General features: G+C 44.6%; 7 protein-coding genes, 1 long non-coding RNA gene and 1 other non-coding gene across 17 annotated transcripts; 2 read left to right on the forward strand and 7 right to left on the reverse strand.

Moving 5' to 3' along the window:
- Nucleotides 1-1,750: 1,750 nt before the first annotated feature.
- LOC132973003 (uncharacterized) lies at nucleotides 1,751-10,036 on the reverse strand. 3 transcript variants are annotated; one of them, XM_061036189.1, is made up of 14 exons: nucleotides 9,305-9,435; nucleotides 8,656-9,272; nucleotides 8,430-8,523; nucleotides 8,231-8,318; nucleotides 7,632-7,968; nucleotides 7,298-7,391; nucleotides 6,950-7,037; nucleotides 6,461-6,767; nucleotides 6,085-6,178; nucleotides 5,840-5,927; nucleotides 5,335-5,653; nucleotides 4,753-4,846; nucleotides 3,942-4,029; nucleotides 1,751-3,786 (listed from the first exon to the last, which is right to left on the reverse strand). In XM_061036189.1, the coding sequence occupies exons 2-14, from the start codon at nucleotides 8,660-8,662 to the stop codon at nucleotides 3,217-3,219; spliced, it is 2,268 nt and encodes a 755-aa protein (XP_060892172.1). In that variant the 5' UTR covers nucleotides 8,663-9,272; nucleotides 9,305-9,435; the 3' UTR covers nucleotides 1,751-3,216. The 3 variants fall into 3 exon arrangements, with proteins under 3 accessions (XP_060892172.1, XP_060892170.1, XP_060892169.1); XM_061036187.1 differs by lacking the exons at nucleotides 8,656-9,272; nucleotides 9,305-9,435 and adding an exon at nucleotides 9,477-10,036; XM_061036186.1 differs by having other exon boundaries at nucleotides 8,430-9,272; nucleotides 9,305-9,438.
- Nucleotides 10,037-10,627: 591 nt separating this feature from the next.
- On the reverse strand, nucleotides 10,628-14,661 carry LOC132973004 (trichohyalin-like). Of its 3 annotated transcripts, none has more exons than XM_061036190.1 (4): nucleotides 14,529-14,661; nucleotides 13,478-13,571; nucleotides 13,231-13,318; nucleotides 10,628-12,918 (listed from the first exon to the last, which is right to left on the reverse strand). In XM_061036190.1, exons 1-4 carry the CDS (start codon nucleotides 14,569-14,571, stop codon nucleotides 11,890-11,892), a joined length of 1,254 nt encoding a protein of 417 aa, XP_060892173.1. In that variant the 5' UTR covers nucleotides 14,572-14,661; the 3' UTR covers nucleotides 10,628-11,889. The 3 variants fall into 3 exon arrangements, with proteins under 3 accessions (XP_060892173.1, XP_060892175.1, XP_060892174.1); XM_061036192.1 differs by having other exon boundaries at nucleotides 13,474-13,571; XM_061036191.1 differs by lacking the exon at nucleotides 14,529-14,661 and adding an exon at nucleotides 13,684-14,253.
- Nucleotides 14,662-16,292: 1,631 nt separating this feature from the next.
- Nucleotides 16,293-22,661, forward strand: kcnj11l (potassium inwardly rectifying channel subfamily J member 11, like). Its single transcript, XM_061036193.1, has 6 exons — nucleotides 16,293-16,445; nucleotides 17,572-17,734; nucleotides 18,800-19,039; nucleotides 19,120-19,389; nucleotides 21,495-21,702; nucleotides 21,985-22,661. Exons 2-6 carry the CDS (start codon nucleotides 17,576-17,578, stop codon nucleotides 22,413-22,415), a joined length of 1,308 nt encoding a protein of 435 aa, XP_060892176.1. The 5' UTR covers nucleotides 16,293-16,445; nucleotides 17,572-17,575; the 3' UTR covers nucleotides 22,416-22,661.
- Nucleotides 22,662-24,043: 1,382 nt separating this feature from the next.
- Nucleotides 24,044-27,794, reverse strand: LOC132973006 (CD59 molecule (CD59 blood group)). Its single transcript, XM_061036194.1, has 3 exons — nucleotides 27,584-27,794; nucleotides 25,445-25,546; nucleotides 24,044-24,402 (listed from the first exon to the last, which is right to left on the reverse strand). The coding sequence occupies exons 1-3, from the start codon at nucleotides 27,633-27,635 to the stop codon at nucleotides 24,203-24,205; spliced, it is 354 nt and encodes a 117-aa protein (XP_060892177.1). The 5' UTR covers nucleotides 27,636-27,794; the 3' UTR covers nucleotides 24,044-24,202.
- Nucleotides 27,795-32,184: 4,390 nt separating this feature from the next.
- Nucleotides 32,185-48,386, reverse strand: prdm11 (PR domain containing 11). 3 transcript variants are annotated; one of them, XM_061036196.1, is made up of 7 exons: nucleotides 48,185-48,386; nucleotides 46,995-47,066; nucleotides 46,177-46,436; nucleotides 38,868-38,935; nucleotides 38,473-38,660; nucleotides 36,836-37,327; nucleotides 32,185-36,557 (listed from the first exon to the last, which is right to left on the reverse strand). In XM_061036196.1, exons 2-7 carry the CDS (start codon nucleotides 47,017-47,019, stop codon nucleotides 34,396-34,398), a joined length of 3,195 nt encoding a protein of 1,064 aa, XP_060892179.1. In that variant the 5' UTR covers nucleotides 47,020-47,066; nucleotides 48,185-48,386; the 3' UTR covers nucleotides 32,185-34,395. The 3 variants fall into 3 exon arrangements, with proteins under 3 accessions (XP_060892179.1, XP_060892181.1, XP_060892178.1); XM_061036198.1 differs by having other exon boundaries at nucleotides 48,071-48,386; XM_061036195.1 differs by lacking the exons at nucleotides 46,995-47,066; nucleotides 48,185-48,386 and having other exon boundaries at nucleotides 46,177-46,988.
- Nucleotides 40,950-42,824, forward strand: LOC132973600 (uncharacterized). Its single transcript, XR_009673022.1, has 3 exons — nucleotides 40,950-41,221; nucleotides 41,406-41,498; nucleotides 42,774-42,824. It is a non-coding gene; the product is annotated as an uncharacterized LOC132973600 (long non-coding RNA).
- Nucleotides 48,387-50,630: 2,244 nt separating the features above from the next.
- Nucleotides 50,631-57,264, reverse strand: LOC132973010 (ribosomal large subunit pseudouridine synthase B-like). 2 transcript variants are annotated; one of them, XM_061036201.1, is made up of 6 exons: nucleotides 56,837-57,264; nucleotides 55,686-55,935; nucleotides 55,039-55,578; nucleotides 53,219-53,364; nucleotides 51,341-51,599; nucleotides 50,631-51,179 (listed from the first exon to the last, which is right to left on the reverse strand). In XM_061036201.1, exons 1-6 carry the CDS (start codon nucleotides 57,014-57,016, stop codon nucleotides 50,854-50,856), a joined length of 1,701 nt encoding a protein of 566 aa, XP_060892184.1. In that variant the 5' UTR covers nucleotides 57,017-57,264; the 3' UTR covers nucleotides 50,631-50,853. The 2 variants fall into 2 exon arrangements, with proteins under 2 accessions (XP_060892184.1, XP_060892185.1); XM_061036202.1 differs by having other exon boundaries at nucleotides 51,025-51,201.
- On the reverse strand, nucleotides 56,643-56,714 carry trnam-cau (transfer RNA methionine (anticodon CAU)). Its single transcript has one exon. It is a non-coding gene; the product is annotated as a tRNA-Met (tRNA).
- A 4,903-nt stretch (nucleotides 57,265-62,167) lies between the features above and the next one.
- On the reverse strand, nucleotides 62,168-89,859 carry phf21ab (PHD finger protein 21Ab). 2 transcript variants are annotated; one of them, XM_061036204.1, is made up of 19 exons: nucleotides 82,785-82,803; nucleotides 82,661-82,700; nucleotides 81,871-81,922; nucleotides 81,279-81,368; nucleotides 80,627-80,659; nucleotides 80,421-80,486; nucleotides 78,189-78,341; nucleotides 77,852-78,085; nucleotides 76,761-76,853; nucleotides 75,029-75,370; nucleotides 73,139-73,249; nucleotides 73,008-73,059; nucleotides 72,845-72,924; nucleotides 72,303-72,363; nucleotides 68,794-68,900; nucleotides 67,172-67,327; nucleotides 66,758-66,833; nucleotides 66,571-66,674; nucleotides 62,168-66,273 (listed from the first exon to the last, which is right to left on the reverse strand). In XM_061036204.1, the coding sequence occupies exons 3-19, from the start codon at nucleotides 81,910-81,912 to the stop codon at nucleotides 65,461-65,463; spliced, it is 2,613 nt and encodes an 870-aa protein (XP_060892187.1). In that variant the 5' UTR covers nucleotides 81,913-81,922; nucleotides 82,661-82,700; nucleotides 82,785-82,803; the 3' UTR covers nucleotides 62,168-65,460. The 2 variants fall into 2 exon arrangements, with proteins under 2 accessions (XP_060892187.1, XP_060892186.1); XM_061036203.1 differs by lacking the exons at nucleotides 76,761-76,853; nucleotides 82,785-82,803 and adding an exon at nucleotides 89,653-89,859 and having other exon boundaries at nucleotides 73,139-73,252.
- Between the last annotated feature and the right edge of the window lie 22,842 nt (nucleotides 89,860-112,701).

A 112,701-nucleotide genomic window follows, 5' to 3' on the forward strand; every position in this document is an offset into this window, starting at 1 on the left:
GCTGTAATTTAATGGGAACTTTCATCCTGTTCATAATGATGCAGGTGTGTTCCTAAGAAATCATTAACAACTTCAAGTCTTATGATCCTTAAAAGTCACAATTAGGCAAATAAGGCAAATACTAAAATTACCTTTGACTGTGCCTTTTGTACACAAAGGTAATTTCAGTATTTGTCTTATTTGAGATTAATATATTTTGTTTTATGTAAATGCAGAAGAGAATAAGATTGTATGCAATGCATCATCGCTAAGCTTTTGTGATTTATCTTTTCACAGGACCACTCACACTTTAAGCCTGTATGTGCTCATGTTTGTACACTGTTGGAAGGAGAATTAAACCATTTAAAGGAGAGAAGTTGTCTGCATCTGTGTTTTAACAGACATGCCTGGAGCGAAGTGTGAAATACGACTCAGCCAGTTATCCAGTTCATACAGTCCTTTTAAACCTCCACAACAGACTGCGTCACTAAATGTTCTTTGGTGCACTTTAACAGTGATGCATTCACTTACTCCTGTATGTTCTTTTGCTTGTTGTGCATTAAAACAGTGATGCGTTTACTTACTCCCGTAGGCTATTTACTTTTGTGCTTTTAAATTGTGATGCCTTCACTTACATATTTTTGCTATTTAGTACTTTTTAGTTGTGATGCGTTCACTTAAAAAAAAAAGCAGTGCAGTAAAAAATAAAAGTGCTTCATTTCTGTTCAGCTCGAGAAAGTGACCTGGTTATTTTCCACTTGAGGTTATAAAAAAAAGTAAATCCATCTTTTATCCTTCAACCTGTTTCCTGCTCGGCAGCTATCAGTGTGCCAAAGAGCGGATTCCTGACTGAGGGTGGGACAAAGGGGAGTCAAATGTGGCCCAACAGCCATACAGTCAGGTGTTTACAGACGCCCCACCCACAAACTTCAGGTTAGCTGTTTGTCCCACCGGTGCACAAAGAATGCAACATAAGGACCAAAGATCTGCAAAAGGAACCTTTTTTTAAGATTTATTTTGATAGGACAGTGAATGGAGTAGGAAATCAGCTGTGAGTGAGCGAGGGGAATGACATGCAGGAAAGAAGCCGCAGGTTAGACTTGAACCTGGGGCCGCCCGCTTGGAGGACTACAGCCTCTGTATATGGGGCGCGACCTGACTGCCCTTTTGATCCCTGCAGAACTTCCCGTGAAGCTCCCTGGTTCCCTCCCAAACTGGGAAACCACAATTTCCCATCAATAAAGTAATTCTATTCTATTCCCTGAAAATAATCTAGTTTTACTCAATCACAGGGACTCATCTCTGCCTCGATGACTTCAGTGTTTCAAACAGTTTGAACCGACGTCCCTCGGTTTGTCAGATATGAGAGCAGTTATCAGGTCAAACCAACAGGTGTTGCAGCGATGGAAGCGGGCAAGAGAACTGGTTCAGATAAAAGTGATTGTACCCGACCTAAAAAGCCTCTGCATGTTTCTAATAAGCTCCACGAGCAGAAACGTGCTCAAACTAGGATCAATATTGGAGATTCTTTTGAAAAATGGAGAGAGGTTAGAACGCAGAAAGGTTTACAGACCGATGCAGAGCTGGATAAACACTGAAGCTTCAGTGTCCACCACATGGCAACCTGCGTGAGCATCAACTCTAGAGAGGAGGGGGGGAGACAGCTCTCTACAATGTTTAGAATTTGGACTGCAGTACCCATTTAAACACTAGGGGTCAGAGTTACATACTGCTCCTTTAAAAAAAACAACAAGAATCTGTTGACGCCATATTTGTAGTTCTATTGACCTGTTGACATTTTTAATTTGGTTGACAAACAAACATTAAAAACATGATGTCAAAGTCATTTGTGAAACATCAGAGTATTTTTTTAATCTCATGTTGATATTTTGTTTTGTAGTTTCGACTCGTCCTATTGGCTACACCCTCTTTCACAAGCTCACCTGTGATTGGTTAAAACAGAACCTTCTGCAACACAACAAGAAACGAGTGAAGTCGTCGAACATATGAAATAAATATAAAATAAGGCAACAGAAGAGAGATGTGAGTCAGCTTCATCCCGACAGGAAGCAGAAACAAAAAGCAAAAACTTCAGAAAAGTTAAAAATCGGGAATTTCTTTTTTTACACGTTCAAAAAGTCTCCGGATAGACAGAGAGATTCGTCACGTGACTCAGGTGTGAACAAACACGAAGAAGCGTCTTTGTGAAAATAAAAACACAACAGAACGTGTTTTTGAATAAATAGAAAAGTGGAGCCAAAACAAACGACGACAAACACCTGAACGCACATCAACGCAGTCCACAGGGGCTCACATGACAACAGGCAAGTCCTCTTACAGGTGAGTCCTCATTCAGGTGAGTCCTCATACAGGCGAGTCCTCTTACAGGTGAGTCCTCATTCAGGTGAGTCCTCACACAGGTGAGTCCTCTTACAGGTGAGTCCTCTTACAGGTTAGTCCACATACAGGTGGGTCCTCATACAGGTGGGTCCTCATACAGGTGGGTCCTCTTACAGGTGAGTCCTCATACAGGTGAGTCCTCACAGGTTCAGACGATTTCACACAGCATCAGACGCCCGCTCTGTGATTTTCAGTTTCCCCTTGTGAACAGTGGAACATGTGGTGCTTTTATTTTGAAGGTGGAGAAATGAAGTGTGGTGCTTTGAATTGAAGAGCTGCTGACGGCGGTGAGCTGAATCAAGTTTTGCTTTGTGATGACACAACTCAAAGAACATTTCAGTCATGGAAGTGATATAAAGGCTTCACCATCTTGTAAAACAAGCGGGCACGTGAAGCTCCCTGGTTCCTCGTTCATGTCTATGATACTGAAAACGCTCGCTCGTGTCGCATGCTGTTGGTTGACACTAAATGATATATTTCTCAGGTCGCCATGGCAGCGGCCTGTCAGTCACAGGAAGGTTTAAGGCACTTTCATCTTCCAGCATCTCTTCACAGACACACAGAATATTTCCCTTCTTATTGAAAGTCCATAAATAATCTGTCTCTAATCTACACTCGACATGTGGAGCATAAATCCTGATCGAGATGATCAAGCTTTGAATTGTGCAGCTCTCCGTCCTGCAGCGTCTCTGTGTGGAAGACAAACATCGTCTCTCCACCTCAGACCTCCTCTGAGCTCCGTCAGCGAGAGTTACTCCTCCTGACAGGAGGGCCACACCTCCACCACAGACCGGTCAGTTTCTATGGAGACGCTCCTTGTCCCTGTGGCGTGCTGGTCTACATGAGGGCGTTGAGGTGTCCCGCGTGTCCTACAGAGTTTAGCATCAACGCTCTCTGGTCTAGCACCTCCCTCTCTCTCCCCAGCGTCGCTCGCTCCTGCTCCACCATTGTTCTGTCCCGCTCCACCGCCGCCCGCTCCCTCTCCAACCACAGCCGCTCCGCCTGCACAGCCGTCCTCTCTCTCTCCACTGATGCCCTATCTCGCTCCACCATCTCCCTCTCTCGCTCCAGAGCCGCCCGCTCCCTCTCCACCACCTCCCACTCCCTCTCCAGTCCTACCAGCGGCCCCTCACACACCTCCGGGCCCCGCTGGTTCTGATCCACGCCGTCAACAAAAGCCTCCTGTGCGTAGTCCGAGGTGACTGAGGGAGGAGGGGGAGGGGCGGAGCGGGAGCGATGTCTGGGGGTGTGTTCTGGTTGCTGATCCTCGTCCAGGGTGACAGGTGTGAGAAGGGGGGCGCTGCCCGCCAGACGGCCCTCCATCGCTTCATTCATCAGATGAAACCACGGCCAGGAGGAGGAGCCGTCTGCTACGCTCTCCATCCCAACCGGAGGATACTTCAGATCCTGGAGGAGGAGGTGAGGGAGGAGGAGGTGAGGGATGATGAAAGGAGAGGATGGTGGGGATGAAAGAGGAGAAGAAAAGAAACAAGGGGGCGGTCAGGTACACAGTTGTTCAGACTGTGAACAGGTGATGTGATGATCTGTGTTTGTTTACTTACCTTATATCTTCTCTTCAGGTTGTCCCATTTCTTTGCCATCTGGTAGGTGGAGACTTTCCCCTGCAGGCCGAGCTCCTTCAGGATGGCTCTGAGAGAGAGAGAGACACACACAGAGAGAGATAGAGATATGTCCACTGAGTGGACAGTCTGACCATAGAAACAGGCCGTCACAGACAGAACTGGTTACCCAGAGAGGCCAGGCTGTGTTCACTCTGCCATCAAGGACAAGTGGAGACAGAATCTCACTTCCTCCTACACTGTGACATATATAAAGATTTAAGAGAGGCTCTCTTTAATTACATTGATAATAAATATCCTGACTTTCTCTATCTCCCTGATCCGCAGAAGCTGCTCTATCTATGTGGAGAGAAAAGTCTGTGTGCAGTACGAGCTGCTAAATATGTTCATGATTGTCACAAACTGAGACAAAATACACTGAATGTTTCATAGAAATACACTGTAAAAATAATGTTATTGTAAATCATGTTATTGTTAATGTCTTTTATTCATATTTGTTATATTTGTATACTGTATATATTGTAATCATTTGTTCAAAATGTTTTCTGTACTGCTATACATAGATTGTTGATCTGTCATGTTAATAAAGCTCATTTGAATTGAATTGAATTGATAGAGAGAAAGAGAGAGAGAGAGGGAGGGACAGAGAGAGAGAGAGAGTGAGCGAGAGAGAGAGCGAGAGAGTGAGAAAAAGAGAGAGACAGAGACAGAGAGAGAGAGAGAGAGAGACCAGGGCTGATTAAAAGTGATGTAAAATATTTTTTAAATGTATTATTCATAATAATGCTCTTACTTCCAGGCAGCTTTGGCAGCGTTCCTCCTTCCAGTGAAGAGCGCCTCGTTGGCAGCTCGGAGTTTAATCATCCTCCTGGTGTCCTGATCTGTCACTGCAGCACACACACACACACACACACACACACACACACACACACACACACACACACACACACACACACACACACACACACACACACACACACACACACACACACACACACACACACACACACACACACACACACACACACACACACAGGTAAAACAGTGTCCACCAAACTGAGCCCCCATGATCTAAATCCAGTAAAAGATTTAATCCAAACACATAAGCTCCATAACGATCCTCAGACTTCAGATTTACCTCAGCTGTGTCGCTGACCTTTAGATGACACCTCATAACAGCCAATGAGAGCCTTTGTTTAAGGGGGTGCCCCCACCTGTTCTTACGGCCAATCACACGACTGTGCCAATGACTGACATCTCTTGTAGCCAATGAAATTCTCTAAACCTGTATCTGATGCTTCTATCAAATACTTCTTCATGCACATACTAAGGAGAGTGATTTAAATAAACACCATAGAAGAAGAAGCTGTCTTACTCTTATAGGAGAGGTCCGAAGGGGTCGAACACTCCTCTCCGCTGGCGTCGATGTACGTCACATTCCCATCGGCCTCTGTGTTGTCCCCGCCCACCATGCTCTCCAGCTCCGACACGCTGCCCCTCTCTGCCATCAAACAGTCTCTGTCGGGGGGCGGAGATGAGACGAACACGCCGTCCTCCTCGCTGCTCCAAACTGGCGTCACTCTAGGAGCTTTTCCCGCCAGCCGTCCTTCGAGAGCGTCGCTCATCAGCTGGAACCAGGGCCAGGAGGCGGGGTTAGTCTGACCCTCCATCCCCCGCGGAGGAAACTTCAGGTCCTGAAGACAAAAACAAAAATCTTTTAAATAAACGGGGAAAGAGACCAATTCAAACATTTATTTTCTGTACATGATTATATAATTAAATAAAGGAGCAGTATATAACTCTGACTCCCCTAGTGGTTAAAATGAGTACTGCAGTCTAAATTCTAAACATTGTAGAGAGCCGTCTCCCCCTGCCCCCACCTTGAACTTTGTCTTGAGGTTGTCCCACTTTTTGGCCACCTGGTCGGGTGTGATCTTCCCCGTCAGACCCATCTCCTTCACGATCCCCCTGAGGACAAAAACCACTTATGAAGACTCCGATCTTTAGTTTACAGCTGTAGAGTGATCGTGAAACCACGGACACGTTATGCAATATGTAGATCATTTTAATGACTTTGATATTAAATAACGATCGTGAATATTATCAGATGTTAGTCTCTGTTAACCTCCAGGCTGGTTTGGCGGTGTTCCTCCTCCCGGTGAACAGAGACTCGTTAGCAGCTCGTAGCTCGATCAGTCGCCTGGTGTCGTCTTCGGTCACTGTGATGAAGATCAAAGAGTTTACGAGTGAACAGCTGATCACCAAAACATTATTGACTCAAGAAGCCTTTTTAAAAACCCGTTTAAGTTGTCCAGCATACACGCGGCGCTCAGATCATCCTCGGTGTTCTTTGAAAATGAGAGATTCTTCACTTTCATACGTTTGATGCAGCAGTAGGAGACGTGTAAACTTTAATCCCTTCATGTTCTTTCCCTGTGAAATCATGTGGCCTACATTACCCACAATGCATCTCAGCCATGACTTTTTGCAGTGTGTCTTACATTTGTACGAGAACTCAGCCATGCGGTGCAGTTCTCCCAGCGCCGTGGATCCGTTCTTCTCTTCGGTATCCACCAGCAGGTCCATCTCGGACTCCGTCAGGAACTCAGCCATGCCCCCTCGGCTCCGCCTCGCTCGCTTCTTCGGCGTGGGCGACAGTGGCTCGCAGTCCTCGTCTTCGTCCTCCACGATAGGCGTGAGGATGGGCGCCGCCCCCATGAATCGGCCCTCCATGGCGTCGTTCATTCTGTAGAACCAGGGCCAGGAGCTCGGGTTGGTCTCCACGCCTCGAGCCGGAAACTTCAGCTCCTGATGGGAGACAGAAAAGTCGGCACATCGTCCTCCTGAAAACACAGAGGTGACTCACAGGGACGCCTCTGCTGCTTTGCCCATGTGAACTCACTGAGTGAGACGTGTTCGAGTACAAGTTAGAGTATTTGTTTATCTGAGGTCATCTCTGGAGTTGGACGTGGACAGACAGACAGACCTACCTTGTATCTCCTCTTCAGGTTGTCCCACTTTTTGGCTAACTGGTCTGTGGTCAGTTTCCCCTGAAGCCCCAGCTCATACAGGATGGCTCTGCAACAAGAGACGACACTCAGCTTGGAAGTCTTTCTTTTTTTTATTGCCCAAGTCATAATTATGAGCTAACGTCAGACAACTCAACTAGTAAAATACAAAAAAAAAGTTCTCCTAAAGAAAGTAATCAGAAACCTCTCAGAGTAACTACAACTATGAAACCTGCTGACAGAGGCTGCACACAGTGGATATCAGATGAACAAACATTAGGTATCATCTCATGAAAAGACCGACATCGAGAACACAAAAGTGTCGCTCACCTCCACGCCGGTTTGGCTGAATGTTTCCTGCCGGTGAAGAGCGCTTCGTTTGCAGCTCGGAGTTTGATCATCCGCTCGGTTTCTGGTTCACTCACTGCAAGTCAAAAGAAGAACTTTCAGTCAACAGCTGCTCAGTTAAATCAGGCCAGAGGGACGAACACAGAGTAAATCATTGCATCAGAAAACATGTGCCGGCCGTGTTGGATTTTAAAAGTTACAAAAGGGGCGGGGCAAACACCTGTGCAGGTGTTCATGAAAACATAAAGAAAGCTCCATCATCCGCTGTGAGCCGCCCTGCAGATCAAACTAACTCTGAGCTGCAGCGTCTGCTTACTTTTGTACGAGCACTCGCTCATCCTCCTCCAGCCCATGGGGACGCCCTCAACAGGCTGAGCGTCTGTGTGAACCGTCCCATCATTCTCTGCGGTTTCTGCCGCCACCGTGTCGTCCATCTCGGTTTTGATGAGGAACTCCAGGATGTCTGTGTTCTCCTGCGCCTGGCTCTGCTGGTTGTTACAGCGATGAGCGGCGTTGTTGCCGTTCTCTGGGCACAGCACCAGGTTGCTGTTGAAGAGGCGACCCTGCATGGCTTCATCCATGATGTGGAACCAGGGCCACGACTCCACCACACCCCCGATGTGGTCCTGACCCTGATAGGGCTGCTTCAGGTCCTGGAGGAGAGGGAAAGATTCAAGTCCCAGACACAACAACCTGAGAACAAAGAGCTCCTGTGTCCGCGCAGAGAAGCTGCACTTGAACACAACACACAGATACAAAGACAGCAGCAGGTGAATAAGGTAAAGACCTTCTGGTAGATGGAGGTGTGCCACTGACATGCAAAGAGACGAGAGCAGCCTGCAGCGTCGGTTATGAACGACTAATAATTGCTTTTCGTCCTGAAAAAACAATATCGGTCGACCGCTCCATCGTTACCTTATATTTGGTCCGCAGGTTGTCCCACTTTTTGGCGATCTGATCTGCAGTCAGCTTCCCTTCCAGACCCAGACCCCTCAGGATGGTGCTGAGGAACACACAGGAAGGGGGGGGGGGGGGGGGGGGGGGTTGGCATTCGCTGAGAGAACGTCACCTCAGACCTCAGTCACGTTTTAAAAGAGGTCGGTTGGGGTCTTACCTCCACGCTATCTTTGCAGAGTTTCTCTTCCCGGTGAACAGAGCCTCGTTGGACGCCCTGAACTCGATCAGCCTCTTCACATCCTCCTCCGTCACTGTTAGGTGGATATATGTGAGACGAGTCAAAAAAAATCTAATGATATCGATACCTGTTTCAAAACCATGTAAACAAAAATAAAGATCCTGGACAAACAATATTATTGGAGTAATTACTTGTTTTAAATTACCAAACATTGTGGGAAAAGATCCTGCACTCTGTCTAAAGCCTACGTAATGAAACCCTGTTCAGACTGCTGAGACTTACACCCCTGAGACATTTCGCCTTTAATCTAGATGTCAGCAGGCGTTATGGGTTATGGTTATTCAGAGGTAGTAACAGAGAGGGAAGACAGGATCAGCTGAGGCAGCTGTGGAGCGCAGCACTGTGTGTGCATGTCTGACTTTGTGTATATGAGGAGCTCCTGCTGTGCTGTGCTCTTCCTCAACGTTGAAACTCACAGACTGACACACCAATATCCCGCCGCTGTGTAATCAACATAAACGTACAAAGACTTTATGAAGGCTGACATTAGTGACGGCACTTTCGCAAAAGCTGTCTAAAAGGGGGGTACTATGGCACAAATATTAGGGGGTGCAGGTGGCTTGGTGGTTAGGCTGTGCCACGTGCATGCGGGCTATAGTCGTCAAAGCTGTTGGCCTGATTCGATACCAACCTGTGGCTCCACCCCCTCCACACTCTCTCCCCGGGTTCCTACTCTGTCCGCTGTCTAATCAAATAAAGCCCTGAAAAATAAATCTTTAAATAGCACAAATACGATGGCAACATCTTTAGACAGCGCTCTACCTCTTTCTCTCGTGGCAGTGTTTGGTTAAAACATGTGACTTAAGATCTGTAATTCATAAAGATTTGGCCCTTTTCGATACCATCACTCATTTAAATATCTGACATGATATCGTTCTGAAATCGAAAGTATCGAAAGGTCAATATGAGAGAGGGAACAGCTCATCACAAACAGAGTCTAGCACACTTTTAGTCCACTCTTCTCACTTTTATAGGAGTTTTCTGTGAATTGTTGCAGCGGGTTCAGGGCTGACTCCATTGTGATCATTGAAGGATTGAGGGTATGAGTCCTAGGGAGGAAGGAGGAAAGGCAGGAAGGAAGGAAACAAGGAGGTGTGGTAGTGTGCTGGTGTTCAGGCCTGATGCTAGCTGCCTCCGCTAGCGCATCCTGCAGGTTTACCGGCTCCGTTTCTCCTACAGCACCTCCTCTCCGTCCATCCTGTAGCGGAAGCTGTCCGGTTCAGATTTAACGGAAAACCGAGCAGGCGGCGGTTAGCCTCCGAAGCTAACACCCTGTACCCGTTAAAGGAAGCAGGCAGCTGGTTAGCTCCGGTGGCTAAGCTAAACAACAAACACACACGGCGCGGGGTTTCCCGCCACAGAGAGACAGCAGCGTCCGGTAGCCGGGACTGATCCCGACCTCCGTTGTGTCATCATCACCGGAGAGAATAAAACGATAAATAAAAACGGTTATCGGTACCGGAGCTAGCCTACATCCCGTTTCCCCTGCTTTGAGAGGAGGGTGCGTTTGATATTGCGCCGTGGTCCGCCCTCCACCACGTGACTTACAGCACGGGAGGGCGGGGTTTAGACGTAAACAGAAACAGTCCAAAAAGATATTTATAAAGAAGCTCATTCCAGAAAGGAATAAAAAGATAATATATGCACAATAATTATTAAAGACAAAAAAGCCTAAATTTATCTTATGATTATGATTTTTATGAAGTCACATTTGTTATTTAATAGTCATAATTATGACAAATATAAATCATTTTGTGATTAAAGTTAAAGTTATGAGATAAAAAAGTCGCAATTTTTAGACTAAGGCATAATCAACACTGAAACATACTTCACGAGACGGCTTCAAGCCGTTAAAACCTCTGACGTAGACTCTCTTCTCCCAGCACTGGACGGCAGCCCTGCAGCGATCTGCCTCCTGGAAAGCTTCCAGAGAGCTGGCCAATCAGAAAGAGGTGGGCACATGGGGAGGGGGGACTTAAAGAGACAGCAGCTTTAAATAATATTAAGGCAGACACTGAAATTTTTTTTTTTTTTTAAACTGATGACAGTATCAGATCAATAATATCATGTGATGCTGCTCTAAAGGTTTCACAGACTGATGACATGAAAGGTGAACATGAGGATAAGAGGAGACCTTTGATATCAGTCTGTTTAATACCAGAGGAAAACTCATCAAAGGAGCTTTAATGTCATGTCTGCAGCAGCAAACTACACAAATAAAACAGTGATCATCATCATTCATTGTTGGTGTCTTTTGAGGTCATTTTGCCTTTATTAAAAAGGCAGCTGAGGAGAGATAGGTTAGATTTTGCACATGAATTCAATGCGTCAAACATGACTCTCAATAAACTAAAATAACTTAAAAACAGCAAAACAGTTTACTGCACGTCACAATGACTGAGATTGAATTAAAGGTCACATATCCTCCTCCTCTTCAACCAGTTTAAATAAGTCTCAGAGCTCCTCAAAACGTGTGTGAAGTTTCTTGTTCCAAATCCACTCTGAGCCTGTATTTAATCATGTCTATAAACCCCTCTATTTCAGCCCTGCTCAGAACAGGCTGTTTCTGTGTCTGTACCTTTAAATATGTAAATGAGCTGTGTCTGACCACGCCCCCTCTCTTGAAGGGCTTGGGTGTCTCGGGCTTTCTCGCTCCATGTCCTATTGTTTACGGTGAGAAGGCAGACTCAGAGGGCAGAACAAACACCTAGCTGTGGGAGTGTCACCCACCTGGGGGAGGGGTTACTGCCCTTTGTGATGTCATGAAGGGAAAATCTCCAAACGGCCTGTTTGAGCACACATTTTCTGAAAAGTGGAGCAGGCGAAAGACGGAGAGGATGGACTTTTCTCATCATTGGGAGGTTTGTAAACGGACTACAGACACATATTAGAGTTAGAGAAACATGGTGAAGTGGATTTTATAATAATATGTGACCTTTAAAAGAGTGGACTAAGGTTTGATACTTCAATACTTTTTGATTCCACATGTTTTAAAACAATACATTCTCTGTTACTGTGATGAACGATAGGATCCAAAACTATCTTGGTTTCATAAATCAGGTGCTAAAGAGAGGAATGAATCCATCAGAAGTTGCAGGCTCACTCCTCCACACTGGCTAAATAGCACAGAAGCAATGGCAACGTTTTGGTATCGAGATGTATCTCTGCAACTTAAACCGTGTGTCATAGGATTTCTATTTTTGTTGCTGTGGTATCCCAACAGGTCTCCAGATTGTTTGATTTTTACTAGAATCACATCAAAGTTTCTGTTATCGTGCCCACCCTACACACAGAGTTCAGTGATCCACACGTTTATTCTTTGTGATTTGGAGACTTTTATCAAGTGAAATCTCTGAACATAGAACGACGCGTCCTCGGCTCACAGCTTCTCCACGAGTCTCTGGAACAAAGACACCAGTCTCTGTCTGGTCTCCAGCTGCTCTGGATCCAGATCTGCTGCCGTCAGCCTCTGGTAGAACCTGGTCTGTAACACCACTTCTTTTTCTGACGCCATCTCAGCAGGATGTCCGTTCTCGGCCTCGCCCTCCCTCTCTCTCCTCCACACAGCTCGCTCTCTCTCTAAATCCTCTTGGGCTCGCTCTACCAGCACTCTGTCTCTCTCCACGAATGCTCTGTCTCTGTCCACAAACGCCCGGTCTCGATCCAGAAACACCCGGTCTCTCTCTACAGCCGCTCTGTCTCTCTCCATGGCCGCTCTGTCTCTCTCTAAAGCCGCCCGCTCTCTGTCCAGACTCGTCCTGTCTCTCTCTAGTGTCGCCGCGTCTCTTCTCAGCAGCTCTCGGTCTTTCTCCAAAGCGATGAGTTCTCTGTCGAACTCGGCCTGCTCTCTCTCCAGAGCCTGCCTCTCTTTCTGCAGCTCCGCCAGCTTCCTGTCCACCTCCACCGTCTCCCTGACCATGTATTTGGAGGAGGAGGGCGTCTTGCCGTTCTCCACCGTGAATTCGGGCAGTAAAGTGGCGTAGAACACGGCGGTCTGGCTGCTGTTCACCGCAGTTTGAGTCTGCGGCTTACACACAGGGATTCTCACCTGTGATCCGTCTCCCTGCTCCACTGAAACTATCTGAGGAAGAAGCTCAGCTTTGTTCTCTAACTCCACTTTCCTGCAGTCTTCAATGTCTCTCAGCTCCATGGCGTCCTCGAGCGTCACATCGTCTTCCAGAGGAGCCATTTCAGCCCCACTCAGAGCAGAGAACGGTGTCGCCATGTTAGGCAGGATGAGCGGAGGCGTGGCTGGGGCGTTGTCATCCTCTTCGTCCAGCACGGAGGGCTGCACGATGTTGGCGGTCCCCGCCAGGCGGCCCGTCATGGCCTCGTCCATCAGCTGGAACCAACGCCACGAGTTGGGCTGGGTCTGGGTCTCCATGCCTTCTGGAGGGTTCTTCAGCGCCTGCACAGGAAGAGGACATCAGACTATAAAGAGACCTTGAAGAGTTTTAAACCACTTTTAATTTGATGAAGGACAGACGCCCAAACGCGTCGGTCACTAACGGCTGAGAGGTTTGTTCTCACGCCTGCTCTTTGTTTCAAAGCGCTCTGTAAATAAATCTGACCTCGACTTTGATCAAAACACGATCAAACATGTTAAAAGTTTTATTGTTCTGGAATACCCCGAAGCGTGTTATTCATCCGTTTACTCCGTCTTCATTTTTTCAGGTGTTGTGACTCTGGTGTCGGTCTTAAAGATAAAAACTGGACTCACTCTGTATTTCTCCTTCAAGTTGTCCCACTTCTTCTTCAGCTGCCGCGCTGACATCACCCCGTGGAGCCCCATCTCTCTTCTGATCGCCCTGCAGGGAGAGGTCAGAGTTCACTGTCACTGTCACGTTTTGTAAATTGTTCTTTTTTAACATCTGAGTGGATTATATCTGTTATTATATTATTGCACATGCAGCATTAAATGCAGTCTCTAGATGCTGTTTGATGGATGGAGGAGGAAACTGACTGACTTCCAGCCTCTCATGGCCGAGTTCCTCCTCCCCGTGAAGATGGCTTCATTGGTGGCTCGCAGCTGAATCATCAGTCTGGTGTCTCTGTCCGTCACTGTGGAAACACATTCCTCAATCCATTGATGAATTTAACAACGACAACAATCAGAGTAAAGAAGAAAACAGAAACTCATATGATGTATAAATGTATCATTATTCCTACAAACCTCCCAGAGAACGATTTATTGTTTGGGATTCAGTTGTTTGTTTGTTTGTTTGTTTGTATGAGCAGGGGCATGTCCAGAATCTGATAGTGGGGGCAATCGTGCTTAAGCTCGGTACGGGACACCTGGGCCACGTGGGCCCCCGAAGTATTTAGATTTTGATGCTGGACTAGTTTTGAAAGAATGAAGGGAAGAAGAAAGATAAGAATTTGGGGCCATTCTCTTGTTACTGATAAGGAGATATGATAAATGGAGATAAAAATAGGTAAATAAATAAATGTATTCATTTCTGTGTGCACAAACTTTAGACCAGTTCCCCGGTTCAGCCACCTCATTCAAACAGTCTGGACTCGCCCCTGCATGTGATGGACCTTTATCTGCTTTGTTTATTCAGCTGCACTCTGCAGGTTTAAGAATGATTAACAAGTCAACTGTGAAAAGAACTTAAAAACAAGATGTGTAGTAAGTACGACATACTTGAAATACATAATCTCAGTTATTTTTATGATTTAAAAAAAAAAGCTGCAGCAAGAGAAAAAAAGAAAACACTGGATTAATTACACAAATATGCTGCTAACGTATTCGTGTAATTCAGACAGAGTTTGTCGACATATCTGATATTTAACAACAATTCATAACAGTCTTCGTTGCCTTTGAGTTCTATTGTGGTTGCTAAGCATCACACAGATATTACATCTGACTAGATGTCAGTGAATGAATCATTTCTAAAGAAAAAGCTAAACAACGACAGCGTCTTAAATTAAAATTCTCTTCAGCTGCGAGTCTGTTCACTAAACATGATCTTAACTATTATAAATTCATATAAAAGTGACTTTAAATGACGTTACGTCTGTATGTGTTCTCCATTTTCCCCGAATCCTCCATTTCCATCAAGAAATCCAAACACTTTGAACATCCGGCGAGAACCGGAAATGTCTTATTTTTTATGTATTTATTTTATTTGTTTATCTATATCTATATATGATCTATCTGAATTGTTTTTATGTTTACATGAATACTGTTTCATATGCTAAATGTTGTATTCCCTTTAGGAATGCTGTTCAATAAAAGAAAAGAAAAAGTCCGGCGAGAACCGGAAAGAGGTTCTTCTTCTTCTTCTTCTTCTTCTGTATAATAATACCATCAGGAGCAGATGATAAACTACATTTATTTGTGTTTAAACTGTGTTCAATTGTATCGACCTTATTAAAAATCAAATTTATGAAACACCTGCTTTTTTCGTCCGTCTCGTGTGCCAGTGGTCCAAACTCTGAGACCTTAATATGACAGAAACATATATTCTAATAAAGGGTAGATACGCAAATTATTTTGGCCAAACAATATAATCACAAGTGTAGATTCATGAAAGTCAAGCCACGTTTTTAATAATCTTCATGAATGAATTAACAAACTTCAGAAAACACAAAAAAATATAAAAACTAAACAGTAACAGTAAACAGATTCAGTAACCAACATGTTTGATTCCAGATTAGACTCAAGTTGTTCTATTGTTCATTAGGTCATGTTTTTTTTTGTTTTTTTGGGGGGGCTTTTTGTGCCTTTAATGGAGAGACAGGACAGTGGATAGAGTCAGCCTCCATACATGGGGCGCGCGCACAAACCATTGCGCCCCCAGCGCGCAACAGGTCATGTTTATTCTGTAGTAATGTTACCTTTTCATATTTGTAATATGTCGACTTTAATTACAGATAAAGGTGAGCTAAAAATAAAATATATACAGTATATATGCCAGTGTTTACAGGACGTTAAAGTTGCTCTGTCGCCCCCTGTGGCAGGAACAAGCCTCTGCAGGTTGTTACCTGCTCAGCATCCCAGCATCCCGCAGCAGATTCGTCAAGCTCAAAACCCGGATCAAATCACACAGGAACCGAGGGGGAAATGTTTCAAAATAAAGGTCTAAAGGTCTCATTTAATTTCCTTCAACATTGTAACCAGTAAGAAACATGGCAGTAACACAAAATGCCACTGATCATCTGATCTAGTTTGTTTGATTTAATTCTGTATGTTTGATTAAATTAATGTGTGTTTGAGAGAGTGATTACATTTTGACTTTATTGATGTTTGCATTCACACTGATACAAAACAAAAGAGAGATAATCGTCAGTGCAGCTGTGTCAAAACTAGAGCTCTGTAAGGACAATTCAAAAAGAAAGATACAAGTAGTGAGGAGGTAGCAACGAGACAAACATAAAAAAGGTAATAATGAATTTAGACATTAAGGTAAATCAAAAATAATAATAACCCCACCCCTTTAACCCCCATCCCAAATTAACTTACTTTATTTTATTTTTAATCTACTTGAATTTGAGCTGAATTTATATTTTGGGTTGCTGATCAAGAGAAAAGTAAATCCTCTTTTACTTCAGTTTTTAATTTTTAGTGCAAACGAATTCTTTCTAACAGTTTTGAATAGGATTATTGTGATGATAATGATGCCGCTTGTGTGTCTCTTCTCGTCCTTATATTGTATATATATTGTCTGCCACCTACATTAATTAACATTTGGGTCATTTGAAGAGAGAAAAAAGGCGTATTCTCATTTTATTTTGAAGGCGCTCACCGGAACCCGTGCCCGGAACCTGGCGAGCTTGACAGTGGTCCTGGTGTTGGTGTTGTGTGGAGGAGCTGATGGGTGATCGATGGAGGCCGTGTTGTGGATCACGTCGACATAAAATAAAATCATCTCTAACATCAGGACTCATCTTTGTTCGTCGGTCCGAGCTGAGCTGCTGACACGCGAACAGGTAACATCCGGTTAGTAGCCTACCTGTGTTTGCACAGAGAGAGAGAGAGAGTTATAAACAGGATAAAGATGGAGATGATGTTGATAATTTTAGTAAACAACGTCGATATCAAAATGTCCCGTCTGAGATATGATTCTAATAAAAATCAGACGAAATTATCGAGACCAGTTTGTTACCAAGGCAACCAAACAATAACACACACACACACACACACCCAAGGTTGATTCATTTATTGTTTTTTATTACCAATAATTGAAAGCAACTTCCTGCACATTTTCTAAATTGCACAAATACATTGCTTGTTGCATCATGTTGACAATATATTTGAGTAGCTGTTGAATTTATTATTCATACCGACAGATGGGGCGCTCACTTTGTCGAGTACGGAGGCCAGGAGGTGACATGCCGCTTGTTTGCACAATTTAGGAATTTGCATGGACATTTTATTTGTATTTCCTGCACCCGTGTCATAGATTGTCAGCACGTTTTAGTAATCTAGTGTATTTATCTAAAATAAAATAAACTAATATAGACCATATTCCCACGCAGCCATGTTGCCATGACGACACGCTCAGGGTGTGAAGCCCTAATGTTGTTGTGGTTACTCGTGTCTGACTGTAACGCTCCAGGTTTGAGTCATGTCATCGTCCCCATGAAACGGAACTTGTAGAGTATCTAAACGCTGTGTTCGAACCAATCACAAGATAGAAGGCGGGACATAATGTTGGGATGAATTTGATTGGATCGTTAGTGTCTGCAAATCTTTTTTAATTGGTTGAAAATGAGTAAACGCCCCTTGGTGCAGGACGAGTCTTCAGACATTTGAAATGTCACCTCCCTGGCTCCGTGTTATTCATGGTTAATGTCGGCAGTTGTTTTTTGTTTGTGTTTACTTTCATTGAAGAAACTATGACAAAAAGAGTACGGCTCTGAACTGTGATTCCAGTAAAAATGGACAAATGGAAACCGGAGACACCTGATGTTGGGTCATTTCTCATCTCAGAGGCTGCATCATTTTAACTCTCGTGGTGTCGAACCTTAAAAAAACACAACAAACTCACACATGCTGAGTAAGGTTGTAATTGTTTCTGTTTTTCTTTCTGTGTGTGTGTGTGTGTGTGTGCAGCATCATGTTAGCCAGGAAGGGCCTCCTGCCTGACGGTTTCCTGCTGACCCGTCTGGCGGAGGACCAGAAACAGCTGAACCGTACACGCTCCAGAGTCCAGAGAGCGCGCTTCATCACCAAGAGCGGATCCTGCAACGTGGCCCACAAGAACATCATGGAGCAGGTACGCCCCTACGCCCAGAGACGGGCCACACATGACCTTTGTGGAGAACGACCTGTGCTGTTACACTCAGGCAACTGAATCTGGAATGTTCCTCTTGAGGCTCCGTACGATGAAGACGCATCTTTCTAAGAGAGAGCGAGATGAATTATGCAGATAGATTATTTCTCCCTCTCTCTCTCTCTCTCTCTCTCGCTCTCTCTCTCTCTCTCTCTCTCTCTCTCGCTCTCGCTCTCTCTCTCTCTCTCTCTCTATCTCTCTCTACCTTATTTTACAGTTCTGTGTGAGTCCACTCAAAGTTGTGGTTATTGTCCCTGACAGGCTCCTGTTGTTATTCTGTGTGTGACATCATCACAGAAAGGATCCCTGCAGAGAGCGGGAACCACACCGCGATCAGTTAGGACCCGTGTCCTCGATCCCGTTAATTTGGCGCTGGCTTTTTTTAAAGATATATTTTCGGGCTTTATTGTAGAGACAGGGCCGTGGATAGAGTCTGAAGTTAGAGACAGAGAGAGAAGGAATGACATGCGGGAAAGGAGCCAAAGGTTACTTCGCGGACTACAGCCTATGTACATGGGGCGCGCGCCCTAACCACTTGGCCCACAGCGTCCCTCAGTTCGATCTCAGCGCTTCTCAATGGCGCCTTTTTGAGATTACTAAAGTTAACCTCCAAATCCCTCGTTAATGAGATCTGTTTGAATCAGCTCTGAAACTGTGTAAATTAATCCTGTCCTGCATCAGCAACAGATCTGAAATTGTTCCCTCAAATAGTCGAGCTGGATTAACGGACTGTGTCCACTAAGGCTGGCGACGCCCATCTCCATACAAAAACCAATGAACAGCGCCGTGTGCGTGCATGTCTGAGTGTGTGTGTCTATTTGGAGCTCTCGCTGGGCTCCTCTCGTGTGTCTGCAACGCCGGGAATGTCTGATGGCGTGATGAAGGCGGCGCTTGGTTACGCCGCAGTAACTCATGTTCAGTCTGAAAGGACTAATCTCTCCTGATCCTTTGAGAGACTTTTAAGACCCATCCAGGTGAACGTACCTTTTTCTTCTTCGTTGGTTTCAGGGTCGGTTCCTGCAGGATGTCTTCACCACCATGGTAGATCTGAAGTGGCAGCACTCCTTCCTGATCTTCACCTCCGCCTTCCTGTGCTCCTGGATGCTCTTCGCCATGATCTGGTGGCTCCTCGCCTTCGCTCACGGCGACCTGGAGCCTCGAGACCCCAACGGCGAGCCGGGCCCCGTGCCCTGCGTCACCGCCATCCACTCGTTCACCTCAGCCTTCCTGTTTTCCATCGAGGTCCAGGTGAGGAGGGCAGCTGATCTTTATGTCTGAACCAGATGAAGCTGTGATTGTGTTAGCTGTGAGCGCTGCGTCTGCTTCAGGTAACCATCGGGTTCGGAGGCCGGATGGTGACGGAGGAGTGTCCGCTGGCGATCACCGTGCTGATCGTTCAGAACATCCTGGGTCTGATCATCAACGCCGTGATGCTTGGCTGTGTGTTCATGAAGACGGCGCAGGCCAACCGGCGTGCAGAGACGCTCATCTTCTCCAAACATGCCGTCATCGCTCCTCGAAACGGGCGGCCGACCTTCATGTTCAGAGTCGGAGACCTGAGGAAGAGTATGATCATCTCTGCCACCGTCCAGCTGCAGGTCAGGTCCACTAACATTTCAATAACTGTCAAACAAATCGTTACTGATTCTCCACTTTCCTTTTTTTATTTATTAAAGATATTTAAATCAGTTTGACGGATGATTAAATACAACCAACCACAGAGGGATTCAAAATGACCTCAGAGGGATTCAAAACTTAATCCAGAGGGACTGAAATTTACCCGACATTAGAGGGATCTTCAAAACGACCTCATAGGGACATTAACTAACCTCAAAGGGATATTATGAACCTGGAAGGATACAAAATGACCTGAGAGGGATGCAAAATGTTATTTTGAATGTCATAGTTCAAAATAACATTTACCTTTGTCAAATACCTGATTTGTTTGTTGTCTCTGATAAACTCCATCTGTTGTTTGTTTGTAAATGGCTGCATGGTCTGTGTTGACTGTGGAACCGAATTGCCCTGTTAGATAAATAAAGTTGTCTAAGTCTAAAATGACCTCATATGGATGCAAAATGACCACAGAGGGATGCATAACTTAATCCAGAGGGACTGAAATGTACCCGACATTAGAGGGATGTTAATATCCTCAGAGGGATATCAAAGAAAACCTCACAGGGATTCAAATTGACCTCAATGCAAAATGACATCAGAAGGATACAAAATGAGCCCTGAGGCAAAATGACCTTAAAAGAATATTAAAGACCTCATAGGGACATAAACTAACCTCAGATGTGAGGAATGTTATGAACCTGGAAGGCTACAAATGACCTCAGAGGAATTTTAAATGTCTCCAGAAGGATTCAAAATAACACTAGAGGGATGCAAAATAACCTCAAAGGAATGTTAAAGTATTATACTTTTTCTGGTTTTATATGCCCTTTAGTGTGTTTTCCAAGTGTCCTGTGCATGTTTAGGCACATCTATGTGCAAAAATTCGAAGTCCGCGGAAACGCAGCTTCTCCTACGTCCTCCTGTTAGCTGTAGCATTAGCCTCGTGTAACGCTCGGTTCTAGCCCCCCTCGATAAAAATGTGTCAGTCCGACGTCATTGTCAGTGTGAGATCACTGATCTAAGCCCATTGGCTCGTTGTGGCAAGCCCTGCAGCTCATGTTGAAATTTCCAAGACGCGTGCTGAGCAACTGACCAATGACGACAGAGCGGATCGGCAGACCAATCAGAGCAGACTTGGCCCACGTGGGGTCTAACAGTGTGGGCTCAACAGAGCGTAGCTGACGGACTCAGAGTGTAGAGGGAGCAAGGAGGAGCAGTACATGAAAACAGACACTTTTTTCTGTACGTACAAAAGTAGGTACATAGATTAAAAATACAAACCCCAAAAAGGGCATAATATGGGCTCTTCAATGACCTCAGATGGATATTAAATAACCCCGAAGGGATGCAAAGGTAACTTTGGTGGATGTTAGGAGCCCAATATAGATACAAAACGGCCTGAGAGGAATTTTAAATGTCTCCAGAAGGATTCAAAATAACACTAGAGGGATGCAAAATAACGTCAAAGGAACGTTTATGACCCCATAGGTATAGAAAATACCAAGGACCCCAAAAGGATTGTAAAAGGACTTTAAATTAATGTTCATTACTTCAGATGAATGATAAATGAGCTTAAAGGGATGCAAAATTACCTCAGAGGGATGCAAAAAAAACGATCAAATGTGACCAAAAAAACTCTGACTATAAGACAAAGAGTGAGTAACACATCCCCCCCCCCCCAAAAAAAAGATTGAAAACGACTTGGGATGCAAAATATCCATATGTACAAAGAGACACTAAGACACATTTTGTATCCTTCCAGGTTCACTAAGATTCCTCTGAGTTTAGTTTATGTCCCTTTGAGGTCATTTTGTTTCTATCTGGGCTCATTGTGTATCCCTCTGGGGACATTACACCCACAACAAAGAGACAAACAAACAGAGACACACAGAAAGACAGGGAAACAGGAAGTCCAGCTTCAAACAAAGTTATGCTAAGCTAAGCTAACATATTTACCTCACTGACAAAACATGTCAAATGTTATATCCTAAAGTCTCCAAACAGTCAAACACTGATGCTAACTCTGAATCTGCTCACAGACTGTGATTGTGTATGTGGATGTTAACACTCTCCGTCGCCCCTGCAGGTGATCAGGCGGACGGTGACGGCGGAGGGCGAGGTCATCCCGGTGTGTCAGCTGGACATCCAGGTGGAGAATCCTCTGAGGAGTAACGGCATCTTCCTGGTCTCTCCTCTGATCATCAGCCACACCATGGAGAGAGGGAGTCCGCTCTACGAGCTCTCCGCTCAGTCGCTGGCCTCCGAGGACCTCGAGATCATCGTCATCCTGGAAGGTCAGGGGTCACGCAGCTGAGCACCACGCCGCTTATAATTCATCCGATCAGAGTAAAGATTAATTCGAAAAAAACACACAGATCCTGTGTCTGCCGGATCGGGCCCTAGTCATACTTATAACGTGAAATCCTACCTTGGCATTTGGCTTCACTTTTGAACAACAGAAACAGAAACAGCATAAAAATATAAAGCCAATGATTTTGGCGCCCCCTGTGGACCAAATATTTAACATGTAGTCTCATCAGGTAATTCTGACCCTTGACGTCTCTGGTTTTTTTTAGGTGTGGTGGAAACCACGGGGATCACCATGCAGGCCCGGACCTCCTACACCCCTGAAGAGATCCTGTGGGGGCGGCGCTTCGTCTCCATCATGACAGAGGAGGACGGGCGTTACTGCGTCGACTACTCAAAGTTCGGAAACACCGTCCCCGTCCGCATGTCGTCTCTCAGCGCCAAGGAGCTGGACCAGACCAGAGGGGTCCAGGACGGGGGCACGGACGTAAACCTGCAGGGCTGGGGGCTGGTCCGAGCCGGCAGGGGGGGCTTCCGCAGAGGAGGCCGGACCTGCGATACCTCAGCCACTCAGCCCTGGTACGCCCAATCAGAGAAGGCGGAGGTAGGGTTGGAGCAGGAAGGACAGAAGAAGAAGGTGCAGCTGGAGGTGATTGGACGACAGATGGAAGAGGACGGACTGGGAGACATGAGCGAATGAAAACCAGTTAAACAGACTCTGATTCATACACTGGAAATCATAAACAGTTTATTTATTGTACTCTATCTCTTAAAGGGGCAGTGCAGTATTTTTACACTTTGGCTTTATCCACTCAAAGCTGTTGTTTTTGTCCCTGACAGGCTCAGGTTGTAATTAATAAGTATGACATCATCACAGAAAGGATACCTGGAGGGAGAGACAGACTGGAAACACGTCCGTTAATATCAAAGGAAGAATGTGTGACATAAATATTGTAGTGACTATCTCCAAATTTCTTATCTTGCCTTTAGTCACTTGCATAGGTGTATGGAAAGTTCTTGACGCGTAAAAAATAAACAAATGTCCAAAAGTACTTTCTGATGTTCCAGTTTATTGTCACATATGAAGCAGAGACAAACCGTGATGATGATATGATGAGTTGTTATTTCCGAGATTATACTGTTGTCGTTCTTTTGTTATGTTAAATAGCCTACTTGTGTTATCCTGTGTTACGTTCTGTTATGGTAAGAACCGTATGTTCCCACCACCTATGCCCCCGTTTCCTGTTCACCTGTGACATATAAACACTCAACAAACCACCTGACCAATTAACCCAAATGATCAATTATCACCACCTAGTGTCTAAATTAAGTAAATAAATAAACATATAAACTAAAGCCATAGAAATAAAACACATAAATACACACACTAAATTGGCTCCTACAAATATATCATAAATCAGGTCTATCCTGTAAATGTGTCTCTGAGTCATGACTGTCTACAATGAGTGAGAACTCTGTCTACTAAGTGTTATCTAAGGAGGTGTACGATTCATTTATTGTTCGTTAGACTCCAGACCTGCACAGCTCCCCTGTGATTGTAATTTCCCATCCCCCTCCTCTCACATAAAGCCAGAGTTAACAGAAGTTATTATATCATATATAGGAGAAATGTAGCCTGGTGTTATATTTAACGTCTCATATGTCTTGTAGCTGATTTGGAAAATAGTTATGAAATGTATCTCAGTCTAAAATCTGTTATTTATGATGTTTAATAAATCTATATTTTTTGTAATCAGTCTCCAGCAGTGTTGCATTCAAGGAACTTTCAATTCAGCAACTAACATCATGTCAATCACAGTTAGCCCCGCCCCCACCCTAACTCCTCCCCCTGCTCCCTTGGTCTGTTTGACTCTAAATATGACCGTGGTTTACTAAACAAACATCATCAAAATCTTTATTTTTAGAACCAGAGGTGACCACATTTGGACAAGAGGGCGGAGCTGGAGAGGAGCAAAGGGTTTCCCTCTGCGTTCAGACGACAACTTTTAGTAACGACTGCCGAGCACGAAAACATTTATAATTTCCTATTTTAGCAACCTGTCATTCACAGGTAGCTCCGCCTTAACTCCGGCCCCTCTTCCCTTAGACTCTAATGGTTGCTAAATAAACACACTGTGTGGAAGAAGACTTGAAGCTAGAGATTGAGGCCATGAACTCGTTAGGAGAATGTTTACTGAGGGACGAACACTTCCTGTTTTTTAAGACCAGCGGAGTCGCCCCCTGCTGGACGTAAGAAAGATTGCAGGCTTCTGCATTGGCTTTACTCTAAATAGGTTATAACTTGACTCAAAGAAAACAGAACAAAGATTTAGTGGTTTTCTCGTATTTATTATTAAAATGGTAAAAGTATGAAATTGAAAATTAGCAAACAAGGTGAAAAATCTTTCTTCCAAACGTGACCTGAGAACCTGTAAATGTCAACAGTTTAGTTCATGTTAACAGAAACATTTAAACTCCTTTAAACTTTTAGCTCCAGCACCACCAGGAGCTCAGCAGGGACCCCACCAGGGCCAGCATGGACGTTGCCGTGGCAACAGCGTTGCTGGAGTTGCACAGGTTGCTGCTGCAGCAGCGGTACGTGAAGCCCGAGATCGCCGGGAACATCTGAGTGAGGCGGGAGTTATCGCAGTCCGTGTACCTGATGCACTGACGGATCGTCTTCCCGCCTACACACACACACACGCACACAAAGACACACACACACACACGAACACACACACACACACACACAGACACACACACACACGCACACGCACACAAAGACACACACACACACACGAACGCACGCACACACACACACACACAGACGCACACACACACAGACACAAGAAAATAAAAAAAGTGAATAATTAATGCAAAAAATAGGACCAAAAAACAATAACAAAAGATGATGTCGGGGCTGGCGGGCAATCATGGGAGTGATTCTCTCTGCTAACTAAAGAGCGCTAACATTAGCATGCTAACACAACAATGCAGGCCACAGGTGATGCACAGCTCAAGTAGAGGTCAAGTTTATCCACCACTTGCACTAAACTCCTTTCTGTGAATGTGTGTGGAGGGGGTTGGAGGCTTCAGTATGGAGGAGGTGTGGGCAAACAGTTTGTTTTAGCTTTTTCTTTTTAGCTGCGTCAATATAAATGCAATGTGAAGCTACAAGCTAACTAAAGAGTGCTAACGTTAGCCCACTAAAACAACAGATATGCTGGTGCTCAAAGGCGACATCTGCTGGATCAGAAAGTTCACATTCTTCCTTTGAAGATTGTGCAGCCAGCCTTAGTCGATACTCAGAATTTTACCTTTGGTATGATTCTAGTTCAAATCAAACGATATCGATATCTGTTTCAACACCACGGCAACAAAAGTCCTCCTCATCCAAAAAAAGTTCATGCACCGAAATGTTGCCAATGTTTTTGTGCAAGACCGTGTGCACCAGTTGCCTACAAAATTTGATGGATTACTTCCTGTCCTACACTCCTGTCTAATGAAATAGATGTAGTATTTATTATTACTCTCAGGATACTATCGATCATTTAAAAACAGAGTTTATATCGTGTTTAAACATATTTTACCAAAACGTATCAAAGTACTTCTTGACTGGAGTTGATGTTCTTCTTTTAAAACGTAAATCTCTCTGTTTCACTGTAAACGTTTGTTATCTTTCCAGCTTCTGATGACCAGAATGACAAACAGCAGACTGTGATCACTGACCTCTCTCACTCAGAGAAATACACGAGTCCTCATATGTACACTCCTGCACGTTCTGACAGCGGCCCGTGTAATCCGAGCACCTATAGCAGCTGAGTGCAGAACCTGCAGAAGAAGAAGAAACTGGTGTCAGTTAAACACAACAGTCATCTGCATTAAAAGCTACAGAGAGCAACAGAGAACATGCACGTGTGCTGCAGTATGAGACCACCAGAGGGCAGCACTGTAGAGACATTTAGAAGAAGAAGATATACTTTAATAATCCTGTGAGGGGAAATTCAGTTTTACAATCTGTTGTTGAACATGAAACACACACACAGGCTGAAACACACACACACACACACGCTGAAACACACACACACACACACACAGGCTGAAACACACACAGGCTGAAACACACACACACACGCTGAAACACACACACACACACACAGGCTGAAACACACACAGGCTGAAACACACACACAGGCTGAAACACACACACACACACACACAGGCTGAAACACACACACACACACACACACAGGCTGAAACACACACACAGGCTGAAACACACACACACACACACACAGGCTGAAACACACACACACACACACACAGGCTGAAACACACACACAGGCTGAAACACACACACACACACACACACACAGGCTGAAACACACACACAGGCTGAAACACACTCACAGGCTGAAACACACACACGGGCTGAAACACACACACACACACACACACAGGCTGAAACACACACACACACACACACACACAGGCTGAAACACACACACAGGCTGAAACACACTCACAGGCTGAAACACACACACAGGCTGACACACACACACACACACACAGGCTGAAACACACACACACACACAGGCTGAAACACACACACACACACACAGGCTGAAACACACACACAGGCTGAAACACACACACAGGCTGAAACACACACACACACACACACACACGCTGAAACACACACATATGCTGAAACACACACACAGGCTGAAACACACACACACACACACATGCTGAAACACACACACAGGCTGAAACACACTCATAGGCTGAAACACACACACATGCTGAAACACACACACATGCTGAAACACACACACATGCTGAAACACACACACAGGCTGAAACACACACACAGGCTGAAACACACTCACAGGCTGAAACACACACACATGCTGAAACACACACACATGCTGAAACACACTCACAGGCTGAAACACACTCACAGACTGAAACACACTCACAGGCTGAAACACACACATATGCTGAAACACACACAAATGTTGAAACACACACACATGCTGAAACACACTCACAGGCTGAAACACACACACATGCTGAAACACACTCACAGGCTGAAACACACACAAATGTTGAAACACACACATATGCTGGAACAGGATCCTGTGGACATGCACGAATGGAAAGATGTCAGAGTGAGGGGGGGGGGGGGGGGGGGGGGGAGTGCCCCTGAGCTGGTGGGGGGTCGGTGCCTTGCTCAAGGACACCTCAGCAGTGCTCAGGCACCTTTCCAGCTATCTGACCAAATTCTAGCCTAAATTGGTCCGCACCTGGACTTGAACCGGCAACCCTCTGGTTCCCAACCCGAGTCCCTTCAGACTGAGCTGCCGTCTGTCTCTCTGTCTGTAGCATTAAGGTTTTTTCATAGGTCGGTGGACAATAAATCTATTTATGGCTGCACATGTCAGCGATTAAATTCATTGATACCTACGTTCACATGATACACTAATATCGGTCGATATCAGCTGGCCGATTAATCGTCTGGTTCTAGTAAATTCCACATTCGATTTGTCGTTATCTCGAGGTTACACTGCTGGTTTTCTCTCAATAATGAGTTTATTCCCTCAATTTTGATAAAAGGACTTAAATTAGCTCGTTAACACAGCAACATAGAGTAATATAAAACACGTTGATGAGTGTCCTCTCTGTGCTTCCGTATAAAAAAAATTGAATTGTCTTAATAAGATGTTTACATATTTTTTTCTGAATACATCCACTCTTATAAACTTTAAAGTATTAGTTCTCCTTACACATGCTGAAGATAGAGGAGGAATTATTACAGATTCTGTCATAAAAATTAGCTGTGCTGTTGTGGCTCGGTCCACTCACCCACATGGAGCATCCCGGAGAAGAGCAGCAGGAACCAGAGGCAGCGCGGCATCTCGTCTCCCTGCAGGCGAGGAGAAGGAGTCAGGAGAAGGAGACAGGAGGAGTCAGGAGGAGTCAGGAGGGAGCAGCGGAGCGTCCACACCAGGTTTGGAGTACGGTCTGATCCACTCTGTCCCCGAGGAACGACGACAGACGACTGAGAACAACTCTTTGTCCAGAGGTCCACAAAGACTGCTTTTGTGTCCTCCTCCCTCCTCCCTCCAACAATCACACAAACAAACAAACAGACACACACACACACACACACACACACACACACACACACACACACACACACACACACACACACACACACACAAAGACAGAGACACACACACTGAAGACTGCTGGACGCTGTGTGTATTTTACATTTAAAAACAGTTTTTTTATGCTTTTATTTTGATATTTTTTTCCTGTCTGGATACAAACCTGATTTTATTTTGACATTTATTTTGTAAATGTATTTATTTTGAATTTTATTTTGAAATAAAATCAGGGACCCCCTCTGGGTTTGTTGTTCTGAGCTCTGTGTTCACACTGACAGGGCGGTGCTTCCTTCAACTCATGATTCACTTATTCACTTATTCTCTTATGATTCACTCCTCCCTCTCTAATAATAATAATAATACATTGGTTTTTTATAGCACTTTTCTATGAACTCAAAGATGCTTTGACAAAATATAAAACCATAAAACAAAACAAAAAACGACGAGGACAGTACGAAGATGTAATGTAGGGAGGGAGGGGGGAGAGTTAGTGGTTGTAGGCAATGTTGAAGAGTTGAGTTTTGAGGGATTTCTTGAAGGAGGTGAGTGTGAGGGAGTCTCTGATGTTTTTTGGGAGTGAGTTCCAGAGGGTGAGAGCAGCAACAGAGAAAGCCCTGTCCCCCCAGAACCGATAGTTTGTCCTGCAGGGGGCGACAGGAGGTTTGCATCTGCAGACCTGAGAGTGCAGGTGGGAGTGTGTTGGTGGAGGAGCTGAGGCAGGTAGGGGGGAGCCAGGTTGTGAAGGGCTTTGAAGGTGATGAAGAAGGGGCTTGAAGTTGATACGCTGGGGGATGGGGAGCCAGTGGAGGTCATGAAGAACGGGGGTGATGTGGTCTCTGGTGCGGGAGTGTGTGAGGAGACGAGCAGTGGAGTTCTGAATGTATTGGAGTTTCTTGAGTGAGTGTGATGGTGATCCTAACCGTTAGCCCCGCCGTCATGGAAACTGTTTCTGTGCATTATGACAGAGTGCTGTCACAAGAGAACGACTGAAGGAGAACCAAGAAACTTTACAAACCGAAGAATGGGCTTGCAGAGTAACACTTTAAAAAGTAACAAAGCTTTAAAGAAGCAGTGTGTAACTCTGACACCTAGTGTTTAAAATTGGTACTGCAGTCCAAATTCTAATCATTGTAGAGAGCTGTCTCCCCCCCCTCCTCTCTAGAGTCGATGCTCATGCAGGTCACCATGTGGTGGACACTGAAGCTTCAGTGTTTATCCAGCTCTGCATCGGTCTGTAAACCTTTCTGCGTTTTAACCTCTCTCCATTTTTCAAAAGAATCTCCAATATTGATCCTAGTTTGAGCACGTCTCTGCTCGTGGAGCTTATTAGAAACATGCAGAGGCTTTTTAGGTCGGGTACAATCACTTCTATCTGAACCAGTTCTCTTGCCCGCTTTCATCGCTGCAACACCTGTTGGTTTGACCTGATAACTGCTCTCATATCTGAGGATGGTGTTGGTGTGGTGATGGTTTTCCTCCCACTGTGGAGGAGCTAATGTAATGTGTATCAGACTGTAGGGAGAAATGAAACTGAGTTGTGTTTGTCTGAGAGACTTGTGAAAACATGTTGTAGTCATTCGAGCCGTGTGATTGGCCCGTCCTCGTCTCTGGGATGTGGGAGACACTGGCGTTGGTTTGGTATTTGAGTCGTTTGGGTGACAGACGCCTCGGAGGCATTCACAGACGCAGTCATTAGTCTGCTAACCTTTAACATGTTTGAATCTTCTCACTGCTTCCTCTCTGTTCTCTCAGCAAGCCTCTGTGAACCCTCTGCACTGAGCATGCCATAAAAACTTTATTTAAACACTGTGGGGAGACAAACAGACAGCTTTCACTATAAGTCAACATGTGTTAACACATGAAGCTCAGCACGAGAATATAAGGAGTGTTTCAGGAGTTTTGTGCCTGTGTGGAAGCTCTAATAGGATGCTCTTTGAAAACACAAATACACAGGAACAAAGTGAGGATGAGTACGTATGACTGTATCTGAAAAATCAAAGGCGTTAGTTTCTGTTGGTGCTCTTTGAAAAAAATAAAACACAGATCGTTGTTTTTCAAATGAAAACGCTTGTTCTCAATGATCGTGCACCTCGTTGTGCAGAAGCTACAGTAAGTAAGTAACACCACAGACTGAGAGTTATTTTATTAACCTCAGACTTCTTTCTGCGGGGGTTTGGTTGTGGTGGGTGTGTTTGTGTGGTGAATCAGTTCCAGGGTGTGACAGACACACACACAGAGGAGCGACTGTATCTGCATCCAGCTGCTGTGTGAAGCTGCACCAGGCCTTTTGTCTCGGTGCTAATTTTTCATGTTCACTACTTCACTCTGCCTTCATCGAAGAATAAACACACGACTCCACACAGACGACAACACTGCAGTTCATTTTTGTCAATGTTGCCCTGATTCTCCTTCTCCTTTTAGAGATGTAGAGATGAGCCTGATTGCGATCTGTGACAAACCTTCAGTCGTGAGAACCGTCCTGACCCAGCAGGTCTGTGATCAGATAATAATGACGTTATTGGTACTATTTTAAAAATGCATCATCTTGCTTTGCGGCTGAAGACATAAACATTAAAATAAAGTGTGATGAATGTGAGGTCAGCCTGCAGACTCTGGGGAACATGGAACGAGCAGACGTCTGAGAACAAACATGGTCTCAGTCGGCCTGGACAGCACACAAAGAGGGCCCAGTTTCACCATCAGCCAGTGTCCTTTCACTTTCTGTCACACTCTGTCAAAACAGCACAACAGCACGGCTGACAGTTTAAAGTTCATCTGAGAACATTTCAGAGTGTGTGTGTGTGTGTGTGTGGGGGGGGGGATAACTTCCTGCACTCATCAACGCTTTTCTTCCGTTTTCTTTACACTCGAGTCCAAACGTCTGTTAAACTCAGCAGGAAACATATTTTGTTCTGTTTTGAAATTCGGCAGGCATCAACATTCATCAACGTTTTCAATGACCAGTTATATAAATTCTCATTAAAGGTCAAATATCCTCCTCTTCTTCAACCAGTTTAAATAAGTTTCAGAGCTCCTCAAAACATGTGTGAAGTTACTTGTTCTAAATCCACTCTGATCCTGTATTTGATCATGTCTATAAACCCCTCTATTTCAGCCCTGCTCAGAACAGGCTGTTTCTGTGTCTGTACCTTTAAATATGTAAATGAGCTGTGTCTGACCACACCCCCTCTCTGGAAGGGCTTGGGTGTCTCTGGCTTTCTCGCTCCATGTCCTATTGTTTACGGTGAGAAGGCAGACTCAGAGGGCAGAACAAACACCTAGCTGTGGGAGTGTCACCCACCTGGGGGAGGGGTTACTGCCCTTTGTGATGTCATGAAGGGAAAATCTTCAAACAGCCTGTTTGAGCACACATTTTCTGAAAAGTGGAGCAGGCGAAAGACGGAGAGGATGGACTTTTCTCATCATTGGGGGGTTTGTAAACAGACTACAGACACATATTAGAGAAACATGGTGAAGTGTTTTTTGTATATTAGGTGACCTTTAACAGTCTCAGACCACCACTCCTGACCTGACCTGTTTATTACATCCATGATCTGGTGGTCAGGACAGGTGCAAGTGACCCATCAGTTCACCAGGGACCACGAGGGACCATGAGGGACCCAGAACACCTACACTGTTTTTCACTGTAGCTGCTGCCTCTTCCCGACTAATTGAGTTTCTCACCTCTTCAAAAAGTTTGCATCAGACAGAAGCAGTTTTATTTTATCCAATCAGGACTGCTGGATTCAGATTTAATGGCTTTTAAAGAGAACATGTTAAACATCTTAAAGCATTTCAAAGATTTTAAAAACAGAGAAATCAGGTAACATTTTCTTTTGGTTGATCTGAGACACATTCAGAGTCCAGCAGGGACGAATCTCAAACATCCAACTAAAAGCAAAGTGCACTCAGCTGGGGGGCCGGACGCCATCAGACCCCCAATCAGCGTAGGACTCAATGATGGTCATTCTCACGTCTCGTGTGTTGGAGTATTAACGCAGCAGTGATCAGTCTGACCTCACTTTAAACAGCTCAGGCAGCGTCCTCCATACAAACATTACGCTTTTAAAAAAAAACAGAAGCTTCAATACAAGAGTAACTGCATGCATAAAATACAGACATGCAGCGTGTGGATACAAACAAAGGCAAACCGGGTCCTTAAGTCATAACAGAAACATCATTCAGACGAGACGACGGAAATCATGGAGACGGTTTGACATTTTAGGAAATTCACTTAAAGAGCAATTCTTTCTTTTAACAGCTAAACAGACTGTCATTTAAAAAAAAAAATGTTTGGGCTTTTTGTGCCTTTATTGGAGAGATAGGACAGTGGATAGAGTCAGAAATCAGGGAGAGAGAGGGGAATGACATGCAGGAAAGGAGCCACAGGTTGGATTTGAACCTGGGCCGCCCGCCTGGAGGACTACAGCCTCCATACTTTGGGCACGAGCACTGACCACTGCTCCACCAGCGACCCGAAGCAGGCTGTAAATTAAGTGAATTTCCCAAAATGTCCTCAACTTCTTCAGCCTCAGGACAGGAAGTCGAGCTGAAGTCGTCTCAGCATCTCATAACGTCATCTTTGAAACTTTTCACTGAATAGAAACAGTTTAAAATCATCATGCAGTCTTCGTTACTCTTAAATCCTTGTGAGCGTTAGCTTTGGCTTTGCTGAGACTGAAGTTCCTCCAAACAGGAAGTAGAATCATCGCAGGACCTGCAGCATTATAAACACAACGTGGCAGGAAAGCACCTTTTTTTCTTTCGCTCGTTTTGGCACAATCATGAAATTCAAGAGAAAAATAGTCTCTTACAAACAGGCTCGACAGCATCCAGTATATACACTTTATAGGATCTATACAAGAAGAAGCTTTTCTATTAGAAATATAAAGCCTTCATACTCAACGCCACTGAATACCTAGTCTGTAAGCATGCAGAGACGCTCAGCGGGACACACGCTCTGCTCACTGATTGTTTCTCACGTATAACTGACATTTTATTCAAGAGACAAGAGCTTATTTATCCAATCTGACAAGAGCAGGGACCCTCAGCGAGCTCAGCTAGACAAAGACCAGCAGAGAAAGAAGACTTCATCACTGGATCCAGCTGGACACGGCCGGTCTCAGTCCACAGCCGCTCATCTGGCACACGGGACAAGTTGTTTGTGGTTGTTTTGCATCTGTGAGTTCTTCTCATTTGCATCTTTGATTTGTTTTGGTTTTCACACCTAACCCGTTTGGTTCAGTTCAAACTAACTCGTTATTGCGGTTTGTTTGTGCTGGTGTGACAGCTGTCAATCAAACCCTGGCATGGGCCAAACAACCGTCCAGACATAAACTTATTGTGTGGTCGTTTTCTGTCCCTGTTCGCCTTGTTGAAATGATTTACAGTTTCTTACTGTTTTCAGTCTCTGTGGTAGTTGAGGGACCCATCACAAGGGTTTCTGGTGTCCCCCTGTGGTCGTCTTGTGTCTTTTCGTGGGACTTTTTTTTAGACATTAAACTTTTTCTTTGGTGGGGAGATTACGTCAGGATTGGGAATCGATCCTCTGACCCGTGCGATAAGGACTGTAGCCTTTGTACGTGGGACGCTAAACCAGTCTTTTTTTTCTCTTTAGCCGCTTTCACACATGCACTCCTGAAAATATCTAGATCATTTCAGGAGGACTGCTGATTATATCCTTCTACATGTATATTCTCACATCAGCTCACTTGGAGTTGCTGCGGAAAAATACTAGGAGGCAAAGAAACTCCAGGTGAAGTCAGATAGGACGTTCACACCTGCAGAATCCTCCTGATATTTTCTGAGCGTCATGTGTGAACACAAACAGCTGAATGTTTCTCTCTTCACCCGGAGTTTCTCCTCCAGCCTCCTCGTATTTATTCTGCAGAAAGTCAGAGTGAGCTGATGTGAGAACGCAGCAGGATATAATCAGGAGAATTCACCTGGAGCGAGTGGGAGGGGGTGGTGACGTTTATTCCCTGTGATCGCTGCACGACCATAGACTGTCTGCACGCCACCTCTACCATCTCCGTGCTCTAATGAACCTGCTGCATTCCCTACAGGGAAAGTCTGCAGATGAGTGCAGATGTGAAAATGGCTAGAGGGAAAGATTTGGATGTCAGCTCCTCCTGGAATTTTCAGGAGTTTGTGAAAGCCTTACATGTGTTTGTTTTATTGTCTTTTTGTCTGTGTTTTGCTTCTTTGATCAACATACACATGTATATTTATTTTGCATGTATTTGTCGTTGTGTTGTGTCTCTTTACTGTCACTGCAGATAAAGCCACGCGGCCCCTGCTTTTTGCTTGATTCCTTGCCCGCCCGGGAATGTTTCACTCAGCTGAGCAGGAATCTCTCTCACACAGAGGTTTACTCAGCAGTGAAGAACAGATGGAGCAAAGACCCCCCTGTCCTTTACCGTTTAGAAAGATTGGACGGCAATATGTTATCAATGTTTAAAAAACCTTTTCTTCTCATTAGCTCAGCTTTACAATGTTTCTTTGTAGTTAAATATCCGGGTAGAAGTCTGTGTTAACATCGACACTGTGCAGGACAGACTTCTGATCAGCGGACGACATCCTGTTCAACACCTCAGCTGACAGAGAGTAACTGCTGCCAGACTTCTCCTCAAACCAGCTGTCCAACGCTCGCTTCCCATCAAAGTTAGAGATGGGCGGTCCGTTCACCGCAACAGTCAGCAGGTCGTTCATCTGCTCCAGAGTCAGCCGGGAACGATTGTTCTTACACATCTTCTGTAGAGACCCTCTGCCTTTATCGCAGCAGGCCGTGGAACTGGGCAGGACCCTGATGACTTGTATGATCCGGTTCAGCAGAGGAAAGCGCTGCTTGTACCTGCAGACATGACTGATGACCTCTTTGAAACCGTTCATACTGTAGTAGTCTGATTTCAAATCCTTCCACTCCCCCACCAGGCTGCCTTTGGCCTCGGTCCTGGCCAGGGAGCCCTCCTGACCCCCAGTGGGGATGGACTCCAGATGGTTGAATATCATCTGGATTTCTTCCTCCCCGTAAGCCTGCAGGTCCTCCCGGTTGTGAGGCCAGGTGGACAGATCCAGGACCCTGCAGGCTTTGGCAAATGAACAGCTCTGTAGGTCCAACCTCTGAGACAGGATTACCTGGCTGCGGTTGCAGATCTTTTCTCGGATGGACTGAAACTTGGACTCGGCAACCCGGAGGTTCTTTAGAGCAACGCCGTTAAAACTTTCACGGAAATTTTCCTCAAACTCCTGCAGATATTCTCCGGGGCAGTCCACCAACTGACCAATCTCCAGGACAGCCTCCTCAATCTTGGCTTCCACCTGTGACACCAGCAGGTACTCCCCTTGGAAGGTGAAGGCTAAACGAGAGAGAACAGCTATGATGTCGAGAAGGAAGTAGATGAGCTTCACTGACTGATAGTCCATGAGGAACTGGAGGAGGGTCAGTGCGATGGCAGCTGCATCAGCCCTTTGTGTCTGGCTGCTGATCTCCTTCAGGTGTGCGACTACCTCCAGGTAATCTTTGATTAATGCGTTAAGGACGTTTGGTTCTCCTATGATCCATTGAATGGCTCTAATGTCTCCAAGGAACTCTGTCTCCTCCGACAGCGTTGGCGCGGTGGATCGCAGCTCAGCCATCATGCGAGGCGAGTAGCGGTAGAAACTGAGAAGCTGCTTGAGGTTGTTTTCCAGATCCTCCAGGCAGGAGAGCTCCTTCCCACTGATGGCATCCAGCACCTCCAGATGGGGACGATGGATCATGATAGGAAGACAAAGGATCCATGGAAAGGTCTTTTGTACAGCCATGTATAGGCTGGCTCTCGTTCCTGAAGAGATGTTGGTGCCGTCGAGCCCCAGACCCACCACCAGTAAGTCCTGAAACCTGAGACCAAGGACCCCAAAGGCTCGGTCCATTGCCTGAAGATACCCGTCCACACTAGCCATGTTCAGCCTTTGCAAGGACAGGAACTCTGTGTTCGGGGAGCCCTCATTGGTGATGAACTGGACGTACACTGCCACCATGTCTGAGAAAAGGTCGTCATTTTGGGCGTCCATTATGACACTGAGGAAGGGAGACAGGCGCATCTTCTCAGCCAGGTCTTCCTTCACAGTATGGGCAATGTGGTGAACAAGGATCTGACAATCTCCTTCATTCATGTACTGGTCCACCACTTTGAGTTCACACCTCTTCAGAAGCTCTGCCAGTGGACGGAGGTCAGAGAAGGGTCGTCCTTCGAGAGCCAAGTGATACGCGGCGTTGAACAGCATCATCATGTTCTTGCACATCTCCTCGGTCTTCTCTGGATGCATACGCAGCTTGTACAGCTGCAGACACTTCTTATGGAGGTTGCTCTGGCTGTGGAGCTTGATGGTGTGGATCTTGAACTGCTTGGAGCCGATGATAAAGGCAGATGTTCTGGATGATTGGACGGTGTACTGGCGGCAAACATGGCACCACATCTCATTGAGAGTTGGCGAGTAGCGAAGGAACCAGAACTTTTTCAGCCACTCCTGCTTGAAGCGGCGAATCCGTCGACCTCCTCCAGAAGAAAACTTTGTTGAGTCCTCTGGAAAAATCACAAGTTCTGTAGCAATCGACTCGTCAGCAGAGTCAACATCCTGGTCGTCTTCCTCCAGGACCACTTGAGTGGGAGTCAGGGACTCCATCCCTGCAAAGAAAAATACATTCAACCTCTGATAACAGCTTAGTCAAATTTGTTCAAGGAAAATCTGTTTGAAATAATGTGGTGCAATGGTCGACCACTCTGGTTCCGATATATACAACACAACTAATGGATGGAGGACATGAAGACAATCCTTATCCATACACGAATGAGCCCATTGACTCTGGTTGATCCTTTGACATTTCCTTTACTGCCAACAAAGTTTTGACATTTGTAGTTCTTAAGAGAAAAATCCTAACATCTCTTTGATGGAATGAACATACCTTGTAAATCTTCGATGGGGCCTTGTTCAGGGTGAGGCGGGACCTGGTGGTTTTGGGGCTGGTGCTGTTCAGACATTGATGGCCCGACCACGCTGCCCCTTCCTCCCCTAAGACGGGACAGCTCCTCCTCCAGCTCTAGGATCCTCTTCTTCAGTTTGACACAGTTGGGGCAGAAGGAGGTGGAGGGTGCCTCGCTGCTCTCGTTCTCCTCCACCTTCAGGTTTGAAACGTTAAAGCTTCTTTCAGACGACCCCGAACCGGGCGTTGATGGTTTACAGCCTTTTGAGATGCACAGCTTGCTGGAGTCTTTAAGAGTAGCCTTTAGGACGTCTTTGAAGATGAGGTCAATCTTCTTCCTCTTGGTAGGAGGTTGGCCGTCGGGCTCTTCGTCAGGTTGTTTTCTCGGGCTGGGTTTGCCCTGCAGAGCTGACTGCAGGCACGGAGATTTAAAGTCTTTCTGAATGTTTGGCAGGACGGCAGGCTTCTCTGTACCTGGAACAAAAGAGTTTTCTTAGCAATCAATGGTAACTGCATATCGCCAATATGCAATATGTGGTTGAAGTTGTCAGTTATTGAACGGTTGGCAACCAGCTTCATTTTAAGAGAATATTCAGTCTGTTATAAGTTTACACCATAGACTAAATATTAATAGATGAAGCCTGACTGATGTCACCCGTTTGTTCCTGCAGGGGGAGCTGGAGTCCCATCGATGGCGGCCTCCATGCTGGAAATGCTGTCTCAGCCTAGCTTTCAGTCAACCTAACGACAGGCTGAGAGCTGGAGCTGAGGCGGGTTTTAAGCCTCCTGACAAACTGTTACACGACGGCCGCCTGTCAATCAGGTCAGCTACATGCCTTATTGTGAATAACTCTTATCCTTCATCAAATCAAAACTGATGAGTCATCAAAACATTCACCCCCCGTACAGTGTGTGCCGATCGAGACATGAGCTTATCATGTTTTTTTTTTTTAATTAACACTTAACATTGTCTGATAAAGACTGTAGAATAAGTCAATGTTAGATTTGTTGTGTTATACAACACAAAAGGGCAAAACATTAGAGGAGAAAGTGGTCGTTTTCAGTTTAGCTGTTTAGAACGCTCTTTTTTTCAACATCACGTCATATGACGTAGCATGGGGGACTCGCGTTCTCTGACTCGGCTTTGATCCAATGTGCAGTAGGTGGTAGTGAGTGAGAGCGGGAGTTTCGGGTTGTGTTTATTGTGTTTCTTCCTAGGTATAACATTTAATTTGACCAGTCATTAAGATGGTTAAATATTGTTTAAATAATGTTTCCCTAATAGGAAGAAACATGGAGTTAGCTTTCGTGCCTGGATTCGCTTTGCGCAGTTGAAGAGACAGGACTTTATTTCTGCATCTGTGAACTGTCACAAAAATCGCGGTCGTCTGTGGTGCTCATTTTCGGTAGAAGGATTATGTGCCTGGCGATATGATGGAGTTCAGGATGGGATACCGAAGCCAGGACCGGGTGAGACTGACGGCGGGTGCGGTCCCGTCAATAAAGGCAACTGCATGTTCACCGGCAGCAGCAGCTACCCCGGCTCCCGGGGGCAGAAGTAAACAAAGATCTGTCAGAGATTCATATAATCATCACAAGGGGACCTGTGTGCAGCTCACCTGAGTCCAGGTTGCGGTCGATGCTCTCCTGAGAGACACAGTGAAGTCGTTGGATGTAGTCGTCGCTGTACCAAACCCTCAGCTTCTCTCCGGCCTCCAGAGTCCGACAAACTCTGAAGTAGATGTTCTTCTGGTGCTGAAACGCCGTCAAGTTCCTGTCGCTCTCCTCAGATGAGGAACGGACAAACCTGCAGGTCAACAGGAAGTACTTTTAGATTTCATTTTCAACATCAGGATCTTAGAAGAGCATGGTGATGCATGTATCATTCCAAATAAAAAGCCAAGCATTTGGAATGGATCAAGGGCTTCTAGTCGTCTGAAAGTTCTGAGATACTTGGAAAAGAAGTGTAATGAACCATTAAACTCGCTGGTTTTATAATAAGATAAAGTTTTACCTCATCCAGTTGGCTTTGGTCTCGTCGCTGCCATCGATGGATCGGTACGTGTTGTTATGATCGACGATCTGAGGGGAGAAAAAAATTTCAAACTAGTTCATAACTGGTTGTAAATATAGTTTAGATTCTAAACTGGTGTATACTGTCTGTTGAACTGGTATTTTCTAGTAGTGGAAAAGAGGTAGAAACTGTTACTTACACTGGTAAGGTTTTCAATGAACGTAAAAGTGTAAGTGTACAGACTTAGACTCGTCTGAAACTATAACTGGTCTGGATGGGCTGTAAACTTAACTGGAACAACTCTAGACTGGTTCGAGACTGGAACAGGTATCAACAGATTTAATCGTTCACTATAACAGGTTTTGGACTCCTTGGGGAAAAGGTCTGGTTCCAATCTGGTGTTAAATGTCTCTTCAATAGGCCTGGACTGGCACTAAACTGGAGCAGACTGGTTCTAGAATAGTTCTAGACTGGTTTAAAACTGAGGAAACATGTTTCGGGGAATGTTTTGAACTGGTTTTCAATTAATGTAAAAGTGTAACTGACTTAGACACGTCCTGTCTGAAACTATAACTGGGAACTTTTATCTGGAACAACTCTGGACTGGTTCTGATCTGGTCTAAACTGTCCCAGCTCGTGGTGTCGACTGGTTCTAGACTGATGTGAACTGCTCTGGAATGGGTCTTAACTGGCTTTGAGCTCCATGTCTAGGCCATAGACTGTAAAAATAATGGACGGGACAAGCTCCCCGGTGGAGTGAAGCTTTTATTTTTAGAGCTCCCCCTGCTGACTGGCTGCAGTATAGGTCATAAACCCCGCCTCCTCAATGATAACAGACGGGATGTGGGTCAAACTGTTAAAGTTAAAATACTCGTCACATAATTTTTTTCCAAACCTGAACTCTGCTGTGATCATTAGTTATTATCACCCAACATTGTGTTCAAGTGCTCGTTTTTCTGTGAAGTTTCTTTGAAATAAGTTATTTGAGGTTGAAAAACGTGATTTTACGTCATATTTGACGATGATTGACAGCCGCCGATCTTGCGTAGCTCTCTTTGGGAATAGCAAAGCTACGTAGCGAAGGAAAGCCGAGACGCCATTGAACTTTTCCACTCCGTGTTTGTCTCTCTTGGACTGACAGAATGAGTTGTTCTGCTGTAAACACATCCAACCAACCTGTGGGAAGTAGAACCCTGAAGTAGGCTAACGGAGCTAACGTTATGGTGGCAATAATATGTTACTGATAGCTGGCTGTGACGGACATTATTTATCTTTTTATTTCAGTAAAGAATTGGGGGGGAATCCTGATAAACTATGCTGGCTGTGCTTCATGTTACTATAACTTAACTGTGCTTGAGATTCATATTAATGAACGATCAGATCCGTAGAAAAATTCAGCATATAGTTGCGCATCACCGACAATAACTTTACTTTACGGTCTGTTAAAGTAAAATAGAATATGTCCTGATGGTCTGCATTATATAACTTTACTTTACGGTCTGTTAAAGTAAAATAGAATATGTCCTGATGGTCTGCACTATTAATAACATTAACAGTTGTTCAGTCTGCTCAGTGTACACAGACTGTAAAGAATAACAGGCTCGACTTTCTTCCGCTCCCCGTGATGCTGCTGCGGCTGAAATTTAACATTAATATTTGGAAGAGGCAGAATATTTCTTCATGTGTTCAGATAACACTAAAGTTATTATCTGGTTCAATAATGTCTCTAGCTGTTCAAAGAAAAGAAACAGAACGGACATGTTAACATCAGCAGCCGACGGTGAAATGTAATATGAACCAGACATGATTTGTACAAGGACTCAAAACGGGCTGATCATATTCTACTAAGACTTCAACAGGTTGACTTTAGTGTTAATTTACTTTAGTTAATATTCAGCACATTACCAGGAGTCAATTCAATAGTTTACAGTTGATTTGTTGTGACTTTATTTCAGCTTATTCAGAATTTGTTCAGAAATACTCTTCTTGCTTTGCTCCGTGATTCTTATGTTATATAATAACTTTCCTGTTATTAACACTATTTCTGTTCAACAAGATTCATTTCCGTTTAAAATGCTCTTTTGGATATTTCATTATCATATTTGGCTGTTATAACTTTTTAGTTTTAGACTTAAATGTTAACCTCTCAAATAACAAAGCAGTCTCAAATATTTTTTAGTGTGACAGTACATCCTCTGATAAATAAACTGAAGTACTTTGATTGCATTTCTGTGGTGTTCCTGTAGGTGACCATGATGCAGCCAGACTGAAGCAGCACGTTGTGAAGGTGGACGCCATCATCTTGTCTTTGCAGTGCTGATTCTGAAGAGCATGTCTTCACATAGGACTCAAAGGTGAAATTATCTCTTATATGATTGGACTGTGTTATTGTAACCGCTATCAGCATCAAAGTAATTTTAGTAACAATTTATAATCTTTCTTAAAATGTAAGGAAGACTAGCAGAAGATTTTAACAGCCTCTATGATTCTGCAAGAAGTCTAGTTCATGATTAAATTGTTCTTCTTTCTGTCTTCAAGGAAATTAATGCCCAAAGGAAACAGCAGTACAGACTCTGATTCCAGCTCTGGTGAGGTTCTGCACACAAATTGGCTGTCCGATTCGTTTAATGGGTATGTTTAATTACCACACAAAACCAAATCAGTACATTGAATTGACTTCTGCATATTTCTAATGAAGCACAAGAATCCAACTGACTAGTTTCTGCTCACAGTGCTGAAATCATGTCTCACTGTTTAAGTTTCACAGTTGTACTGTGAGTAGTTAGAAATAATAAATGAACAGGAGACACTGTGGTGCAGTGTGTGGTAAAATTATTACATTCATGTACGAATGAACAATACTTTTCTGCAGGATTGTTCTCTCATTACTTATCTGCAGCTGCAGTATCCTGTTTTACCACATTAACTTCCTCATCACACCTCATTATATTGGACTGCCTGCACTCAACGCTTTTGTGAATAAGAATGATCAAAAGACGTTTCACACGCGCCCTTTCTGTGACGCGCTGAGAGCCTGAAGCAGAACGCCTGAGTTAACAGACAAAGTTCATAATCAGCTCATGCTATCAGATATCTTTATCTGGGGCTTCTGGCTATGCTGAACCAACTAAATATGTTGATGTGTTTGCACTTCAGAAAAAAAAGTTTCCATGGTTAACAAAAACCAGTATAAACCGGTTCTGCTCATCTGTCTGTCCCTGTCCATAGGCTCACTGCAGACGTGAAGAGAGAGGACACTTGGCTTCCATGTACGAGACACACAAGTCTCAGATTGAATCACTCTATCAGGTAAAGAGCTATCTCACTTTAAAGTGATATAAGAAGGTGGAGTATTACAGAATCATACTAAGTAAGCCACTCTCTGTCTAAAACTAAGTTAATATAAACTCTATGTATATTAAAATATACAAGCTTCTCACTTCTGCCTCTCAGATTGATTCTGCTGTTTCAGTTTTCACCTTTTAGCTCACATCCCTGGCTACTAAGTCATAGGCAAAAGTTAATGTAACCCTGTTTATGTCGTGATTATATGAGAATATTTAACATTAGTTTAATTTATCAGGCTTGCCCATGTGATGACAGTTTAAAATAATCTTCAATAGAAAGTGGCGGGAACACTTGTCTTAAAACATAAATTCATAATGCTAGTCATATTATTGGATTCATCATGTCTTATTATATATATTTTTTTCCTCTTAAATAGTTATAATGTCTTTAATAGGAAAACAAAAACATTATCAGCTACTTATTTACAAAAGCAAACTTTAGAACCTGAAGTTTAGCAGAACCTGAGGACAGATCTTATTTCAGGTCTGAGGCAGAAACATCACAGTAAAATTCATTATACTTCACATTTAACTCCTTGATTGTTTTTCTTTATTACAGAAGATTCCCTCAGATTCAGATCCATCAACAACCCCTGACAACATGGAGGACCCTGAGCGTTTCCCAGGGGTGCAAACTGATCAGGGATGAAAATGGTGACATGGATCCAAACCACCTAGGGGGGTCTGGGGGCATGCACCCCCGGGAAGATTTTCATTTTTTTTAATTAATATAATATTTACAGACGATTTTAGCATTCAGACCGACTAAAGAAGCAGTGCAAACAATAAGAAAAACACAATTGCGTGTCTATATCTATGTTCTGTAGAGCCCATATTATGCCCTTTTTGGGGTTCGTATATTTAATCTATGTTCCTACTTTTGTACGTTCACAATAGCTAAAGTCCGAAAAAAGTGTCTGTTTTCATGTACTGCTCCTCCTTGCTCCCTCTACACTCTGAGTCTGTCAGCTGCACTCTGTTGAGCCCACACTGTTAGACCCCACGTGGGCCAAGTCTGCTCTGATTGGTCTGCCGATCCGCTCTGTCCTTATTGGTCAGTTGCTCAGCACACGTCTCGGAAATTGAGCTGCAGGGCTTGCCACAATGAGCCAATGGGCTTAGATCAGTGATCTCACACTGACAATGACGTTGCACTGACAAATTTTTATCGAGGGGGGCTAGAACCGAGCGTTACATGCAGCTAATGCTACAGCTAACAGGAGGAGGTAGGAGAAGCCACGTTTTTCCGCGGACTTTGAATTTTTGCACATAGATGTGCCTAAACATGCACAGGACACTTGGAAAACACACTAAAGAGCATATAAAAACAGAAAAAGCATAATATGGGACCTTTAACTTTTTGATAAAGCTTCAGTGAAACATGAAGAACCTGTGCTCCCAACCTTCAGTCCCTTTTTATAAATGGGATGAATTTGCAGAACAGGGCTTACCATGTTATACTAAGGGGTGATGTGAAGGACAGTCACTATGCAGGTAGCTCTCAGAGCAAGAGTCTGAGATAGAACATCATAATACAGTCATCAAGTATGACAATATTTTCTTTTCTATCATAAAATATGTAACATTATCAATATATTAACCTGATGTTTTGCTCCTGCTGATTTTCATTAAGTTTATATTCCCTCTCTTATTACATGTGTTGACCAGCTGTCACTTTAATGTTGCCTGAGATAATAATGAACCAGAAAGTTGTAGCTGAAGCACACATTTCTCTCTACAACTTTACCTATGGCTACTAAACAGTAAATATCATCAGACAGCATGTTGAACAGAAAGGCTGACTTGCTAGCCAGACTACGAGTCTTTCAACAGTATTTTCACAGGAAAATAACGTTATGTAAATTAGCCATGTGCTGCACATTGTGACTCATTGAATCAGGTTTCATGCTTCTTGTGGTCGGTGCGGCGCACACCTCCGAGGTTTTGTAACCGGCTGGAAGTACTTTCTTCGTGCCTTGTTGAGCAATCAGACCGCTCTGACCGCGATCAGTATGAAACGACTCAACGTTTGCAGTAGACACCCCTCCCCCACCCCCCTCCAAATATTTTATTGCAGATCTAAATGAATCACACAAATTACCTATTTGGGATCCAAAACGGCGAATTTCGCAGAAAGGTTACAAGTTTGCACCCCTGAGCGTTTCCTGTCCTCTCTCGATGGAGTTCTTCTCTTCAGTTATTAACTCTTGAAAACAGCAGCACAACATGCCAGACTGTTTGACAAGTATGTGATTGAATAAATTGAAATGGAATCTCATGCATATCTTGTTATGCTTATTGGCTTTAAATGTTTAATATTAAATAGGTTTGAAGGCCATTTATCTTAGACGAGCCCGGCTGTGACAAGCTGAGCTCGTCTGTTAGCTTTGCTGTTGTTGGTCAAGAAGAAATTAATGTCAGTTCAAGATCTTTTCAAATGTGAGCTGTGAACTTAACTGCTAAATTATTTTACTGTGACCAATACTTTGTAGTGCTCCAGATAATCAGAGACAGTCATGTCAGATTTTTAAAAAGTTTATTTAAACATTTTATGAAAATGTTCAATAAACAACCCCTGTCTTCATTAACCATGTGGAAAATAAGTAAGGGAGACCATCAGGTTGAATTGCTGGGACATAGGAGAAAGTATAAAAAATAATTTAACAAAGAAATCCAAACAAAAATCAAATAAAGTATAAATAAAGTATAAAGATCCTGGATGATTTTTTGACTGTTAAAATATGATGGAAAAATCAAATCCAACACAACCCTTCAGCATCTGGTCTTTCAAACACAGGGCAACATCATGTAGAAGAAAAATAGCACCATTGAATATTGACCAGGATCTCTGTGTTTTATCTGAGGATGACTATGGTAGCCTTCTCACTGTTCACTGTCACAAAGCACCAGACTCTGTCCACCTTCTTCAGTTGTTGATCAGCTCCTCTGGGTGATGGCAGAGAGGAATCTTCATCTGGGAGAGCTGCTGGTGTAAGGTCATTTCTACCACAGTGGATGAGCAGGGCGTCTGGCACAGGTGAAAAAAGGAGGAGGTTCCTTCAAACTAAGCGACCCCAGCCTGACCTCTGTAACAGGTGTGCAGACGAAGGTTGAAATTAGTCATTTTTAGGTTCTGTTGATTGTAAAATGGAAAAGAAAACATCACCTTTCTATTTAACATTTAGCTGGTGTATGACTCAGTGTGATTTTTATTTTAGAAGACTGTATTGTTAACAATAGCTTGTTTTTACAATCCTCTTATGAAACTTCAAAACAATCACAGGATATAAACTTTTAACAGATGATTTTAACTTACACTTCACCTCTGTGGAAGATGTCAGACCTGCTTTTATCTCTTTGCCTAAATGAAGATCCAAAAAACAATTGATTTACTGTTCAGTTAAATATATTAGAAAAGCAGACATGAATCACAAACTATCAGTTTCTAACAAAATACAACATATCTTACCACCTGTAGCCTACGGTCTGTGGTGCTAACCTAGCTTAAATATAGCTTAAATATAGAACGATTTTGGCAAAAACAGAGGACCCAGCAGCCCACGTATTTTCAATAATGATCAAAATAGCGGGATTTTTTAAAACAGTGTTTAAATGTTAGACTTTGAATACGGCGGTTGGTTGTACTTACACATTTCTTCATAAGACTCGTAGACCGGCAGAGCGCTTTCGGAGTAGCTGGGCTGCGTAAGTCATCAGGGCAGTACACTAAATGGGCGGGGCGTGTTACCAGGGCTCCTCCCGCCGGACCCTACTGCACAGACTCTGGCTCCAAATGACGTCAAAATTGCAAGATGGAAGCGCCCGTTAGGGGCGTATTTTGGCTTCAAGAACGTTGAGTGGGAACAGCTACAGTGTGCGCCCACTGGTCTAGGCTGGTTAGAAACTGGTTTAAATTCTTACTAGAACAGGTTCTGAACTGGTCTCAAACTGGTATTACTCACTATCCAGGAGTAGAAGCCTGAGGATTTGTCTTTGGTCACCAGCTCCCCTTCAAACGGACCGAACACCGCCCCCTTCAGGATATTTGGATCCACGCAGCGAACATCCACCTCGTCTCCCTCGGTGAAGACCTCCAGCCCTGACGGGACGGTGAGCGTTGCCCTGTTGGCCGACCCCGGGGCTGCAGGTGTATCCCGGATGAACAGCGGGGGCCCGTGGGACGGACACTCGTCCTGGAAATAATCCTGACACTCCTCACAGACTGGAGGACAAAGATCTGAATTAAACACCATCGCACAGGATTCAAAGGACTGATTATATCGGAGTTTGAATTATAAAGAGAATTTTATGTTTTTAATAAAACAAAGTCACGATTTAAAGTATAACAAAAGAAAAAGTGCTGCAATAAAACCCATTCAAAGCTGCAACATGCCCAATTTTTTTTTATAACATAGGTCCCGCCTCTGACCAGGCAAATTGCCAATCGTAGTTTTTTTAGGGTGGCCAACTAGAGCTCAAGGGGGGCTCAAACTGCCCCTCTGGACACGCCCCTGTGCTGCAGAAAAATTGTGTTTTTTTATGTATTTATTGTTTTTGTAATGGGCCCAGTGTACAATATTAAACATAACCCTGTACAGGAGTTAGCTTCGAGCTAGTTTTCATCTGCCCTCAGCAGGTCACCACTTCTAAACATTTCCTCTGAGGCTGACGGGGACGTCATTTGTCCAACAGATGTTTGGTGACCGATCAGTGCACAAACACACGTCGGACTCTTGAGTATTTCAAAATAAAATCAAGCTGAAGTGAAGTCAGAACTCACACCAGAGGTCCAACGAGTCGCTCATGTTGGAACCATGTTCGTGGAAATCAGCACATCATGCTCTTCAACCGTCTGCAGAAAAACAAAACAACAATCCTGATTTTATATCGTCAGTTATAAATAAAATGGCCACCTTGCACTGAGGAGTGTGACAGTGAGAGGGTCATTAGACTCTGAATGTTGGATCACAGATTTCCTGCCTCAACAATCGCTGCAGTAAGAAACAGTTTGATCATCTTTGATAAAACAACTTTATCAGGACACGTCGCTACATGTCACCTAACGCTGGACGCCCTCCACTGTTGGTCTTTGTTTACTGTGTCACATTCTTCTTCTTCGTTGAATTTATTGGCGTGCAACACTGTGTCGTAGTCTGATCCAGACCCGGGTCCCTTGTGTGAAACTAACCTTAATCTCAGATGCACCCTAAGTCATTTTGTTCTGACACTTGGCCTGTATGTCATTCTCATCATCTGATAGTCATGTTTACTTTATCAAAGAAAGAATTGCGTATTTGACCTCAAATTATTGACCTTGTCCTCCATACATGCCTGAAGGGACGGGCGCTCTGTGGCGTCTGGAATCTAACTGGTTAATAAGAATCAAATAGTGACACATGAATATCTCAGGTCAGGAAGGTTTGAAATGTTCAAATAACTTGTTTTAAAAATGTCCCCTTAAAGTTCTGCTTCAGGTGAGATGTTTCTGTAAAGGCTCGGGATAGAAAAATGGACGTTTGTGCAGAATGACCCCTCTGACGTCCAGAAGTTCATTTCCAGTAGTATTAACAGACAATAATACCCCCCCCCCCCCTCCCCCTCTTTAACATGCTGTTAATGCATCATAACTGCTGAACTCCAAGACAGCTCCTCTTCTGTATTCATAGATTTTAAATTGTACTAAACTGTCTGTATTCTGTGTGATGTGTGCACGTTCAGAGAGTCTGGATATTCAGAGTCTGCAGAAGTCTCCTCTGACCACAAACACTCCACAAAAACTCAACAACTAAACTTTCAGAGTCCGGGTCTTCACATGATCCCTGAAATGAGCGGATTAGTGAATTTCATGCAGCTCACGTTCAATCTGCGCCACTCTTTCTCCTCTGTTTCGATCTGCAGACATCTGGCAATCTGCCTGCTGTTTTCGGAAGCCATTTTCGCTGGCCACTGTGGCTACCGACACAGACCCACCTTCTGCACAGACGCAGCGGGGACGCGGACCCTCTCTCCCGGGTGGGCTCGGCTCTCTCCTCCCCGGTCGCAGAGCTCCGACCCCCGGCCACTGCCTCCGCGGCTGCCCGGCACAAAGTTTCCGTCAAATTTTCACAGCGACTCAGTCGCCTCCCCGAGCTGTGACCACCATTTTTATCACAGGAAATGACATGGGGAACGGAAGAAAGATATTGCGCAAAAATTAAAGTTAACAGCTTGAATTTCAGCCGGAGCTCAGTCTGACAGGAGGAGACGGATTCACCTTCTCTCACCTTTTTACCTGCATACAGCTCAGTGTGTGCGTGTTAGGGGAGACCGGGCACTGCTGTAACACTTTCTGTATAAATTTCAGTTATTAGACTTTTAGGAAAAAACACATTTATTTATTTTTAATTCACTTTTTCTTTTGAAAAGCATTGTGTTCTAAAATACATTCTTTAATAATAATAATAATAATAATATAATGGTTTATTTATTAAGTAATAATAATTAAATAACATTTAATGTTTTTTATATGATCAACCTTTGAACCCTTCAGCAATAAGCGTCTGAAACCACATAGGCCTACTCATACTAAACATGACGTCACATTGAGTATGTGGAATGATCTGAAACCTCAGTATGCAGTTTTGTGTATGTGAGAAATACCCGGATGTTTAAGTGATCAGCCAGAATATATGGTGTCGGGTTAAGTATGCAGTATGTATATTTAGAGTATGTTGTAGGTAGTATGTAGTATGTGCTTTCGGACACAGCCATCATCCAATAGACCGAGGGTTCCCAAACTTTTTAGCTTGCAACTCCCAAAATAAGGGTGCCACAGACCAGGGACCCCGGCTGTCGCTGGAAATGGTTAAAGGTCACATATTCTCCTCCTCTTCAGTGTAAATAAGTCTCAGAGCTCCTCAAAACATATCTGTGAAGTTTCTTGTTCTAAATCCACTCTGATCCTGTATTTGATCATGCCTATAAACCCCTCTATTTCAGCCCTGCTCAGAACAGACTGTTTCTGTGTCTGTACCTTTAAATATGTACATGAGCTGTGTCTGACCACACCCCATCTCTGGAAGGTCTCAGGCTTTCTCGCTCCATGTCCTATTGTTTACGGTGAGAAGGCAGACTCAGAGGGCAGAACAAACACCTAGCTGTGGGAGTGTCACCCACCTGGGGGAGGGGTTATTGCCCTTTGTGATGTCATGAAGGGAAAATCTCCAAACGACATGTTTGAGCACACATTTTCTGAAAAGTGGAGCAGGCAAAAGACGGAGAAGATGGACTTTTCTCATCATTGGGGGGTTTGTAGACGGACTAGAGACACATGTTAGTGTTAGAGAAACATGAAGTGGATTTTCACAGAATATGTGACCTTTTAAAGAATATAACATTACAGGTGAATCAAAATAATGGTAGCAAAAAAGAAATCAACATACAAGAATACAACCGCATAAAAACCATCAAAGTATTTAATATAATAATTTATTGTAAGAAAGGTTCTGTCCATGTTTGGACTTTATCACTGAGTGAACATGTTAAACCTAATAAACAGATATAAAGGTTTGTTCATGTTTATGTTTAAAGAGCAGCAGACGCCTACAGTGATACCGACACAATCACTAATATTTACTCTCTATTTGCACTACTTTTAGTGCAGCTGTGGCTCAGTGGTAGAGTCAGTCAACTATGATTGTTTGAAGCCTGAGTAACGTCACCTGTCTGTTCCTGCAGGGGGCGCTGGAGTCCCATCGATGGTGGTCTCCATGCTGGAAATGCTGTCTCAGTCTAACTTTCAATCAACCTAAAGACGTGCGGAGAGCTGGAGCTGAGGCGGGTTTTAAGACTCCAGACAAACCGTTACACCGCGCCCACCTGTCAATCAGGTCAGCCACACGCCTTATTGTGAATAACTCTTATCCTTCATCAAATCAAAACGGATGAGTCATCAAAACATTCACACCCCGTACAGTGTGTGTCGATCGAGACATGAGCTAATCAGACCTATTTGCTTTTTTGAACCAGGCTGTAAACATGTTAATCTCTGCTGTAAAAACAGGCTTTTTAGAATGTGTGTGTATGTGACTTCCTGTGTTTCTGCAGCCAGCCTCTAGTGGACACTCGAAACTGCAGGATAATTAATAGCACTTTAAAGGGTCGATGTTTTATGTTCCGTTTGGAGTAAAGGTGGATGATTTAATATTTAAAGACTCTTTAAGAACATCCTGTTTTCTTTTCTAAAACTATAAAAACATCACACCAGCAACGCCAGGTTGACAAAGAGTTAACAGTGAAGTTAGAGCGCCCCCTGCAGGACAAACCATCGGACAAATACACGTAAACATGTTTTTCAGCACTGTGAAGTAAAAACAATAAACTGAATATTGGGCCTCACTTTGAAACAGCACGCACGCGTAGCTGGAGTTATTTGTTTTATTACACAGGAGGTCACCACTTTAAATTGGTAAAGACCCCAACTTTTCCATTAACCGCCATTCATTCAGATGGAATGATTTCACCCAGAAAGGGCCGGGGCCAGCATCATTTGGGCAAAGTACCCGGATGGGTCGCTCTCATGAATCAGGGTCCAGCGTGAGTTCCTGACGAGGTAACGTATCAGACTGATGATCATCCAGGGGCTGATGTGTGAACAGGTCCTACACGCTGCACAGCTGCGTCATGTGGAGCTCCATGTTGTTCCGGTGGTTGATGCTGGAGTTGTGCTTCTTGATGTTGTCCAGCTTGAAGAGCCTCGAGCCTCTGATCATGCCCCAGGCCCCGTGTTTCTTGTCGCTGTGGAGGCGGCACACGTAGCACCACATGACTTTGAGCGTCGGAGAGTATCGGAGGAACCAGAACTTGTGGAGCCAGATCTTCTGGAAGCGAGGGGCCTTCCGGAGCTTCAACTTCGCTGAGACGGAAACCTTGTCAGAGGACGACTCGACGACTTCATCTTCGTTATCTCCTTCGAAAGGCTCCGCCCCTAAAGGAGAAAGACCACACATCTGTTTTAAGATGTTTGTTTTGAGTTTTCAGTAGAATAATACCAATAAATAATCACAATTAGTTCTCAAGTGTCTCTCTGAGGAGAAATGTTGAACTGTCCCTTTTTGTTATTTAGAGCGGACAGAGAAGGACACTCACAGTCAGGCACTTCCTCCTCTATGTGGGCCGTCTCAGGACTCTGTGAGACCTGGTCTGGTTGGAGGGTTGGAGTCGTGTGCCGAGTCAGCTCCTCCTGCAGCACCGTGACGCTCCTCTGCAGACGCTCACAGCTCATACAGGACTCCGAACTGCTCTCCTTCTCAGGTAAAGGTCTGAGACTGATGGTCTGCTGATTTAGGAGAGTCCAGGACCTGCTGGATACCTCCAGAGACGCCCTGAGAGACTCTCTGAAGAAGTCCTGAAAGAGTTTCAACACAAGACACCATCATGTGTTTTTATTCAGCTACAATAACCAGGTAATGATGCAGCTGCTGTTGGGACTCAAACAAAGATTGTTTATGATGAAAGATGCTCTACTCTCCCTGTGAACCTGCTCATTATTTACAAGACGGCAGAACAATCAGAAAAGAGTTTCTCATCCGTTTCAGGTGAAGTCTAACTCGAGTCAGAAGAACCGTAAAGTCCGGTGTAAGACACTCTTTTAGTACCGTGTTTTTAACTAACAGTTGGAAACATACAGTCCATCAGCACATCAGGCTGTCTGTTAAAGTTCACAGTTTGATCCAGCAGAGGGCACCCTCAGTGTGACTTGAACATTGCATGACCTCTTGACCTCTGTAAATGAAGACCGTAATGTTGGCGTGATTCAGGAGATGCAGACTGACATGAGGGAGACTCGTCTCTCTGCAGACAGCAGCTCACTGACTGGTGGAGAGACACAGAGTAGCTACAGACCTGAAACTCTCCAAGCTGGCTCGCAAATATTTGTGTTCCAGGAACGTCAGTGCGCTCTTAATGGGTGTTCTCGTCAGTAGGTGAAATAGAAAGAGAGCCTCACTCGATCCTGATCAAGGTCATAGACTTGTGTTACTGCCAAAAATATTTCAAAATAAGTCGGTCCTTTCACATCGTCAACAGGATGTTGGTTTTTACTGCATGCCACCTGATACAGGGGTTGACATTAAGTTAAATTTGTCAGTGGCCCTCTGGGCCACTAGTTTTCAAAGATCACTGGCCCGACCATTGTAGCCGCTGGCCCAGGAACGTTACTTTTGATTCGAAAAATAACAGTCACCAATTTACTCTTGAACCATTCTGATGCACAAGTAAATTACAACTTTAATTTAATTAATTGAGCTCTAATTAAATCAAATATTTTTTTATTTTTCTTAGATTTATGAGCTCATGTTTATTCACCATGCTGGTAACTGTAAGAGTCTAGTTAATCTGACTGATATTAATATGAGGCTGTGATAGAGGGTTAGGGTTAATTACTGACAAAACACCGATATGACAGGAAAGCGCTGTGAAATTGAGAACGTGTTACAGTCTATTTTTATTCAGGCAGTATATTAACTGGCCCGAGCTGAACGTGCAGTCAGCTGGCCAGGACTCTATCAATCATTCATCCGGGCCAGCGGGCCAGTTATAATGTTGCCCTGTGATAGGTTTGAAACTTTGCCTCCATTGCTGTCAAGAGAACACGCACAGAATCCTCCTCATCTTCAGACGTTTTCTCAAGTCGAGACCATTCAAACGCGTTCAGCAGAAAAATGAAAAACAAGGGTAAAAACGCTGCAATTTGTAAATTGTCTGTCGGGGTCTTCTGGCTTGCATTACAAATGTCAGACTGTCGCCGCCTGCTGGTGTGGAGTGTTATTACCTCTAGTGCTTGCACAGAATGCACCAACTGATGGTCAACAGGCTGCTCTCAGTTTAGTGTGAACGGTGAACGTTTTCGTCCTGACAGTGGCCAACAGAACATGACACTGCATCCCTGTACACGCTGACACAGCTGCGAACTGTAAAGGCTCTCAACACTCAGTGAATGAATAAAGAAAACAGGTCAAGTCTTACTCTAAAGCCGGCCTCTTTAGGAGGAAGCTCCATTTCCTTGTGCGTCTCGTCCGCAGGCCGCTGTCTGACGTCCGGCTCAGGCTTCAGGATCGACTGCAGCAGAGATTTGGCTTCTCTCCAGGGATAGACCGCCGCCCGGACAGGACCTGGATCACAACAGAGACACTTCATGTTAATGTCCTCCTGAATCCAGAAATAAAAAGTTCTGTCACAAGTTGAACTGAAGCTGCTAAGAATTAAAAATTCTTAGTAAACATAACAAGAATTTACCCTTAAAATCCACTTCACCATGTTCCTCTAAGGGCACGGTCACACTGGCTATCCGTACCGTGCCCAAGCACGCTTCAACGCTAAAGTCCAGTTCGTTTGACCAGTGTGACCGCTCCGTATCGTGCTCAGGCACGGTACACTTCCTTGGCTTTGGCACACTTCAGAGAGGTGTGCTTTGGCACGGTACACTTCATGCAGGAGCACAAGCACGCAGGTACACAACGCTGACAGCCTTCATTATGGAGAAATCCAGAATTTCATGGCTGTATCTGACTAACATGACACAATATAAGACACAAAGTAGCTGTCATGTTCTCTGTGTTGTTCTCTGATGTGCGGGCGTCCGCGCGGACTCACGCACGGTCTCAGCCGCGCGTCTATTTTATTTTTTTATGGCTGTGTCTGATTAAAATGGCTTAAAATAAGCTGTAAAGTCAGTAAAGTAGCTGTCATGCTCTCTGTGTTTTTCTCTGAGTGACGTCGAGTCCTCTGCAGACGCGGACTCGACTGCGTGTCTCTTTTTCTCTCTCTCTCTCGTCCGCCTGTTTGTAAACTGAGCACGCTTCATAATAACATAAACCGTGCATGTGTTGTATTACGACGTCATGTACAAGAGGTAATCGTGCTTAGGCACGGATAGTCCTGTGTAGTGTGACCGCGGGCCGTGCCGGCCAGCGTGGGAATGGCGCAGCGGGGGGCAATCGTGCTTGGGTACAGCACGGTACAGATGACCAGTGTGACCGCGCCCTAACTCTAATATGTGTCTCTAGTCTACAAACCCCCCAATGATGACAAAAGTCCCTCCTCTCGCTCTTTAGCCTGCTCCACTTTTCAGAAAATGTGTGCTCAAACAGGCCGTTTGGAGATTTTCCCTTCATGACATCACAAAGGGTAGGAACCCCTCCCCCAGGTGGGTGACACTCCCACAGCTAGGTGTTTGTTCTGCCCTCTGAGTCTGCCGTCTCACCATAAACAATAGGACATGGAGCGACAAAGCCCGAGTACACCCAAGCCCTTCCAGAGAGGGGGCGTGGTCAGACACAGCTCATTTACATTTAAAGGTACAGACACAGAAACAGCCTGTTCTGAGCAGGGCTGAAATAGAGGGGTTTATAGACATAATCAAATACAGGATCAGAGTGGATTTAGAACAAGAAACTTCACACACATGTTTTGAGGAGCTCTGAGACTTATTTACACTTGTTGAAGAGGAGGAGGATATGTGAGCTTTCCTGCCCTCTAATTCATGTATCCACCTTTTTAAAGTTATGATTTAGTCATGTTTCCTCTTTAGTGTCTATTTTTAATTCCAAACAAATGTGGACTTGAATAGTTTCTACATTTCTGCACCTTTCAGCTCTTAAGAGTCTGCAGTTTTGTAAGACGTCACTTTATTAACTTGAGCTTTTGGGTCATGAAAAGAAAAGACAGACATTATGAAACGTTTGAATATGAATTTTTTTTATAGTTCATAAAAGTATGAAGTCGTATTTAGTTCTCTCTTTTAAACCCCTCCTTCATCCTCTGGCTCTCTTAAGAGTAGTTCTCACCTCCTCCTCCTGCTGTTGTTATTCCTCCTTCTCCTCCTCCTGCTGTTATTCCTCCTTCTCCTCCTCCTCCTGCTGTTATTCCTCCTTCTCCTCCTTCTCCTCCTCCTGTTGTTATTCCTCCTTCTCCTCCTCCTCCTGCTGCTGTTATTCCTCCTTCTCCTCCTCCTCCTGTTGTTATTCCTCCTCCTCCTCCTGCTGTTACTCCTCCTTCTCCTCCTCCTCCTCCTGCTGCTGCTGCTGCTGCTGTTATTCCTGCTCTTTTCACTCTTTTTCTTTGTCCTGCTCCCGCGCTTTGCCCTCCTCCACCCCCTTTTCCTTCTCCTTCTGATCCTCCTCCTGCTGCTGCTGGCTCTGGTCCTCCTTCAGGAGGTCTGAAAACGCTTGACGTCTTCTTCGTCGTCTTTTTGAGTTTCTTTTCCCCCTTCGGCTTCTCGGGCTTGAGGAGCAGCTCGGTGTGTCTGTCGTCTCCTTCACTGTGACCCAGCTCCAGAGACGGCACCCAGTCCGGATCCGACTCCAGCATCTCGTACGCGGGTTTACCTGCAGACAGGTGATGAGGCGACAGAGCAGAGCGGTTCAGAAGAAGATGTGTGACGTGTACTTACAGCTGCAGGTGTTGCTGTTACCAGAGGTTAGCTTAAACTCACCGGAGTGAAAGTGTCGGGAGCACACTCTCATGGATGTGGGGATGTGGCTGAATGTGATGTTGCCTCGTCCGACCGCAGCCACCCAGGCGGCCCGCCTCCTCATGGTCAGAGCGGAGATCTCGTTGCCTTCGTTCTTCCTCCAGCAGGGGAAACAGTGGAAGGTCAGTCCGTTTGGGATCTTCCTCCCCAGCTGGTCGTGAGAGAATCTGCGGCAGTTCTTCACGCAGCAGTTTCTCCCCTCCATGTTTGTCTGAAAAGAAAGAGACGCAGAGAATGAACGGGCGTGTGCGCGACAACAACCGCCAACAGTAATGGCTGATCTCCCACAGTACACGAGTGGAAGTGACATCACCAGTACAGACTCAACACAGGGCTTCATTTTGGTGACATAACTGAGATGTCGCTGGTTTGATTGATACCAATGAGCAATGTTTCCTTAATGTTCAGGTGACGTCCTGATGCTTAGGAAGATGTTAGGCTGTGTTAGAGCAGGCCAGGGGGGCAATCGTCCTTAAACACGGTATGGGACAACTGGGCCCTAAAACACGATGGGTAATCTAAAACCCTGCTGACCAATCAGTACCTCTGGAAAGTAATACCCCAATAGCAGGGTCTTTTTGAGGGATAGATCTTTTACCCCATAAGTACATTTAGACTCTGGTTCCTGCGGTTGAAATACACATAGTTCCTCAAAAGGTCTCTAGCTCTGGGGGAAAGTTGCTGCGGTTGAAAGGGGGCTTAAGATGAAGTAACCAAGAGCCTTGACCGCTATAATTAAAAAAAACAAAAGGTCGTGTGAACGGGTTGCTCACCGCTTTGAGAAAAATCTGAAAACACGTTGGCTATTTTTTTTAAACTCTCTTTCCCTCTTTTCATGATGTTGGTTTCGACGTAATATGTTAAATGAGCGTCACTTTAGTTCATAATAAATAAAAGCGAAAAGAAAAAGAAAAGATCTAGCAGAGGATGGTTTCGATCCATCGACCTCTGGGTTATGGGCCCAGCACGCTTCCGCTGCGCCACTCTGCTCCGCGAGAAATCACATCTCGCGATAACTTATTTAAGCCGTCGTAATATTTACAGTCTACGGTCACAACGTACTTTGTTTGATTCGTAGTGGTTCAAGCGGACTCATGTCGAGACGGTCGTACCTGTTTGAGACGCTGTTTGGCCCCTATGCGTGGATCTAAAACAGACTCCAGTTCTTTGTTGACACCAATAGACGGGACGGCAGTTTGTCTCAGGTGGGTCCCCTCGTAGTCTTCCGGTCTCAAATGTAGACTTTCAAACTCGGAGGTTTTGAAGCTTTCTCGGGTCTCTCTCCTTTTCATACTTCGGGTTGTTTACAGCTCTCAGCCACTGTTTGCAGGTCTCTAAATTCTTCGGCAGACGGTGATAACTCACTCCCGCGTGGACTTCAGTGAGGAACCACGCACGCGCCCATCGTGAACACACCTTCACGTTAAACGTTTTCTTTTGAAACTCACGGCAAATCTTTCAAACTAACAAGAAACACGACCCTCTGGAGTTTGAATTTACTAAACACTACGGAAACCGTGCTCGAGTCTGTCCAATGGGAGCGGGGCCCTCGCCGGGAAACGAGCCCAGCGCATTCTGGGAGTTGTAGGATTACACCTCGTAACCAAATGTAATGTTACAGCCATGATTACAGCCCCATTTTGTAGCTTTCTATGTACACGAAGCTAAGGCTTTGTTATCTTGTTTTTGTTTTTATTGAGATATGTATTTATTACTGTTGTTAAACTGCTTTTCATCTTGCCTGGCCCTTGTGGATGTCATACCCAAAGTGACCTCACGAGGGCGGCCGCGAGCCAGCGCTCATCTTTGTCAAGTACTGATTTGTTTGTTGTCTCTGATAAACTCCATCTGTTGTTTGTTTGTAAATGTTTGCATGGTCTGTGTGGCCTGTGGAACCGAATTGCCCTGTAGGATAAATAAAGTTTTCTCATTAAGTTTAATCTTGTGTGCACAAATGTATTATTAAACCCCGTTTCCACCAAGCGGTTCAGTTCGATACCGCACACATTTTTTAAAACAAAAACGCATTTCCACAGTCGGGGGATGGTCCCTTTACAGCCCCGTTTCTTAGCTTTCCCTGTACATGAAGTTAAGGAGCCCCCGAAGTCCCCAAAAGTAAAGTTTTTTTTTTTTTTGATATCCTTTATTAATACCTGAGGGAAATTTGATTTACCCAGGCCAAAATCACACGCATGCACAAACAGGACCTGTGGACATGCAATGGATAGTGGGGCTGCTACAAGCTGCTAGGCAGCGAGCGCACCAGAGCAGTTGGTTGTTCAGTGCTTTGCTCAAGGGCACCTCGGCAGTGCTCGGGAAGTGCCCTGGCACCTCTTCAGCTACCAGATGCCTGCACCACATCAACTGGCTCCTTTCAATGTGAAGGAGCAGCGGCTCTACTCCGAGCTCCCGTTAACTTGGACACCCCTGAAGTCCTAAAAAATAAAAAAGCATCTTGTGCTCACAAAATAATTACCCAGAATGTATGAATGAAAAACAGTAAATCCACGGAGCAAGACGCTGCTTTTCACAATTTATTAACAAAATGATAAAATAAATAAATACAAATTGATCAAATGCTCCTAATATCAACTCCTCCCCATGTTCCCTACAGTATTTCCTAAACACTGCATACAAAGAATTCATCACAGAAGAGGCTCAATACAGAGGTAAGAATCCCACCAGACCAGTCACAATGTCAGGCCAACAGAAGACACATCTGGAACAGAAGTCAAAAAAATAAACACATTCCTTTCCAAAATCATTATGAAAAAATACAAACAATTATACAAATATTCAGATTGTGTAATTACCAATTTACACATTATTCAGCACACCAGGTGAACTTTTTCTTTATTCATATCGCTACAATGCATCTCACCGAATGGAAGATAAAAAAAGACTTCTTTTACTTTTTCTTTTCTGTTTTTTTTTTTTGCACTCAACACCCCCCCCTTCCCTCCCCCAATGGAATCAGCTGTGGATGAGGTAAGAAGCTTCAGGTGTACAGTCGGGTCCGGACAGGATGGATGGTGAGCGGTAACGACGGGTTGATGTCATGTATCGACAGAATACTAGAAGGCCACAATCATGACTTGATCGCTTTAAAACGTAAAGAGGAGTCGGAGGGGACGAGCTAACCGGATGATTCCTGCGCACAGGGAGCTGAAGATGAACGCGTACGAGACGTCTCCGACGCGGCTGCAGACAAATGTGGTCCTCTTCCAGCACGGCAAATGCACACGATGCTGACGCAGAAACTAACTCCCGAATGATATGCACCGACGACATTAAAGGCTTCCAAAACAGAAATGCACATGTGCAGTGTTCTTTGGATAAATTCACTGTTAGAGCTCGACTAAACTTTTCTCTAGAAGAAGAAATCAACAACAGACATGAAGACGTGATTGGCGTCCTTAACAGCCCAGCTGGGATCCCAACATTCAGCACGGTGCATTAGCCAAGTCCTAATTAAAAACCGGAGTCCGTAAAACATGATGTCAGGAAGAAGTGTTTCCAACGTGTTGGATGCCTAAACTGCACACGTTTGGCATCAGGACGCCAGCGAGGAAAGAAAAGGTGACTTGAGTTTAACATAAAAAAACTTTAAAAAAAAAACAAATGCATATTAAAAAAGGTTTGACAAATCTTGTATAAAAATTTGCATAAGAAGGCATGCGCTCCACCAGACTGAGTGGACAGAAGTTGCTAATTGGGTCTAAGTCGGCCCATCAGGGTGCGGGTTAGTTTGTTCAGTCCTAATGCACACAGGCTCCGGCTCACAAGACCTGATTCTGCAAACTCATCCCTCCTCCCAAAAACACAAGAAGAAGAAAGGGGAACCACGGCACGGAGGGAGGGGACGATGAGCGAGTCAACGGAACAACAGAACGGCTCCCGAGCGGGGTTCATGACTGAGACTCCCTTTCTCTTCTTCCTCTCTGATAATAATACTGGTCAAACCAAAAGTGCATCACGAAACGACCGGCTGTCACACCGAGTGAGACCTCATCAACAACAACAATTCGTCTTTGTTGACGAGTTCCTCACCAGACGACCTCTGAACATCCCCAGCGTCTGCAGCGATTTTTATTTTTTTCCTAATTTAAAAGTTAACCACGTTAAAAAGGAAAATAAAACACATTTAAGGCAACTCCTATAAACAACAAAACACTATCTGGTCAATCTAAACGGCATATTATGAAATGTAGTTTCCACTTGCATTGACTACTGGCAGCCTGAGGTGAAGGGAGGGGCCGGGGTTTGGGCTCCGGAGAGTTGGGGGGCTCTGTGGGGATGGTGAGGGACTGGTTCGGGTTTCAGGTGTTAAGAGGGTCATCTGGAGGGTTAGTAAGGTTCTACAAGTCACAGTGCAAGTCAAGAGACAAATATTATCTGCTGTTTGAAGAAAGGCACTCAAGGTACCTACTGTACAGAGGGAAAGGTCCAGTTTGTCTGGAACGGGCTTGTTCAAAGAAAAACTGGATGACTGCTCTGCTCTATCCGAGAGAGAACACGTAGACAGAAGAAGAACAAAACACAACAAATGGAGTCTGTAAGGAGACGGGGACGCGTCAGTCGCCATTTTCCGTTAGAAATCAGTCTTTTCTGGCGGTGTTCGCTAAACTCTTTTTTAGAAACAAACGACATTTCTCAGACAACACTGTGGCCAAACACGTGGAAATGTTACACAGATCTTCTCTCCTTTCTTTTTCTGGGATCTTCTGAATGAAGGCAGTTTTTACAGCTGATGTCAACAGAAAGTACGTGTCGTTTCAGATATGCTGATTCAGTTACAAGAGTCCACATGATATGAAAAAAAAGACACCTGTAACAGCTTCTTTTACAGTCGCCCGGACACGTATTCACCCCCGACAGGCATGTGCACAAAAACAAAACCTGCAGCTCTGAGCAGACGCTAAGAGTCTACAGCCATGCTAGCAGCTCTGTTCACCTCAGCTAACAGTCACACTGGCATGCTAACATGCTCACAACGGTGATGCTAACATGTTGATGTTTCACAGTCTTATCCTAGCATGTTAGCATGCTAGCATTAGCTAATAAGCATTAAACAGGGACTGAGGCTGAGGGAACGTCATTCCTTCTGCAGGTATTTGGTGTCAAAGACAAAATAATTTCAAGTATTAGAAGTTTGTTAAAATGTTGTCGATTATCACCTTAAGTATAAAAACTAGAGCCCGACCGATTAGTCAACAAGCCGATAATATAGGCCGATATTAGCAAATGAAGTGACTATCGGTATCTGCTAATTTTAATGCAGATATGAGCTGATATTTCTAGATTTGTTCACCAGTCAAAAAAGCATTTAATTTGAGTTTCATTGTATTATACTAGAAGTTATTTTTCTTTCAACAGCAGAGGGCGCTATATGGATTACAACAAGCATCATCACTTTTCAGAGTGTCGAGCGGTGATGCACGTACATGAGCAGTTACTTTCCAGTTGAGTGACCATCTTGTCTTCATTAAAATCTTTTCCACAAGTGTTTGATAACTGAGGGATCAACACAAATGTTTATCTATATCTATCTCTACAGATTGAACATAGAGCGAAGAAAGTTATCCGCTGATATATCGGTATCAGATTTTTCTCTCTCCCCAATATTGGTATCGGCCCCACAAATCTCTCATCAGTTGGGCCCTAATTAAAACACATCCCGAGGGGAACGTGTGGATATACTTAACTAAAAACTCAAGATTTTAACTTCATGGAGAGGGAATATAGGGGTGTCACCAAACCAGAGTTTTAAAGTATGATATGATTCTAGTTAAAAATCGAAAACAACATCGATACCATGTGAACAAATACAGAAGTCCTAGGGACCCAATGTTGGCTAATTTACTGTTCATTTATCAAAAATTGCAGGCAAGGTCCTGCCCTCTGTCTAAATATCATTCATAAGTTAAAACAGAAAACATTGAAAACAATTTAGACGAAGTTCAGGAGCTTTCCTGCAATTTCTGACGGGTTCATTCCTCTCCTACGCTTCTGTCTTAATGAACAGATGTCAGGTTTTTTTTAAAGCTTCCGTAATTTTAGACACTATTGTTCATTACAATAACACGGATTGAACCATTTTAAAACACGTGACATCAATAAGTATGGAAGAATCGAACATTTTGACCGCGTTGCAGAGATCGTGAGGATGACTTCCTTGTTTAGTTATTTATGACTGGAATGGACACAGACACCCTAAAGGAAATGCTGCGAGCATGGCTTAAGACATCCTCATCAATTAACCAGATAAAAATACAAAATTTAAAAGCTTTTAAATATCATATTGTACATGAGACAGCTCAAAGACTTGAACACCATCGAGGCTACTCTGGGGTGAATACGTGTTTGGACAGCTGAAGTTCAAGCAAAAAAAAAAGCTCCAATAAAGCAAAAAGAAAGAACCAAAAGTACAAAAAAAAAGCGTGAACAGAGGCACCGTTTATGAACAGACCAGAGTTTGTTAATGCCCCGTACCCAACAAAAAGCCAGAAGTCATGATCAGTTCACCAGACGAAGACAGACCCCAACTGACAGCCACCAAGCCGACGAATAACAGCATCACATTTCAGCCCAGACATGCTCCAGAAAGAAAAGAGATGCACTAAGCTAACTGTGAGGGGATGCCCCCCCCCTCCCCAGAATATGAACTACACTCGATCCTTAATGTCAGAAAGAGGTTTGTATTCCCTCCTAGAAAAATATTGGCAATGTGGGGATAAGTCACATCACAACAAAGAGATGCATACTCTGTTTAATTCCATATTAACATACAAAAAGCTCTCCAGCACTTCTTTGTAATGCAGCAAGCTTGTGCTTTAATCTCAGGATTTGTGGTATTGTCCTTTGAGATCCATCTGAAGGAGAAGGTTCATACGACAAATCCCTCCATTTCAAGGAAATAAAAGTTCCTCTAGTGTTATTGTTTTATAAGCTCTCCTGTCCCGATCTGGGAACTTCCAATTTCTGAAATGGTAGCATCTATATCTTACAACGCCAATGATTTGATCGTTCAATACAGTAAGTGGACTTGTCCCTGCTGAATTTGGATACAACATCATTTTGGCAGTTCAGGATTCAACAAAAAAAAATGTACATAATGCAAAGATCACCACTTCAAAAAGAGGATTCCTTTTTGTGTTGTTAATGCCAGTCCAGCAGGTTCAGGAACAGAAAGCACTTATTCTGAAGACTAGGAAGACCTGAATATCTTTTCCTATAAAAAAGAAACACAGCCCAGATATAGTTGTGTGTTGACATTGCAATATTGCAACTTCACATTTAGTGCTCACAGTTGACACACTTGACTCACGAATGAAAACTCAATCACTACACTTGACCAACACCACTGAAAACATCTGTTAGGCTACCGTGCCTGTTCGACCTCGTCCTTCGTACCTGCTGAACGCAACGCTCAGCGTCTTTTCTGCCTGAGCTCAGGGGAACTGGAAGGGGAGGAGGAGGGGTGAGGGGGCGTTATCTAGGACTACTGGTTGGTTGGGGGGATGTTTGGTTATGGGGGAACTGGAAGAGGGTAAAGTAATCAGTCAATTGGGCAATTGTTGTTGGGGTTCTAGAGGAATGTCAAACTGGATTTTTTGCTGACTGACAAAGATAGGTTTGGTTCTTCCTTTGTACCTGCTAAACATTACACTCAAACTGGACACCAGAAGGTACAGATGTGGGGGGGGGGGGGAGTTATCTAGGACTGTTGTTAAGTAGGGGGATTTTTGGTCATGAGTTAATTGGAAGAAGTCAAAGTAATCAGTCAATTAGGCAAGTGTTGTGGGGGTGCCAGAGAAAGGTCAAACTGGAGAAGGTACGTTTGGGTTTAAGTCACTAGTAGAAGGGTACTGCTGCTGGTCCATAGGAAGGGGGATATTGTTGTGTGATGGGATATTAAAGATATTGGTTTTAAGGTGACCGGATGCTTCAAATTAGGGGTTGATGTATTGGAAAATGGGATTGCTGGTTGTTTAGGACATTTGGTATTTGGTAGACTTGAAGGGCGTAAAGTAGTCAGTTTGTTTAGCGTTCTAGAGAGAGGTCAAACTGGAATGTTTGCTGAATGGAGAAGCTACGTTTGGTTCCTCCTGCATGCCTGCTGAACCCAGCACTCATTGCTTTTCTGTCTGAGATTGGGCACAACAGAAGGGAAGGGAGTTAGGGGAAGGGCGTTATCCAGGACTGTTGGTTGGTAGGGGGATTTTTGGTCATTGGCGAACTGGAAGAGGGCAAAGTAATCGGTCATTTGTGTAGTTGTTGGAGTTCCAGAGGAAGGTTGAACTAGATTGTTTACTGATTGGAGAAAGTTTGTTTGGGTTTAAGTCAATAGTAGAAGAGTGTTGCTATTGGTCCATAGGAGGGAATGTTGTTGTTCTAGTGGGAAGTTAAACTGGACTAGAGAAGGTACATTTGGGTTTACATCACTGGTGGAAGGTTACTGCTATTGGTCCATAGGAAGGGAATGTTGTCGTTTGATGGAATGTTAGACAATGGTTTAATGTTGAAAATGAAGGGTCAGTCTGATGTTAACTGGGATTGCTGGTGGATCAGGGTGTTTGGTCATTGGTAGACTGGGAGATGATCGTCTTTAGGTCATTGGATTAGTTTTATAGTTCCAGAAGGCCATATTGGATTTTTGGCACACTGGGAAATGTAGGTTTGTGATTAGGTCTCTGGGGGAAGGCTTTACGCCCATAAAACCGGATGTCCTGTTGAACAAAGTTTAAGTTATGGTCTAATCTGTAAATCAAGGTCATTGGTACAAAGGCATCCATCAAAGGGTACTGCCGTTAACGGATAGAGGGAATATTTTCTGCTGAAATTGTTTGAGTTGTTGGTTATTAGGATGTTGGAGACACTGGATTAAAGGAGTAAGAATCCTCCAAATGAAGTCCTTGAACCTGAGATTATGGAAAATCTACACCATGATTGTCCTCGAGGAGAGGCTCTCCAAAGTGTGCTCTGGTAAACCAATTTCTAGGATTCATTGCATTTCATTATCTCTCTATTACAGGAAGGGTTCACCTCACTTTCTGGAAAAGGCATTGGGACTGGGGTTGGACCTTTGGTGGATTGGGTGATTAAAGTTTGGGTTTAATGACAACAGGTCAACAGGAAAAGGTATGGTTTTTCTGATGAATGGAGACAGTCCCAGTTGGTTAAAGATAAGGGGAAATTGGGGTTGGGGTGAAGGTGTAGGGTTTAGGGTCATGGGATTGCAGAAGTTCAAGGATGTTTCACATTAAGTTCATTTGGACGAGGGTTTGAACAGGCTCTCTTTTCAGTATGCATACTCTATCACAACACTGCTTCTTAGACAAGTAACCCCTGACAGATGTTTGGTTCTCAGTTTTCCTAGTACCATGTGAACCCATCTCCCCACCCCACATGAGAACACAGGGGCCACTATAACAGGCACACACTGGTGTGATGATGAATTAAATCTCCCTTAGAGCATTCCCACCACTGACGTCTATCACTAATTGGCATGATGACACTGGTGAGTAAGCCTTCCTGTCCCAGCTCAGTGGGCGGAGCAGCCTACTTCTTCCCAGAGTCATGTGACTTGGGCTGTATATCTACCATTGACACAGTCTGACAATACAATGCAAACAAACAACATTTATACAGATTGGCAACTTCAGGGCACCGTGCGGTGCAAGCAAGTCTTTTTTTATATATATGTTTGAATTCCCGCAAGTCAAGAGACAAAGCATTACTTTTTATTGTCCAAACTGCTGACAAGAGCTGGCAAAGAATGCTGGGAGGGTTCTGAGGTTTTGCTGTTGTTGTTGCTGCCGTCACTGTCAGTGATCTCCTCCTGTTTCTTCTCCACCGCTGTCTCTGGAGGGTTGACGGCAGCTATCTTGTTCTCAGAGTTGGTGGTGGCGTTGGTGGTGCAGCCTCCTGTGGGGCTGTGGTCAGGACAGGCAGGTTCGGCCGTACCGTTGGTTGTGGCAACAGTTGCAACCACTAAGGGTGCGGGAATGTCAACAACCGGAACTGTCTCAGTGTCAGGCTTGGCCACAACCTCCGCCTGGAGACCAGTCCCTGTGTCACCCACTGTCCCTGCCCCGACTCCTGCCCCTGCCCCAACACTCGCCACAGCTCCAACCCCTGCCCCGGCTCCAGCCTCCGTCCCTACAGCAGGACTGTTATCTGCTGTTGGGACTGCGCTGTCTTCTAGCGGCGCCGGGCTCTCTGTGTCTCCTCCTGTTGCTCCTGATGTCGGGTTGTTCCCTGCGGCTCCGTGCTCCTCCTGTTTGTCATTTTCATCGGTGTTGCTGCTGGCTGAAGAGATCCCATCTTTTATTTTTTCTGCAGAGTTGTCTCCAGTCGCGGTTTCAGAGCCAGCTGCACTCTCAGCTCTGTCCTGGACTCTGGCACTGATGTCCTTACCGTCTGTCTCTGCCAGAGCTTTGTTGAAATTGAAGGCTTGGATGAGGCGAATCAGGTGTTTTACTTTGTCCAGGGACATCTGCATTTCTTTCTGACGAGCCAGGATGGTGTTTTTGGTCTCCATGCATTTCTGATGGATGAAAAACAACAAGGTTAGGTTCCAGATTCGGCACAGGACACCAAAATATACAAGAAATGACCAAAAACTATTTCTCAAGCTTTATTTAAGTTCCTCTTGAACTGTTGGGGTAAAAAATGTCCAGATAAAATTATTACATGTTAATATAATGTTCAACTTTCACCCAGTAAAATCTTTTCACCAGGCCTGTTCATGAGTATTAGAATGTATAAATGTTTTTACAGTGTCCCACTTGTAACCTTAAAGCAGGGTCACTTCCATGGAGAAATGTGTTTCATGTTTTTTTACCGTTATGGAGTTACTGAGCAGTTTGACTCTCTGCTCCAGCTGCTCTCGCTCCAGCTTCAGTTCTGAACTCCACTTCATCAGTTTCAGTTTCTCCTCTTCTTTAGCTGCAGCAGAGTGAACAAAGTTAATCTCTCGCCGTTGAACTGCGTGATGTTTCTAATAGAACAAAAAAAAAAACTGACGTCACCTTCTTTGTAAGCGATGTAGGAATGAACGATAGCCAGAGTACCGGGCCAGGGAATGGCTTCTTCTTTTTTCAGGATCTGGGGACAGAAGCTCGGAGTTGTCATAAAGGCGGAGACTCAGAAATAAAGATTTAAAGGAGATCAACTTAGCGCCACGCTATGTGTGAGACTGAAAAAGGGACAGGCAATGAAGTGGATGGATGTGAGATGCAGGTATGTGCTGACATAATGAATGAGACAGAAGCACAAAAAAACAATACTGCATCATGTTTATGCTTACAAAGGATTGAACAGTCTTAAAAGTTCAGGACAGATTTACAGTCAAGTAAAGCTACCGGCCCCGCTAACGGACCCTCTCTGGACTGCGGTACCCCCTTTCCCCCTGACTCAGGATCAGTCTCGGCTGCTGCGGTTACCTGATCTTGACATTTTGGACAGATCCACATGCCTTTAGGAATGGTTTTCAGGGGTGGATCCAGGCAGTCCAGGTGATAAACACGAGAACACGTGTCGCACATGAGCAACTGGCCACTGCGTCTGCACACAGTGCAGAAATCCTCATGGATGTCTCCCTGTGAGGAAGAATTGGACCAATCAGTTTCCCTGCCCAACTGAGCCCCACCAACCATCTGAGGAGAGGCGAGGCGGGGGGGAGGAACCGTGATGGGGTTCTGTTTAGTTCACAGCTGGTTTGGTTCTAATGGACATGGTGTGTTAATCTGAGCCCACAGTAGAGCTGATATCTGGAGTTAGAATGTGTTCTGAGTCGTGGTTATTATAAGAGGGCAAACGTGCTGCAGCGGCGAGACGGTTCAAGAAGGAGAAAAGGGCTGCGAAGAAACAGTCAACGGATCCGGGGGGAAAGAGGGAAGTTGATAAGCCGCCATTACTGCGCCGGGACATGTGCATGTTTGAATGAAAGCTGCAGCTCAGCGTTTTCAGTGCTCAGTGTCCGCTTTTTAACCTTGCTGCACTCACGGCGGTCTCAGCTGAAACTCAACTTTTGGTACTTTGCCGTGCTCGTCAATGTCACTTCTCCCTGACCGACCAATCAAAATCAAGAAGGGGCGGGACTTCTGATATTGTCAACAACAGTGGCGGAGGAGAAACTTAATCTGACTCGTCTTTTTCAAAGATTAGCTAGTAAAGTAAATATTAAGCACACGGACCTAGCGACAATGAGCGCGGGTGAGAAGCGCTCTGAAACTGAGGTTCTGTTTCAGCACAAATCAGCTGTCGTATTCGTCTTTAGACAAGCAAAAAAAAAAAAAAAAAAAGCACCGCGAAAATGAAAGAAATGTGCCACAGAAACAAATTCATCAACAGCAAACCTGATGCAAATACACAAACACTGCAAAGTCAACATCTAAGGAGGCGGCCTGAGAGTGTCACTCAGCGCCCCCTGCAGGCTCGGAGTTCTCCTATAGCAGAAGAAGATTTTGTTTATTTTTTCTATCTCTGCATGTGTCGTTCATTTGCAGTGTGGTGTACGGTGGCCCTGAAGGTCAAGTGCAAAAACATTTCACAGAACACAAAATAGATTTCACGCAGATGGCTTAGCGGTTAGGATGTGCCACATCCACAGACTATTTCTCTCATCATTGAGGGGTTTGTAGACAGACACGTTATATTAGTGTTAGAGGAACATGGTGAAGGCCACCGTAGAGTTTACTGTTGAAGTATTTTGTCCGTCTTAATTGAGCAGAGTTTTCTCCTGCAGCACATTTTTTTGATTCATCCTTTGAGTTTTCTAAATGTGCAGCCTGTTTCTCCTCACAAACACCTTTAAGGCCGTCGCAGCACGCTCGCCCCTGTGAGCCACTGAGAGTTATAATTAATGGATGCTGTTCACTTTGTAAGGCTGAATCAAAGTAAAAATCAAGTGATGGCTGATGATTATCACATGGAGACAAACTAATGGACGTGTTGGTGGAGGTCTCGGGGTGTGATGATTGTCAGAGCTACTGGGCCAATAGGAGTGTGTGTGACGGGGCTTCCAACCCTCTGCACTGTCACCGTCTCCCCCATCGTTACTTACATCCCCAGAGCTGGGGCTGGGCAGGGGGAGGGGATGGACGGGGCTGGAGGGGGAGGTCGGGGTGAGGCTGCCCAGCTCCGGGACGCTGCTGTATTTGGGTGGGCGACCTGGGTGAAATGAGACAGACAACAAAGACGGAAAACAAAGAAAAAAAGAAAGATGGAGAGGGGGGAAGAAAGCAAAAACAAACAGTCTGTATGACATACCTTGGAAAGGGAGTCTTCGTTGGCTAGCGTGAGACGGGGGAGCGGTAAGGGAGGAAGAGGAGGAAGAGGAGGAGTCAGAAGCACAGACAGCAGTGTTAGTGCAGGAGACTGGCTCCATGCAAGCTGCAGTCGAGCACTACCACAACCTACTGCAGTCTACACATGGATCAGTGTCAGAGTTTAACACACCTCGCTCACCTGTGCAGGTCGACCTACGACCTGCTGACACCACTGAGGTCAATTCAAAAAGTGTCTTCAGGCTCCTGAGGCGATAAAATCTGACACTGCGAGTTACACACGCTTCATTATGTCACAGAAAAGCTTTGTGGAGTGTAGTAAAGTGTTAAACTTCCTGAAGGAGTCAACAGACGGTTATATGGAAGCGGCAAACTGTCAGTGTTAGTGTTTTTAAAGAGTGAGGTCATTAGAGTCGGTCAAGTTGTTCCCTGGAGTTGTGGTTACGTTGATAAAAAGTCGTTCTGTTCTCGTCTTCAACATTTCAAAGAATAAAGTTTGATAAAGTTCCTCTTTCTGCCATCGGCTCCTTTTATGATCCGTAACTCGAATAATTAAAACAAATAGAGAAACGTTGTGAAGGTTAAAGCGCTGCTGCAGCCTGGGATCGCCTACACTTCCCAGAATGCCTTTCAACAACAAGTCCCAGGCAAGACCATGGGGCTCAACAATGAGGTTCATTTTCTCCAGATGTCAGCAATGATGTCATAACCATCTACAGGTAGACTGACCTCGAGCTACCCGAGTGTGAAAGAACAACGCGGTTTATTCATGATGTCGGGGAAAAGAACTACACTACCCACGATCAGAGTGTCACAGCAACTTCTCTGATTGGTGGAGCTCGTTGTTATGATGGCAATGTTTCCTGTCATATAACTTATTGTATAAACAATCACGTTTCACACTCAGGTAGCTCGTGGTCAGTCTACCTGTGATGGTTATGACATCACGGCTCATAATCAAATCAGCTGTGGAGAAAATGAAAAGGATTTTTACTTCCTGTAGAGCTCAACAGAGACTGACACGTTTTCGGTGGCTCTGGTTCTGGGAGTAAATTTCCCCGTTCAAATCCGCCCTTGATTTTTCATCAGACTGAACTTCAACTTTTTGTGACCTTAAATTTAAAAAAAGGTTTAGAGGACTTTTAAAGGATCTGCAGATGCCCTGAAAGACGCTTCATTTCATAGCTTCCTTCTGCTGTTCATCTGTCCACGTATCCTGATTTCCTCTTTTTTAGTTTACATATTCTAATTTATTTCTTTATTCTCCTGAAAGAGCAGGTGTGAAGGTTTAACCAGATGTTAACATCCTCATCCAGATGTTACTCCACTTAAAAACAACATGAAGGAACGTTCCAGCTCAGGCTGCATGAAGATTCGATCACTCTTAAAAACAAAAAATAAATAAAATGAAACTGAACGATTCTTCCTCTGATGAACGTTTAGATCTCGACTGAGCTGTGAGCTTCACTCGTTCAGTATCTGAAACATGGAGCTGGTCTCCTCCTCTCAGGAAGAATCCAAAGACAGTTCTGGAGCACACCAATCACTTTAACGTTTGGACGACTTCGTCTTCCTCCCGGGCCTTTCAGAGAGGACACGGTGCACGCGACGCTCGCCGCGCAGTGGGGCGCAGAGGGGGGTGCACATGAGCAAAAAGAATCGGCGCACATTGCTATGTGACCAAAACGATAGATCCTGTTTGGACACAGAATATGTTTGAATATGTCCAACATGTAGAATGCTCTGACCTTTCTCCTGCTGAGGAGACGAGCAGTGAAGAAGAAGAGGGCGTGGCTTCACGACATCATCAGACCACGCCAGGAAATGGGAGAGTTTAGACTCGTCCAGGAGCTGCAACTCTATAACGACAGCTTCATGAACACGACACACACGAGCTCTCTCTCCGATGTCCCAGTACGTTTATAAATGAGAGCATTTATTGTGATCTGATCTTCTCTCCTATTGGACGCGCAGAGGTAATGTCACGGAGCGCTGTGCCCAAGTTTAACATTTTTAACTTACCGTAAAATCCGGTGTATAAGACGCACTTTTAATACCTATTTTTTCATCTTAAAAGTTTAAAAACAGGCTGCGTCTTATACACCGGTGCGACCAATATACCAGTATAAAATACTGAAACAAGCGCCATCATTACAGCGGGGCAGCAGGCCCTATCACTGCGACCTGATGCGATTAAAAACCCATCCCCATTCATTGTGTATTGAAAGCTGAGTGCACGCTGTGCTGGGAAAGACGGCGACACAGACCAGGCTGCAGAGGCTTTTTTCACATCTTTTCTTCCTCAAGAGGTCATGATCATGCATTTACAGAAACAGTGGTATATTGTTCTGTAAATAAACATTGTAGAGTTCTCTTTTGATTGAAAGACTCCTATATACCAGCGGAGTCTGTAAGCTAGGAGTCTGTGCCTCACAACTTTCCCTGCAGCAGGCTGAGAGCTCAACTACCGTACTGTAGCTAGTAGCGCAAACTCCCGAACGTGTAAAAAGACGGGACTTTAAGAGCGACACAGCTGCACAGAAACTGCACGTTGTTGACATCGCTGAACACAACATAAATCCTCACGCAGGAAAACAGTTTAACGTTTTTTTTACTGTCAAAGAGACCTTAAAAACAGGGTGCGTCTTATACACCGGTGCGACTTATATTCCGGATTTTAAGGTAAGCACAGCGTGCAACAGCGGCAAACGAGACCTCGCACCGTGTTCAGCTCAGAGACGCTCTCGGACAGCGCAACACAGACGATGAATGTTCTTCACAGCAGCACGCAGAGCACACCGCGTCCCATCTGAAAGGGTCAGAGTCAAACAGTACAGGCACAGATTTTTTAACAGCTAGACTTGGAGAGCAACGACCTCCATTACGGAGCGGCTGGAGCACAAGAGTTTCCTTCTACTGCGAGGCTGGAGGTGATCAAAGTGTCTGTCTCTCCGTCTCTCTGAGTGAGCGAGAGCAAAGTTAAACACCTGCAGGACTAACAGGAGCAGCCTGATCTGAAACCTCAAACCTGAGCTGGATTCAGGTTAAATCTGGATTTAGACATTAAACCTGAGAGAAGCGACAGGAAACAGCAGCAGGAGGAGGAGGAGGAGGAGGAGGAGGAGGAGAGCTGGTGTTACAGCAGGTTATTAGTACACATTAGTGTCTGTCTCTACTGAACTTTAAACAGTGATTTAAAGCCGAGCCTCTGCTGCAGCACCTGTCTAACTGCGTCTCTGCCAGGTGAGTCTGGTCAGTGACCTGTGCATCAGTATTTCATACGGACCTCTCTTCCTGGTCCCCTGGTGCAGAGGGCTGTTCAGGTAACTCACTGCGCTCTTTTTCCTCTGCAACACAAGACAAAGAAAAACAAAGCGTTAATTAGCAGAGGTCACTCTGCACGTTTACACGCACAGAAAGGGCCGGATTTCAGCGCGGTCGCCCAGCGTCACTGAGGCGCGGCGGCCAATCAGCTGCTCCCGATCAGTCAATGAATTCTGACATGTTTGATATTTTGGACGTACGACTGTACACAAGTGAGCAGATCCACGGGGGGATTCCCCGACTCCGGGACGCCCCTCTGACCGATGAAGTCAGCTGTAGAGCGTAGCCTCCTGAGACCTGGGAGGTCAAATCTGTCTGAATGTAGTGTGGCATGTTTGTAGAGCGTGATGTCACAGCTGCCTGTGGTTAATAAATCACCTCCGTAAGAAAAGGTCGATCTCTGTACCGATCCTTTCAGACAATCTGAAACATTTTAAAACTTTCAATCCCAAAAGTGACAGGCTCGATTGTTACTCAAAGTGTCGGTGTGAGTTGTTTGTTTACCTCCGGTTCAAACACGGCGCCGCTGTACACCGGGTTGGCCGTCGTTCTCCTCTTCCTCTCCTGTCGTTTGCTCTGGATCTCTGCAACAAAAACACAGAAACTTGGAACGCTGCAGCAGACTCAGGACATCTAGAAGATCAGAGAGCTCGAACCAATCGCTCACCTTCTAAGTGGTCGTGTGTAACGAGGCCCAGAGACACCATGAAGGCGAGTTTCTGAGGGGGAGAAGAAAAAAACAATTTTAATACCGAGGAGGTCAGAGGTCGTGTGTCAGGCATCATGAGGCTGCTGTACCTCTGGGTTCTCCTTGGGTCTGGGAGGAGGAGCAGGAGGAGACAGCGGGGGAGTGGAGGAGGAGGGGAGGCAGACGACGGCCTTCTGCTCGGCTCCTCCTGATTTAACAGTCTGCTGAGAGGAGACCACAACCACAGCCGTCAGTCAGAGATCAAACTAATGAATGAGCTCGTCCAATCATTGAGCAGGACAGCAGACGCTCAGCAGGTCAAAGAAACCACTCGTAGTCTCACAAATATTATTTATTATTATTATTTATTTATTATTTTAAATAGACGCTGTTTCAGCGCCTCTACAACACCGCTCCCCGTTGGTTTTTGGTTTTACTGATTACTTTTAAAGATCTTCATGACCTTTTCTCCCCGCTACACCTCTGACCTTTCAGTGTTCCCGACTCGGACCGTACGGGTCACAGATCAACAGTCTTCTGTGGCACTAAAAGTGAACCGCTGCACGGTGTGGCTGCTGTTCTGGTCTGTATGAAGCAATGTATGTTGGCGTGTTTCAGCGCCCCGAGATGCTCCGTGAGAGGAGCTGCAGCTACATCAAACACAACTGTTGGGTAAAATATTTACCCGCCATGTGGCATGGAATTTACTCGCCCAACGGACAATCTACCCACATTTGGCGTTTGTTAAAGGGATACTTCACCCATTTGCATGAAGCTTTTTATCATTAGAAACCTGGTAGTATTTTTGAATGGTCGTGCATCCCGCCCTCATTTTCTCCTGAGATGGGAAATCTTTGTATTTGTAAGTCTGAAAAGGAGCTTCCAGTGATGCAAAATGATGATTTTTGCGGCACTGGAAGCTGTTGCCGTTAGCAGGGTGAAACTACAACGCTAGTTCCTCATATTTTCGACCACTGAAGCTACAGACCAATCACAGAGGTGGGTGGGAACTCACTCCCAGAATCGAAACTTGACGTCCGCCATATTGCTTGGAAGCTATGCTAACAGGCTCTATGGAGAAAGCTGATAATGGTGAAAAAACATAAATATAGCTGCGAGACGGCTGCTCGCCGGGAGCCACGGCCGGGCGAGCACAAGACCGGCCTGTCGGCAGCAACCGTCTCGCAGCTATATTGCTATATTGCCGCTGCCGGCCGCTGCCACCTCAGCAGCCGAGACATAACGCCTGCCTGTCGGCAGCGGTGAGGACGAGGAGCTGGGGCCGGGGCCGGCTCGAGCTGGTGCAGACTGGTGGTGTCTGTGCTCTCACTGTTTGTCTATGGACACAGACATAGAGTCTGTTTTCTGCCAGGAATTTCCAAGATCAATTCTGGAAGAAATTTGGGAATCAGTTGAGGAAATGGTCTTATGTGTAAATATGTCTGTAAATGTTTTTATTACTATATTTCTACTGCTATATTGTATATTTTGGAGAAACTGTATCGATCGAATTTCCCTCTGGGATTAATAAAGTATTTCTGATTCTGAAATAGAGGACCTTAGTGGGAGTGGCCTGCGGTGCTGTGCATTCTGGGATTTGGTGTCTTTCATCAACATGAGCAAAAAAGACACTTTCTGCCTTTTCTCGGTCAGAAGGCACCAACTTCAAAATGTATTTCACATTTCTACTACATATATGACCCAATGTCAATACAGATTCATGTTTCAACGGGTGAAGTATCCCTTTAAGTTTGGACGCTAGTCATAATTCAGAGCTGTAACTAAAATTTTGATTCTGTTTTTTTTCACTCATGGCCATAAATCTTTTGTGAGGTTTCCTGATTAACAGTCCTGTTGAAGAAGTTTTGTCACAAACATTGTGAAAGTAGCGTCCTGACAGAGAATCCTTCAGCGAGAGGAATCGTCTACGCTCAGAGATCGGAGACATTAAAATAAGAAGACGGAAACTTTTACTGTCTGTAAGGACCGCCTCCTCTTACCTTGGGCTCAGTGTTCAGGCTGCTGATCTGGATCGGCTGGGCGGGAGTCGGGGTCAGGATGGGGGTGGGTGTGGGTGCCTGGGCGGGGCTGGCGAGGCGTGCGGGGCTAGAGGAGACGGGCGTGGTGATGACGATGCCGGTCAGCGGCGTGGAGCCGGTCTTGCTGCACGGCTGTCCGTTCACGATGCGGACCTGGTGGATTGGAGCGGCCGAGGACAGCGAGGACGTCAGCTTGGTGGTCAACATGACGGGCCTCTGGAGCAGCTGGGGGGCCGCCATCATGGGAGGGGGAGGGGCCGGGGCGATGGGGATGTTGGTGGGTGTGGCCAGCTTTGGCCTTACCTGGTAACAAATACAGCCAATCAGAAAAAGACACGGAAATGACCGGACACTGACTGGTAACACCGCTGTGGAGCTCTGCCTCACACCGCCAGTCTAATGGTGAGGATGATTTTACAGCCACTACATACTATGAGCCGTCTCGTGACCTCACATCCTCAGGTGGAGCCCTGCTGCTCGTTCCAAAGTCAAGGCTCAAATCTAAAGGAGACCGAGCTTTCGCTGTCAGGGCTCCTCGACCTTGGAACGACCTCCCCTGAGGAGATTAGACGAGCAGAGTCACAGTGACGTCGTCTTTTTAAACGATGTTTTATTTTGTACTTCCATTACACATTTTATTTCTCTTAACCCCTTGATCCATCACTCGTCCTCTAACCCCGGGGTTACCAGACTTTTCCGCCTGCGACCCCAAGTAGCGCTGGTGACTCTGAATTGTCCGTAGGTGTGAATGTGAGTGTGGCTGGTTGTCTGCCAATGACAGGGCTGACATGATTGGCTGGTGAACAGTCCAGGGTGTAACCCCTTCTCTCGCCCAATAACAGCTGGGATTGGCTAAAGCCCCCCCACGACCCTGAATGGAAAGAGTCAGCAGTTAACCTAATGAGCATGTCTTTGGACTGTGGGAGGAAGCCGGAGTACCTGGAGAGAACCCACACATGCACGGTGAGAACATACAAACTCCACACAGAGAGGCTCCCGAAGGACGGGGATTCAAACCAGGAACCTCCTCACTGTGAGGGGACAGCCCTAACCACCATCCCCGCCCCCCCCCCCCGTGCAGCCCAAGGTGCTAAATCAATAAAGTTATGATAATAAACTCATCCTGATGTGGTCTGAGCTCAGGCTGACCTTAAATAAGCAGATCTGTTTTCTTTTCTCTTTAAAAACAACGTGAAGAAGAAACGCTGTTCTGTTAGAATATAAGCGTGATAAATGTTGTCACAGCGACAGGAAGTTCCTTTTATTTCTGCAGATTTATGGCGTTCCAGCAGTGACCCAAGTAAAGAAGCAGTCAGAGCTCCCAGTGGTGTCACGCAGCACAGATAAAAAACATCAGTTTCACTGAAAGGGTTAAAAACACATCGACAGCCAGGAACACAAAAAAACACGAAGCTGCAGGAAGACAAGCTCTCAGCACAAAAGGTAAACACACACACACACACTCGCAGGCAGGAAACCTCGAAACAACCCGGTCACAGGTCAGTCGGAAAATTAAAAAACAACAACGAGAGGAGAGAATGAGTAAAGGCAGCACACAGCAAACAATGTTTTAGTGCCACGGAGCAAGGCATGAGTGCTTGCTTTGGTGCACTGCTGCCCCCTGCTGGACATCTGAGAGGGGGAGGGGGGGGGGGGGGGTTAGGGTTTGGAGGCGGGTCTTACAGGGACGCACCTGTGGCTGAAAGGTGGGTCGAGGCGTCAGTCTAGGAGGAGGGACAAAGTGAGGAACTTTGATTGGCTGGGCGGAGGTGGCGGTGGCCTGCACCTGAGACAAAACCACAGCAGATGTGGATCTGTGCTGCTCACATGTCAGCTGTTCATTTATACTGCTGTGAAGGCGCCATGTTTACGCCGCCATGACGCCTCGCCTTCAGGATGAATGTCACGCAGGATGAAGTGACCTCACCTCTGTGCCAAGATCGCATGCACCTCACGACGTCAAATGCTGCGGTTTGCATCGACCCTTAATGTTCCTCTGCAGACACGTCAGAGTCAAACAGCGTCTTCTACCGAGGACACTTCCGAGGTCATTATCGTCTGACCTCAGAAATAAGACTTACTGTTTTAAAACTGCTCCGTGAGGTGAATGCAATTCTCAGCGGGCATTCGTTTCCCCGCACAACGCCGGCTTGGATGGTCGTAAGAGAGGCGTTACAGGGGCGAGGAGAGGTTGCTGTAAGAGGGCGTAGTCAGGGGCTGGAAGGCTCAGTGTGTGTGTGCTGGACAATAAATCAAATTTCAATCACGATTTTGTTTTCCCACAATTGTGAAAACGAGATCAAAACGATGGCCGTGCTGCACGCCGCGTTGCGCTCGTTTTGATCAAAGGCTTTGTCATGTGTGGTAAATGTTTATGTGTGTTTTTTATTCACGCCGTCACGCTGACATATTTCCCGACACTTTGCTTTTACTCCAACGTGTGTGTGCTGCTCTTTGACAGACATGATTCCTTTATCAAGAGATTCTTCTGTTGCCTAAAGGCCACCATGCACATCCCCGCCTGACGCACACCCCCGCCTGACGCACCCCCCGCCTGACGCACACCCCCGCCTGATTGCACTCTGTCCATGTGCTCAGACATTCCCTTCACGTGGAGCGGGGTCACTTTTTAAAAACGTCTAAAAACCTCAGAATGCAGACTTCAAAACCCCCGCTCTGCTCCTCGGCTCTACAGATCAAAACACAAACTGCACAATCTGTCAGGTTAAAGGAGCGTAATGACAGAGACCGGACAGTAGGGGGGGGGGGATTGGAGGGTCTTACCACGATGGCGTTCTTGGATAGTCGCACGGGCTCCGAGCTCTGATTGGTCAACTTGCCGGCCACCTGCAGGTTGATGGGGCTGTTCTGCAATTCAGGTTTGGTGATAGCTGTGGTTACCATAGCGACAGTGGGCTGGCGTTGTGGCAGGACAGAGCCTGGTAGGGCTGGCGTGGCGGCAGCTTTCAGCACCAGAGGTAGAGTCTTCGTGGTGAGGACCGGGGTGACCGTCAGTGTCTGTTGACGGAGAGATGAACCAATGAGACGGAGCTGAGGGAGGGAGGACCTAACTGATGATTATGGTACTAAAAACTGTGATTTTATGATGAGTGTGTCCCACCTGCTGCAGTCCTCCAGGTATCTGCTGGCTCTGCAGCAGGTTGGCCGGCTTAATGTCGCCACCTACTGGAGGAGTTTGGACGTGCAGCTGCAGCTTCGTCTCTGGTTCCTGCTTCACCAAAAGCTCCTTCCTCAGCTGCTCCACCACCTTTTTCTGCAGGAGAAGAAGAAGAGAGGAGGAGGAAGAGGAGAGGAGAAGTTTCAAGGTCTGGTGTCATGAAAACCTTACAGCACCAACATGTAAACATAAGATCAAGTGTTTTTTATTCCAATCAGAACTTTTTTATGTTGCCGAGTTTAAAGATGTTCATTCAGGGAAAAATAATAAAAAATAAATAAGAGGCAGAGTCTTTGAGGTTGCAGAACATCCGCTCTCTGATGTTACTGCACACACAACCTCTCTCTCTCTACACACACACACATGGATCTACATGACACCATTCACTTTCAACAGACAACCGATAACTGACACACTCCTGACATCTGTGCTCTGCTCTGATTGGCTCCTTCTCCAGCTGATTAACCCAGAAATAAATAAAATAAATAAGCAGAGTGCACATTGTTGTGTCGAGAACAGACGAAGGAATTCACAAGCGAAGATAAAGCCCATCTGTTGCTTAGTAACGCCCGACTCTGAGGCAGGAAGTTAATGCAGCGTCACACACTCATACAGGGTCCTGAGGAGAGGGGGGGGTGAGCGAGAGAGGGGGTCGAGAGAGGGGAGGGGGGAGAGGGAGAGAGCAAGCACACACTCATACAGGGTCCTGAGGAGAGAGAGGGGGAGAGACAGAGAGACAGAGAGAGAGAGAGGGGAGGGGGGAGAGGGAGAGAGCGAGCACACACTCATACAGCGTCCTGAGGAGGGCGAGCAGACGTAGCAGCGTCCCGCTCTCCTCTCAGAGAGCAGTTTGACCTGCAGTTAATAACGTGCAGCGCTCTCTATCTGCTGCAGGGCGCCGTTTTATCACACAGGATTAGACTGCACACTCCCTCGCCGCTTTTATCAACTCATGTTTTAAAAGGATCCGTCCGCACACATCACAAAAAACATGTCCTTCTTATTTAACCTGCTCTAATCTCGTTATGCACACACTTTGTGTGTCACCAAACAGAGGAACTGAAACGCCACAAGGACAATAACAATGATAATAAACGGACAGCCGTTAGCAACTACCACCATCACTTCATAAAGGTTTAAAGGAGCAGTATGTAACTCTGACACCTAGTGTTTAAAATGGGTACTGCAGTCTAAATTCTAAACATTGTAGAGAGCCGTCTCCCCCCCTCCTCTCTAGAGTGGACGCTCACGCAGGTTGCTGAAGCTTCAGTGTTTAGCCAGCTCTGCATCGGTCTGTAAACCTTTCTGCGTTCTAACCTCTCTCCATTGTACCCCTGAAGCGTGTTGTTGTAAACATCAGCAGACTGACAGTTAGAGAAGTGCACAGGTGATTGTCTTGAAACATAAATCCAGCTGCCTCCGTGTTCATAATCATATCGTTCTTATTCTACCTCCAGTTCTTCCTCAGCCTGCGATCATCTCTCAGGAGCATGTTCAAGGTGTTTCATGGGGCCACATGAAAGCAAACGCAGGCGGATAAAAATAGGAGGCATTAAAAATAAAGACAGATGGGTTTAAACAAACTGAGCGGACGTCTCGATACAAGCAAACATATTTAACTGGTTAGGACAAATATCTCCTTTAAATCCATCACTACCCTCTGAAACAGCGGGGATGACGTGGGAATCGTAAACTTTAATATTCTAACATGAAACAGGAAAACAGAACAGCTACACGGCGACGGTCACACCTACACATTCACACTGATGGTAGAGGCTGCTGTGTAAAGAGTCCATCAGTATTAACTCATCCATTCATACACCGCCAACAAAGCAGTGGGAGCAACTTGGGGTTAAGTGTCCGATGTCACATCGGACATGTAGCTGCAGGAGCTGGAGATCGAACCCTCGACCTTCCAGGTTAGAGACGACCGACTCTACCACTGAGCCACAGCCGCCAAGTGAGAAGTGATGCCTTTAAGGTGAGTGTATAAAATAGGAATGATTATAAAAACCTCTCAGAGAATAAACCGTGAACCTGAGAGACAATGTGTGTGTGTGTGTTCGTGCGTGTGCGTGAGTGTGTGTGCCTGTGTGTATGTGCATATGTGTGTGTGTGAATGTGTTTGTGTGTGTGTGTGTGTGTGCGTGTGGCGTGTGTGTGTGTTATCTGTACCTGCTTCTCGCTGAGTGCTGTGATCTTGGCTTGTAGTTCGTGGAGCTGCTTCTTTAGATCTGCGTTCTGAAAACGGAAAGGAGACGGTCCAAGGTTAAACTCCTCAAGAACTTTGTCTCCTCTGCTTTTATAAATAAAGTTTATAAATAAAGTTTAATGAACATGATGCTCGGCTCTGCAGTGACAGAAACGTGACGATGGTTTACCTGAGGGTCCTGCTTCATCTGGGCAACCAGTTTCTGCAGAACACAAGAGACAAAAATCAAAATCATCACAGAGACACCTGCTGGTCAAAGGCAGAAAACTACAACCACAGTGAGACATTTAACTGACCTGCATGTATTTATGTATTCACATCTCTAAATCATCATGAAGGAAACATGCTATGTTGAAGTGCTGGCTTCTCTGACAACAATGCAGCAGCCAGTATGTCCTCCTTTTAACTATAGATTCTGGTCCTGAATGCTCTGGATTTGTTTGGACCAGAGAAGGTAGGCGCTTTTAAGGCACCCCCACACGGCCGTTTTGGACGCCCCTCTGTTTGCCAGATATGAGAGCAGTTATCAGGTCAAACCAACAGGTGTTGCAGCGATGGAAGCAGGCAAGAGAACTGGTTCAGATAGAAGTGATTGTACCCGACCTAAAAAGCCTCTGCATGTTTCTAATAAGCTCCATGAGCAGAAACGTGCTCAAACTAGGATCAATATTGGAGATGCTTTTAAAAAATGGAGAGAGGTTAGAATGCAGAAAGGTTTACAGACCGATACAGATCTGGTTAGAATTCATACTTAACAGGTGCTGCCGTTGTTCTGACCTCCTCTAACTAACCTCACTAAATAACTCAGAGTGCAGGAGTACCTGATGGATCTGGATCTCCACCTTCAGGGCCTCCTGTAACGTCTGTAATTCCATCATGGATCCAGTCAGTCTGCCAGCCGATCGATCAGCCTGCGCACACGCACACACACACACACACACACACACACACACACACACACACACACACACACACACACACACACACACACACACACACACACACACACACACACACACACACACACACACACACACACACACACACACACACACACACACACACACACACACACACACACACACACACACACACACACACACACACACACACACACACACACACACACACACACACACACACACACACACACACACACACACACACACACGCTCTTAAAACAGCCAGTTCAACAGTAACCAGCAGCACCCTTCTGTTGTCATAGCAACGCGAGGTACAGCCATATAAGGAGGTCCTGTGTGACGCTGCTGCGTTCATGTCAAGGTCAAACAAGGTCACCGGAAGTGTCAGCCCTGCTGCCCAAGAGAACATTGCTAACAAACAGATTAACAATCATTATTATTATTATTGTTATTATTATTATTATTATTAATAATGATTCATGTGGTTTACCTGAACACCGTCTCCAGTAGGAAAACCATCCACCTGAAGCATTAAAGTGCCGCTGAAAAAGAGAAAAAAAACATCTCATTCAACAACTTTAAAGGTGCAGTGTGTAATTTCTGCCACCAGGGGGCTTCTCAATCATAACAATAACAAACAATGATGTTAATTATCAAGTTATAAAGTTCTGTGCTGATCTTTATTAACCCTTAACTGGCTCCTGTATCTGGGGGGATTCAGACATTTGACAGGCTGTGTGGTGGGGGGGCAATAAGTGGGTGCTCTTAAAATCATCAGAAACCACAGACTGTGACAGTCGTCACAAACCGTGACAAACCGTTACACCGCGCCCACCTGTCAATCAGGTCAGCTACACGCCTTATTGTGAATAACTCTTATCCTTCATCAAATCGAAACTGATGAGTCATCAAAACATTCACCCCCTGTACAGTGTGTGTCGAATGAGACATGAGCTAATCAGACCTATTTGTTTTTTTGAATCAGGCTGTAAACATGTTCATCTCTGCTGTAAAAACAGGCTTTTTAGAATGGGTGTGTAAGGGTTAAATTTTAAGAATTAAAACCATTTAGTTGCTGTTGCCTAATCTAAGCACCGAAGAAAACAGCTGAGGGGAACATTCAGTTTCTTCTACAGAAACAGACACTGCCCCGCCCCCTCACCACCGCCCAGGTACAGCGGGAGATACTTTTTTTTGCGTGTTACCGTAACAATCAAACTTCAACATTAAATCTAAACTAACTTTGTGAAAGTTTGAGTGTATCATAACACAGGACTCACCGCCTGGCTGTGGGACTGGACTCCACCCCTCTGTGCTGCCCTGAAACACACAACAAACACACACGATTACAAAACCCTCCTGTGGAAACAGTACACCATCAGAAACTTTAAGCCCCGTGTCCACCTGGTGTTTCTCTGAGCGCCAGCGTCTTTTTTCACTTTATTTTAGTAAAACGTTCTCAGCAGCAGGCGGCGACTGGAGAAAAAGCTCAGCTTCCAGCGTTCAGAAAAGGGCTGTTGACGTCACCGCCGCTCTTTTCCAAATGTTTGATATCCCGGTAGTTTTTCCGCCTACAGATCGTGTCTTGTACCCACATCCTCCTCGCTCCGTGTCTGATCAAGAAATAAATGATCTCAAATATAAAACATTCAGTAAAAAGTAACGGAGCAGTGTCGGTCATACAGCGGCCGTTGTCAACAGACTGTTGTCATAGCAACAGGACGGACGTGCAGCGCATTTCTTCTCCGTGTACAAACGCGCCGTGTAAGCGATCCCGAGCACACAGCCAGCGATTTTCTGCCCGGCAAAAAACGCTAGGTGGACACGGTCACAACACAAAATTCAGTGCTGCCAGCTTCTAACGCTCACTTCCAGCACATGATGTTCGATCAACACACAAAAGTTCTAAACATGGCGTCTGATGTCAGGCCGTTAGTTCATCTAAAATACCTTCATAAATGGTTTTAATGTAAACATCATTTTATTCTTTCTGTTATACTTTAAACCCCAAACCTTTATTAAACTTTTTTGTGATTTTTTTGTTTGTTTTTTTAACCTCCTTGAGTTGATTTTTACGTTCCTAGAATCAGAGCATGAAGGGGATGTGAGCGCTGTTATTTCCATGTTTTCTGATGAACCTTGAATGCATCTCTCTCAGGAGCCTCTGACTTCCCGGGTCAATCGCCATGTTGAGTAAATAAAAACAAGGTCTTATAAAGACTCGTAAAGTAAATTCCACCACCAGGGGGCGCTCAGTCAAAACAATAACAAAAGATGAAAAAGGCTGGCGGGAAATCATGGGAGTGATTCTCTCTGCTACTCCTTTCAACCCGAGATGAAACGATCTCCGAGTTGACCGTAGTCATGACGACCGGGTGAAACCGACCTGAGGAAGAGAATATGTTTACAGACGAGCTAATGTATCATTTACATGAGGTTTTTATCACAGCAGCTCATACAGCAACAGTATGGCAGCTTTCACCAGCAAGCTCACGCTTCCTTATGCAGCGGCCTTTCTAGTAACACCTGCTGTTTCCACGGCAACCATAAACATGTTGTGTCTGTCATGGCGGTCGCACGAAAAGGCACGTTCCGTTACAACTCTAAAATGAGGGATTTCTCTGTCTTTGATAAATGTTATATTTTATGCTTTCCCTGCTTGTTGTAATTCATATAGCACCCTCTGCTGGTGACAGAACACTGCTAGTGTAATACAATGAAACTCAAATTATATGCTGTTTGGCTGGTGAATAAATCTCATAATATCTTCGATAAAATTAGCCGATAGTGATACTCACTCGATATGCTAATATTATCGGCCACAATTTATCAGTCAGGTTCTACTTAAAAGTGCAGATACTTTATTATTAAATGTGAGATTTGAGAGCAGCTTAAAGCTACAGCTGTCACGTAAAGTTATTAAAAAGTTCAGTTATTGTCTCAGAGATGTATCAGGCAGTATAAAGCAGTAAAAACGTATAAATACTCCAAGTAAGAAAAGACTGAGGTCATAAACACCAGAACGAGCCACTGAAACAGAACCGTTTAAAAAAAAAAAAAAAAAAAGAGAGACAACATTTTGATAACCATCCTGCACAGAGATCCATAAAAACGACTAAAAACACGGTAGTGTACATGTCAGGCCAGTAGGTGGCGGTGTGACTTTGTAGTGAAACACAAGCATGCTCACATACTCTTACTTCAGCAGAGCGGTGAGGTGTAAACACAGACACATGAACGTTCAGTGGACGGACGATGAGGTTGGATTCTTACCCTAAAGTAAACCTAAACTACAAAGAGAGTAAAGTTCAGTGAGCAGCACAAACTGAACTCAGGAGTCTGCCATTGCTGTTATAGTACGCCAACTGGCTTATGACTATTTACTGGAAGTGTACTGAGCATGTGCGTAAAGTATTATTTTAAAGTACACTTGTATTATCATCTTGTAGTTAAAGTACCCTATGAAGTACACAAGTATTATCAGCTTGCAGTTAAAGTACCCTATGAAGTACACAAGTATTATCATCTTGTAGTTTAAGTATCCTATGATACAGTACACAAGTGTTATCATCTTGTAGTTAAATTACCCTATGAAGTACACAAGATTCATCATCTTGTAGTTCAAGTATCCTATGAAGTACACAAGTATCATCTTGTAGTTTGAGTACCCTATGAAGTAAACAAGTATGATCAGCTTGCAGTTAAAGTACCCTATACAGTACACAAGTATTATCATCTTGTAGTTTGAGTATCCTATAAAGGAAACAAGTATCATCATCTTGTAGTAAAAGTGCCCTATACAGTACACAAGTATTATCATCTTGTAGTTTGAGTATCCTATAAAGGAAACAAGTATCATCATCTTGTAGTAAAAGTGCCCTATGCAGTAAACAGTTATCATCTTGTTTTAGTTGAAGTGCCCTATAAAGCACACAAGTATTATCATCTTGTAGTTTGAGTATCCTATAAAGGAAACAAGTATCATCATCTTGTAGTAAAAGTGCCCTATGCAGTAAACAATTATCATCTTGTTGTAGTTAAAGTGCCCTATAAAGCACACAAGTATTATCATCTTGTAGTAAAAGTGCTCTATGCAGTAAACAATTATCATCTCGTTTAGTTTAAGTGCCATATAAAGTAAACAAGTATCATCATCTTGTAGTTAAAGTACCCTATGATACAGTACACAAGTGTTATTTTGTAGTTTAAGTATCCTATGATACTGTACACAAGTGTTATCATCTTGTAGTTAAATTACCCTATGAAGTACACAAATATCATCTTGTAGTTCAAGTATCCTATGAAGTACACAATATTCATCATCTTGTAGTTAAAGTACCATATGAAGTACACAAGTATCATCATCTTGTAGTTTGAGTATCCTATAAAGGAAACAAGTATCATCAGCTTGCAGTTAACGTACCCTATACAGTACACAAGTATTATCATCTTGTAGTTTGAGTATCCTATAAAGGAAACAAGTATCATCATCTTGTAGTAAAAGTGCCCTATACAGTACACAAGTATTATCATCTTGTAGTTTGAGTATCCTATAAAGGAAACAAGTATCATCATCTTGTAGTAAAAGTGCCCTATACAGTAAACAATTATCATCTTGTTGTAGTTAAAGTGCCCTATAAAGCACACAAGTATTATCATCTTGTAGTAAAAGTGCCCTATACAGTAAACAATTATCATCTTGTTGTAGTTAAAGTGCCCTATAAAGCACACAAGTATTATCATCTTGTAGTAAAAGTGCCCTATGCAGTAAACAATTATCATCTTTTTGTAGTTAAAGTGTCCTATAAAGCACACAAGTATTATCATCTTGCAGTTAAGGTGCCCTATACAGTACACAAGTTTTATCATCTCGTTTAGTTTAAGTGCCATATAAAGTAAACAAGTATCATCATCTTGTAGTTAAAGTACCCTATAAAGTAAACAAGTATCATCATCTTGTAGTTTAAGAATGCTACAAAGTACACAAGTATCATCATCTTGTAGTTTGAGTATCCTATAAAGGAAACAAGTATCATCAGCTTGCAGTTAACGTACCCTATACAGTACACAAGTATTATCATCTTGTAGCTTGAGTATCCTATAAAGGAAACAAGTATCATCATCTTGTAGTAAAAGTGCCCTATACAGTACACAAGTATTATCATCTTGTAGTTTGAGTATCCTATAAAGGAAACAAGTATCATCATCTTGTAGTAAAAGTGCCCTATACAGTAAACAATTATCATCTTGTTGTAGTTAAAGTGCCCTATAAAGCACACAAGTATTATCATCTTGTAGTAAAAGTGCCCTATACAGTAAACAATTATCATCATGTTGTAGTTAAAGTGTCCTATAAAGCACACAAGTATTATCATCTTGCAGTTAAGGTGCCCTATACAGTACACAAGTTTTATCATCTCGTTTAGTTTAAGTGCCATATAAAGTAAACAAGTATCATCATCTTGTAGTTAAAGTACCCTATAAAGTAAACAAGTATCATCATCTTGTAGTTTAAGAATGCTACAAAGTACACAAGTATCATCATCTTGTAGTTAAAGTACCCTATTGAGTACACAATTATTATCATCTTATTATAGTTTAAGTATCCTATAAAGCAGGGGTGGGCAACTGGCGGCCCAGGGGCCACATGCGGCCCCCATCAACCCTCAATGTGGCCCTCAGTTCAATTTTGACATATCAAATAATTGGAATCATGAAGAAAACATGACAAAATCTGCCATGAAATCATGAAAATCAGAAGTATGTCCATAATAATATTTGATCACTGGTATATGTTGAGTTAAATTTGAGACATAATTGATTTCAATCGTTTTTGGAAACTACAATTTGGCCCCCTGGCAGTGAGAGTTAAATGAATGTGGCCCTTGCTGTGACCAAAGTTGCCCATCCCTGCTATAAAGTATACAAGTATTATCATCTTGCAGTTAAAGTACTAAAGTACTCTCATCTTGTTGTAGTATCCTATAAAGTATAACAAGTACTATCATTTTGTTGTAGTTTAAGTATCCTATAAAGTATAACAAGTACTCTCATCTTGTTGTAGTTTAAGTATCCTATAAAGTATAACAGGTACTCTCATTTTGTTGTAGTTTAAGTATCCTATAAAGTATAACAAGTACTATCATTTTGTTGTAGTTTAAGTATCCTATAAAGTATAACAAGTACTATCATCTTGTTGTAGTTTAAGTATCCTATAAAGTATAACAGGCACTCTCATTTTGTTGTAGTTTAAGTATCCTATAAAGTATAACAAGTACTATCATTTTGTTGTAGTTTAAGTATCCTGTAAAGTATAACAAGTACTATCATCTTGTTGTAGTTTAAGTATCCTATAAAGTATAACAAGTACTCTCATCTTGTTGTAGTTTAAGTATCCTATAAAGTATAACAAGTACTATCATTTTGTTGTAGTTTAAGTATCCTATAAAGTATAACAAGTACTCTCATCTTGTTGTAGTTTAAGTATCCTATAAAGTATAACAGGTACTCTCATTTTGTTGTAGTTTAAGTATCCTATAAAGTACAACAGGTACTCTCATCTTGTAGTTTAAGTATCCTATGAAGTATAACAAGAACTCTCATCTTGTTGTAGTTTAAGTATCCTATAAAGTATAACAAGTACTCTCATCTTGCTGTAGTTTAAGTATAATAAGTACTCTCATCTTGTTGTAGTTTAAGTATCCTATAAAGTATAACAAGTACTCTCATCTTGTTGTAGTTTAAGTATCCTATAAAGTATAACAAGTACTCTCATCTTGTTGTAGTTTAAGTATCCTATAAAGTATAACAAGTACTCTCATCTTGTTGTAGTTTAAGTATCCTATAAAGTATAACAAGTACTCTCATCTTGTTGTAGTTTAAGTATCCTATAAAGTATAACAAGTACTCTCATCTTGCTGTAGTTTAAGTATCCTATAAAGTATAACAAGTACTCTCATCTTGTAGTAGTTTAAGTATCCTATAAAGTATAACAAGTACTCTCATCTTGCTGTAGTTTAAGTATCCTATAGTGTAGTTAAAAGTGTTCTATTTTCCACTTGGATGTAGTGAAGTGAAAGTATAAAGTTGCAGTAAACCAACATTGTCGTCGTCAACAACAACAACAACAAGTACTCATTACAGCAGTTGTGTAAAAAGAACTTTCCATCAGCTCCTCTATGATAAAAAAACAAAAACAAAACAGAGAAAGCGAGTAAAGCTGCAGTGATGTAAACAGGTTACGTGATGCCTGACCTCTGTGACAAACTCCGTGTGTCCCTGATGAGGATGATGAAGATGGGGTGTATTAGAAGATAAACGTACTCTTAATAAAAGCAGTAGTAGCCCGGAGCCCCTGTGCCCCCGCGGCCCGGCTCTGAGCACACGCTGCCGGTTAATTGGAGTAATTGCTCCCTGGGTGGGACATGAAGTTGTCTGGATAAACTTCCATCAGCATCACATGCCGTCGCAGAGGCCCCGAAACAGGGAGAAACTGAGCTAAAATGGAGGTTTTCAGAGAGGAGAGCCGTTAAGAGCTTCGGCTGCGGGAGTTGAAATACCTAAAAGTGTTTTTTTGTTTCGGCGCTGAAATAAATGTTTTATAACCGTCTTATTGAGCCACCATGGCGGGGTGGATGTTCAATCTCTCCTTTTAAATACATCGCAGTTGCCTGTGTTGGTGGTGGTGGGGGGGAAATCACAGTTAACGGGCTCTTGAGTGTTTTTTTCTCACTGTTGCTAAAATCATCAAAGCGAGCCTCACACATCCGACATTGCTCCGCGTAACGCTGAGAAATGTTACCCTGAGAACAAGTGGATAACGTTAGCTGTAGCGGCTAATGCTAACTATCCTGTTAGCTCGCTTCGGCTAACGCTCCCAGCCACGCTGATAACTTACATCAAAGATCAATAATAACGTCGTCGGCGGCGATGTGAAAGAAGAACAGAGTGAATAAAAATAAAATCGCTCAGGAATAGTCCCAAAAGACGCCATCTTTTTCTAATTTGTGACACCGAGCAGCAGGCGTTGGTGGGTCTAAGTTATCTCGGCCCCTTGTCCTCCAGAATATCAACTCCTAGAATAAGAAACACAGCAGCTAAACACACAGAAACACGGGGAGCAGAGATGAACACAACACCGGCTGCCAGCTCACACACCTGCCCGCTAACACACACAGACACACGGATACAGCCCGCGAGGCCAGCACAGGTGAAGTTTGACAAACAGAGAAAATTAAAGTTATGAAATTAAAAAAGCCCAATGTGCACTTACTCAGCAGCAGTCCTCCTCTAGATTAATTAAATATATATCTATAAGAAGCCGATCCACGATGGAATAACAGCAGATAAACAGTCCGTCTCACTGCTTCCCGCGGAGCTTTATTTTGTTACTGTATTTTATATTTAGTTTTAGTAAATTTGTGTAAAAACAGAGAAACTGAAGCTACAAAACAAGAAGAACTCTTCTTCAATCTCATTCAGCTCAGCCTCAGCACAGCACAGATCCCTGCGCCTCGGAGCTGGAGGAAGGGGGACGAAAACTACTTACCCGGACCCCCGATGCTCGTTAATCCGCGACAAAGCGGTCGATATTTGCGCCCGTTGTTGTTAAAGTTCGTTAAATGGGGCCGATGAGCGACGCCAGCTGCGGAGAAAATGTGTTCGGAAAGAGGACTACTTTTTGTGTCGGTGCGGCGAATTTATTTCACTTTGCCTAAGGAACGGCGGTGCTGCGACTCCCATTGCCTAGGGAAAAAACCCGGATGTAAACTCAGTGAAACTCTATGGAGAGAAAGTCGGCACACACACACACACACACACACACACACACACACACACACACACACACACACACACACACACACACACACACACTCACAGCAGAGGAACGGAACAGTTTGTTGTGTTACTCTTTTCTTCTCCGGTTTTACCTCATGGATCCAGAGCCGGCCCGTCCGCCCTCTCTCCGCCGCTGATCAGGCTTCATGTTCGGCTGGTCGTTGCTGGAGCTCCCGCTCTGTTGCACTTTATGGAGGAGGAGGAAGAGGACAGGTGGCAAGGCCTTCTCCTGCCTCAAGCTAGTCTAAAAAAAATCAAAATAAATCACTCAACTACTAGGGGAATTTTTAGTTCGTAAAAAGAAGTATTTAATAGCAGGATAATTGTTATTACAAAGAATAATATAGAAAAAGGAGAAAATATCTAATTATGTAAAAACCTCAAGGCCTATATTATTTTAAGTTACTATTCAGTCTCAGTCTTTTCCATTTTCTGCCATTTTATGTACTTCTTGATGATTTTTGGTTTTCACTTTAAAGACGGAGTAACACAAAATCAGAAATTTGTCTCCAAACATATTTATGTAGAAAAAGTTGCTTTAAACATGTGAATATACTGAGCACTGTGTTTTTCAGAATTATGGATTTAGACCGTTATTATGTTTTTCATCACTTTTAGTATCTTTTTGTTTGGACCAGAGAAGGTAGGCGTTTTTAAGGCACCCCCACGTGGCCGTTTTGGACGCCCCTCGATTGTCAGATATGAGACCAGTTATCAGGTCAAACCAACAGGTGTTGCAGCAATGGAAGCAGGCAAGAGAACTGGTTCAGATAGAAGTGATTGTACCCGACCTAAAAAGCCTCTGCATGTTTCTAATAAGCTCCACGAGCAGAAACGTGCTCAAACTAGGATCAATATTGAAGATGCTTTTGAAAAATGGAGAGAGGTTAGAACACAGAAAGGTTTACAGACCGATGCAGAGCTGGCGAAACACTGTGTTCACCACATGGCAACCTGTGTGAGATTAAAAATGATTAAATATCAGAGTAAAGTGTGTTGAAGTTTTCTGCCAAAAGCCTGCCATGAATAAATTAGATTAATTTGAGAAGAACATAACAGGGACAGGTTTCTATGATCGGTGGCGTCAGTTCTCTCCTGCAGCAGAGTTTTATATTCGTTGTGTTCACGTTGGGATGGAGATGGTGTGTCCTTCAGAGAGACTGACTCAGCTAATGAAATAATTCTAAGAAACACTTTGACCCGATGGAGTTCACTGAGTGAATGAAATGCCTTTATTGAAAGTCAACAACGGAAACATGCCAGGAGCAGGGAGAGGGATCCATGTTTGGTGTTTTAAAACTTTTAAACAGTGGGTGTAGAGAGATGCCTTCAAACACACACACAAACACACACACAGACACACACAGACACACACACACACAGACACACACACACACACACACACACACACACACACACACACACACACAATCACATTCAAAATGACTTAAAATTGCATTATTTACTCATTAATATCAAAATATACAAAAAGCCTTAACCACCTCCAACGACAGAGAGGGTCCCTGGTCTCTGGCACTTTTATTTTGGGGGTCAGGAGCACAGTCTGTAAATATAAATGTTTGAAGCCTGAGTCCCCCATCTGTTCCTGCTGGAGTCCCATCGATGGCGGTCTCCATGTTGGAAATGCTGTCTCAGTCTAACTTTCAGTCAACCTAACGACAGGCTGAGAGCTGGAGCTGAGGCGGGTTTTAAGACTCCAGACAAACCATTACACCGCGCCCACCTGTCAATCAGGTCAGCTACACGCCTTATTGTGAATAACTTTTATCCTTCATCACATCAAAACTGAAGAGTCATCAAAACATTCACCCCCGTACAGTGTGTGCCGATTGAGACATGAGCTAATCAGACCTATTTGTTTTTTTGAACCAGGCTGTAAACATGTTAATCTCTGCTGTAAAAACAGGCTTTTTAGAATGGGTGTGTATGTGACTTCCTGTGCTTCAGCAGCCAGCCTCTAGTGGACACTCGAGGAACTGCATGATTTTACACTTCAGCAGCAGAGATTGTGTTTATTGCTTTAAAGCAACATTTTGGAGGAATTAAGTTCAGTGTGCTCCGGTGCCCAAACCTTTCGGAGTCTTTCTTCCATTCTTCACCAGATCGTCTGCTCACCCACAGAGGTAGTCGGAGTCGGCCCTTTTGGATAGAGACGTTTGTTTGCTATTTTTTTGAAGACTTTTTCTAAGTGTAACACAACCTGTCCTGCTGGATGAGTTAGCCGTACTGCTTCTTTTTATTACAATAAATCCCCTTAAAACCAGGTACCCCCAACACACACGCACATCGGGGGTGTGGGGTACAAATAAAGAATAACTGATCTGAACCCTGCAGTTGAGGACACATACATCATCCATCTGTTAATGCTAAAACGTCAAGACGAGCTTAAATGTTGCAGAAAGGGACGCCACGATTTTTCCCATTCGTGTTCCCATTTTGAATTTGAGTCAATTTGTTTTGAAGTGTCCCGTGTGTGTCCTGCTGAGTGTGAAGTATCGCTGATCCGTCTTGACATTCCTTGTATGTCTATTGTTACCTGTTCAGTGACTACAGCCCAAAGTTAACCCTAAGGGAAGAAAAACTGTATTGATCCCCCATTGGGAGACATTTGGTTGATACAGCTAAAACAAGAGGAAAATAATCAGATAAAAAAACAGGCAAAAAGTTCAAAACAAAGATATTTACAGTGAGTGAATATAAAAAGAAAGAGCTGGTAGTAATACAATAAAATAATATGAGGAATATACACTATGTACACTTTCACTTGAGGTAGGACAGAGAACATCCATCCATACATTTTCTATACCGCTTTTCCCGCTCGAGGTCGTGAGGGGGCCAGAGCTGATCCCAGCTGTCATTGGGCGAGAGGCGGGGTTACAGCCTGGACTGTTTGCCAGCCAATCACAGAGCTGACATAAAGAGACAGACAACCAGACACACTCACATTCACACCTACGGACAATTTAGAGTCACCAGTTAACCTAACGAGCATGTCTTTGGACTGTGGGAGGAAGCCGCAGTACACGGAGAGAACCCACACATGCACGGGGAGAACATGCAGACTCCACACAGAGAGACTCCTGTCAGACGGGGATTCAAACCAGGAACCTCCTCGCTGTGAGCAGAGGCGCTGCTTGTCAACGGGCAACTGCTTGGGGCACCAGGCCACTTAGGGCCCCCCCCGAGGGCTAACCACAGCAGAAGCTCAAAATGTGCACATTTTGCAATGACAGTAGGAAACCCCCAAATGGGGCTCCATCTGACAGCCCTCACTCTCATTGCCCTGCTTAGCATCTCATGTATTTCTCCTGTGAAAACCTAGTTTCTCAATAAAAATCACTTAAGGAAAATTAAGACGAATGATCTGTCTGGGGAGTTCTCCTCTCACCCACCTACTCTACAGAGTCCAGAGCGAGGACAGTCCAGGACTGAGCTGACCCTCCTGACCAGTCTGTTAAGTCTCTTCCTGTCCCTCTCTGAGCTGCCTCCCCCTGAGCAGACCTCTGCATAGAAGAGAGCGGACGCCCCCACAGAGTCATGATGGCTAAATGGGCACATTACAGAAATTTTATGAATGTGCATCGTCCCTGTGACTTTAAACTGTAGAAACTAAATAAATTGATCTGTGAGAGTTTGGTCTCTATTTTATGTTCTGCTGTTTGTAACGCAATGACTGAGAGGAGCCACTAGAGGGAGCTAGAGTCCAGACGAACTGATGATCAGTTTACTTCTGTCATCATATCTCTGAGGTTTAAATCAACGTTCTTGATCTCCTGGGGAGTTTAGTTTATAGTTCTACACAGAGGAGAGAAACATTAAGAAAATAACCTATGGAAGCCCTGAGCAGACATGCAGCAAAACATAGGGACAAGTAATAATAATAATAATACATTTTGTTTGTAACGCACCGTGGCAGAAGAAACCTGTGTACACGCTGTCTCTACTTTGTATTTTACGCATGAAGCAATGCTGATCACATGTGTCCTGTTAAATAAACAAATACAGTAAATAACAATTAATTCTCCTTTAGATTAACATCTTCATCCTCCATGGCGAGTCTGGACCAATCAGCTCGTTGTATCCTGTGGCTGACACCTGTGCGTGATGAACTCGGCGGTGTAACCAGATCAGAGCTCAGTGAGGTAATAACTTTGAGTCTTCATTAGGGACGTGTAACCACGTTAAAGGCCCAGCCCCCTTCTTTAGATCTGTGTGCGTTCATCAGTTTATGCAGCTTCTTCTCTGATCTCACATGAAATCTAAACACATTAAACCAATCACAGAGCGGCTTTCATGCTGCAGCGAGCGTCCATCTGACAGACTGACAGGAGGCATCACCTGCTGCAGGTGAACCTCCACGCAGAGGGAAGCTTCAAAGTGATGGAGAACGGACTCAAGATCAGTTAATGCTGTTACACACACACACACACACACACACACACACACACACACACACACATGCACACACACTTCACAGGGATATAACTCATTTAGCCGTGCTAGCAGCGCCTGGGTTGCTAATGTCTGTATGACCCTCGTGGTGATTGATGTTGGGTCTCTGTAAACGATATAAAGAAATATAAACTTGCTCTTTTTATAACGTTCGGTGAAATAATTTATGATGTGAATCAATGCTGTATTGTTCTGAATAATTTTTAAGGGCTCTAAAAGAGAGAGACGATATGGTACAACGGTGTTATCCAGCGTTAGTTCTGTGGAGATTAAAGGTCACATATTCTCCTCCTCCTCTTCAGTGTAAATAAGTCTCAGAGCTCCTCAAAACATGTGTGTGAAGTTTCTTGTTCTAAATCCACTCTGATCCTGTATTTAATCATGTCTATAAACCCCTCTATTTCAGCCCTGCTCAGAACAGGCTGTTTCTGTGTCTGTACCTTAAAATGTAAATGAGCTGTGTTTGACCACGCCCCCTCTCTGGAAGGGCTTGGGTGTCTCGGGCTTTGTCGCGCCATGTCCTATTGTTTATGGTGAGAAGGCAGACTCAGAGGGCAGAACAAACACCTAGCTGTGGGAGTGTCACCCACCTGGGGGAGGAGTTACTGCCCTTTGTGATGTCATCAAGGGAAAATCTCCGAACGGCCTGTTGAGCACACATTTTCTGAAAAGAGGAGCAGGAAAAAGACGAGAGGATGGACTTTTCACATCATTGGGGGGTCTGTAGATGGACTAGAGACACATATTAGAGAAACACGGAGAAGTGGATTTTATATGGGACCTTTAGTCGATCATTATTCGGACAGGACAAGGTAAGCAACGAGTAAGTAAGCAAGTACTTCTTTGTCCATAGGGGGTGCCAAAATCTGCACAAAAGGAAGGTTCCTCTCAGGAGCTTTAGCTTTTGAACACCCTGAAGCTGGTCCTGTTTGAAAGCAGGTAAAAAGCAGAACAGTGGAGGCGGATGGGAATGGTGTTCAGGCCTCTGTTTGCAGATGTGGGGCGGAGCTGCAGTGGGAGTGTGCAGGTGCAGAGGCTCCTCTTCCCCTAAACACTGCAACCCCCCTTACATAAAGAGCGTTATGAAACACAGTCAACAATCTGCTTTGATTCATACGTGCCCGGTCGTGAGTCACTTCCAGCGAGGCCTGAAAAAGCAACAGTGGAGCGGCGGTTATGTCATCAGAGGCCGATGTTTGACTGAATCTCACATGCAGGAGGACTCAGGAGTGCTGTGGGCCGATCTCTGGAAGAGTCAGAACTTTGATCGCTCTGCACTTTACAGGAACATCTCATTCTATACTGTTTATATATTCAACAATATCCTACCTCTCCACTTTTGATCATGAGTCAGCATCAAGTCCACATGCTGACTGAGCAAAACATGAAGAAAGACCGAAGATTTACGAAAGCACTCCCTACCGCTCCACCTCCTCGATGCTCCCAGATGAAATTCTGTCATTGAAATAGATGCTCCAAGTTGAAATGGACGAGAATTGCAATGACGCTAGAAATTTTCAGTCGGAAATGAAATCACACACATTCATCACACAAACTAATTTCTGTGACGTACCTCAGGTCCTCCGAGGCGGGAATCGAACTCACGTCTCTTCATCTCCAGGTGGAGTCCTTCACCGCTGAGCCATCTTCAGTGCTGAGAAACAGGAAGAACCAGAGAGAGAGAAGATCAGACTGAAGCTGCACAAACTTTAAACCAATCAGAGCTCTCAGATTTAAACTGGTCTAAACCATAGGGACACCTGTTCTCTGCTAACCTGGTTTAACTCTCACCTGTTCAGGTAATCCTGACACTCTGTGACATCATCAGAGTCCTCACAGCTCAGTCTGTAAGGAGCTAGTCTGAAGGTCTGAGGGTTCAAGTCTGACTCAGATCAGGTGAGTTTTACCTGCAGGTAAACCTCAGGGAGTTTTACAGCTGGGACGCTGAAAACAGGTTTGATTGTTTATTTTAGAAACATTATAAATAAATCTTTCTGATGTCATCAGGAAGGACAGAAGAACCGGAGCAGACCATCTGAAACATGATCCTAATGAGCGTCTTTTTCAAACGAGTCAGGAAACAGTTTGTTGATTTCAGGGACAAAAGTGCGACAAACATGATGATGTTCTTCAAAGTTGTTGTTCAGCAGAGGTTAAATCCTGTCTATGTGGAGACATAAACACGAACTGAAATGAGCTGAACTTTGTGATGTCATCATGAAGATTCCGAGACTCTGTATTTCATTAGTGAGGGGCAGGAATCTTACAGTGAACTAGTCTAAGCAGTGGACTCGTGTGTAGAAGGTCTTAGGATCACGACCGGCTCAGGACTTTATGTCGATGATTCTCCGCTCTCTGATTCCTCCAAGGAGGACATACTGGCTGCTGTATTGTTGTCAGAGAAGCCAGCACTTCAACATAGCATGTTTCCTTAATGATCATATAGAAAGCTCACTTTATCATTTCACTCACTACACATCTCACTGATTGGACCTTTAAGTTAAATGGTGAGGGGTCTCATGTTGGTTTTCACTTGTGGCCTCATAAATACTCAAACCGACCTGAGATGACGGGTGAACAGACAGCAACTTTGCTTCCTTGAATGTGTTTCTGTTGTTTCTCTTTGAAGTAACTACGACGGAGGATTAGGGCCACATTAAAACTTTTTTTTTTTTTAATTTCGAGATTAAATTTACTCGTAAATTTACAAGATTAAAGTCGAGAATAATCTCGTAAATTTAGGAGTTCGAGACCAGCCTTCGCAAAATGATGAAAGTACAACTCTTAAAGTCTTTTCCTCTGCAGACAACTTCCTCCAAGTCAGTGTGGTTTTCTTCGGCAAAGCCACAGTTTCTTGGTATCTTTTCAGGGTGCTGATATTTTATGACAATGTGAAGATGATGATGTGCTAAAAGCATGTGTAGTTTCATATCTGCAAAAGTAAAGCCCCAACACAACTATTTGTGTCTGTTATCGGTCTGCCTTGTTAAAGTGTCTCATGTTCAGAGACAGTTTGTGTCCTGTTCATCATTTTACAGATAAACAAGGTCTTGCAAGTTGAAGTGAAAACTTCTCTTGAACTAAATGTTTTTACCGACTACACAAGGAAGTAGTCTATTTCCTTATTAGTGAAACCTTTAGGACAAGATGCTCCATGTTTGTCATTTGAGAACAGGATGCTGCTGCTCTTCTGATATAGACTAAAATAATGACTTTATTCTTTTATTCTTTAAAGACTTTAAGAGTTCTACTTTCATCATTTTCGTGCAGGCTGGTCTCAAACTCGTTAATTTACGAGATTAAACTCGTAAATTTACGAGTTTAATCTACGACTTTATTCTTGTAAATTTACGACTTTAATCTCATAAATTTACGACTTTAATCTCATAAATTTACGACTTTAATTTAGAAATGTATTATTATAATTTTTTTTAATGTGGCCCTAATCCTCCGTCGTAAGTAACGGATCAAAAAAACCTCCAGAAGAAAACGCTGAGCGTTTTCTTAACTTGCAGTTTAATCGTGTTGATGCTTTCTGTGCACGTTCTCTGCAGGTCAGTCACTGAAGATCTGACCGAAGTGCATTATGAGCCTGATGTTTTACTGGAACAGTAATGAGATTACAGTAACCTCCAGGCCGATTATTAGAGCCACTAACCAGCAGCAGAGAGGCCATCAGCTGAAAACAGGCCGGCTGATGTGATTACGGAGCACGAGGACGAGCCGTGCATGGAGGACATGTTTGATGTGGTCTTTATGATTCATTGATCTGACCCCTCGCTTTGTTCCTACCAGAGACCGAAATATGAGACAGAAAGACTTCAAGTCACAACAGCACGGCGTGCTAACTGATGTAAGAACAAGTCCTGTGTTCAGAATCGTACAACAGTTAAAGGGCTGAAGAGAGCATTGAGAAACTACGGAGGCCCTGAAGGTCAAATGCAAAATCTTAATGATACTGATAATGACTTCATTTCGGATGGTTTTGATTCTATTTAGAACTCTTCAGAACAGCTGTTGATTATATATTAACTTTAATTATATTTAAAAAGTGCTCTTCCTTTGGTCACTTCCTGTCAGCACCTATGGTTACTTCCTGTCAGTACCTCTGGTCACTTCCTGTCAGCACCTATGGTCACTTCCTGTCAGCACCTATGGTCACTTCCTGTCAGCACCTCTGGTCACTTCCTGTCAGCACCTCTAACCCTTTTTCAAAAAACCTTCAACTGCTGCTGTTACACAGAGGTTGTGTCCACCTCCCATCAACCTGCTCCAAACTTTTTGTACTTACAGTGAGAAACAGGACTACAGTTCCCAGAATGCTTTTCAACATTCTGAGATCGGGGAATGACTTGCAGGAAGGTGACACAGGTCGGACTTGAACGAATGGAGATAAAGTTTTATCACAGCTGTTTCAGGTTAAACTACCGGAGCAATGTGTAACCACATTTAGCTCAGGCATGTGGACGTTAACCTGTCAGAAGGTCTGAAGGCTGCTGTTGTTAGCAATACTAACGTTAGCCACGCTCTATAAAACTTTCTGACATCGTTTACTGACGGCCAAATTCAACCCACAATGCACTGCTGTTTGGTTCCCTTGCTTGGTTCGGAACGCGTTCTCACCTTTAGGAAACCAAACTCTGGTGCACTGGGAAGTGAACCGAGACCCCGTTTCCAAGCGGACCAGAGTTCAGTTCTTTGGTCCACACGTTTGAGCACCAAAACCAAACAAACTATCAAAGCTCGAAGTGCCAAACAGCTCAGGTGTGAATGCACACTTAGGGCCTGATTTACTAAAGGTTTGCGTGTCTTAAAACTGTGCAAACTTGATACCACCAGCAAAAAAAGTGCTATCTGATCTACTAACAGCGCACAGTGAGGATTGCGTCTTTCATATGAGCAAAACAACACACATTGTCCATTTGGTACGTTTGACTTAATGAATATGCAGTATGGGGCGTTTCTGCCCTAACGTGCAAAATACTGGGAGGAGAAAATGCAAACAAGTTAAGTTAGTACACGCATTGTGATTTACCAAACCTGACAAAAACTGCGGTGATTGTGACGGTGTCTGAATTTAACACCTTTGAAAAGAACATGCTAACCCAGGATACCAGTGTTACACACAACAGGCTGCTGTTATTGAAGTTGGGAGGAGACATAAGCACAACAAAAGAAGTCATACAGATCGCGTTATTCCCCAAGCATGTTAATATGTTTGTGATGACAGCAGGAAACACCATGATTAAAGGGCCCATATTATGCTTTTTCTGGTTTTATATGCTCTTTAGTGTGTTTTCCATGTGTCCTGTGCATGTTTAGGCACATCTATTTGCAAAAATGCAAAGTCTGCATAAATGTGGCTTCTCCTACGTCCTCCCGTTAGCTGTAGCATTAGCTGCATGTAATGCTCGGTTCTAGCCCCCCTCAAATTTTTTTGCTAGTGCGACGTCATTGTCAGTGTGATATCACTGATCTAAGCCCATTGGCTCGTTGTGGCAAGCCCTGCAGCTCATGTTGCACGCCGTTAACTTCTGTAGCACGCACATGATATGCCGTAGCGTGCGGTAGCACAGTAGTGCTAAGGTGCTAATGTTTATGCTACCCTCGGACAGAGCCAGTGGCTGCATTCCCAATATGGTAAAAGGGCGGGACATCTCCGAGAACCGTGCTGAGTGACTGAGCCAACAGGCCGACCAATCAGATCAGACTTGGCACATGTGGGGACTCTGAACGTGGGCACTTCAGAGCCTTAGAGAGAGAGTCAGAAGCGAGCCGGTGCATGGAGCGGCAGTACATGAAAACAGAGACTTTTTTCAAACTTTAGCTATTGTGAACATACTTTAGTAGGTACATAGATTAAATATACAAACCCCAAAAAGGGCATAATATGACCTCTTTAAACTATATTGTTGCCTATTTATAGCCAACAAAACTGAACATTCACAGCCTCTGCATTGTATAAAATTTCAACATTGACGTTTATTTCTTCCTATTTCCCTCTTTTCGCCAACATTATATTTTAAACTGGGGATTTATTTTTTCTCGGGCTGCGCGTCTCTCCCCCAGCTCGTGCCCTCTGGTGGGCTCCTCTCCATAGTGCACGCGTCTCCTCCCTCTACAGCTGCTGCTACGCTTGGATTGGGGGACCTCACCACTGCTTGTACCTCCATCTTCGACACCTCTTGCCAGAGCATTTATGTCCGATCAGACACAGCACTGGCCACCTGTCTTGTGCGCAACAATGACCCGAGTGTCGTGCCTGAGTGCCACAGAGGAGACAGCTCGCACCTCCTACGCAATGTATAACAATTCATCTTCAAAAGATGGAGGGAAGAAAAGAGAGGCCCTGTTTAATGCCGAGATTTTCTTATAAGCCAGATGTTCTTTTTGTAATATTCAGTTTTATCTGCTTTAATTAAAAAATACTGTACGTTTATTTGCCTCTTCCACTGGTACCTATTTTGCGCTTGCAGTCATCCTGCTTTCCGTCCAAACTCATGACTTAAACCAGTAGAACATGCAAAAACCTAACTTGAATAGTACCGCCTCCCCAAGGTTTGCACCTGGTGTCATTCACGCAAATTGTCTTAGTCTTTACTTGGGAGCTTAGTAAATCAGGCCCTGACACTTTAATTTTCTGAAAATTTAAAAATAAAAGGGCAGGAGAAGGAAAGATTTAAATTGCGTTCTCACCAATAAGTAGGGTACTAATTGTGATCTGCCTCATGTAGTGTTATATGTTTAAACCTATCCCGTCTGTTTCATGTTTAATGCATCTCAAAGTTATAAAACAAAAGACTTATCTAAGTATTTGAGTTTTTAAGAGTCTATGAGAGCGCTTTGAGCTGCTGTTGGGTTGGAGAGGAGCCGAGCTGTGAACACGTTTTCTCTGGAGACAGAAAAGGTTAAAAGCATTTCAGGCTGAGCCGACGCATCAGTAACATTCACTTCAGCCCCGAGCTGAGAGTTTGGCCTCCGCAGTGTTAGATAACAGCAGCTCTACTATCACAAGGACTCTGATACACAGGCTGCAGGTGAGGCAGGAGCAGCCCGAAGGATCGACGGCCTGAAAGAAACTGATGTCACGAGGGCGAGGAGAAGGGTCGGATCACCGGCGTTATAAAGAAACACACAAACATTTGATCACTAAGGTTTAATTGATATTTCCAAGAATTTAGTCTCAGAGACTCCTGCCTTCATCCCACCCCATCCTAAGTGACTAATATTTCCAGACTGTTTATAGAAAACCTCTGTGACATCACTGTTGGTTTGGAATGTTTGAAAGCTTCTTGTTGGGCATTTTGGGGGTTGCCATCTTGGTTTTGTGAAGAGGATTGAGGAGTGGGGGGTTAGGAATAAACAGTATCCTCTGGTGTTGAAAATATGAAGACTGCAGTTCCTTTAGTGTCCATTTGAAGCTTTCTGCAAAAGTGAGTCAATCCCCATTAGGTCCCATATTAAATTTTCCTTTTTTTTGCTACATGCAAAAAAAAAGCATGTTATCGAAGGTTAAAAACTCATCCTTATTGGTTAAATTAAGACCAAGAGGTATTCACTCATTTGCATATTTGGGGGCGTGGCTAAGGTGACTGACAGGTGGGTGTGTTGTAGCTGTTAGGAGGCTTAACGCCCACCTCGGCTCCACCTATTTGTCTGTTAGCTAGAGTCTACTTTCTTGCAGGAAGTCCAACACCGTTGGCTTCCTCCTCAGTAACCAATTGGTGACATCACTGAGAATATGTCCATGTTTTATACAGTCAATGGTTGTGGTAAAATGCTAAGCTAGCCTGGCTAGATTGTCCCAACCTTGCTCTCTTTCTTGTTTTTGTCAACACAACTCCTGTTTTAAAAAGCTTCACGCACTATAATCTCCTCCTGGTGTCTACCCTTCTTTGAATTTGTTTAAATTACATCTTTGCATGGACCGGTTTGAAGTTTGAGTTACGTCAGCTGTCTGTTCCTGCAGGGGGCGCTGGAGTCCCATCAATGGCGGGCTCCATGCTGGAAATGCTGTATCAGTCTAACTTTCAGTCAACCTAACGACAGACTGAGAGCTGGAGCTGAGGCGGGTTTTAGGATTCCTGACAAACCGTTAAACCGCGCCCACCTGTCAATCAGGTCAGCTACACGCCTAATTGTGAATAACTTTTATCCTTCATCACATCAAAACTGATGAGTCATCAAAACATTCACCCCCCGTACAGTGTGTGTCGATCGAGCTAATCAGACCTATTTGTTTTTTGAACCAGGCTGTAAACATGTTAATCTCTGCTGTAAAAACAGGCTTTTTAGAATGGGTGTGTATGTGACTTCCTGTGCTTCTGCAGCCAGCCTCTAGTGGACACTCAAGGAACTGCAGGATTTTAGACTTCAGCATTGGCTTCATGTTTCAACTCTGGAGTTTGCAGCTTGGATGTGACAGCTGTTTGTGGTTAAAAACCAAAAGGTCTCTCTCTGTCAGGGATACAACAAATGTTAGTGGACACACTTTGATCCTGCAGACGTTACAGCCTGTTGACCTGCTGCAGGATCATCTCATCTACTGACACTTGTAGAGACTGTTTGTACCTTGAACAGATTTGGAAATACCTGGATTACCTTTAGCCTTGAGAACACGTCGGTTTTGCCCAGATAAACGGTCGCTATTAATTTGACGACTTGTGATTTGTTTCCACACGTTAAACATTCAAACAAAGTGAGTAATATTTACAGCAGCACACATTCTTCCATAAGGGAGACAGAGGGGATATCATTACAAATATTTTGTAAAGACGGCCGAACATTTGCGTGGAAAATCAGATTCTAATTATAACTCGGAGTATTTTTTTGGTCTTGGAACGTGTCCTGATGGATCTTTTTAGGAGAAAGGACTCAATCTGAGCTCCGTCCTCTTGGCCGCTCCACCTCTGTTTTAATTGGCTGTCAAAAATAACCGGGGCTCATCCTCGGAGCGGGGAACCCAGGGGATGTAGCCGCCACGTGCACGTGGTGAAGGGCTCTGCGTGGGCCTTGCAGCGGCCGTGCGACCTCTGCTTCGATGCAGTACAAACACGCTCTCTCTCTCCCTCGTCGTGGGCTGCTTCTCCATCTTTATGTAAAACCTATGTGGGAGGGTAGCACATTGCAGAGTAGGGCTTCAGAAATGTGATCCAAGTGAGAGGCAGGCTGCAAAACCCACTGTGAGAAGAGCTCTCATGTGCAGAATATGTTAATGTGGTTCTGTTTCACAGCTGACATTCTTCTTCTGGAAGCTACATGATAAAAAAAACAAGAAGAAGAAGAAGAAGACGGAGGCCTCACCGGCTCCTCGCTCCTCTGCTCTGTCCTGACACTCAGCTCTGGAGAGGAGAAAATTAGTTCATTTCCTCCTCTTTTTTTTAGCAGCTGCACAGCCCCAGAAGCTCCAGCAGGTGGCAAAGCACTCACCTCTCCCTCTCAGCCAATCAGAGCAGGGAGAGCCGGGGGTGGGTTGGACATAGGAAAAAGAGAGGGAGAGCCACAGAGCTGAGATAAAAGTAAAGAGGACAGAGAGAGCAGGGCAGCAGAGACCCACGATTCCAACAGAGACAGAAACAAGAAGAAGGAGAAGAAGAAGAAGTGGAGGAGCAACAGGTCAGCAGAGAGGAGGAGGAGGAGGAGAAGGAGGAAGCCTACAGACTCTTTCTTTGTATTTGGGTTCAAACTTCCTGGATTGTGTGTGAGCGTGTGCTGTGGGGAGGAAGAAGAGAGCATGAGGAGGAGAGAGGCTTCCTTAGGCTGGGAGGGTTAGGAGAAGGAAGGAAGAAAGGAAGTTAGAGCAGAGCTGCCCCCCTCTCCACCTCCTCCTGCACCTCCTCCTCCTCCTTCCTTCACTTTGTTTTGAATGCTGCTGCTGCTTCCTGGTGTGAGCTGAAGCAGAGTAGAGACACACGGCCGATCTGCAGCTGCATGTCCGGTGAGGGCTGAGTGGAAGTGTTGCTGTCAGAATGTCTCCGCCCGTCACAGCCCCACGCTGACCTCCGACCTGCTCCGCCTGTGAGAGGAGCAGCCCGCCAGCTCAAAGGGAGGGAGGGCATGGATCAGCAGCCTGAGGAGGAGCAGCAGGATGGAGGAGAGGGGCCCTTCACCTCCACCTCAGCGGCCTCCTCCACCTCCTCCTCCACCTCCAACTTGTCCCCCCCGGCCTCCAATGCTGAGCTGCCCTCCGTCACCCCCGCACCCCGCTGCAACCAGAGCAGGACCTTCACCGGTCTGAGGATCTTCTGCAGGAGGTGAGTGTCTCCTCCTCCTGCTCCTCCACCTCATTCAAACACTGTCACACACTATAACAGATCTTTTAAAGGTTGATACCATTCTAGAGAAATCAAACGCTATCGATTCCGGTTTGATACCATGGCAACAAATAAAACAATCTGAATATGAGTTCTTGTTTCTAATGATCAGAAAGTATCGGACAAACTCGTCCACACTGTCAAGTTTGCACAAATATGTTGGTTTCAAACATTGCCAAAGAAATTGGTCAATCTGGACTGCGCTCTCTGAAGTTTGTTTTTCGGTTTGTATCGTTCTAAAGCGTGTGGTATCGAAAGTAATCGAGACATTTTGATAACGTTCTCACGCACACTGAACTTTCTGCCTTCAGTTAGAACACCTCTATGTGTGGGTGTGTGTGTGTGTGTATGTGCGCGCTTCTCTTGCAGCACAGGATGTGATGTGTTTAGCGGCACATTTCCAGCTGAAAGTCAAAGATGTGTGATGTGGTGAAACAAGATGTCATGTTTGTGTGCAGGAACAGGATCCACACGCTCTGTTCTTCGACTGAAACTCAGCAGGAAACACTTAATCACAACGACAGAAAGACGTTACTCTGAGAGAGTGAGGACACGAGGCTTTTTACTCTGAGTGTTGGGATAACTAAGATAAAGTTGAGCAGCTCTAATGAGTCTTCGTTCCTCTTATTATTTTCCCTCCATACAGCTGTAGGTTTGCAGTGATTAGAGCGTAAAGGTGGTGTTTTCTTTAAGATGTGTTGTTGGTCTTTTGCTTTTATTTAGGGACTGACAGTGAGTAGAGTAGGAAAGAGTGGGGGGCCACAGGTCCGACTTGAACCCGGGCTGCCCACTTGGGGGACTATAGCCTTTGACATGGAGCGGGACCTAACCGCTAGTCCCTGAAAAGTAGGATTTGTTGTTTTGCATGTTTCACTATAAGCTGAGGCCATTTCACCATTGGTCAAAGGTAGGCAATTGTGTGGGACCTCCTGCCCCGAGGAGATATGCGGTTGCCCAGGACGCCATTCTCCAGGAGGCAATGTCGTGAGCCCCAAACATTTTGGTTTAGCCCCGTTTAGAATGTCTTGAAGGTCAGGGGTTCAATCCCCAGCTCCTGCAGCCACATGTCTGATATGTCCCTGGGCAAGACACTTAACCCCAAGTTGCTCCCGCTGCTTTGTCAGTGGCAAAGTGAATGTGTATGAATGGATGAGTTAATACTGATGGACTCTTTACTCAGCAGCCTCTACCATCAGTGTGTGAATGTGTATGAATGGATGAGTTAATACTGATGGACTCTTTACTCAGCAGCCTCTACCATCAGTGTGTGAATGTATAGGTGTGACCTGCGGTGTACAAGTGCTTTGATTAGTCAGAAGACGAGAAAGGAAGTATACAAGCTCAAGTCCAACTTAATGTATCCTTTTTTTGAGCAGGGTCATGGAGGTCTCTTCATCAGGGCGTCCTGCAGAAGTACAATTTAATGAACACTAAAAATAACATTCTTACGGAGCCATTCATTCACCTGCAATGTGAACACCATTATTAGATCCCCAGACGGATCATAGAGGTGGATGAATCATGGTCACGTTACCACCATGGGGAGCTGGTATGTCATTAGTCTGGATTGGTCCTGCCTGTTGACTGTTTCTCCTGTACACAGCAAAGACCTGCTGATACGTGATTGGTCAATGCAGCTCGAACTACAAACAGAAACCAGAACATTTCTCATATTTCAATCCAGACCGCTGCATACAGATTACACATACTTCATTAGTATCTGTAAATAGAGGATAAAGGTCACATATTCTGCAAAATCCACTTCACCATGTTTCTCTAACTCTAATATGTGTCTCTAGTCTGTTTACAAACCCAAATCAATGATGAGAAAAGTCCATCCTCTCCGTCTTTTGCCTGCTCCACTTTTCAGAAAATGTGTGCTCAAACAGGCCGTTTGGAGATTCTCCATTCATGACATCACAAAGGGCAGTAACCCCTCCCCCAGGTGGGTGACACTCCCACAGCTAGGTGTTTGTTCTGCCCTCTGAGTCTGCCTTCTCATCGTAAACAATAGGACATGGAGCGAGAAAGCCAGAGACACCCAAGCCCTTCCAGAGAGGGGACGTGGTCAGACACAGCTCATTTACATTTAAAGGTACAGACACAGAAACAGCCTGTTCTGAGCAGGGCTGAAATAGAGGGGTTTATAGACATGATCAAATACAGTATCAGAGTGGATTTAGAACAAGAAACTCCACACACATATTTTGAGGAGCTCTGAGACTTATTTACACTGGATGAAGAGGAGGAGAATGTGTGACCTTTAAAGAGAACATCTCATGTAGTAAACAGTGTTTGGGTTGATAAAGAAATGGTGTAAACCTCCAGCAGAGGGCGCTCTTACTCCATTGTTCATAATCCTCTCAGCACAGTGTGCAGACTGTTGGCTCCAGGTGTGGTTGATTTTATTTAAAAATGTTTAAAAGAGCAGCTGTCTGACGAGCTGTGCAGACTCACATCCTCGAAGGAAACATCACAACTCTGCAGGAAAAAAATATATATTTATATCGGCCTACACATCAGTAATCTGTCAATTTCTCACCTTTATAATCAATTTCAGTGTTGATGTCTAGAACCCTGTCTCAGCTACACTGAGGCTGTTTTCGTGACTGTTGATTGTTCTTTAAGTTTTTTAAAGTTATTCTATTCATCCTTTCAAAATAAAACACGTATGTTTACAAAACAGGAAATACAGTAACATAGGTGTAAGGCAGAAAGAAAGCAAAATAAAAGCCTCATGAATGAAATGTTAACAAGGCAACTCCTCTCTGAAGCTTCAAACTTCAGTTACTTACTTCCAACAGTTACTACGAAACATCGCAAATCATATCGTATCATAATGTATCGTATCGTAACGTATTGTGGGCATTACGTCTCTAGACTCAACGTTTCTGATCAGACGACATGTTGACAGAGTCTCTGAGTCCGTGTTTCCAGCTGGAGGTCACTCTGAGCTGCAGTCTAACTTCCTGTTTGATCTCTGAGTAACATCAATGTGTGTGTGTTAGTCAGCGTGTGTGTTTGTGTGTGTGTGTGTGTGTGTGTGTGTGTGTGTGTGTGTGTGTGTGTGTGTGTGTGTGTGTGTGTGTGTGTGTGTGTGTGTGTGTGTGTGTGTGTGTGTGTGTGTGTGTGTGTGTGATAATGAGCTGAACATCAGGACCTCATGGAAACTGAACACGCTCCCTGCAGTACTAAACAAACTTTGCATGTTTCGCTACATCAGAGGCTATTTCACTATGAGGCAAAGGTAGGACCTCGAGCCTCAAGGCTGAGGTGATATATGGTTGCCCAGGACGCCACTCTGCAGGGGGCGCTGTCCTGAGCCCAGAACATTTTAGTTTAAAATGATTGATAGTAGATTCCCTCGCTCATTTCAGAGTCATATGGGCCGGCTGTGGCTCAGTGATAAAGTCGGTCGTCTTCAACAGGAAGGTCGAGGGTTCGATCCCCAGCTCCGGCAGCCACATGTCCGATGTGTCTTGGGCAGGACACTTAACCCCAAGTTGCTCCCGCTGCTTCTTCGGCTGAGTATGAATGTGAAGGTTAAAACAATACAGAAATCCATCCTTTTCTTCCGCTCGTCCTGTGCACCATGCAGTTTGGATTTCTCCAGTAAATTCCGTGTGTAATCGTATCACTTGATTTGGTTTTAAAGTGCAGGACTCTCTCTAAAAGCAGAGCGCTCCTACCCCGTTGTAGCGATCCTTCATGTTCTCAGTGAGCACTTCAGCATGTCTGTGTGTGCTGTGAAGCTGCCGCTGTGCAGTGTCACGGCCTCGTGCGCTCCAGTGAGAATAAAAAGGTAAAAGTGCAGATTCAAGTTCAGTCAGCTGGTTTAATCTCTCCGTCATCTCAGGGGTCTCTAATTATAGCCCCTATTAAAGGATTGGAGAGCAATTAATTAAACCCTGCTCATTTTTAGAGTCTGATGGGAGCGAGGGACTCCAGAGGAAAGGATTTAATCTGCAGGTATCATAGGACACTCATAGGAGAGAGGAGGAAGAGAGGGAGGAGGAAGAGAGGAGGGGGAGGAGGCGGGGGAGGAGGAGGAAGAGGAGGAAGAGGAGGAAGAGGAGGAGGAGGAGGAGGAGGAAGAGAGGGAGGATGAAGAGGAGGATGAGAGAGAGGAGGAAGAGAGGGAGGAGGAACAGGAGGAGGAAGAGAGGAGGTGGAGGAGGAGGAGGAGGAGGAGGGGGAGGAAGAGGAGGAGGAGGAAGAGGAGAGGATGAGGAGGAGGAGAGAGAGGAGGAAGAGAGCTGTCTCCCCCCCCCCCTCCTCTCTAGAGTCGATGTTCACTCAGGTTGCCATGTGGTGGACACTGAAGCTTCAGTGTTTATCCAGCTCTGCATCGGTCTGTAAACCTTTCTGTGTTCTAACCTCTCTCCATTTTTCAAAAGCATCTCCAATATTGATCCTAATTTGAACACGTTTCTGCTCGTGGATCTTATTAGAAACACGCAGAGGCTTTTTAGGTCGAGTACAATCACTTCTATCTGAACCAGTTCTCTTGCCCACTTCCATCACTGCAACACCTGTTGGTTTGACCTGATAACTGCTCTCATATCTGGCAAACAGAGGGGCGTCCAAAACGGCCGTGTGGGGGGGGGGGGGGGGGGGGGGGCCTTAATACCCCCCTCGTAATTATCAACACAAATATGGGTCATAATTAGCCTGAATCTGCTGCATTATGTTTCCTGTTCTCCAGTACGTTCTTCTCCACTCTTTAGTTCAGATTAAGATTCTGTTCAACAACACGTAGCATTGATAGAAAGACAAATATTCTCATTATAGCGTCGTCTAGAGGACTCTGTTGCTTCGTCTGCCACTTCCACGTCGTTCTTTTTACATCGCGTCTTACCTCAGGAGACCCCCCCCCCCCCCTGGATAGTCTCCCGCTGTGATGTGTATGTGTGAACAACCAGATCAGGAGGATTTCAGGAGCAGTCCTCCTGACGTTATCTAGATATTTTCAGGAGTGTAGATGTGAAAACGACAATATGTGAGATGTGTGTGTTTGAAGCTGATCGGACACACAGGGAGACGTGTGTGTGTGTGTGTTCCTGCAGCCACACACTCTGCTCTGAGATGATTTGATTGATCAAGCAGATGACTAATTATCGGTCTGTCAGAGTCACAATCAGGATGAAGAGTGGACCTGCAGCCTGGAGCCTCCCTCTCTAACCTGATTAGAGCCGACGGTCTGGAAGAGACCGGCTCGGCTGACGCTGAGAGGACCGATGTGTTCCAACATCACAGACTCTGCTGGGACTCGTTCTTCATTGGCGTCTTAGTGCTGCCACTATCAGATCTTTAAACCTCCATAATGGTTCTAGAAGAAATTCAACTAATACTGATTGTTACCATGGCAACAAAAATAGAAGTCCTAATAAATATGGTTTTTAATTAACTAACTCCTGCACACTGTTGTACTGAAATTGTACAAAATCATCGGCAACATTGGGATCAGACAGGCAGAGACCTAGACCAAGACCAAGGCAGGGTGAGACCGAGACAAGACCCAGACCTTAAATGTCACTGAAAAATCATCATCTTGTCAGCAGGAGTTTTCCTTCTAATCACAGTCATGATGTAAGAAGACTAGAAAAGTGTGTAGAATTAAATCTATTTCTTGAGGTTAAGAGAGTTTATCTTAGTATAGTTTATTTTATTTTGTTTGTCCTGACTGTTTACTTTCAATAAAGTAAAAACACCTGCTGTGACATCACTGATGGGGGCGTGGCCTGAGTCAGACTGGAGGAGCGTCAGTGAAACAGAATAAGAGCAGGAGTCCATTTCAGACTGTGACATTTGATCTGTGTGTGTGTGTGTGTGTGTGTGTGTGTTGTGATGTGAACCCTTCAGACTACACCTGTAAAGATCTTGAAGAGTCTGAGCTGTTGTCCCGTACCGTACTTAAACATGATGCCCCCCCCCCCACACTGACATGTGTCTTTAGTGCGAGGTGAGAAACTGAGGTGTCAGAGCTCGTATGAGGGGTAGTAAAATAGAAATGTGTTTGTGTGTGTGTGTGCGTGTGTGTGTGTGTGCGGCTATATAAGGAAGTAGGCTACAGCATCGTCCAGTTTTAGAGCCTCAGAGGAAACAAACGTCCACCACACGAAGTCGACTCAGAGACGATCAGCGGCTCGTTTACTCTCCCAACATCAGACGTATTCATGAGGTGAAACGTGTGTGTGTGTGTGTGTGTGTGTGTGTGTGTGTGTGTGTGTGTGTGTGTGTGTGTGTGTGTGTGTGTGTGTGTGTGTGTGTGTGTGTGTGTGTGTGTGTGTGTGTGTGTGTGTGTGTGTGTGTGTGTGTGTGTGTGTGTGTGTGTGTGTGTGTGTGATAGAGAGAAAGAACCCAGGGATTACAGAGACCCATTTCCTGGGCTATCTTTGTCACTCTCTTGCCCTGTTTCTATAAATAGTCTGGTCCAGGGGGACTCAGACTCTTTAGGAGGAGGAGAAGAAGAAGAGAGGAGGAGGAGGACTATGAGGGCAAGAGAAGGAGGAGCGTCTGGCAGGATTTAGAGGAGGACAGGGAGGGAACGCATGAGGAGGAGAAGGAAAGAAACGGGATGGAGGATCATCATCAGCTCGATGAAGGTTTGTAGGATGAAGGCCAGGAGGAGGAAAAAGAAGAGAGCATGTAGGAGGTCAAAGGGAGGAGGAAGAGGAGGAGAAGAAGAATCGGATGGAGAAAGATTGAGGTAGAGGAGGAGTGAGTACAAAGAGGAAGGAGGAGGACAGGGTGGGAGAGCAGGGAAAGGAAACAATAGGAGGAGGAGGAGAATTCAGGGTTAGGAGGACCAAGTGAGGAGAAGGTGGACATGGAGAAGAGGACGATGAGGAGAAGGGAGGAGAGAGGAGGAGTAGCATATAGCCAACAGAAGAGCAGGACCATGAGGAGGAGATTGGGGAGCAAAAAGGAGAAGAAAGAGGATCTGTGTTGGGAGGAGGAGGAAAGAAAGACTGAGCAGGAGGAGACAGATGAGTGCAGGAGGACGAGGGGCAGAAGAAGAGATGTCAGCAGGAGGAGGAGGACGATGGGATTGTGAGGACTAAGCAGGAGGAGCAGGAAAAATAGAAAAGGACAAGTTTTAATTTTGACGAAAAGAATGGAGGAGACAGACGAGGAGGACGAGGAGCAGCTGATCAGAGTAGAAACAGAAGAAGAAGAAGAAGAAGACAAGAGGAGAAGGAGGAGGCGTGATGGAGGAGAAATAGTTGGGAAGAGAAGAAAAAGCTAAAGTCAAAGATCAAATTCAAAGAAGATCAAAATTTGATGTTTTCTCTGTAAATTTATCATGGAGAGAAAAATAAAATATGTGTGCAGTAAGCAATCCGGCCAGCAGAGGGCGGCACAGCCACATTAAAGTCGCCATGATTCTAGTTCAAGAGAAAATATTCCAGAGACTCTGAGGACCTGAGTGAGAGCTCCTGAAGGATTACGGACCGTCCCAGTATTACACGTGTTGGTGTCAGGATCAGTGTTATGCTGAGCCGTCCTTATCACATCTATTAATCAGATTTGTCTGACTGCTTGCTGACCCACTCACTGATCAAATTAATTAATTAGCTGATTTGTGTCTGTGTGGCTCTGAAAGCTGATCCCTGACTCTCTCCGCTGCTCCACCATCAGTTTCCCTCTCAGAGCGGTGGACTCTGTGACGTGGACGCTTTAATGTTTTGATCTTT

The sequence above is a fragment of the Labrus mixtus genome, chromosome 4 (genome assembly GCF_963584025.1).
Source record: "Labrus mixtus chromosome 4, fLabMix1.1, whole genome shotgun sequence".
Classification (NCBI taxonomy): Eukaryota; Metazoa; Chordata; class Actinopteri; order Labriformes; family Labridae; genus Labrus; species Labrus mixtus.

Excerpts from the sequence above, each read along its gene's own strand:
- LOC132973003 (XM_061036186.1), bottom strand. The coding sequence starts at position 8,662 with ATGTTTGGTAATTTAAAACAAGTAATTACTCCAATAATATTGTTTGTC. Across the intron at positions 7,038-7,297 it reads TCAGCCAAACCGGCGTGGAG|AGCCATCCTGTATGAGCTGG; the intron begins GTGAGCGACACT and ends CTCTTGTTGCAG. Across the intron at positions 4,847-5,334 it reads TTCGGACCTCTCCTATAAGA|TGACAGATCAGGACACCAGG; the intron begins GTAAGACAGCTT and ends TGTGTGCTGCAG.
- LOC132973004 (XM_061036190.1), bottom strand. The coding sequence starts at position 14,571 with ATGGAAATGGAGGATTCGGGGAAAATGGAGAACACATACAGAC. Across the intron at positions 13,572-14,528 it reads AATGGAGAACACATACAGAC|TGACGGACAGAGACACCAGA; the intron begins GTAACGTCATTT and ends GTGTTTCCACAG. Across the intron at positions 12,919-13,230 it reads ACTTGAAGGAGAAATACAGA|GCGCTGAAGAACCCTCCAGA; the intron begins GTGAGTCCAGTT and ends CTTCCTGTGCAG.
- kcnj11l (XM_061036193.1), top strand. The coding sequence starts at position 17,576 with ATGTTAGCCAGGAAGGGCCTCCTGCCTGACGGTTTCCTGCTGACCCGT. Across the intron at positions 17,735-18,799 it reads ACAAGAACATCATGGAGCAG|GGTCGGTTCCTGCAGGATGT; the intron begins GTACGCCCCTAC and ends CGTTGGTTTCAG. Across the intron at positions 19,040-19,119 it reads TGTTTTCCATCGAGGTCCAG|GTAACCATCGGGTTCGGAGG; the intron begins GTGAGGAGGGCA and ends CGTCTGCTTCAG.
- LOC132973006 (XM_061036194.1), bottom strand. The coding sequence starts at position 27,635 with ATGCCGCGCTGCCTCTGGTTCCTGCTGCTCTTCTCCGGGATGCTCCAT. Across the intron at positions 25,547-27,583 it reads CTCCGGGATGCTCCATGTGG|GTTCTGCACTCAGCTGCTAT; the intron begins GTGAGTGGACCG and ends CTTCTTCTGCAG. Across the intron at positions 24,403-25,444 it reads TATTTCTCTGAGTGAGAGAG|GCGGGAAGACGATCCGTCAG; the intron begins GTCAGTGATCAC and ends GTGTGTGTGTAG.
- prdm11 (XM_061036195.1), bottom strand. The coding sequence starts at position 46,467 with ATGGTGTTTAATTCAGATCTTTGTCCTCCAGTCTGTGAGGAGTGTCAG. Across the intron at positions 38,936-46,176 it reads CAGGCTTCTACTCCTGGATA|ATCGTCGATCATAACAACAC; the intron begins GTGAGTAATACC and ends TTCTCCCCTCAG. Across the intron at positions 37,328-38,472 it reads CGACCGCAACCTGGACTCAG|GTACAGAGAAGCCTGCCGTC; the intron begins GTGAGCTGCACA and ends CTTTTGTTCCAG.
- LOC132973010 (XM_061036201.1), bottom strand. The coding sequence starts at position 57,016 with ATGAAAAGGAGAGAGACCCGAGAAAGCTTCAAAACCTCCGAGTTTGAA. Across the intron at positions 55,579-55,685 it reads CTCCCGACACTTTCACTCCG|GTAAACCCGCGTACGAGATG; the intron begins GTGAGTTTAAGC and ends ACCTGTCTGCAG. Across the intron at positions 51,180-51,340 it reads AGAGGAGGAAGTGCCTGACT|GGGCGGAGCCTTTCGAAGGA; the intron begins GTGAGTGTCCTT and ends TTTCTCCTTTAG.
- phf21ab (XM_061036204.1), bottom strand. The coding sequence starts at position 81,912 with ATGCTTCAGGTGGATGGTTTTCCTACTGGAGACGGTGTTCAG. Across the intron at positions 68,901-72,302 it reads CCAGGGGACCAGGAAGAGAG|GTCGCCCACCCAAATACAGC; the intron begins GTCCGTATGAAA and ends CATTTCACCCAG. Across the intron at positions 67,328-68,793 it reads CCAGCCCCAGCTCTGGGGAT|GGAGACATCCATGAGGATTT; the intron begins GTAAGTAACGAT and ends TCTTCCTCACAG.